General features: G+C 44.2%; 1 protein-coding gene across 1 annotated transcript; it reads left to right on the top strand.

Annotated features, from left to right (window-relative positions):
* The first annotated feature begins 35,818 nt into the window (after nt 1–35,818).
* LOC143924696 (uncharacterized) lies at nt 35,819–137,723 on the top strand. The gene is made up of 10 exons (XM_077449113.1): nt 35,819–36,037; nt 51,955–52,086; nt 70,649–70,811; nt 77,226–77,398; nt 88,089–88,237; nt 96,548–96,713; nt 106,962–107,061; nt 119,012–119,084; nt 127,509–127,555; nt 128,362–137,723. Exons 2-10 carry the CDS (start codon nt 52,017–52,019, stop codon nt 130,190–130,192), a joined length of 2,772 nt encoding a protein of 923 aa, XP_077305239.1. The 5' UTR covers nt 35,819–36,037; nt 51,955–52,016; the 3' UTR covers nt 130,193–137,723.
* Nucleotides 137,724–144,179: the final 6,456 nt, after the last annotated feature.

The following is a 144,179-nucleotide window of genomic DNA, read 5'->3' as shown; positions in this document are numbered from 1 at the left end:
CTATATTGCAATATTAAGAAATACTATAAATAGCCGTGCTAAGGTTATAGAGTTGGTTGCTGCCACCCTACAGGTCCACAGCCCCCTAAAAAGAAGGCCGTGGATGTGCAAAGTTTTATAGAAAGAATATAGGGCCCATGGCGCTACCCCAAAGTTATACAAACTCAGTCAGTAATAAAAGGGTTTCCAAAGACCTCTCTACCCTCTAAAAAAGGGGGAGACAAGATTACTCTGTCTTCTCTAATAATAAGAACAGGCTACTTATGTTATATTAGGCTATAAACTCCAATAAGCCCACCGAATCATACACACAGAGTACCACCCTATAATGAGTGCATGTACACACCATACACTCAAAGCAAGCAGATCGGACAGACCCACCTCTACATTCACATTCCCAAGGCTATTGTATGAGGCAGTGCATAATATCGAAATGGATTAAAGAAATAAAATAATTCTAGAAAAGAATTGTGAATATAGATATCAAAAAGAAAAGACTATATATATGTGAAATACTAAATCACGATGCTGCTCTATCACTCAACTTTTTCACACTGTATGTCTCCGTGTGGGAGAAAAGAGGAGCATTATCCATCAATAGTCCATATACATTAAAGTCCGAATTTTGTGCAAAAAACTATTTTCCAAAGTGCATAAAGTGCTAAATGTGCAAAAAAGTGCAAAAAAGTCTGTAAAAAATATCTACAACCACCTGATATTTGTATATGTACCCCAAAGAAGGCTTTCCAAAACTTGTATATGACTAAAGTGCACAGTCAATGTATAGCTAGTCCCAGAGCTATAAAGTGAATCACAGATAAAAAATAAAAATAACGCATCAAGTTAAACGTGACTTTGGTGCTTGATCAAGAAAATTCCAGTGACTTCCATGCTCGCCCACTCGGGTCCCCACTCACCAGATCCTTGTCCCCCTAGGGGGTAAAGGTCATGTAGTCCCTCAGTATCCAACTGCTTCCATTCGATTCGTCCACCTCCTTTCACTTATCCGTATTCTTTATACCTGGGATGATCCCCCTTTATTTTGTAAAAGGATTGTGGCAATATGATGGATCCTCAGAGAGAACAAAAGGCAGCTCCCATAGTGCAGTCATTTAATGACCAAAATTCATTTATTAAAAAAAACTCTAATGCCGCGTACACACAATTGGAATTCCGGCCAGAAAAAGACAGATGAGAGCTTTTCATCGGAAAATGCGACCGTGTGTATGCTCCATCGGAATTTAGCTGTCCTAATTTCCGCCAGCCAAAAATTGATTGCATGTTCTCAATTTTCCCGACAAAAAAACTTTCTATCGTTAATTGCGATCGTGTGTATGCAATTCCGATATGCCAAAAATCACGCATGCTCGGATTCAACTACGAGACAGAAGCTATTGGCTACTGGCTATTGAACTTCCTTTTTCTAGTCCCGTCGTACGTGTTGTACGTCACCGTGTTATAAACGATCGGAATTTGATGTGACCGTGTGTTGGCAAGACAGCTTGAGCCGAATTCCGTTGGAATTCCGTCAGGAAAACCATCAGAGCTTTTTCCGATGACAATGCCGATCATGGGTACGCAGCATTACAGTTCAGAAAAATGTACAAAAATTAAAAAAATATATAATAATAAAAATATAGTAAAAAAATTATATAGTGGCCGACAATCACAAAAAACAAAAAACAAAAGCAAAACCAAAAACAAAACAATGAGTGAGGACAGGGTTAGGAAAACACCTCTCGGGTCTAGCAGTGGCTTGCCCTGGTGCCACCAATACCCAGCGGGTTTCACCCACTATGGCCTGTGTACTAACTCCACAAATCCTCACGTAAGGTAATTAAAAAATAAGCAGAATCCAATCGCTTGATGTCCCGGTAAAACCGCTAGATCTGTGGAGGAGCGGCGTGCGTTCCAGCTGCGCTCCACTCAATCTGCAGTCAGGAAGTGACGTAGTGTGTGGGTCTACGCACTAGGCCAATATAAGAGATGTTGATGGTCTACTGGAACACTATGGCAGATGATGTTCCACTGTGACACCAACAGATGTTGATGGTCCACTCCGGACACTGACAGATGTTGGCAGTCTGCTCAGGACACGATGAATGTTGACAGTCTCCTGTCACGAATGTCTCCAACGCAGGTGGTCAGACACTATAGCTACTGTGCTACACCTATAGCAATCCCCTTTCCCTTAAGACAAGCAGGCCTACTGGTATTTGGTCCCCCCAGGACTTATACACAATGCTATAGTGCCTAGCCACCGTGCCAGGGCAGATGCAAAAACAGAAAAGCAAACAGATACTTGCAGTTTAGCAGAAAGATAGCGTGGTTCTATGACAGTCCAGGTAAAGGGCAGACTGAGTTCAGGGAATAATCCCACTATCTGATCCAAGTCATACACAGGGAAATTTAACAGTGAAGCAGGGCAGACAAACAGTAGGCTTGATAAAGAAAAAAGGAGGGAAGGGGGCAAATATATAATCAATATAATATATCAAATTACTAATTTATTGGAAACACATCAAACAGTAGGCTTGATCAGGAACAATGCAGGTAACCCTGTCTCTATCACAAGCAAGGGATGAAGTGTTTGGTTTGCTTATAGCAGGAGACTAACCATCAATCACCTTGCGGGTGACCACAGACAGGGAGAATGCAACAACCAACACCTGGATGCTGGAATGAGCAGCAGGAGCACAAAATGACCCTGACATCTCCTCGGAGAACACTGAAAGATGTTGATGTTGCTTGGGACAGTATTGCAAAATGTTAATGGGACACTGGTACACTGTGACAGATGTTGATGGGACACTGTTACAGATGTTAAGGCACACTGGGACACTATAACAGATGTGGATGGGACACTGTGACAGATGTGGATGTGCACTGGGGACAGATGGCTGCACTGGCTAGGTGATCAGTGTGTGTAGGTACTGTAAAAAGCACTTAGACTCATGGCTGGCAGGCACAGATTGGCTCCCCTTCTCCTCACTTGTGGCCTTTGTGTGAGGAGAAGCAGAGCCAATCAACTGACAGGCTGCTTTGTTTACATTTGCGTGATGGCTGTGATTGGACACAGCCATCATGTTATCAGAAGGGCCAATCAGAGGACCCGTATGCCAGGGTACACAGGCATCACAGGAGTGTGCAGCTGCACAGCCATGTGGCCATTAGAGTGGCAAGATGTATGGGCATGTCCTCCCAGAACAGTGCTTGTCCCACCTTCCCATTTTTGTGCAGTGGCAGGGTGGGAAGATAATACTGTCACTAGAACTAGAAGTTTAGCGTCACTATGGTGACTGTGGTATGTCAGTGCTGACAGCCATTGTCTCTCATCTCTGCCACAGCAGTACAATGTCACAAGACCAGTGCCGCCAGTCAGTCCCTAAACACCATTGCACCAGTCAGTGTCCCTAATCACTGCTAGACTAGTCATATTGTCCCTAATCACCTCCACAGCACCCCCAGTGTCCCTGATCACCACCACATCAGTTCAAGTGTCCCTGATCACTGCCACACTGTGTTTGGATCATGGCCTGGATTGGAAGGGGTTGAAACAGTCCGGATATGACGTGGCCGTGTTTTATTTATTTATTTATTTTTATTAAATTTTGCAGTGTAATACAAAATTACCAAATATGAAACTTACAAGTACTAACAGATACCTGTAACAGTCAAGCTATTGTGCTCCACTCCTTCTACCTGCCGCTCCAACTCTCCATATGTTATAGAGGAATTTACATAAGAAAGTCAAATGCCTCAGGCCAGTTGAGAATAAAAAATATTCCCTAACACTCAAATAATACGGGTGCATGGTGATCTAGACAAAGAGTAAATACACATATGTATCGACTGCAGATGTTCCAGAGATAAGCTCATGTTAATCAGGAGGTAATAGGATGTTTGTAGAGAAGTGGGAACAACTTACATCAAAAGTAGATGAAATTATTATTTAACTAGTGCATGTACTAATAAGATTCCCAAGAGCGGAGAATCTCAGTTTAAAATGGCAATTTCTAGGGTTTTCCAACCACAGAGACCAAATTTTGTCAAAGTTGGTTGAACATTCCCTGCTGTTTTATGCAGCTTTATACAATGGGAGTACACAACTTATTAACGATTTCCATCTAACCAGAGTAGGGAGAGCATGCGATTTCCAAACAAGTAGTGTTCTGGTCACTTTTTTAATGGCTAAGGGTTCCAACAGGCCCAAAAGATAGACCCCTGAGCCCTGAGGGATCGTAATGTCAAAGAAGAAATATATTTCGGGTAGGGATGACCCGAACACCCCCCCCGGTTCGGTTCGCACCAGAACTTTCGAACGGACCCCAAATTCGTACGAACTTTAGAACCCCATTGAAGTCTATGGGACTCGAACGTTCGAAATTAAAAGTGCTAATTTTAACGGCTAATATGCAAGATACTGTCCTAAAAAGGGTTTGGGGACCTGGCTCCTGCCCCAGGGGACATGGGTCAATGCCTAAAATGTTTTTTAAAATGGCAGTTTTGGCGGGAGCACTGATTTTAATGACGATTACAGTGAAAAAAAAGTGAAATATTCCTTTAAATATGGTGCCTGGGGGGTGTCTGTAGTATGCCTGTGAAGTGCCACGTGTTTCCCGTGTTTAGAACAGTCCCTGCACAAAATGACATTAAACGGAAACAACATCATTGAAAACTGCTTGCGGTTTTAATGTTATATCTGGTTCCTGCAATTTGGTTGAAAATCATTGAGAAAAATGGCATAGGTAGCCCTCCCTGCCCATTACCAGCCTATTTGGGTCTTGTACGCATATTAAGGGGAACCCCGTACCCATATTAAAAAAAGGAAATGCGTGTGGCCCCCAGGCCCTATATACTCAGAACAGCAGTATACAGGCGGTGCAAACAAGACAGGGACTGTGTAGGTTTGTTGTGTTAAGTTGAATCTGTTTGTAATTTTCAACTGGTACATTTTTAAAGTGAAGCTCCAGTCAAAAAAACTATTTTTAAGCTTTTTGGAAAACATAGGGAAGGGTTATCACCCCTGTATAATTTGTTTTGTCGTCCATCTTTTTTCATCTCACTTGCTGTTGTCTCCTTCCGTTTGCAAGTAGGAGATGTTTGTAAGTTGGATGTTTGAAAGTAGGGGCCTGCCCCATATGCTCTGCAGAACTGGCGGAACAAGGTGTTGGTTTTGCCACAACATTGTAAGCCCTGAAAGTGACTCTTGGTGGGCGCTGGAGCGCCCTGCTGTGAACGATTATATCAAGAATTGTAATTTCATGCCATTGTTGAACAGTGGTAGAAAAATTGACCTTTGGTGGTTGTGGTGCTGGTGCCACAACACTATAAGTCCTCACAGTTACTCTGGGTGAGCACAGGAACAGGCCCTCCTGTGAAATATTATATCAAGAATTGTAATTACTGTTAAACAGGGGCAGAAAAATTGGGCCTTAGGCACTGGTGCTGGTGCCACGACACTGCAACCTCTCCCATATACTCTAGTTTTATTGCAGGAATTAGCCCTGCTGCAAAGCATTGCATCAAAAATTGTACTTAAACGCCCCTGTTAAACAGGGGCAGAAAAATTGGGCCTTAGGCACTGGTGCTGGTGCCACCACACTGCAACCTCTCCCATATACTCTAGTTTAATTGCAGGAATTAGTACTGCTGCAAAGCATTGCATCAAAAACTGTACTTAAATGCCCCTGTTAAACAGGGGCAGAAAAATTGGGCCTTAGGCACTGGTGCTGGTGCCACCACACTGCAACCTCTCCCATATACTCTAGTTTTATTGCAGGAATTAGCCCTGCTGCAAAGCATTGCATCAACAATTTTAATTAAACGCCCCTGTTAAACAGGGGCAGAAAAATTGGGCTGATGGCATCACCCAGAACCAGAAATGTTCTTCCAACATATCAGCGGAGGAGGAAGAGGATAGACAATCAACATAACAGGACAGTCACTCAGCATCAGCATAGGCAGTCTTGAAGGTATGTGATATTTCAAAAAAAAATATTTGGTTACATCAGCTTCAGGTGCTTGGTAGCTGTGGGTGATCCAAGACTGATTCATCTTGATGAAGGTCAGTCGATCAACTGATTCGGTGGACAGGCGCACCCTGTGATCGGTAACAAAGCCACCAGCAGCACTGAAGGTGCGTTCCGAAAGAACGCTGGATGCAGGACAGGCCAGTAGCTCAATTGCATACTGTGCAAGCTCTGGCCAGTGATCCATCCTCAAGACCCAGTAAGCCAGAGGATTTTCGGTGGAAAAGGTGTCCAAGTCTGACCTTGCCCCTAGGTATTCCTGCACCATGTAAATCAGACGCAGGCGATGGTTGCTGGAACCGATCATACCTTGGGGCTGCGGACTAAAAAATTGTCTGAAAGCATCAGTCAGACGGCCACCTTCTCCACCGCTCCTTCTGACCGATGCCTCAGCAACACGTTGTCCAGGACCAGGAGTTTGTAACCTCCCAGTCTCTGGGAACGCGTTGCACAGACCTTTCTGCAAGGCCTCCCGGAGATGTCTCATCCTCTGCTCCCTCTGCGATGGCAAGATAAGGTCGGCAATCTTACCCTTGTACCGTGGATCAAGGAGAGTGGCCAGCCAGTAATGGTCCCTCTCCTTGATCCGAAGAATACGAGGATCCTTCCGCAGGCTTTGCAGGATCAGGGAGGCCATGCAGCGCAGGTTAGCTGAGGCATTCGGTCCGGGGTCCTCTGGGTCACTAAGGGCAACATGATCCGCAGCTACCTCCTCCCAGCCACGTACAAGTCCACGTGTTTCTTGGGACTGTAAATTATCCCTACAAGACTGCTGCTGCTGATGCTGAGTGCCAGCCTCCACCTCCATGCTGACACAATCATCCTCCTCCTCCTCTTCCTCCTCCTCATCCTCTTCCTGTGTGATGGGTGGCACAGCAGGAACACTGTCTGGATAAAGGGGGCCTTGAGAGGGAAGGAAGTCCTCCTCTTCCTGCCTCTGTTCTGCCTCAAGTGCCCTGTCCATTATTCCATGCAGCGTATGCTCCAAGAGGTGGACAAGAGGTACAGTGTCACTGATGCATGCACTGTCACTGCTCACCATCCTTGTGGCCTCCTCAAACGGTGACAGGACAGTGCATGCATCCCTGATCATGCCCCACTGGCGTGGTGAGAAAAAACCGAGCTCCCCTGACCCTGTCCTGGTGCCGTAGTCGCACAGGTACTCATTGATGGCCCTCTGCTTTGTGTGCAGCCGCTGCAGCATGGCCAACATTGAGTTCCACCTGGTGGGCATGTCACATATAAGGCGGTTCTTGGGCAGGTTCAACTCCTTTTGGAGCTCAGCCAGCCGAGCACAGGCATTAAATGATCGGCGGAAATGCACACAGACTTTCCTGGCCTGCTTCAGGACATCCTGTAAGCCGGGGTACCTGCCCAAGAAAAGCTGCACCACCAGGTTAAGGACGTGAGCTACACAGGGCACATGGGTCAGTTGTCCCTGTCGGAGGGCGGAGAGGAGGTTGGCGCCATTGTCACAAACCACCATTCCTGGCTTAAGCTGGCGTGGCGTCAACCACCTCTCGGCTTGCCCCTGCAGAGCTGACAAAACATCCGCCCCAGTGTGGCTCCTGTCCCCCAAACAAACCAGCGCAAGCACGGCATGGCATCGTTTTGCCTGCGTACTTGCGTAGCCCCTGGAACGCCTACGGAGCACCGCTGGTTCTGAGGACAGAGCACTGGAAGAGGCCATGGAGGAAGAAGAAGAGGAGGGGGTGGAGGAGAGAGGTGTGTCACAACCAATAGTAGCATTTTGGAGGCGTGGTGGCGGAACAACCTCCAACACTACTGCACCTTGTCCTGCATCCTTCCCAGCTGCCAGACGAGTGACCCAATGGGCCGTGAAAGACAGGTAACGTCCCTGTCCATGCCTGCTGGACCATGAGTCAGCGGTAATATGCACCTTACCGCTGACCGCCCTGTCCAGCGAGGCAAGGACATTGCCTTCCACATGCCGGTAGAGAGCCGGAATCGCCTTCCGTGAGAAATAGTGGCGTTTGGGGACCTGCCACTGAGGAACCGCACATTGTACAAACTCACGGAAGGGGGCCGAGTCTACCAACTGAAAAGGCAGTAGTTGAAGTGCTAGCAATTTAGCCAAGCTAGCATTCAACCACTGGGCATGTGGATGGCTGGGAGTGAACTTCTTTCGCCGGTCCAGCAGCTGGGGCAGGGACATTTGCCTGCTATAATCGGACGTGGGTGTACTGCTTGCACAGTGCCCGGAAGCACTTGGCTGTGACACACCTAATTCTACACCTTCATTCCTCTCAGAGCAGGTTTCAGAGAGGATTGAAGGTCTAGTGGGGTTGGAGATGCCAGCTGATGAGGAGCAAGGAGAGGTCCGCTTTGTTCTTTGGTGTGGGTCTTTGAGGTACGCTTGCCAACGAGCTGCATGGCAGGTCAACATATGTCTGGTCAAGCATGTGGTGCCCAAGCGGCTGATGTTTTGGCCACGCGAGATACGCTTGAGACATATGTTGCAAATAGCAGCGGTGCGATCTGATGCACTCGTCTCAAAAAAGGCCCACAGCAAAGAACTTTTAGAATAAAGCGCAGAGGCAGCGCCCTGCACAGGCGGAGCTCTGCGGTGTGATTCAGTCGGTGTGCTGCCCCTAAGCTGGCCCCCGGAGGGCATCCTGCCTCGTTGGACATGTGCCTCCTCCTCCTCCTTTCTCCTACCAGGCACCTACGTGGAGTCAGTGCCCTCATCATCCCCTCCCTCTTCATCGCTATAGCAAACCTGGCAATATGCTGCAGCTTGTGGAACATGACTGCCAGATTGCTGTCCTTCTTGAGCATCCCCTCTCTCTGCATTCACGCTACTGCCTTCCTCTAGCTGAGTGTCATCAGAGCCTACAAAACACTGGGCATCCTCCTGGAGCATGTACCCAACACTGTGCTCAAAGAGTTCAGGAGACTCCTCAGGAGGACGTGGTGGGTCTAGGGAAGGAGTCACTGATGATGACATTGAGAGGAGGGAAGACGATGCGTTGGCAGCTGCTTTGCTAGTACCCTGACACTGGGTGAGAGAGGATGAGGAGGATGAAGAGGGCTTGGTCATCCACTCTACCAAGTTGTTGGCATGTTGCGGTTCAACATGTCCAGCTGCCGAAAAGAAGGACAAGCGTGTCCCATGGCCACGTGCTGATGACAATGCACAGCGTCCACGACCAGCACTGTTGTCTCTAGACACAGAGCCTGCTTGCCCTCTTTTATCGGCTCACGCCTGTCTGCCTCTCCTTGCTGGCCTTCCAGACATGGTAATGGCCTGAAGGGAGTTGGGTAAAACAGCAGTTGGGTAGTGTATATTGTGCTGGAGGCACACAACACCCACTAACTCCTGCAGATGCCTTTATTATAGAATACCAGAGATAAAGGGGTATACTGTAACGGAGTCACACAACACCCACTAAGCCCTGCAGATGGCTCTATTAGAGAACAGCAATAAAGGGTAGATACAGGTGTATATTGTGCTGGAGGCACACAACACCCACTAACTCCTGCAGATGCCTTTATTATAGAACACCAGAGATAAAGGGGTATACTGTAATGGAGTCACACAACACAACACCCACTAAGCCCTGCAGATGGCTCTAGAACACCAGAGATAAAGGGGTATATACAGATGTATACCGTGCTGTGCTGGAGGCACACACAACTTCCAATAACTCCTGCAGATGGCAAGTGGGCTCAAATAGAGAAGAGCTATGTAGGTGGTTATAGCGGTGTGTACTGGGTACAGAGCACGCAGACAGCACGCACAAGCTCCTAACACTACTGACTGCAAGCTCTATTATAAAAGATAGATCACTAGCTATATAGGTGAGGTGAATATAGCGGTGTATACTGCGGTCAGACAACAACCACTACAGAAGAGCAAGATCGAAAATCGGCCGATAACGATCGGTGTGTACTGTGTTGAAGGTACGCAGAACACCCACTGCTTCAGACGCCAACACACTACACAAGGCCGCCGCGCTGGCGGCCTTATATAGTGTGGGGCGTGTACTACACAGCCTGAGCTATGATTGGCCACAGGCATCCTGCCTGTGGCCAATCATGGCTCTCCTCGCTGCTGGCGCTGTGATTGGCCAAGCATGCGGGGTCACAGTGCATGCTTGGCCAATCATGAGCCAGCAATGCACTGCGATGACGCAGTGCATTGTGGGCCGTGAGCGCCACACGAATTTGGCGCGAACGGCCCATAATGTTTGGAATTCGCCGAACGGGCGAACAGCCGATGTTCGAGTCGAACGTATGTTCGACTCGAACACGAAGCTCATCCCTAATTTCGGGATTTGAAACCATTAGGTAGCTATCTGAGGTCTGTAAATGCAGAGGAGCATCTCCAACATATACTAGACTAACTGCTTGAGAACATTTCCAATCTTGATGTTGTGAGATAACAATGATGAACAATTTTATTGTATAAGTCTGTCTATGACTGAGATCAGTTGTTGAACTAGATAGTCCCAGGTGTTGTTTCAGTCATCATTATCTAGATTCATATGATCCAGTATCCATTTTCTGTGCCCTTGTTTAATGCTGGATGTCAGTGGTGTATTTAGGTTTTGTGTTGCCCTAGGCCCGACTAAACCCATGCACCCCTAATTTAAATATGACCTACCCCTTCTTGTCAATGCCACGCCCCTTTCTGTTTAAGACCCTCCCTGTCATCTGTAAACCACACCCCCCACTTTTCATCTTAGAGCTCCACCTCTTCCTCTCTCTACATTAAAAGTGGGTACCAAGTGTAGCCTCATCATCGTCTTTCAATGCAGCCTCATCAGTACCCATCAATGCAACCTCATTAGTACCCATCAAAGCAGCCTCACCAGTGCCCTTCAATGCAGTCTCACCTGTGCCCATCATCACAGCCTCATCGGTGCCCATCAGAGCAGCCTCACCAGTGCCCATCAGTGCAGCCTCACCGGTGCCCATCAGTGCAGCCTCACCGGTGCCCATCAATGGAGCCTCATTGGTACCCATCAGTGAAGCCTCACTGGTGCCCATCAATGCAGCCTCACCAGTGTCCATCAGTGCATCCTCCCCGGTGCCCATCAGCGCATTCTCACAGGTGCCCATCAGCACATCCTCACAGGTGCCCACCAGTGCAGCCTCACAGGTGCCCATCAGTGTAGCCTCACCAGTGCCCATCAAGGCAGCCTCACCAGTGCCCATCAGAGCAGTCTCACCAGAACACATCAGCAAAGCCTTACCAGTGCCCATCAGTGCAGCTTCACCAGTGACCATCAATGCAGCTTCACTAGTGACCATCAATGCAGCCTCATCAGTACCCATCAATGCCTCCTCATCAGTGTCCATCAATGCCTTCTGATCAGTGCCCATCAATGCAGCCTCATCAGTGCAGGTTATCAGTGGCCATCAGTGGCGGCCTCATCAGTGCCCATCACTGTAGCATATCAAGGCTACCTTTTCAGTGCAGCTTAAGAGTGCCGCCTAATCAGTGTCAATCAGTGCAGCCTCAACCTCTTTAATGAGTTTGCTTTCATGGATGCATGGAGCACTTTGCACATGCTGAAATCAATACAAACTCATTAAACAGTCCACATTCAGTTAAAGTCATTAATATATAGATCATGATATTGCGATAAAGTGATCCATACTACAAACTCATTAAACAGTCCACCTTTATTGAAAGTTCATGTACTGCAAAGTTTGCAGTACATGAACTTTCACTGAACGTGGACTGTTTAATGAGTTTGTAGTATGGATCACTTTATCGCTATATCATGATCTGTATATTCATTTCCATATTGAGCATAGATTGGCTGCTTGGCACATGCACATTACAAGAGTAATAGTAATTTACTCAATTTTACCTGCTGTCCTGGCTAGGGGGTTCCCCTCCTGCTACTGTCTCTCTCTCTCCTCCTCCTGTCATCAGAGAGACCCTGCATCAGGTTGGGAAGATGAGCGATGCAGTGAAAGCCACATAGAGGAGGGTAGAAGGCGGGCTTTAGGTTCCACCTGCCCAATTACATGGAGCCAGTCACTGGACGCTTATGGGGGTGCAAGTAGCTCCCCCCCCTCCAAGCATGCCATCACAACATACTACTTACCAATACCGCTACAGCAAGCCGGCCACCAGAGCCCCCCCCCCCCCAGCCCGCAAAGTGCCGCCCTAGGCCTGGGCCTAAATACAGCACTACTGAATATGCTTGCTGATGTGGAGCCTTTTTAGGTAATGACTCAGCTCTCAAAAGGGATTGCAGTCTTGTAGTAGACAAGCTAATTTTTGCCAAGTCAAATTGAGAATTGCAGGTGACATTAAATGAAACGTGTATCAGTTTGGGAGGGAGTATTGAGCTTTCGATACAGTAAACAAGGGAAGCTTATCATTTACAAGCAAATTTTACAAAACCTTATTGCCACTTTACACCAAAATGACTAGTTCAGGGATCTGAAGAACATGGGGAAAACTAGGATTGTTCCACAAAGGAGGATTAGAAGAAATTTTACGGAGAAATTAAGTCCAGTTCCATGGTTTATTTGTAGTTCTTATGGTACTGATGAGGTGGTATGGAGTGTGGCAGCCCCTATATAGAAGTAACCTTAGAACCTCATATGAACACTGGGCTACAGCTTCCACCACAACCATTGCAAGCATTGCCTTTATTAATCGTAAGCCAGTTGAGAGCATATGAAGGATGACTCACTAAGAAATATTGAAATACATTTTGAAGAGTCAGTCCTCCAAATGATAGAGCTAGTCTTAAAGTAGATAATAAGCATAATGCATTAGGGTGTGCACCTCAAACCAAAGCTCAAACACACGTGCATCTATATATTATATATATATATAAATATACATATACACACTCTCAGGGGCGTAACTATAGGGGGCGCAAGAGTCGCGGCCGCGTCCATGCCCTGTGCTGCAGGGGGCCCGTGCGGCCCCCCTTTACACATGGATGGTGGCATCGTAGACTAGGCGTACCAGTGTGTGCACCGTGCGCACGAGTGACTGCTGGATGGAGGTGGGGGGTGACTAGCAGAGCTCCATGCTCTGTACCGCACTGGCTGCTCTTTAGTTCTGCATTCCCCACATGATTTGTTTCCACAGCCAGCTCCTCTGGGTCCCCCTCTCCTGCTCCATGCAGCACCGCTCAGTCCGGTGTCAGTCCCGCCCCCTGAGTCAGCTCACACTGCACTGCATGCTTTTCCCGGGCAAACAAACTAAGCACACAGATGCAGTGCAGCCCTGTGAGAGCTGGCTCCTCGGAGGACACTGTAGGCTTGTCTGCCAAACCCCCTCCTCCCCCGTCTTACACAGATGACAGGTCTTTCTGGGAGATACACTGATGTCTATCCAGCACGCTGAAGGGAGCCCAGGCCACCATGGATGAGTGCCTGCAGCTTGGTCATGGTTAGTGAGATGACCCCATCCCCCACACATACCATCACATACCCCCCTCCATCACCCCTGAGACAGGGACCCCATCTCCCCTGAGACAGGGACCCCATCTCCCCTATGGACAGGGACCCCATCTCCCCTATGGACAGGGACCCCATCTCCCCTATGGACAGGGACTCTATCACCCCTGTGGACAAGGACACCATCACCTCTGAGACAGGGACCCCATGACCCCTATGGACAGGGACCCCATCTCCCCTATGGACAGGGACCCCATCACCTCTGAGACAGAGACCAATCTCCCCTATGGGCAGGGACCCCATCACCCCTATGGACAAGGACACCATCACCTCTGAGACAGGGACCCCATCTCCCCTATGGACAGGGGCCCCATCTCCCCTATGAACAGGGACACCATCACCCCTGAGACAGGGACCCCATCTCCCCTATGGACAGGGACCCCATCACCCCTGTGACAGGGACCCCATCTCCCCTATGGACAGGGACCCCATCACCCCTGTGACAGGGACCCCATCTCCCCTATGGACATGGACCCCATCCCCCCTGGGGACAGGGACCCCATCACTCTTGTGACAGGGACCCAATTTCCCCTATGGACAGGGACCTCATCCCCCCTGGGGACAGGGACCCCCTTCTCATCTGGGGACCGGAACCCCTTCTCATCTGGGGACCGGAACCCCTTCTCATCTGGGGCCCGGAACCCCTTCTCATCTGGGGACTGGGACCCCATCACCCCTGGGGACAGGAATCCTATCTCCCCTAAGGACAGGGACCCCATAACCCCTTAGACAGGAACCCCACCACCCCTATGGACAGGGACCCCATCACCCCTATGGACAGGGACCCCATCCCCCCTGGGGAAAGGGACCCCACCCCCCTGCGGACAGGGACCCCTTCTCATCTGGGGACAGGGACCCCTTCTCATCTGGGGACCGGAACCCCTTCTCATCTGGGGACAGGAACCCTCTTCACCCCTGAGACAGGTACCCCATCACCCCTGGGGACAGGGACCTCATCACCTCTGAAGACAGGGACCCCATCACCCCTGAGACAGGGACCCCATCTCCCCTTTGGACAGGGACCCCATCTCTCCTGGGGAAAGGGACCCCATCTCTCCTGGGGACGGGGACCCCATCGCCCCTGGGGACAGGGACCCCATCGCCCCTAGGGACAGGGACCCCATCTCCCCTATGGACAGGGACCCCATCCCCCTATGGACAGGGACCCCATCTCTCCTGGGGACAGAGACCCCATCACCCCTAAGGACAGGGACCCCCATCTCCCCTAGGGACAGGGCTCACTTCTCCCCAGAGGACAGGGACCCCATGTCACCTGGGGAAAGGGACCCCATCTGTGCACTCCAGCCCCCCTGTGCTCTTTCCCGGACCTTCTTGTCGGCTCTACCAGGTTCCCCCATCCTCTCTACTGCTGGCTGCTACTGGGGATTTGTCAGGATGTAATGTGTAATTTACCGGTCCCTACTTTTTCTGAGCTTTTACATATTACATATTACAGTGGTGTGAAAAAGTGTTTGCCCCCTTCCTCATTTCCTGTTCCTTTGCATGTTTGTCACACTTAAGTGTTTCGGAACATCAAACCAATTTAAACAATATTCAAGGACAACACAAGTAAACACAAAATGCAATTTGTAAATGAAGGTGTTTATTATTAAAGGTGAAAAAAAATCCAAACCATCATGGCCCTGTGTGAAAAAGTGATTGCCCCCTAAACCTAATAACTGGTTGGGCCACCCTTAGCAGCAACAACTGCAACCAAGCGTTTGCGATAACGTGCAATGAGGCTTTTACAGCGTCCTGGAGGAATTTTGGCCCACTCATCTTTGCAGAATTGTCCTAATTCAGCTACATTAGAGGGTTTTCGAGCATGAACGGCCTTTTTAAGGTCATACCACAACATCTCAATAGGATTCAGGTCAGGACTTTGGCTAGGCCACTCCAAAGTCTTCATTTTGTTTTTCTTCAGCCATTCGGTGGTGGACTTGCTGGTGTGTTTAGGATCATTGTCCTGCTGCAGAACCCAAGTTCGTTTCAGCTTGAGTACACGAACAGATGGTCGGACATTCTCCTTCAGGATCTCTTGGTAGACAGCAGAATTCATAGTTCCTTTTATCACGGCAAGTCTTCCAGGTCCTGAAGCAGCAAAACAGCCCCAGACCATCACACTACCACCACCATATTTTACTGTTGGTATAATGTTCTTTTTATGAAATGCAGTGTTTCTTCTACACCAGATATACTTGGACACACACCTTCCAAAGAGTTCCACTTTTGTCTCATCGGTCCACAGAATGTTGTCCCAAAAGCCTTGGGGATCATCAAGATGTGTTGTGGAGAAATTGAGACGAGCTTTGATGTTCTTTTTGCTCAGCAGTGGTTTTCTCCTTGGAACTCTGCCATGCAGGCCATTTTTGCCCAGTCTTTTCCTGATGGTGGAGGCATGAACGCTGACCTTAACTGAGGCAAGTGAGGCCTGCAGTTCCTTGGACGTTGTTGTGGGGTCTTTTGTGACCTCTTGGATGAGTCGTCGCTGCGCTCTTGGGGTAATTTTGGGCGGCCGGCCACTCCTGGGAAGGTTCACCACTGTTCCATGTCTTTGCCATTTGTGGATAATGGCTCTCACTGTGGTTCGCTGGATTCCCAAAGCTTTGGAAATGGCTTTATAACCCTTTCCAGACTGATAGATCTCAATTACTTTCTTTCTCAATTGTTCCTGAATTTCTTTGGGTCTCGGCATGATGTGTAGCTTTTAAGGATCTTCTGGTGGACCTTACTGTGTCAAGCAGCTCCTATTTAAGTGATGCCTTGATTGTGAACAGGTGTGGCAATAATCAGGCCTGGGTGTGGCTTGAGAAATTGAACTCAGGTGTGGACAACCACAGTTATAGTATGTTTTAACAAGGGGGGCAATCACTTTTTCACACAGGGCCATGATGGTTTGGATTTTTTTTCACCTTTAATAATAAACACCTTCATTTACAAATTGCATTTTGTGTTTACTTGTGTTGTCCTTGACTATTGTTTAAATTGGTTTGATGTTCCGAAACACTTAAGTGTGACAAACATGCAAAGGAACAGGAAATGAGGAAGGGGGCAAACACTTTTTCACACCACTGTATTATAACACCTGAAGCTGACAAGCTGGCAAGATGCACTTGCAGTGGACTTGCATTGTGAAAATAAGGATGATTCTGGGTGAGGATGAGAGTTACATTGTGGAGAGCCTCTTCACTATGTAACTCATCCCCACCCAGAATCATCCTCATCCATTTTTACAATATATCCCCACTTCCGCGCAGAATCCTGGAGAGGGATGGATGATATTGGGTGGAGGTGGGGATATATTGTGGAGAGGAATGGATGATGATGGGCAGAGGTCAGTGGTGCCTGGTGCTCAAAATTTTTGGGGGGAGGCGCAAATAAACTGAAAAATTCGGAAAAAAAACCCGTCAATTGCAGCCTCACTGTACCATCAAACACGGCCACTGTGCCCATCAAATGCATCCACTGTGCCCATCAAATGCAGCCACTTTACCATCAAATGCAGCCACTGTGCCCATCAAATGCAGCCACTGTACCATCAAAGCAGCCACTGTGCCCATCAAATGCAGCCACTGTGCCCATCAAACGCAGCCACTGTACCCATCAATTACTGCCACCGCACTATCAAACGCAGCCACTGTGTCTATCAAATGAAGCCACTGTGCCCATCAAATGCAGCCTCACTGTGCCCCAAATGCAGCCACTGTACCATATCAAATGCCGCCAGTGTGCCTTTCACCGCCGTCTGTACTTACCCTGTCTCGGTGGCGGTGAGACAGCTCCTTGATGTCTTTTCCCATCCTCTGCTATGATTGGACGCCTGATAGGCATCTAATCACAGCGCCTGTCATTTCAGCCAATCAGGTGACAGGTAACAGATCCAAGCACCTGATTGGCAGAGAGGCGGTTTAGTGTTAGGAAAGGGAATAGGGCGCCTGAATAGGGGGTGGCAGCGGTGGCCATAGATAGAGCATTGCATGAACCTATCTATTGGTGCTAGAGGTGGCTCGAGAGAGGGGGCGGTGCCCGTGTGCCCTTATGGACGCACTGCCACTGGTGAGGATACAATGTGGAGAAGGATAGATGATGATGGGCGAAGGTGGGGATATATTGTGGAGAGGGATGGATGATGGACGGAGGTGGAGATACATTGTGGAGAGTGTTAAAATAAAAGACTCAAGACTCAGTGGGGTGGGTAGTGGGCATTTCGGTGGGGCGGTCAGTGGGCAGGTGCTGGGGAATATTGGTGGTCAGGCCCCGGGGGGGGGGCAGGCCTGAAGCTGTGTAAGGGGCCCCACAATTTCTGATGGCTGCCCTGATGGTGTATGGCGGTGACCAGGATGTTGGTATGGGTTATGGCGATGATCAGGATGCTCTGATTGGACACAGCAGTCACATGGTACAAGACCAGCAGTAATGGGATTCCCTGTGTCCAGGCCACACACTGATCACAGGGCTCCCAGGTGTGCGCTCTTGGAGCCGCGCAGGAGCCTCCAATGTGGGCCGACATACAGGTACATTAACCCACATTGGCACTGTTTCCTGTCCACCATATATTGGGGCTGTGGGCATACAGAAAGTAGTTAATATACACTTTTTTTTATACCAAAGACATGTAGTAGAATACATTTTGTCCTAAATTTTTGAAGAAAGTTGATTTTATTGGATACGTTTTATAACAGTAGTAGTAGTAGTAGTAACAGTAGTAAATAGAAAATGTGTTTTTCTTCTTAAATTTTTCATTCTTTTTGTGTTTAACAAAAAATAAAAAAACCTAGTGGGGATCAACTACGACCAAAAGAAAGCTCTACTTGCATGAAAAAAAATGATATAAAATTAATCTGGGTAAAATGTTGCATGGTTGCGCAATTGTCAGTAGCGCAGTTAAACAGACTGAGGCTCCGCTGCTTCTTCCAAGGGACCAAGGGAGGCCGGAGGGTAGGCGGAGTGCAGATGTATATCACTACGCCACCTCCTGCAGCTGGAACTATAGAAGACCCATCGTCAAATGCGGCTGGATTACTCTGCGGCTGTGGTCCTTAGTCCCTGTTTAATCACCTCCCACTCGCAGCACACAGATGTTTTTGCTTGCTCGGACACAGACAACGTCGCAGGCTCACAGCAGTCACAACAAGCACTAGCAGTGAGAGCACAGGGATAATTAGGGTGTGCCTGGGCACACCCGGCACACCCCATGGGCACGCCTATGCTGATAAGGCAGTATTTTTTGAATCCTGGAAATCCAAACTTTGGCTCTCAACAAAAGTTTCATTGTCACATTGGCGTGATGTCTATTTTAACGCCTGCTGTCTTACAGGCATCCCAGTCTCCTCTGTGACTTTCTGTCCTCCTCAGCAGTCAACCAAGAATCATTAGAGATGATTTTTTAAGGGATATGTCTGTACACAAACTCATCAGTCTTGTTTGGATAACCAGAGCACATTTACAATGCGCTAGTTATTTGTATTTACTAACAAGTGTAGGCACCAGTGTCCCAAAGGGGTTGATTTACTAAAACTGGAGGGTGCAAAATATGGTGCAGCTGTGCATGGTAGCCAATCAGCTTCTAACTTCTTCAGCTTGTTCAATTAAAAGTGGAACTTCAGTCATGTTTTCAACTTTACCTCTATTAAATCCCCTGTCCTTGTTTTAACTCTGGATAGTAAAACATTTTTTTATGCCAAAAAAAAAAAAAAAAAAAATATTTGGATTTTGTTTTAACTCACCTCTAAATGCCTGTTGCTAGGGGGTCCCTCATAATCTGCCTCCTTCAGTGCCTGAGCTCCTGACGTCAGTTCCCCTCGGCACAGGAAGGACTCAGTTCTGCCCCCTCCCTGTTGTCAGTCATCTGGGACACGTGACAGGTCCCAGATGACTGCGCAGCCAATCACGGTGCGCGGTGCCACTCGAGCATGCGCAGTGGGTGCCCGGCTGTGAAGCCAAAGCCGGGTGCCCACAGTTAGAATGCCGGCACCACCGAGCGGAGGGGGGAACGAGCAGGGCTTCGTTCCCCCGCATTGCTGGACCCTGTGACAGGTAAGTGTCCGATTATTAAAAGTCAGCAGCTGCAGTATTTGTAGCTACTGACTTTAATTGTTTTTTTTTTTTAAGGGGAACTCCTCTTTAAGCTTTCACCAAAAAAAAAACTGGAAGCTGATTGGCTTCTTTGCAGAGCTGCACTAGATTTTGCACCCTCCAGTTTTAGTAAATCAACCACAGAGTGCATTGGCTAAACCATGACCTGCCTAAAATGAAAAATTATTTTCTCTAATGATTTTCCAACCACTGCTAACTTTTTTATGTAGAGATAAAACTGGATTAAAGCGACTCAATATGGAGACTAAACTAAGCAGTAACCTGTAAAATCAGATGTTTTATACCTACCTGTCCAGTGGTCTGTGTGCTAAAACTCCACTGCCTTTGCTAGTTTATTTAGAGACTAAAGTGCAGGCCCATTTACACTTGCCAATGGGGATACTTGCTATTACCCACATGAGACTCAGCAGGGATCCCTGCGAATAGGTGCAGGTTGGAAGCCCCATTAAAAGCAATAGGAGCCTGCAGCTATTCACGGCCATTCACGTGTACCTGAGGGTGATTGGCCCTGGTCGCAGTCTGTATGAGCGATTACATGCAAACTGCTGCGAACAGCAGCAGGCTCTATCAGGTTCCCCACATTGCTTTCTATAGGGCTTCCTGTCCACACCTATTTGGATCCCTGCTGGGTAATCACAAACATCTCCATTCGCAAGTTGGGTTGGCCCAACTCAGTCTGCACTTTAGTCTAGGGTTGCCGCCTGTCCGGGATTCACTCGGACAGTTCGATTTGGAATCATATGTCCGGGTTTCAGACTGCCTGAAACCCGGACACATTATTCAGACTGGACTATGGCTGCCCAGCAGGGTTGCCGGCTGCAGTTGTCTAAGCTGAGAGTGTCTATTACACTCTCTTTCCTGCTTCCCAAAGCCAACACTAACAATCCCCCCCCCCCCCCCCGCCCAGCATACACACACACACACAGACAAGAGAGGAGAGAGGGCTCGATCTGCTCCTCTTTCTCCCACCCCTACTTCTCTGTGTCTGCCCACACTCCATTCCCTGGTGCTGTGCCTCAGAAAAGGAAAGTGTGGGCTGGAAATCTGAAGTCCAGCAGCCTCAGATACCTCTGGATGAGAGGTGCTGACTGCCAAGGAGTGAGTGAGCTCACCATCCATTCCGGTCTGTGACTGAAGTCTCCCCCCTTCTCTCTCCTGCCTCTGAGTGAGTCTACTAAGGTAAATCAGGGTTCTCGGAGCAACCCTTACATCAGAGTTCCCCTTTACACCAGAGGCCACAGTGTTCCCCCTTACATCAGAGTCCTCTCCGTACATAAGAGTTCTCAGTGTTCCCCCTTAAATCAGGGTTCCCAGAACATCCCTTACATCAGAGTCTTCAGAGTCCCCCCCCCCCCCTTACAGTGAAAGGGAATTCTGCGATGTAAAATGTACAGTGTGGGGGAACTCTGTGGACTCTGATGTAAAGGGGGCTCTTTTTATTAACTTCATATGATTAGAAATGTTATTTATTAGCAAAATATATGCATTAAAAAAATTGCTGTGCGCTGCTGTTTTCGAGTTTGACGTGAAGAAAAGGTGGCGACCCTACTTTAGTCTCTGAAAAAAACTAGCACCTGTTTTGACCTCATTGAGATTAGCAAAACCTGGCACCTGTTCTGCCCTAACTGGATTTCTAGCCTATATGAATCACTCTCAGCCTGACAGGTGTTTCCAAAACATTTTGTCACTTTGCCTGACTTAATAAGTTCCTAATCATAGCTTCTATTTTTAAAAACATTTGCAGTTTATACTAAGGTACCTTCCACACTGCTCCTCTTCGGTTTCCCTGCAGCGCAGTGTCCCTGCGGTTTTCCTGCTGGATACTCGTGCTTTGCCATAGACTTTTTCTGAAAGTGCCCCAAAAGTCCTGCATGCTGCCTCTTTGGTGGACCTTCAGAAAACTGATAGCACTAGCAGATAGCAGATTCGAAAGCTGCTATTGGACTAAATAGTGGCTATGGATCCACCCACTGCCATGCTCTGTCAATCAGCAGCAACCTAACCATTGTGGTTATGACTAAGGCCTTATAGGCTGAAACACGTCAACCTTTCGTATTTGCGTTTGGTCACTGTGGCTTGTTAATAAATACAAAATTTTTTAAGAGCAATCATCGGAGTACGGAGCATCTTTTCCTAATTGGGAACTAGTCTTTTAGTTCCCCATCAGACTGCGACCACTCCAGGGATGGAGCGAATTGAGGAAGGATTGTCCAGTATGGTCAATCTGACCTTAGTGCTGAGCACTAACAGATTCATACACTATATTGAATGGATTTTTGATCTACGTATGGGAAAGCTGATCATACCCATAGGAGTGCCCATGGGGTACACACCCTAATTATTCCTGTGCAGTTGTGACTGCTGTGAGCCTGCGACATCTGTGTAGCTCATGTCACCACTGGGGTCTGTCCGGGCAAGCAAGGTGGGAGGTGATTAAGCAGGGACTAGGGAGTCGCCAGGACCACAGCCGAGGAGTAACCCAGCCACATTTGCAGATGGGTCTTCTATAGTTCTGGCTGAAGGTCCCCGCAGGTGGCGTCGGAGTGACATAACATCTGCACTACACCCCCCCCCCCCCCCGACCTCCTCTCTCTCCCTTGGTCCCTTGGAAGAAGCAGTGGAGCCTTAGTCTGGATATCGGGAGGCGGGTGGCTCAGTGAGATGAGCAGCGAGACAGCACTGTGCAGGGCAGGCAGACAGACACACAATGGACCAAAAAAAAAGGCAACTCCATATGAACCCTGCCTGACTTGTCAGCAAAAAAGTAAGTGTGTGTGTATATATATATATATATATATATATATATATATATATAGTACTTTTTTGCTGACAATCATAGGTATTAGGGTGAGCACCTCAAACCAAAGCTCAAACACGTGTGCGTTCATATATATATATATATATATATATATATATATATATATATATATACACTTACTTTTTTGCTGACAAGTCAGGCAGGGTTCATATTGATTTGAATTGTGTATGTTTTATATATATATATATATATATATATATATATATATATATATTATATTCAAATCAATATGAACCCTGCCTGAATATATATATATACTTGATATATATATTTTATTATTTATTATTTATTTTTATTTTGTTTGCCCATACATACATTAAGTCAATTTTTAAAACGTTTTTTTTTTTAATTGTTTTCACACGTGTTCAAATAACATTTTGAAAAAATTATTTTATTTTAACGTGTGAGAATAATTTTAAAAAATTACATTTAAAAATCAACGTAACTACAACCTTTGGAAGATTTTCCCCCTTCATGACCAGGCCATTTTTTTATTTAACTGTGCTACTGACAATTGCGCAGCCATGTAACACTTTACCCAAATTAATTTTATATAATTTTTTTCATGCAAATAGAGCTTTATTTTGATCGTATTTGATATACCCTAGTTTTATTTTTATTTTTTTTGCTAACCACAAAAAGAATGAAAAATTGAAAAAGAAAAAACACATTTTCTATTTACTACTGTTACTACTCCTACTACCGCTACTGTTATAAAACCTATCCAATAAAATCTATTTTCTTCAAAAATTTAGGCCAAAATGTATTCTACTACATGTCTTTGGTATAAAAAAAAAAATCGTAAGTGTATATTAACTACTTTCTGTATGCCCACAGCCCCAATATATGGCGGACAGGAAACAGTGCCAATGGGGGTTAACGTACCGGTACGTCAGCCCACATTGGAGGCTCCTGCGCGGCTCCCAGAGTGCACACCTCGGAGCCCTGTGATCAGTGTGTGACCTGGACACAGTGAATCCCATTACCGCTGGTCTTGTACCATGTGAGTGCTGTGTTCAATCAGAGCGTCCTGATCATCGTCATAACCCATACCAACGTCCTGATCACCCCATACCCCATACAATATAGCCATAGACTGAGTATAGCCTCAAATACAAAATATACGTAATACACATAACAGTACCATCAACCCAGTTGATAATTGTCAAGAAATGGTAATTCTAGGAATATCAGGGCAGTTGCTGAGGCTGCTCCCTTGGTATCCACACGCAAAAATGTTTGTTATAAGGACTATTGCAGTACTAGAGAGAAAATACACATATGAAAAATTACAAATAATTTAATAAAGGCAAAAAAATGTAATCCATTAAAAACCTCCATATTGCTAAAATCATATACACCGCAGTTTAACAAACTACCAACGGGTGACCCCGTAAGGTTTCTGTTGAAGAGGGGTATAGAAAAGTTTCCTCTACCGGTTTCGAGGTGAACCGCTTCTTCAGGAGGATAGTCTACAGAATAAATAAAAATATTTACAAATAATCAAATAGCAGGGAATCATATAATGGCATAACAAAGGATTTACAGTAATTTAAATGTGGGGATCAGCTCACCCACAAAGGAGGAAGCAGTAGATCACAGGACCCATCGGTTTCCTCCCACGGCAGATGTGGGGGATTGTAAAGGACTCTTCAAAATACCCCATACAATGGCATCGTGGCCACCAGCCACGTGCATAGGATGTGGCATTGCGCCATGGGCACGGGCACACACTGCCCCTAGAGTCTTATAGTGGCCAATGTACAATGACGGCGATTCGTCCAGGAGAGCCAACCTGCCACAGTACAACTGCAGTACAACTGCAGTACAACTGCAGCGGCTGGTCTTTAAGTAGTTAATATGTACAGTTTGAAGTAAAGAAGGGAAAGGGGAGACATGATTGAAACCTTTAAATACATCAAGGGTTCAGGAGGGCAGGATTTTCAATAGTTACATATATAGTAGGTAAGGTTGAATAAAGGCAATAGGCCATCCAGTTCAACCTGTGTAGGTGTATGTGTGTCAGTGTCTATAATTTTTTCCCATATCCAGGTACGCTGTGCCAAGAGTCTCTTAAAAATATCCATACTTCCCGCAGCAACCACCAGTTGTGAAAGAGTTCTACATCCTTATAGCCCTGACAGTAAATAACCCCCTGAGCAGTTTAACCACTTGCCTACTGGGCACTTTCACCCCCTTCTTGCGCAGACCAATTTTCAGCTTTCAGCGCTCTCACACTTTGAATGACAATTACTCAGTCATGCAACACTGTACCCAAATGAAATTTGCATCCTTTTTTCGCACAAATAGAGCTTACTTTTGGTAGTATTTAATCACTGGTGTTTTTTTTTTGTTTTTTTTGTGCTATAAATAAAAAAAAGACTGAAAATTTGGTGAAAAAAAATGCATTTTTCTTTGTTTCTGTCATAAAATTTTGTAAATTAGTAATTTTTCTTCCAAAATTTTGGCCAAAATGTATACAGCTACACATCTTCAGTAAAAATAACCCTAATTAGTGTATATTATTTGGTCTTCATGAAAGTTTAAAGCCTTGTACACACAATCGGATTGTTAGCCAACAAAACCGTGAACTTTTGTCCGAAGGGCGTTGGCCCAAATTTGTCTTGCATAAAAATGGCAAGGAATTGTCGGCCAACAAATACAAATGTAGTGAAGTACTACGTTGTTTATTTTTCAGCTATTTAGCTCCACCCTTTGGGCTCCTTCTGCTAATTTCGTGTTAGTAGAAGTTTCGTGAGTGTTGATTCGCAGTTTTCATCCTGCACTTTTCATTTCGTGCTTTTCAGTTTGTTTCTGAACAGCCGTTCATCGACCAGCCATGTTGCGGACTCGGAGGAGATAACATGTTATTTATTGTTGGCCTTGGAGTTATTGCTTTGACATTATTTTTTGGGTTGAATAATGATTTGATTTGGTATATTTTCTATATTTTTGGATGCATAGAATGCACTTTTTGGTTAAGTTCTATTGGCAGATAACATGTCTAATTGTATTTGTTTTCTTTTTTTAATGCACAATAAAAAAAATTGTGTAGAATAATACTTGGCTATGTGTTTTACATCAAATGACAATTTGGGAGTAGGCAGTTACATTTAAAAAAGTACAATGTAAAATTGACAAGGGACACCAACATAGTTGTTTCTTTGATCTTAAAAACTACGGAATAATGGAGTTGTGGTAACTTGCTCAAAAAATAAAAAAAAGCATAATAATATTATTCTTGATATCATTAGAAAACAAAAGCCTTTGAAAATTTGTTTGCAATAACTCCATCAGAATCACCAGCAAAGCAGCTTCATTATTATCCCATTAAAGAGGAAGAGAATGTGCACTGTATTTCCAGATTTCATAATTTGCCATGTCACAAATGGTAATTCTCCATTACGGAATGCTAGTTTACAAGACCGACCGCTTCTGGCTCTTCCTTGCTTCCAAGCATGCATCTTTGTACTTTTCCTTTTGTCCGACGGACATGTGTACACATGCTCGGAAAATCCGACAAGACATTTGACTGTCGTAAATTTTAACACCTGCTATCCAACATTTACCTGTGGAAAGTCCGACAACGATTGTGCGATGGAGCATACACACAGTCGGTTTTTCTGCCAACAGACTGATTTCCCATTGGAAAAATCCAATCATGTTTATGAGGCTAAAGAGTCTTCAAGTTGTGGAGCCAATCATTTAAAATTGATCACACCTGATGTACTGAAGGCCTGTCTCATTTCTTGAGACACTAATAAGCCAGAAAAGTACAAATACTCCCCAAATGACCTCTTTTTGGAAAGTAGACATCCCAAGGTATTTAGTAAGTCCCATGGTGAGTTTTTTTCCCACAATTCTTTGCAAACTGAAGATTTGTGTTGTTGTTTTTTTTTTGTTTTTTTTTTACAAAACGGTCATATTAATAGGTTATTTCTCTCACACAACATATGCATGCTTGCAACTACACACCAAAACACATTCTGCTACTCCCCCGGAGTATGGCGATACCACTAGTGTGAGACATTTTCACAGCCCGGCCACATACAGAGGCCCAACATGCAAGGAGCACCGTCACCGTTCTTGGGACATAAATTACACATATAATTTCATGACGACCTATCACATTTTTGAAGGCCCTGGAGCATCAGGACAATAGAAAGCACCCCAAATGTATTTTTGTGTCATCTGCAAAATATTGAGCTATTTATCCCATCCTCTATATCATTTATAAATAAATTGAATATAATTGGTCCCAAGACAGAACCTTTGGGTACCCCACTTACCACTCCAAACCAGTCTGAGTACAAGTTATTTATCACCCTTTGGACGCGTCCCTGTAACCATTTTTTTACCCAAGACTTTATGGTCCATGCCTGCAGACCTCATCTTTTAAATTAATCGTTTGTGAGGGACTGTGTCAAATGTTTTTGCAAAATCCAGATACACTAAATCCACGGGCCTTCCCCTGTCTAGATGGCATCACTTCCTCGTAGAATGTTAACAGGTTGGTTTGGCAAGAACAACCATTCATTATGCTTATGACTACTAATGATATTTTTTTTTCTTCAGTAATTTTTCTGATAAACTCCCTTATCATCCCCTTTAATAATTTACCCACTATTGATGTTAGGCTGAATGGCCTGTAGTTTACAGGGATTTGTCTCTGTCCTTTTTTGAATATTGGTACCACATTGGATTTTCTCCAATGAGCTGGTACCAATCCTGTCAGTATGCTGTCTGAAAAGATTAGGAACGATGGTCTGGCTATAACCTCACTGAGTTCTCTGAGGACTCTCAGGTATAATCCATCTGGTCCTGGTCATTTATTTGTATTAAGTTTGTTAAGTCTTTCCTTCACTCCGGCCTCTGTAAGCCACAAGGGTATGCCCTGTGACCAGTGCGCGCTCGCTGGTCGGGACCTCTGTGAGTCGGATCGTGGGTTCTGTGAACTCGATCGCCGTGGGGATACCCACGATCATCTCACAGGGAGGAAGAACAGGGAGATGCTAAAGTAAACAAGCATCCCCCCCGTTCTGCCTAGTGACAGTGTCATTGATCACACACAGCCACACCCCCTGACAGTTGGAAACACGCCCCAGGACACACTTAACCTCTACAATGCCACCTAGTGGTTAACCCCTTCACTGCCAGTGTCATTTACACAGGAATCACTGTATTTATATAGCAGTGATTACTGTATAAATGACAATGGTCCCAAAAATGTGTCAAAAATGTCCGATGGGTCCCCCACAATGTCACAGTCACAATAAAAATCACTGATTGCCGCCATTACTAGTAAAAAAAAAAAATAATAAAAAATTATTAATAAAAATGCTATAAAACTATCCCTATTTTGTAAACGCTATAACTTTTGCGCAAACCAATCAATAATCGCTTATTGCGATTTTTTTTACCAAAAATATGTAGAAGAATACGTATCGGCCTAAACTGAGGGAAAAAAATGTTTTTTTATATATTTTTGGGGGATATTTATTATAACAAAAAGTAAAAAATAATGCGTTTTTTTCAAAATTGTCGCTCTATTTTTGTTTATAGCGCAAAAAATAAAAACCGCAGGGGTGATCAAATACCACCAAAAGAAAGCTCTATTTATGGGAAAAAAAGGACGTCAATTTTGTTTGGGAGCCACTTCGCACGACTGCGCAATTGTCAGTTAAAGCGACGCAGTGCCGAATCGCAAAAAGTGGTTAAAGAAGAAGAAGGAACACAAATGGGTGGAGGGTCAGACTGGTTTTGGGAGGGTCCATAGAACTCTCACTAACTTGCCTGACCCTGATACTTTTTTTCTTTTTTTTTTGTTATTTTTGGAATATCGTTTTTTATGCTTATGCAGGATAAAACCTTTAGTATAGTTTCTTGGAATGTCCGAGGCCTGAGGGACCCAATCAAAAGAAAGATAGTTCTGTCCGTGTTAGAGGGGTCAGGGCTCGGACTCCTTTTTCTCCAGGAGACGCATTTGACCAAGGATACTATTCCGCTATTGCGTAGTCATAAATTTCGTTCCCAATATCATTCGGTTCACACCTCCTACTCGAGGAGAGTGAGCGTAATGATTGGGAAAGAATTAGTCTTCTCCTGTAGAGAAAGTCACATTGATGTACAGGGCCGGTTTGTTTTTCTGTTCTGCTCAATTGAGAATAAATTATATGTTTTAGCGAATATCTATATACCCCCCCCCCCCATTTAATTTTGAGATATTACAAGAACTGGTGGTGGGGGACTTCAATTAAGTTTTAGACAGGAGGTTTAGATAGGTTCCCACCTGGGAATAGTCCTAACACAGCGGCTGAGGGCCGCTTATCCTGCTTTTTATCTGAAACGGGACTATTTGATATATGGCGAACCCGATTTCCGCAAGAGCGCCAATATTCTTGTTTTTCAGGTACTCACCTTACCTTATCTAGAATTGATATGGCCTTAGCTAATAGTGAAGCATTTCCGTTGATAAGGAGTGTAGAATATGGCCCAAGAGGGGTCTCTGATCACTCCCCACTGTCGTTGGTTGTAGACACTGGGGGTAAAGCCCAACGCATCGAGTGGAGAATAAATCCAACTTGGCTAGAACTGATGGGCAGTTCTGGAGGAATAGTAGAAAAACTGCAAGAATTTGTCCAAATGAATACTGGTACAGCGTCGTGGGGGGTGGTCTGGGACTCCCTGAAAGCCTACCTCAGGGGCCTTTTAATTCAACAGGTAGCAAGAGTGAAGGGGATTTCTAAAAGGCGGGAGATTGATGTTAGAAAAGAGATGCTGCTTGCAGAAAGGTCCTATGTGATGAATCAAACCTTTGATACCCAGAAAGAGTGGCTAGAAAGACAACGGGCTTACAAAATGACCATCATGAGGAAGGCAGAGAATAAACGAATATTTCAGCAACAATGTCAATTTGGAGAAGGAGAGAGAGTCGTCGTATGCTGTCCTTTTTGATTAGAGCTAACACCTCCCCTCCGGTTGTTAGAGCCCCAGGAGGAGGGATTACGACGGATGTAGGAGAGATAATCCAAGTATTTAGTAATTATTATAAATCTCTCTATACATCCAATAGAGAGCAAGGGAGGGAGAAAATTGATGATTTTCTTCAGGAAATATCAACCCCGACCTTATCAACAGAGGCTAAAAGAGAGTTAGAAGCCCCAATCTCGCTGCAGGAAATCCATTGTGCTGTAGCTGGGATGTCCAATCGGAAATCCCCAAGTCCAGATTGGCTCCCCATAGAAATTTATAAAAAATATGGGGAGGTTCTGCTCCCGGAATTACTAAAAACTTTCGAGTGGGCACTATCCAGTGGGGGTCTGCCCACATCAATGTCGGAAGCAGGGGCGGACTGACCATTGGGCCACTCGGGCACTGCCCGAGGGCCCCGTGCCACTAGGGGGCCCCATCAGGGTTGACAGCCTCAGTAAAACCAGGGACAGTATGTAAAAATCTGTGTTTTTTTTACATCTGTCTCTGAAATGTCCCTTACCAACATCCTTTTGGTCTAAAAATCCTTAGATGATAGCTACCCCACCTCTCCAGTACCTACCTGTCTGATTGCCTGGGGGCCCCATAATCTCCTATTTCCCGGGGGCCCCACGAATTGTCAGTCCACCCCTGGTCGGAAGCTAACATCATTGTAATTCATAAGGAGGAGAAATCCGTTAGAACCTTCATCTTATCGCCCTATCTCTCTTCTCTGTACGGACGTGAAAATTTTAGCTAGAATTCTAGCAACGCGTCTAAACAGACACATACAAAATCTGATACATTCGGATCAGTCAGGGTTTATCCCCAATAGGTCGACCAGCGTTAATATTAGGCGAGTTTTCTTAAATATGCAGATTCCAACAGATGAGGAGGGTTCACGGGCTGTGTTAGCCTTGGACACAGCCAAGGCTTTCTACACCCTAGAATGGGATTATTTATGGAGAGTACTTGAGAGTTTTGGCTTTGGCTCTTCATTTATTAGGTGGGTGAAAATACTTTATACTGAACCACGCGCAAAGGTAAAGATTAATAATGAATACTCACGTCTTTTTCGGCTTGAGAGAGGAACAAGGCAGGGATGCCCCCTGTCTCCTTTATTATTTGCCTTTGCAATTGAACCCCTGGCAATAAAGACCAGATCAATGACCGAGATACAAGGATTTTGGAGACAGTTGCAGGAGGATAAAATATCGTTGTTTGCAGATGACGTCCTTTTTTTTTTAGGTGATGTCCAGTCCTCACTGAAAACTGTAATACAAATGGTCGGAAAGTTTGAACGGGCTTCTGGTCTGGTTGTCAACTGGGAAAAATCCGCCTTATTGCCAGTTGATCCTCTTGGCAACCAGACCTGTGTAGACATCCCCAAATTAAAAATAGTGGGAAAATTAAAGTATCTGGGCGTCTGGATTGACAGAGACCTAAACCAATACCTCAGGGATAACATAAGTACATTGTTGCTTAAATGGAAGCAAAAAGGAGATACTTGGAGCCGCCTCCCTCTGTCAGTAGCTGGGCGCTGTAACCTAATAAAGATGATTTGGTTACCTCAGATTTTATATTTCTTCCACAACTCCACAGTTTGGATAGACCATAAATGGTTTAAACGAAAAGAATCTTTGTTTAGAGACCTGATATGGAGGAAGGGTCAGCCTAGGATCAGTTTACAAACCATGCAGCTACCATTAAAAGAGGGGGGAGTGGCAGTTCCACATCCTAGGACATATTTTCTTGCATCCCAGCTCCAACACTTGGGGGGTTGTGGAGATTATGAGGGTGGGAATCCCAATAGGAGTTTAATGTTGATGAGGTCAATGCATAACTCTGTACTTGAGGTTCTGGAGGCAGAGTCATTCTTCCATAAGTGTCCGACGTTTAAATTGATTAAAAAAGTCTGGCAGACAGCGAAGCTTTTGCTGGGGTATAAGGGGATATCAGAATATGTTCCTTTATGGAACAATAATAAACTGCCAGAACTAACTAATATAGAGAAATCAGCAGAATGGGAACGGCAGGGCATTAGACGCTTACGACAGCTATACGACGGCAGTACCTTGAAAGCTTTTTCAGATTTAAAACAAGAATTCAACATATCAAATAGTACCTTTTATAAGTACTTACAACTTAGGCATGCGATCCAAACCCAGTTCAGGTCACAAATAATCGAATGGACTCAGCTTTTGATTTTGACCAGTATAATTAATTCAGATGTATCTAAAGGCCTAATCTCTAAAATATATACTAGTTTGGAAGCTAGAACAATGAGCAGAATAGGACTTTCTAAGAGTAGAGCTAAATGGGAAAGAGACATAAGGGCAATAACAACAGAGGATTGGGGAGAAATCCTGCAAAGAGGAAGGTTGTTCTCAATCTCTCCCTCACAGAAGGTGTCGCACCTATTTCTGCTCCATAGGGTATACTACACTCCAGCAAAAATGTTTAGTTTTGGATGGAAACAAGATGATCATTGCCCTAGATGCGGAGCATCAGGGGATTTTATCCACATGCTTTGGAGATGCCCAAAGCTATTTAAGTATTGGATTGAAGTAGTAGACAGTATAAATAAAATCTTTAACGCTACCCTGGAGCCAACGGCTAAGATCTGCTTACTGGGAAGTGTGGAGAGGGGCAGAGCCCCGATAGAAACTCTGGAGCCAGTTTTGAGATGCCTTTTCCAGGCAAGAAAAAATATTACACAGAAATGGCAGGCACATCCCCCCCGCTGCTTCAGAGTTGGGTTGATACAGTCAATTTAGTAGTGGGAAATGAGAGAGTGATGTATACTTGACAGGGTAATTATGGGAAATGTATTAGAATGTGGAAGTCCTGGCTAGATGAGAGGGGGTATCCCCCTTAAGGGGGGATTGGGACATATTTATATTTTTCCCTGTCTTTCTTTTTTCTTTTTTTTTTCTTTTCTTCTTCTTTTTTTTTTCTCTTTTTCTCCCTTTTGTAAATTTTTTTTCTTTTTTCGTATAATTAGTGGATATAAGTACACTTATATGGTGCAGGGATGGGGGGAAGCTAGGAAGAGAGTGGGAGGGTTTTGGTAGCTGAGGAAATAGTATTGTTATCTGATATAATTTAGAATATTGTAACATTTATGTTGTGAAGAAAGTATTTTTCATAATTGCTATTTTTTTATACTGTCATTTCTGTTATTGCTATGTTCTTTGCGTTAAATTATTATATAAATGAATAAAAAAATTATTAAGTAAAAAAAAAAAAAATTACACTGACTGGGAAGGGGTTAACACTAGGGGGCGATCAGGGGGTTAAGTATGTTCCCTCAGTGTGTTCTAACTGTAGGGGGGGTGGGCTTACTAAAACATGACAGAGATCACTGTTCACAATGACAGGGAACAGAAGATCTCTGTCAAGTTACTAGGCAGAACAGGGAAATGCCTCGTTCTGCCTATGCTCGCTGCGATCGTGGGTCGCCGGGCAGACATCAAGTCCGTGGGAACCATGGACGTGCTTCCACGACGCACGGCGGGTGCCCCTGCTATCCTGCTTTTGCAGACTGACGTACAGGACATCAGTTCACGCAGGAGAGTCATTCTGCCAATGTATATATCGGCGTGAGCCAGTCGGCAAGTGGTTAATGAGGCTTTTTACATTACGGTTTAGCCACCCAGGTTTAAGCTTCACTCTTTTATATTTATTGTCCATTGGAATGCGCTGTGTGATACCTTTGTTTATTATGTTCCTAAAGCATTCTCATTTTTCTTCCATGTTCAATATTTCTAGGATTTGGTCCCAAATTGTCAAGTAGCAAGGAACACGGTTCAGAAAAATTGGCTCGTTTGAAATTTAGCATTCTTGTGCTTCCCTCGTGTCTCCTTTTTCTATGATTTACGCTAAATGTGATCATCCTATGATCGCTAGATCCCAAGTTGTCCCGTATCGCCACATCTGAGATCAGACTTGGATCATTTGTAATTAAAAGATCCAACAGGGCATTCTTTCTAGTTGGGGAAGCCACCAATTGGGACATAAAGTTGTCCTGTAAGGCAGTCATGAAATTACGGGCCTTTAGAGAGTGAGCTGTCCCTCTGCCCATTCAATATTGGGATAATTCAAGTCCCGCATTATGACGTTTCCTTGTCTCGCTACCATTTCTAACTGTGTATGTCTAGCTCCTCCTCCTTCAGGTTGGGGGGCCTATAACATACGCCCATTATTAATTTCCCACTTACTTCTTCTCTTTGAAGTTCTACCCACACTGATTCCACCTCCCCCCTCGTCCCATTCATAATGTCGCTCCTCTCACCCTTACATAATTCTTTACATATAGACACACCCCTCCCCCTCTTCTACCTTCGCTGTCCTTTCAATGCAAGGAATACCCCAGGTTTTTTTTACCAGTCAATCGTGTGAGCAGTCAAAACAAGTTTCAGTTACTCCCACAAAGTCTAAGTCCCTCTCGTGTAATAGCAGCTCCAGTTCCTCTATTTTATTAACTAGGCTCCTAGCATTTGTGTATGGACCTCTTAACCACTTCAGCCCCGGACCATTTTGCTGGTCAAAGACCAGACCACTTTTTGCAATTCGGCACTGCGTCGCTTTAACTGACAATTGTGCAGTCGTGCGTCGTGGCTCCCTAACAAAATTGACGTCCTTTTTTTCCCACAAATAGAGCTTTCTTTTGGTGGTATTTGATCACCCCTGCGGTTTTTATTTTTTGCGCTATAAACAAAAATAGAGCGACAATTTTGAAAAAAACGCATTATTTTTTACTTTTTGTTATAATAAATATCCCCCCAAAAATATATAAAAAAACATTTTTTTCCCTCAGTTTAGGCTGATACGTATTCTTCTACATATTTTTGGTAAAAAAAAATCGCAATAAGCGATTATTGATTGGTTTGCGCAAAAGTTATAGCATTTACAAAATAGGGGATAGTTTTATGGCATTTTTATTAATAATTTTTTTTTTTTACTAGTAATGGCGGCGATCAGCGATTTTTATTGTGACTGTGACATTATGGCGGACACATCTGACATTTTTGACACATTTTTGGGGCCATTGTCATGTATACAGCAATCACTGCTATATAAATGCAGTGATTCCTGTGTAAATGACACTGGCAGTGAAGGGGTTAACCAGTGGTTGGCAGTGTAGGGGTTAAGTGTTCCTAGGGGTGTGTTACTAACTGTGGGGGGCTGGGCTTTCATTTAGTGAACACTGATCTCTGCTCCAATCACATGGAGCAGAGATCAGCGTCACTAGTTGCTAGGCAGAATGGGGGAAATGCTGTTTACAACGGCATTTCTCTGTTCAGCCGCCCCGTAAGACGATTGCAGGTATGCCCACGGCGATCAAGCATGTGCCTGACCGGCATGTGAGCGCGGCCGGTGGCGCACTCGCATTGGCAAGGTGGCAAATTTAAAGGGACGTACAGGTACGCCCATTTGCCTGCCTGTGCCATTCTGCCAACGTACATCGGCATGCGCCATTCGGGAACCGGTTAATGTTGTACGAGTGCATATCATTTCCTCTTTATGTTTCCTCTGGCTTTGTTTGGGAACTATGTGACCATCTTTCTTCCCAATTGAGCTTTACCATCAACATTAAGTTGCAGTCCGTCCTTACTAAAGAGTTGGTAACCAACTGAGAAGTCAGCCCAGTTCTCCAGGAACCCGAACCGCTCTTTCCTACACCAAGTTCTCAGCCACTTGTTCAGTTCCCTAAGCTCCTTCTTCATTTCTGGCGTGGCTCGAGACACGGGCAGTATTTCCAAGAAAACTATCTAGGAGGTCCTTCTCCTCAATCTATTCCCTAAGTCCCTGAAATCATTTTTTATAAAGCCAATATGAAGCCAAGTTCAAGAACACAAGGACATGACCTCAAACTAGCAAGAGGAAATTTCACAACTGATCTTGGAAAGTATTATTTTACCATAAGAGTGGTTGATGCTGGGAACAGTCTTCCGGCAGAGGTCGTGAGTCAATCAACAGTAAGTGAATTCCAACTTGCTTGGGACAAACATAGGTCTATATTCATATATATGTATACATACATACACATGTTCTATTTTGTTTGTTTATATATATATATATATATATATAAAATGGGCAGACTTGATGGCCCACTTGGTCTTTTTTCTGCCATCACTTTTCTATGTTTCTGTTTCAAGTGCCAGGTCCTTGCTCACCCGAGTCATGCACGTTACTTGGCTCCTAGGCGTTCTGCCAGGTTCATTTCCTACAAGGGACTTCTAATGAAAACATTTAGCTGAGGCCAGCTGCCATTGTGGGTGAACTTTGTTCCCAATAATACTTGTTTCGAAATGTCATATCTTTCTTCCTAGGAAATGTGTTATGGAAAAGGGCCACTAGGCGGGTTCCGGTATGCGAGAGACATGCAGCAGCTTTCCAAGCTGGAGGAGAGCAGATTTGCATACTGTCCTGCCCACAATATGTGTCAGTGCTGGGAAATTGTGTGATCACAAAGTACAGAAGGAAAGGAAAAAGAATTGAACACAGTGCTTGTCTAAGAGCTGAAGAGGAAATACGTGTGATGTGTTGATAAGAGTTGTAAAAACACTTTTTCGGCTCATGGAGCGTTATAAGGTGTGAAGATCGATTTTGTGGAACGCTTTTGATCCAGGCGACAGCTGCTCGACGAGCAGATTGTAATGTAAGTTTACCCAATGTCATTTGACTGTAGATCAGTGTTTGTCTCAAGTAACGATAACTTGAGAAAATGAATGAGATTGGTGTGTGATTAGAGGAATTGTGTTAGTTGAACAGATGTAATTGTGCAACAATCTGACTGTGTATGGGCACAAGTGATTTCAGGAGATCAGCTCCAACGATAAGCATGTTGTATTTGTTGCAGGGGATCCTGACGGGGTGCACAGGGGTGAGAAGATGGCCCATATGCCTCTCACTCTGGAGAAGTTGTGTTAGGATGATTTACTGAAGGTTTCTTTGTAAATGAGGTGAACCTGTGTTCACTTTGAATACCCAATCATGAGCAAGGGAAGCAAAAACAACTGGATTTATGTTGGCACGTAAATGGGTATCCAAAGTAATTACAGCTTTACTTTATTTTTATGAAAAAAACTAAAAAACAAGTAGCCCTTCAATTCTCACCTTTTTATGTGTTTTTTTTTTTTATTAACATTTTTGGCAGAGTATAGAGCTGTTTTAGCCAAAGCATGTTAAAAATCACTTGCGGTTGTCTGATTCAGGGAGGCTGATTTAATAAAGGAGTGAAGAAGATTCCCTCAAATGGTCAGATGCAATAAGTAAACAGGAATTTGATTTTCATATGATTGGATAATTGAATGTTCGTTGTTTTTTGAGTTGTAGTTCTCAACCCCTTTAGAGTTTTTTGCGGCCGGCGGGCAGTAAAACCAAAGGAAATGATTCCGAATGGCTGCACTTCCAAAAATCCTTTTATTGAAGCTTCATATGGCAAGTGGTTGACAGATGGAGCAGGGGACAAAGAGGTAGACGTGCTTCGCGCAAATATTAGCCCTTAATCGTTACTAATTGGAACTAGTCACCATAATCACCTATATACAGCTCTAAAGTGTCATCAATAGGTTACAGGTAAACTAACCAATTAAAAATCACAAAGAAAACCCTGCTAGAGTAGACGGTATATACAATCAAATCTAATGTGAAGAGTTTGGTTCAGATCCACTGCCAGAAGTGTATGGTAACAACAACATACACAAAATAATAGAAAAAAAGAATAGAAAAGAAACAAAATAGAACATGTGTATGTGTGTATACACAATTAAGTTGATGATCTTAAAAGCAAAAGTGTTAGAACATCATGAGGACCAATACCAACATATCCTCAAAAAAAAAAAAAAAAAAAAAAAAAAAAAAAATATATATATATATATATATATATATATATATATATATATATATTGCAAAGAAATATGTGTTAACAGACTGCAGGAGATCAGCTGAAAGAAGAAAAAGTATTGGAAATATTGGAAAGAAATAGGTGTTAACAGACTGCAGGAGATCAGCTGTAAAAATATATATATATATATATATATATATATATATATATATATAAAACAAGTGTTTAAGGTGAAGTGCACACAAACCAGATATAGCAGTGCTGAGCAATCTGACCCAAATCTGATGTAATTGCTGCACTTAAAAATGTATTTAGAAAATTTCAGATTCCATTCAGTGTTAAATGCATGACGGTTTCGGTCTATACAGATAACGCTCTTCTTCAGAGCAGAACACATACAGTTATAATGACCTTACAAGCGTATTTATACACTTTTGTCTCATATAAGATCTATCAACTAATCAATCATTCAATACCAATCAGGATAATTAATAAATAAAATAAACATATAGGCATGTATGGTATCATGGGTCATCAGGCGCTATCATTTTTCCTATTACATTCGATGTGCGCTAAGAAAGAACAAAACACATATAGTGAATACATGTATATAACCAGCTGAAAAAAAACAAAATATATATATGCCATGAAAATGTTTTCTTTTTACATAGAAAAAAGATATTTATATGGCGAAAGGACATACTGTTTCTCAATGAAGATTTACAGTTAGGCCGCGTACACACGGGCGGACTGTTCGCCCAACTTTGTCCGCTGAACAGTGTTTGGGCGGACAGTCCGCTCGTGTGTGGGCTTTCAGCGGACAGTTTCAGCGGACAGTTTGACGGACAAGGTTTTTCGGAATTTCCGAAAAACTGTCCGCTGAAACCTTGTTTCAGCGAACAGTCCGCTCGTGTGTAGGCTTGTTCGTCAAACAAAGTTGCGCGCATGCTCAGAAAGGATTTTCACGCCGAAAGCTATAATGCAGTGTATAGGACGTCGTATTTTTCGTCCCGTCGTACGTGCCGTTCACGTCATCGCGCACGGTTTCAGCAAACTGTTCGTCCGTCGTGTGTGGCCATGTCCGTCCATGCTAATTTTGAGCGGACTGTTTGCCGAAACTGTTTGACGGACAAAGTTGGGCGAACAGTCCGCGCGTGTGTACGCGGCCTTATAGATGGTATACCTAAGAACAGACGTGGAGGAAACACAATTAACTCTTAGAAATCTGGATGTTCAATGGATACACCGTTTAAATACATTATGACCCAATGGATTGAACTCTGATTTTGATTCATATTTATTTCTTTGATTTTCATTTAAAAACATATTTTCATTGTATATATATATATATATATGTGTGTGTGTGTGTGTGTGTATATATATATATATATATATGTGTGTTTGTATATATATATATATATATATATATTTATTGTTTTTTCAGCTGGTTATATACATATATATATATGTGCTTTGTTCTTTCTTAGCGCACATTGAATGTAATAAGAAAAATTATAGCGCCTGATGACCCATGATACCATACATGCCTCTATGTTTCTTTTATTTGTTAATTATCCTGATTGGTATTGAATACTTGATTAATTGATCCTATATGAGACAGAAGTGTATAAATACGCTTGTAAAGATCATTATAACTGTATGTGTCCTGCTCTGAAGAAGAGCGTTATCTGTATAGACCGAAACCGTCATGCATTTGACACTGAATGTAATCTGACATTTTCTAATACATTTTTAAATGCAGCAATTACATCAGATTTTTTTGCTATAAAGACTAGTGGTCTGTGGAAGGGTCTGATTGCTCAGCACTGCTATATCTGGTTCGTGTGCACTTCGCCTTCAACACTTGTTCTATATTATATATATTTGACAGCTGATCTCCTGCAGTCTGTTAACACCTATTTCCCTCCAATATTTTTTTTTTTCTTTCAGCTGATCTCCTGCAGTCTGTTAACTTTGAAATACTTCTTTGAAATATATATATATATATATATATATATATCTCTCTATATATATATATATATATATCTCTCTATCTATATCTATATCTATCTATATATATATATATATATATATATATATATATATATATATATATATATATATATATATATATATATATGTATATGTATATATATATAGATATAGGGGAGAAATAGGTGTTAACAGACTGCAGGAGAGAGGAAAAAAACAAGTCGTGATTTTTACTGTCTTTCAACCACCCTCCTTAAGGCTGGATTTACACCTATGCATTTTTAGTGCTTTTTTGCATTTTTCAGATTTGCACTACAGAAAGTTTTCCATAGGAAACCATGTTAAATGGACTGTAGTGCAATTCTGCAAAATGCAAAAAGCGCTAAAAATGCATAGGTGGGAATCAAGCCTAACACAGACACACAGCTATTAGGGATGTACACATGCCTTGGCTGCCATAGTGTGTTTCGCGGGCGTGGCAAAAATGAAGCAGCATTTCACATTCTGGTTACCGCCGACGAACGCAGTCCATGCAAGTCTATGAGGCTGTGCGGCAAACCGCATGCAATGCAAACAAGTGCAGCACAGTGGTACGACATTTACAGAGTTAAATCAAGCAGCGTGGAGGCAACATATTGACTCATCAATGACTGTCAAATGCCTCCAAAACATTGATAAATTCAGACTGTGTGTGACCAACAGCAGCTGTCAGATTTGTACTTTGTACAAATCAAAGTCTAGCACCACCGCTGTTTACATATAAGCACTCATCTCTGACTGACACTTGACACAGCCACTGTGCGTCCAGGGATCGCCATTACGAAACCTCCAAATTAACGAAAGACCGTTTAATTTTTTCTAAAACAAATTTTCTAAAAGAAAGAAAATTCGAAAGAACAAAAATCCGAAATTTGAAAATGCAAAAGAACGAAAATCCGTAAATAAGAGCGAAAATCTGAACATTCAAAAGAACGAAAAATAAGAGCGAAAATCCAAAAGAACAAAAAACATTCTATTATAACTAACCACTTCACCCCCAGGAAGGATTTACTCGCCTAAAATGACCAGGCCATTTTTTTTCGGTACGGCACTGCGTTAATTTAACTGACAATTGCGCGGTCGTGTGACGTGGTACCCAAACAAAATTGATGTCTTTTTTTCCTCACAAATAGAGCTTTCTTTTGGTGGTATATGATCCCCTCTGCGTTTTTTTTTTTTTTTGCGCTATAAACAACAACAAAAAAGCAAAAATTTTGAAAAACAAAAAACAATATTTTTTACTTTCTGCTATAAAACATATCCATTAAAAATATGTAAAAAAAAAAAATGTCTTCATCATTTTAGGCCAATTTGTAATCTGCTACATATTTTTTGTAAAAAAAAAAAATGGCAATTAGTGTATATTGATTGGTTTGCGCAAAAGTTATCACATCTACAAATAATAGACTTAGGGACTTTTTTTTTCTTTACTAGTAATAGCGGCGATCAGCGATTTTTAGTGGGACTGCGACATTGCAGTGGACAAATTGGACACTAAGTGACACTTTTTGAGGACCAGTGACACCAACACAGTGATCAGTATTAAAAAAATGCACTGACACTGTATAAATGACACTGGCAGGGAAGGGAACGAATTCAAATTTTTCAGAATTTAAGAATTATCCAAATAAAGAATACCACATTTATATGAATAGAACGTAACAAATTTGATTTCTTTCCGAATTTACAAATTTATTTGAAATAACGAATATTGATCATAACGAATGATCTGAAAAACGAAAAACGAATAAAACGAAAAAAAACAAAAAAAACTAATTTTTTTCGGCAGTGCACATGTCTACAGTTTAATCATGTCCCCCTTTTCCCTTCAAGCTCCTGCAATCTTTCTTAATACGTTTTTTTTCTTTAAAGCCAGTCATATGCCCCATACACACGATCCGAATATCGTACGAAAACGGTCGTCCGAGGAAGGAACAGACGATTTTCGGATCGTGTGTACACTAATTTGGACAGCTGATCACGACCGTTCATCCGATATTATTAAATCGGACATGCACGGAAATTTTCCTTGCACGATTCCAGATCGTACGATTTTCGTTTAGTCAGTATAGTTGTCGTCCAAAAATACAATACAAATTTTTGTGACTTTGTTTAGCTATTCAATTTCTACTTGCGATTATTAACCAAAAACGGTCGTACAATATTCGGATCGTGTGTACGGGGCCATAGATGGTTCAAATCTTGGCCAATTCAGCAGGCCAAGATTTTTAAGCTTGGATATTGAAGAAAGTCAGTACATTCTGTACTGACTTGACTGACTTGACTGATAATAAAATAGTTCAAGCTTTATTCAATATCCATCAAGATATAAAAGTATATGTCAAATATATAACAACATGTACGTTTTTCTGCCCCAACCTTAGGGTCTTAAGCTGGCCATACATTATACGAAAAATAGTTTTCGAATTACAAACACTGGGCCCTGGAGCAAATGATAGTGTCATCATTTAATGACTGAATTTTGATCGATTATTCGTTCAATAGACATAAATTAATAATTTTTTATGTCCGTTTTGTCACATGCGAACACTGCAAACAGTTTAATTTTTGAACATTAACCTTTCAATTTATTGGTCATTTGGCAGAATTTTCCAACCTGTTCCTTCGATTTTTCCGCTCTGAAAAGTTAAAACCGATTTTCTATTTGTGCCCTTTAACAGGACAAGAAAAATGGATAAACGGTCCAAATGACAGATTTTTAATGATTTTTTGACTAGTGTATAGCCATCATTAGTAATAATAAAATATATTAATTGAACAGTTAAAAATATATAACCTCCTGTGGACTGTTGCAAAGGATGGAGACCACAAGCAGGGAAATCAAATGCAGCTGATGATTAACCCCGTGAGCGGTTCCTTCGCAATGAGAGCAAAATAATATCATGATTGAGCAGTGAGATAACAAAACAAATAAGTACCGTATGCGTAATATTATAGCTTCAGACAAAATAATATCATGGTAAAGAAAAACAAATAACAGAAAAAAAAACACAAAATATGAGTATATCAAAAATAGCCCCAGACAAGATTTAGGGATTCGATTTCAGAAAGTAAAAGGAGAAGGGTAGATCATACACAGCAGGTAAGTCAAGTGCAGATCCAAATCCCATCTCCAATTGAATCCTAAAGGGACCCTAGTTTTGAGTTTAACCACTTCCCGCCCGCCATATAGCAATATGATGTGCGCAAAGTGGTTGTGTTATCCTGACCAGATCATATGATGTGATCAGGAAAACAAGCCGATGCGTACTGTGGCGATCGGTGGTGCGGCGGCGTGTCAGTCTGATGGAGGCTCTTTACCATGTGATCAGCTGTGTCCAATCACAGCTGATCACGATGTAAACAGGAAAAGCCGTGTATTGGCTTTTTCTCACTCGTGTCTGACAGACAAGAGTAGAGGAGAGACGATTGCTGAAAACGTTTTATTTTTTTCAAAATTTTGGGGATTTTTTTATTTGTTTAGCAAAAAATAAAAACCCCAGAGGTGATCAAATACCACCAAAAGAAAGCTCTATTTGTGGGAACAAATTAATAAAAATTTTGTTTGGGTACTGTGTAGCATGCCCGCACAATTGTCATTTACAAAGTGACAGCGCTGAAAGCTTAAAATTGGCCTGGGCAGGAAGAGGGGAAAGGGCCTTGTAATGAAGTGGTTAAATATACACCAGGCTTCCCTTTCAAGCAACCCGCGGAGGTGATTCCCCCCCTCTCACTGTATTTAAAAACCCGTTCAATTTCAAAGAATGTAAAGCCTGTCATGTCACTAAAATGTTGTTCTTTGAAGTGACGGGAGGTATTTTAAAAATAACTCTGGCGTCAGGGATCAACGAATCACAGAAATATTCACCAACCTCCCCGTCTCCTTTTTAATTTCTGACATTTTATCTCTAAATTTATTGTCTGTGGCTATTTTTGATAAACTCAAGATACGTATTTTGGGGTTTTTCTGTTTTGTGTTTTTCTTTATCATGATATTATTTTGTCTGAAGCTATAATATTACATATACTTATTTTTTTTTTTTTATCTCACTGCTAAATTGTGTTATTATTTTGTTCTCATTGCGAGAAACCGCTCACAGGGATAATCATCAGCTGCATCTGATTTCCCTGATTGCGGTCTGCACACTTTGCAACTGGCGAGAGAGGCTATATATCTTTAGCTGTTCAATGATTATATTTTATTATGACTAAGGCCCTAAAGTTGGGGCAGAAACACGTAAAAAAAGTTACTTTTATTTCTTGATGGATATTGAATGATATTCCTCTGTCCATGCTGCTAAAGCCCCATACACACTATCAGATTGTCTGCTGATTTTTTCCATCAGATTTACCAAAACCATATAATATGAGGTCAAACCTCAGGGGTTTCAATGTGTATGCAATCAGGCAGGCCCTTCTACTACATGGTTTTGGTAAACCTGAAGGAAAAAATCAGCAGACAATCTGATAGTGTGTATGGGGCTTTGGTGTGGATGGGAAAATTTACTGATCTCTGTCATTTTGTCCCTGGGGCTGAATGAAAGGAATTTGAAGCATGTAGACCAGGTTTAAAAACTGTTAGCCAAATTTAGCTAAAACTATGTATAAGACCTAACATCATTGGATATTAATCAAATATCCAATGTTACTTTGTAATTCTACAAGTATTGTTTATGAAGTTTTGTTTTTTAACATTTAGTATAAAAATATGTTTGTCCCATGCATATTCGAAGTCAGGTAAAAGTAAGATTTGGATATGTTTTGATCAAACATAAATATACTGTATACTAAGACAAAAAAGTAAAAAAATAAAATAAAAAAAATAAAAAGAAAAGAAAAATTGGAGCAGGCATAATGGGCCACTTATTTTAATTTTTTTTCTTTCTGCCATCACTCTTCTATCTTTCTATTAGCAAATTATATTAAAATATAAGTGGCTACAGTTAGGCAGGCCATACATGGGTCGAATATCAAAATAATTTTCTTTCGAAAATCTTATCTAAGAATTTTCATTAGAATTTCCCACTATTAGTGGGATGCAGCAATCGCTGGTTTTCATGCGGCTATAGAATTTGAGTAATCGGGCACGTTGGAAATCTTTGGAAAAACTAACAATTTTCTAATGAATGATAATTGTGTAAGAAATGTAATCGAAAAGCAAATGCGCATGTGCAAAAAAAAAAAAAAATCCTGGAAAGAACAGAAGATTCACAGCCACGAAAACTATTTTCTGTAACATAAGGTGAAATTGAAGGCTTGGTTGGACGAATGTCGAAGTCAATGGTGGCACCATCAGATCACAAAATTTCTGATTTTCAACAGAAAATTCTTTTGCAATTCGACCATGTATGGCCAGCCTAAAGCTTCTTATACACGATCGGATTTTTCGCAGACAAAACATCAGACTTTTCTCCAAAGGGAGTTGGCCAGGAACTTGATTTGCTTACAAACGGCACACAGGTAGTGAGGTACTACTTGTTTTTTCAGCTCTTTAACGTCACACTTTGGGCTCCTTCTGCCAATGTTGTGTTTGGTGAGCATTGGTTCTGAGCATGCGTGTTTGTACTTTGGACTTTTGTACACACGATCGGAGAATCTGACAAAAGACCGTTGCCCGCGGAAAATTTATAAGCCTGACATCCAACATTTGTCCATGGAAGTTTCGACAACAATTGTCCGATGGAACGTACAAATGGTCCTATTTTAGGCCAACAATCTGTCAACACACAATTCCCCTCGGAAAATATGATCGTGGGTATGAGGCTTTAGTGTTATAAATATAAAAAAAAACGCGCTAATGTGTTACAAGGGGTAGAAGAAATTAATAAATAAAAAATAGAAAAAATTAGACAAAATTATAAAGTAGGCTTTAGTGTTGTTTTAATCATGATTTTAAGTGCATGAAAGCAATAAAGCATTATCTGTGACTGCAGCAATGCTAAGGCAGGGAGCATCACACTTTAGAGGGCTACATATATAGAGAACTATTCAGTATTTGGGCGTCAACTAAAGATAAATATTCCAGAATGCCGCAGCAGCCTGTCATAATTAATAAGAGGCAGAGATAAGCTTTGGCTGTACATGGCTGTATACACATCCAAGCAGTACTCATAAACAGGGATGTATGCGTAGAGGGACATGCCCCCCAAATATAATCTTTCTGCATTTAGGGGAAACATCCCTGTATGGAAGTATGGCTCAGATAAGCATACAACCCTGTGCAGGTGAAGCATATTTTAGCCTGTCATTGATTTTGACAGACTGCTGACAGTGATCTATAGTATATGCCCTACCTGTGCCTCCTGGATAGTAAAATACCCCTGGTTTTTACAATGTACACCTGAATGCAAGTGTGTGTGTTTGTGAACGTCTCCTAGTCACCTCTGATTGGAAAGCCATACCATAACATGACGCCACTGGAACGTGGAAGTCACACAGAGGGCGTGAAGCCACGCCATAGCGCAGTGATAGTTACATAGTCCAATCTATGTTACATAGTTACATAGTTACATAGTTAGTCAGGTTGAAAAAAGACACAAGTCCATCCAGTTCAACCTCAAAAAATAAGTAAATAAAAAATAAAAAAATGATATCATACAATCCCATATACCCAATTCTATACCCACAGTTCATCCAGAGGAAGGCAAAAAAAAAAAACCAGCAGAGCGTGATCCAATTTGCTAAAGCAGGGGAAAAAATTCCTTCCTGATCCCCCGTGAGGCAATTGGATTTTCCCCGGATAAACTTTACCTATAAATGTTACCATTAAATGATGCTGCTGAAGCGCGGAGATCACACGACAGCCACGGAGGCATGGCACCGATGTGCAGATGGCCCCGTCCGTCTGGCAGAAAGGAGGGGACAGCAAGTGCCTCCCTTTCGCACATCGCAGCTCGTGGGACAGACTGACCGCAGCCACTTACAGACCACACCACAGGTGGAACCAAAGATAGTTGTGAACAAAAAACACAATATAGTAATGAGATGACTGATGTATCATCAAATAGCAAGGTTAAAGAGGGATTCCACCTAAAAAAAAAAATATTAAAAGCCAGCAGCTATAAATACTACAGCTGCTGACTTTTAATAAATGGACACTCACCTGTCCCGGGGTCCAGCGATGCCGGCAGCCGAGGCCGATCGATTGCTCGGCTCTCGGCTGCTGCAGTCACCATTCTAGGTGAGGGAATCAGGAAGTGAAGTGAATCGGCTTCACTTCCCGGTTCCCTACTGCGCATGCGCGAGTCGCGCAGCGCAATAGGAATTCTCCGCGCTGTCACTGGGACCTGTGTGTGTCCCAGCAGACAGCGCGGCAGGGCAGGAAATGACATAGACTCCCATGGGAGTCTATGCCCAGAAGTGGGTGTAAATACCTGTCTTTGACAGGTATCTCCACCCCCCTGTAAGGTGGCAATTGTGACACCGGAGGGGGGGAGGGTTCCGATCAGCGGAGGTTCCACTTTAGGGTGGAACCCCGCTTTAAGTAATGTGGCCCAAAGTAATAGTAGACCAAAAAAGGGCATATGGGTGTCTTCCCACCTGGTTCAATACAAGAAAAAAGAAAGGTCTGGTACCACCCATCTATAAACAATACCACAAAGCAAAAATAGCCCATGGGACTTTGAGTGAGGCGAGCACGGGGGGACAATAAAAGTAGAAATAAACATGGTTACCTAGTTTATTTGAAAACATGAGTAAATACATGGACATAAAAGCCAAGCCATTGAGGTAGCATAATGACCAATTGCTTAAAAACATTCACATCAGTGGTGGCCCGTCCATTAGGGGTGCCCGGACTTCGCCCCCTCTCTCCACACCACCCCTATATGCACAATGGATAGATTCATGCATAGCTGCGGCCACCCCCTATTCATGCGTCCGGCTCCTTTTCGGGGCACCAGCACATGAATTACAGCAGGAAGGGATTTTTAAGCACCTGATTAGAGCCAGGGGCTCTAATAGGTCTCAAAATAGGGTGGGCTTGGGTCGCAGAGCACCCAGGTGTGTTACCAATGAATATTCGCTGTTGAAACACTGATCCTCAATCTGGCCAATCAGAAGCGGTGTGAGTCCTGTTTTCTGATTGGTCGAAAAAAGTCTTCTGGTTGACCACTGAGGAGGAGGAAGGAAATAGAAGCTGCCGCCATGGAGAACAGGAGAGCGGGAAGCCACCGCTGGTGGAGAGCAGGAGAACGGGAAGCCACTTCCGACAAGCAGGGGGAAGCCACTGGTGATGGGGTAATGGCTACAGACTGACTGGCCGACCGACAGGCGGGGGGTGGCATAATGTTTGCCGCCCCTCAAAAAAAAATTCAACCAGCTGCCACATTCACATGTGTTGTTATATTGGGTATTCATGATATTCATGTCATGTCATGTCTCACTGTGGTGGACCAGTGCCGGCTTAAACTCTGTGGAGGCCCCTTGGCAGCCAGAACCTCGGGGGCCCCCTTCGCAGGTTTCTTGTGCGCACGCTGTATTGGAATAACATTGGAGCAGTGCAAATCAGTCGCTAGATGGAGATGACCATCACTACTGTACATTACACGTACGTAGATTGCATCAATATTTTTTATTGACAGCTAAAAGAAGATCAGCTTTTAAGAGACAAACTAATGTGAATCTGATGTCTATGATTTAAGTACGGACAAGTAGCTGCCACACCTTTAGTTATGCAAACTATGATGAAATAAGAAGACAGATATGTTTGATTAAACCCACAAGTGTTTTGTTTTTTTTACTTCTGCTACTATTCCTGTTTTTTTTTTTTTTTTTTTACAATAACAAATGCATATACCTTATAACCCTTTTATCGGTTAAAGTGTATCATGGTATGGTCAAAATGTAACATTATATATTCATTTCCACTCTATTTCAATTATATTTCTAGCCTTCTATTATATTTCTAGCCTACTCTTATTGATCTGAATGAATAATCTAATGAAGTTTGTAAACCTACTTTTTGAAGACCTCCGCACATTTACTTCCTTGAATTCCATGACACGTATAGGCATACCCCACTTTTAAGTACACAGTGGGGTTTATTTACTAAAGCTGGAAAGTGCAAAATCAGGTTCCCTTCTGCATAGAAACCAATGAGTTTCCAGGTTATATTACCAAAGCTTAATTGAACAATCCGGGGTTAGAAGCTCATTGGTTTCTATGCAGAAGGGACCCTGATTTTGCACTTTCCAGCTTTAGTAAATAAACCCCATTGTGTACTTAACCACTTGACCACTGGGCACTTAAACCCCCTTCCTAACCAGACCAATTTTCAGCTTTCAGTGCTCTCACACTTTGAATGACAATTACTCAGTCATGCAACACTGTGCCCAAATGTCCTTTTTTTCACACAAATAGAGCTTTCTTTTGGTGGTATTTAATCACCGCTGTTTTTTTTTCATTTTTTGAGCTATTAATCAAAAAAGACTGAAAATTTGGTAAAAAAAAAAATACAAAAAATCTTTGTTTCTTTTAAAATTTATTGCAGAGTATTGGCGAGTATTGACAGATTATAGCAGAGTATTGCAGTGTTGCAGAGTATTGGCAGAGTATTGCACAGTGTTGCAGAGTATTGGTAGAGTATTGCATAGTACAGGGGTGCTCAACCTGTGCCTCTCCAGCTGTTGCGGAACTACAAGTCCCATGAGGCATAGCAAGACTCCGACAGCCACAAGCATGACACCCAGAGGCAGAGGCATGATGGGACTTGTAGTTTTGCAACAGCTGGAGAGCCACAGGTTAAGCACCCCTGGTAGTATTTCAGAGTATGGGCAGAGTACTGCAGATTATTGTCATTACTATACATCCAGCCCACAGCGCTGCTGCCATCTCTCCCCCTCTCCCCTCTCATTGTACTGATCGGTACAGAGAGGGGAGGGAGGAACCGGTGTCATCACGTGACGCCGGTTTGTTTACAAGTGATCGCTCTGTCATTTGACGGAGCGATCACATGGTAAACGGCCGCTATCAGCGGCCGTTTACTGTGATCCATGATGTTCCCAGGTGTGTGCCCCGGAGGCGAGCGGGAACAAGATTCTGGGAGGACGTCCATGGATGTCCACCCAGAAAAACATGACCGCGCCTCTTTCAGCTATGGCCCGGTCGGCATGTGGTTAAAAGTGGGGTATGCCTGTATTCACTATGCCCTGTGATTAGGCAATGCTGTATCACAGAATTCACAGAAGACGGAGTCAACACAGGAATCACTGCGTGCAGACAGCATGGTACTATTGGATATGTAGTCCTTAGAAATTAAAGTGGTTGTAAAGGCTCAAGGTTTTTTTACCTTCATGCATTCTATGGTGTGTTTCTATTATGGCCTGGACTGGGTGTCTTTAGAGGTCCAAGCCTGCTCCCTTCCACATATAGAACTGGTGCTTTGGCTTCCTTCCACACATCGCAAAGCCCTCTTGAGCCCAACACTTTCTCATTCCCTATGGGATTCTTCCTGTAGGACGTGGCCCCACATCCCGGTTGCCACCTCTTCAGTAATCCCTTATTTCCTCCGGGCCTACAATCTCACCAGTTTTGATGGTGGATGAACAAGGGATTATAATGGATAGGGCAACTTTTTTTATCACAAGGGCATATATCCTCCCTTATACTTTGTGCAGCATCTAGGTGTGTCACTCCCTGAAAGTTTCCATCTACAACAAATTCTACATTACTTACGTTCTCTTCAAAAACTGAGCGCTGACCTTGCAATGCGAATATTTGTTGCTCCATCCCTCACACTGTCCTATCAATCAGCATGAGAGAAAAACCTTAACGTATAACCTGATGATGTTGATTGGTGAGCACCCGTATCTATAAGGGCATTATAAATGTAGCATCAAAAATGAATATAGACATGGGAGTCCTGCTGTAAATATTATTCAGTGGCGTACACACTTAGTAGTGCTAGGGGGGTGTAATCTAAAAATCTATGTAAGAAAAAAACTCAAAAACAAATGTAGCACCCTGGTATTTAGGCAGGGTTGCTGCTAAATTTACCAGCCTAAGTCTGAAATTGTTGCATTTCTCTCTTCTGCCACTGGGTGGCCTGGTACCTGGTGGCATTAAATAAGACAAGGGCAAAGCAAGGACAGATTAGCAGTATATGAGGTACCTCAGCCAATGGGCAGGGGTTTTTCTAAAATCCCTTGGCCTGCTGGGTGGAGTGGCGTCAGGTGATGAGGGTTCTGTGCCACCTGGACAGCTGTCTGGGTGGACGTGTGTCATGTATTGCCCAAGCTGCTAGGCCGGAGTTTGGGCCTATCCCGGGCACATCTGGCTGCTAGGCTGTCTGAGGGCCTATCCAGAAGCAAGAGAGCAGTGCAGGGTTGGGATTGTGGCTTGCAGTCCAACCAGAAGTGAAGTTCTGACGGCCGGAGATCCTGTCGTGGTCGGAGGTAGAGGGGAAGCTGCCGCCACTAAGGGACCAACCACTTTATTACTAGGGACCACATTGAGTAGCTGAAGCAAGTACCGGAGCAGAATTCTCACGAACCGGGGAAGTCAGGGACCGAGCAGGCCAGTGGGGTGAAGCTTGAGAAGTATCTTGAGTGCCAAGCTAGGGACCCAGGAGAGAAGCAGGGTTGATGCTTGAGGAAGATACTACAGTGAAGATTGGAAGAGCTCAAAGGATTCAGTGGCAATGTATCATCTAGTCTAGAGAGAGAGACTGGGAGCTCAGTGGGCTGAAGAACTACAATAAGTGATTGTAGTGGAAGTGTAGGAACTGTTATACTTGTGTTAGAAACTGTTAAAGACTGCTGCCATAGGTGACAGCACTCCTACACATGCAGATGTGATGTTTTGCTGGATGCCTTTCCCTGCATTGCTATCTTCCTGTAGAAGTCTCGGAGTCTGCCAATTAACATTGCAACTACCTAAGGGTGTCCTGGCCCTAACCCTCTCTCCAAAAGTTCTGTTTAAGAGAAATAAACTCTTTTTGCATTCAAGAAGTGTCTGGCGCCCATGAATCTAACTTGCATTACTCCCATTATGCCTTGCAACCCACCATATACAGAAGGATGTCAGCTATCTCTGACCCCGGAGGTTCTCATTAGACTGAAAGAGGCTGGGGACCTTGCTACACAAAAAAACAGGAAAGACAAGATACACCCAGTCAGAGTCCCCAACAAAGCCCCCCCCCCCCCCCAATTAGCCCCAGAAGCCACCCAACTAGGGCCCTATAATGTTACCACAACCCTGCTCTGTCTAATACCACACCTTAAAGCCACAATGGGAAAATGGGGCACTGCACATTGCACGGCAAGGGTACATCTGCCTATGTAACCAGCCCGTCTCAGTCCACCTAGCCTAGTCAGCTGGGGTACTAGTAAGCCAAGTATGGTCAGTCAGGAATGAAGAAGAGATTTTGTTCCTAAACACAGACAGTCCCTGCAAATGAAGGGTGGTTGAAAGCTCTGGGGGCCCACAGTGGTCGTATTCTCTATAGCTCTTTTAGCTCTTGCACCATACTACATGAAAAGTGATTTTACTTGAATTTTAGGACTGTTTCAGTTAAAAAGAAAAAATTAAGTAAAATAATACAATTCAAGACGTTTAAATGAATTCAAATAAGATATCAATTGTGTTTATTTTTATGTATGAAGGTTGCCTTACCATGTATTTGAATTAGTAAACAATTGCAGGAACTCAGGTCAGATTACTTTTTTTGTGGTTAAATTATATATATATATATCCCACAGGTCTCAACACAGCCCACCGAACAGAAGACCCCACCAAACAGAAGACCTCACCAAGGCTTAAGATGGGACTAAAAAGAATAAAACAGATCAGCCTAATATGGCTTTCCATATCACTAACTGCATTAATCAGATGTAAGTATACTTAAAGTATATGTCAGGGCAAAACAAAAAAGCAATTGCAGTACATCTCCGCAATACATGCACATCTCCCCTTGTTTTATCCCTTAAAGACCCTGTAAATAAAGAAAAATACATAAATAAGAAAGGAGTTTTTGAGACATTGAGTGAGGCACAAGACACGTGGTAGGAGAAATTATAAAATTGTTTAATTGACATGTAAACAAAGCATACCTCATAAACATGTGATACATGGTTGAACTTGAGTATTTTTATCTATATACAAGGCAATGGCATACAGAAAGAAGGATTCATATATATGCATATACATGAAATCGCATAGTATCCCATAGAAGTAATTACTCTAAAAAGCCAAATGCTTATTAGGTAATGGATACAAATGGGTTATAAGATACAAATGAATCACAGTTGAGGTCAAGCTATGTGTTGGAAACATGATGACATTGATAGTCTCAACGCGTTTCATGGCCAAATGCCACTCATCAGGAAAAAACACATAGAACATCTGAAAAATATTTAAAAAAGGTACCAAAAAGGATCTAATATTTTTCCCAGTTAGTAACAAAGAAGGAAAGGGCTCCCTGGAATATCTGCGTATAAACTGTTCCAAATAAGCAGTGTTGCAAGTCAGGGTCTGTGAGGCAAGAAAAATACATGTTGATCCTCCAAAAATTTACTGAGCTCCTAATTTTATTTCCTTTTGTGGGCCCCACAATACATGTCTTTTTCTGGACTCAAATTGTAAGGAATGGTGTCAGTCCTGCCCAGTTGGCACACTAGTGGTGGTGTTTATCTGTGGTGGATCATAGGGAAATCTTAAAACCCCTATTAGTTTATTTTTCTGTATGTGTCCCGTTGGGGAAAATTACCTTCACTTTTTGTTCTGGAGAGCTAACAGGAAAATCTCTCAACAATGAGTGGAATTTCCTCCTTTACAATTTTCACCAGAAGAGTTCCCTATTGAAAGATTTACTGTTACCACCTGTAAAATTTTAGATTTCCCATTACTTTCTGACAGAGAGTGGGTGACTCTCCCCAGCAGGGACACAAACAACAATATAAACAGGGGTTTGATTTCTTCCCTACTCGAGAATAGAACCAGGCAGGTTTGCTCATCCCTAACATTCTCTACTCCTAGTAAATCGGTGATTCTAAAAACGTGAACCTCTGGATTGTTTATACTGAGGATATGCTTGAACTGTGAAGGAGATAGAAGGAGAAAGTGGAGTAATGTACTAATAGACTCAATGCAAATAACTTCAACATTAATTTTACGCTCAAGACTCAACTCTACAAAGAACAATTTTTGAATTTAGCCATTGGTATTTAAAAGCAATGTTTATGCAATACATTTTTTGCATGGGAGTATATATGCATGCGGAATTCAATTGAAAGTTGTCCTATTGCTGATCATTTGGTAACTGTTTAGTCAATCATCCAAAGGTTGCTGACACAGGGATGTCTGACCTCAAAATTGTTCTAAGCAGAAACAAGGCGAATATTTAAAGGGTTGCAGATCCTATTCAGCCAGCAGATTGGGTCACTGATATTAAGCTCCACAGAGCTACAGATAGCACAAACTTGACTGTTGTTTCCATCCCATTGAAAGCAATACCAAGGCAGTTCTTAGATATCATGTATCTACTTCAACCTTGTAACCCCCAGGTTGGATTGACACTGTCTCTTTTACAGGACAGGTAATGCTGATGGTTAAAAATGAGTTAAAAGCCCGCTGGGAGTACCTCACTATCATTTTTTGTGTGTACCAATTCATCCTTCACTTTATGAATGGCAACCTGTAACCTAAACACTAAGGCCGCGTACACACGGGCGGATTGTCTGCCCAACTAAGTTCGTCAGACAATCCGACAGACAGTCCGTCCAAATTTTGAATGAATGGACTTGACCACACACGGCACTTTTTGAGCGGACTAATACGGCAGACTAAGTTCGCCGTACTAAGTCCGCCCTACTTTTGAAATGAACGGACTCGCCCACACACGCGGAGGAAAGTCCGCTCATTTCGAGCGCGTCTCCAGGTAGGCGGGGCCCGCGACGGATACGTCGCTGACCCCGCCACCTGGAATGGACTTAAAGGGGAACCCCAACGCCGAAAAAAATCGGCGTGGGGATTCCCCCAAAGTCCACAACAGACCCTCGTCCGAGCACGCTACCCGGCCGGCCAGGAAAGGGGGGCGAGCGAGCGCCCCCCCCCTCCTGAGCCGTACCAGGCCGCGTGCCCTCAACATGGGGGGGTGCCTTGGGGAAGGGGGGGCCGCGCGGCCCCCCCACCCCAAAGCACCTTGTCCCCATGTTGATGAGGACAAGGGCCTCTTCCCGACAACCCTGGCCGTTGGTTGTCGGGGTCTGCGGGCGGGGGGCTTATCGGAATCCGGGAGCCCCCTTTAATAAGGGGGCCCCCGGATACCGGCCCCCCACCCTATGTGAATGAGTATGGGGTACAATGTACCCCTACCCATTCACCTGTAAAATAAAAGTACCAAAAAAAAAACACAACACACGAGATAAAATATTTTATTGCACAGCTCCGGGGGTCTTCCGTCTTCGGGGGTCTTCTCGCCGGACTCCTCCGCTATCTTCTTGTAGCTCTTTTGCTAGCGGAGGAGTCCGGCTTTCTTCCCCGCCGCGGCCTCTTCTCCCGACTTCGGGGGTCTTGTCCCCCTCTTCGGTTCTTCTGCCGGGCCACCGCGCCTTCTTATAGCTCTTTTGCAGGCGGTGGCCCGGTCTTCTGTCGCCGCCGCCGCCGCCGCCTTCCGTTCTTCTTCTTCTTCTTCCTCTTCTTCTCCAGGAGATGTTGACACGACGATCTCTCCGGCCACAATGCCAGGGCCGCGCTCCGCGGCCACTTATATAGGGACAATGGGGCGGTGTCACATGGCTTTATGTCACATGGGTTGGTCACATGGTGACCCCGCCCCCTTACGATGTCATAGTCCCCATGTGACATCAACCCATGTGACCAACCCATGTGACATAAAGCCATGTGACACCGCCCCATTGTCCCTATATAAGTGGCCGCGCAGTGCGTCCCTGGCATTCCGGCCGGAGAGAGCATCGTGTCAACATCTCCTGGAGAAGAAGAAGAAGAAGAAGAACGGGCGGCGGCGGCGGCGGCGGCGGCGGCGGCGACAGAAGACCGGGCCACCGCCTGCAAAAGAGCTATAAGAAGGCGCGGTGGCCCGGCAGAAGAACCGAAGAGGGGGACAAGACCCCCGAAGTCGGGAGAAGAGGCCGCGGCGAGGAAGAAAGCCGGACTCCTCCGCTAGCAAAAGAGCTACAAGAAGATAGCGGAGGAGTCCGGCGAGAAGACCCCCAAAGACGGAAGACCCCCGGAGCTGTGCAATAAAATATTTTATCTCGTGTGTTGTGTTTTTTTTTGGTACTTTTATTTTACAGGTGAATGGGTAGGGGTACATTGTACCCCATACTCATTCACATAGGGTGGGGGGCCGGTATCCAGGGGCCCCCTTATTAAAGGGGGCTCCCGGATTCCGATAAGCCCCCCGCCCGCAGACCCCGACAACCAACGGCCAGGGTTGTCGGGTAGAGGCCCTTGTCCTCATCAACATGGGGACAAGGTGCTTTGGGGTGGGGGGGCCGCGCGGCCCCCCCTTCCCCAAGGCACCCCCCCATGTTGAGGGCACGCGGCCTGGTACGGCTCAGGAGGGGGGGCGCTCGCTCGCCCCCCTTTCCTGGCCGGCCGGGTAGCGTGCTCGGACGAGGGTCTGTTGTGGACTTTGGGGGGATCCCCACGGCAATTTTTTTCGGCGTTGGGGTTCCCCTTTAAGTCCATACCAGGCGGCGGGGCCAGCGACGTCTCCGTCGCGGGCCCCGCCTACCTGGATACCCGCTCGAAATGAGCGGACTTTTCTCCGGGCGGGAAAAGTCCGCTCATTTCAAAAGTTGGGCGAACTGGCACACACACGGGCGGATTGTCCGCCCAAAAGCGAGTCCAGCGGACAGTCTTTCCAACATTCCGAAAGACTTAGTCCGCCAGACTGTCCTCTGAAAAAGTCCGCTCAAGCCCACATACGAGCGGACTGTCCGCTGAAATGTGTTTCAGCGGACTAAGTTGGACAGACAGTCCGCCCGTGTGTACGCGGCCTAATAACAACAAATCTGGAGGCTAAGTAGACAAAACCAAAAAAGTGATTACTTGACAGGACAAGTGCTGTTTAACACATTACAATTTTTGGGAAAAAAAGTATAAAGTGTAAAAAAAAAAATAGAATGTTTCCACATTCCCTTCCCTTATTAAAAATTACAACATTGTCATAAAACCAGTGTTGCTGACCCTAACTCCATCATAGTAGCTTCCATACTCAATAGAACCTTCAACTTCATCATTTTCGTGCAGAAATTAGAGTAGGGGGAACATACTAGCGCCCCCTACATATGGGAATATATATTTAAAATGAAGCACTAGGATAATGGAGGTAGGTTTTAACCACATTGAAAAAAAATATATATAATTTTTTATTGATTGTTCGGTAACAGATCATAAAAAATAATAAAGATCAAATTCATAAAGTATATAGGCGTAAGTACAGTAGAAGCATGATATATAGTATTCACATATAGCAGCACATAGTAGTAATAAATAAAATAATTGGGTAATATGGCATGGTAGTGCCTATGACAGCAAAACCGACATCAGCAAGCACATCCACATAATACATATGCATCCACTAGATGTAAAACAAAAATAAATTTAGTATATAGTTAAAAAAGAAAATTCATAACAAATTCATAAATAACAAATTCATAAGGTCCTGCAGACCTTATTGGCAGGACGCCGGCTGGACGGATCTCTCATCCTAATATCTTGTCTGCTGGTGTTTTAGGAGCGATTTTTAGATATGTTGTTTTCAACAATTGCCACACATTCCATATCTGATACTCTTCAACACTGCTGTATCTTTTTGGTTTCGCCTGATATCGCATCCATGTCTATGCCGCCTCAGTTCCCGGGGAGGGATCTTGCCCATGGCCCACCCTACGCCCACTGCCGCACACTGCACTTTCCATCCGGATTGGAATTTTTTGGTCGCATCAGCTCCTGATGAGTGGGGAGACACCCACGAAACGCGTCGAGCTTTTGAAATGATGTCCCAGTTATACTTTATATGGAACTATATTTATTTTATTATGAATTAACTTTTTTAACTATATACTAAATGTATTTTTGTTTTACATCTAGTGGATGCATATCTATTATGTGGATGTACTTGCTGATGTCGGTTTTGCTGTCATAGGCACTACCATGCCATATTACCCAATTATTTTATTTACTACTACTATGTGCTGCTATATGTGAATACTATATATCATGCTTCTACTGTACTTACGCCTATATACTTTATGAATTTGTTATGAATTTACTTTTTTAACTATATACTAAATTTATTTTTGTTTTACATCTAGTGGATGCATATGTATTATGTGGATGTACTTGCTGATGTCGGTTTTGCTGTCATAGGCACTACCATGCCATATTACCCAATTATTTTATTTATTACTACTATGTGCTGCTATTAGTGATGGCCGAACGGTTCGCCCGGCGGTCGTTTCGCGGCGAATTTCCGACTTTCGCCGTCCGCGGGTTCGAACGCCTTTTTCCGTCGTTCGCCCCGGCGGACTTACGTGTTTAATGTATACAAGAACTTTAACCTTTCGTGACACGTTTATCATGTGTTACAGGACAACCAATTGAGACATGACAGCTCATGGACACTTGGACATTCCCCCTAACCTATAAATACACCCGATCCGGTGGCCATTTTACATTCTTTCTTCTGTCACTGTAGGGAAAGGATCCTGTGTGGAGTAGGGACAGAGAAAACGCTAGCTATTTGGTACACAAAAGTTCTTTTCAGGACTGGTATAGGTGTTAGGTCAGCAGCCTGAGTTTCTTTTGTCAGTTTAGATAAAGGGACAGAGCGCTGTATGCTGCTATTTTAGGGACAGCTCAGCCAGATTAGTCTTTCTTCATCATCATCATCATCATCATCATTAGCTGTTACTATCAGGTCCACAAAAGAGCTGTTCCAGCTAATCGTTCCAGCCTACTCTTTTTTGCCAATTTGTATAGGGACAGGCAGGAAGCAGTGTGTCAGGCAGTGAGGATAATTTTAAAGACTTGCTGTTACTATTAGTTCCACAAAGGTTCTTTTCAGGACTGGTATCAGTGGTACGGTAATAGGCTTGTACACGTATAATATTCTTTCTTCCAAATATAGAAAGAATATTATACTTGACTGCTGCCCTTCTGCTGCAGTCTGCTAATCATTCACAACTCACTTGTTCCACAAAGCTCTTTATCAGGACTGGTAACTTGGTCTGTCTAGGGTGCTACGGTACATAGGCTTGGGTGCGGTACAGTCTGCTGTTCTGTAAGGACCGCTATCGGTCCACAATAGATAGGGTTGCCGTGCACTACTGCTGACCGCTGCCCTATACTGCAGCAGTCCTTCAGCGGTATAGGGACTGACGCACAGTCTGCTAAACACTAATACACAACCTGCTTGGTCCACAAAAGTTCTTATAAGGACTGGTAACTTGGTATAGGGTGCTACGGTACATAGGCCTGAGTGCGTTACAGTCTGCTGTTCTGTAAGGACCGCTATCGGTCCACAATACATAGGGTTGCCGTGCACTACTGCTGACCGCTGCCCTATACTGCAGCAGTCCTTCATTGGTATAGGGACTGACGTACAGTCTGCTAATCACTAACACACAACCTGCTTGGTCCACAAAAGTTCTTATAAGGACTGGTAACTTGGTATAGGGTGCTACGGTACATAGGCCTGAGTGCGTTACAGTCTGCTGTTCTGTAAGGACCGCTATCGGTCCACAATACATAGGGTTGCCGTGCACTACTGCTGACCGCTGCCCTATACTGCAGCAGTCCTTCATTGGTATAGGGACTGACGTACAGTCTGCTAATCACTAACACACAACCTGCTTGGTCCACAAAAGTTCTTATAAGGACTGGTAACTTGGTATAGGGTGCTACGGTACATAGGCCTGAGTGCGTTACAGTCTGCTGTTCTGTAAGGACCGCTATCGGTCCACAATACATAGGGTTGCCGTGCACTACTGCTGACCGCTGCCCTATACTGCAGCAGTCCTTCATTGGTATAGGGACTGACGTACAGTCTGCTAATCACTAACACACAACCTGCTTGGTCCACAAAAGTTCTTATAAGGACTGGTAACTTGGTATAGGGTGCTACGGTACATAGGCCTGAGTGCGTTACAGTCTGCTGTTCTGTAAGGACCGCTATCGGTCCACAATACATAGGGTTGCCGTGCACTACTGCTGACCGCTGCCCTATACTGCAGCAGTCCTTCAGCGGTATAGGGACTGACGCACAGTCTGCTAAACACTAACACACAACCTGCTTGGTCCACAAAAGTTCTTATAAGGACTGGTAACTTGGTATAGGGTGCTACGGTACATAGGCCTGAGTGCAGTACAGTCTGCTGTTCTGTAAGGACCGCTATCGGTCCACAATACATAGGGTTGCCGTGCACTACTGCTGACCGCTGCCCTATACTGCAGCAGTCCTTCATTGGTATAGGGACTGACGTACAGTCTGCTAATCACTAACACACAACCTGCTTGGTCCACAAAAGTTCTTATAAGGACTGGTAACTTGGTATAGGGTGCTACGGTACATAGGCCTGAGTGCAGTACAGTCTGCTGTTCTGTAAGGACCGCTATCGGTCCACAATACATAGGGTTGCCGTGCACTACTGCTGACCGCTGCCCTATACTGCAGCAGTCCTTCAGCGGTATAGGGACTGACGCACAGTCTGCTAAACACTAATACACAACCTGCTTGGTCCACAAAAGTTCTTATAAGGACTGGTAACTTGGTATAGGGTGCTACGGTACATAGGCCTGAGTGCAGTACAGTCTGCTGTTCTGTAAGGACCGCTATTGGTCCACAATACATAGGGTTGCCGTGCACTACTGCTGACCGCTGCCCTATACTGCAGCAGTCCTTCAGCGGTATAGGGACTGACGCACAGTCTGCTAAACACTAATACACAACCTGCTTGGTCCACAAAAGTTCTTATAAGGACTGGTAACTTGGTATAGGGTGCTACGGTACATAGGCCTGAGTGCAGTACAGTCTGCTGTTCTGTAAGGACCGCTATCGGTCCACAATACATAGGGTTGCCGTGCACTACTGCTGACCGCTGCCCTATACTGCAGCAGTCCTTCATTGGTATAGGGACTGACGTACAGTCTGCTAATCACTAACACACAACCTGCTTGGTCCACAAAAGTTCTTATAAGGACTGGTAACTTGGTATAGGGTGCTACGGTACATAGGCCTGAGTGCGTTACAGTCTGCTGTTCTGTAAGGACCGCTATCGGTCCACAATACATAGGGTTGCCGTGCACTACTGCTGACCGCTGCCCTATACTGCAGCAGTCCTTCATTGGTATAGGGACTGACGTACAGTCTGCTAATCACTAACACACAACCTGCTTGGTCCACAAAAGTTCTTATAAGGACTGGTAACTTGGTATAGGGTGCTACGGTACATAGGCCTGAGTGCAGTACAGTCTGCTGTTCTGTAAGGACCGCTATCGGTCCACAATACATAGGGTTGCCGTGCACTACTGCTGACCGCTGCCCTATACTGCAGCAGTCCTTCATTGGTATAGGGACTGACGTACAGTCTGCTAATCACTAACACACAACCTGCTTGGTCCACAAAAGTTTTTATAAGGACTGGTAACTTGGTATAGGGTGCTACGGTACATAGGCCTGAGTGCAGTACAGTCTGCTGTTCTGTAAGGACCGCTATCGGTCCACAATACATAGGGTTGCCGTGCACTACTGCTGACCGCTGCCCTATACTGCAGCAGTCCTTCATTGGTATAGGGACTGACGTACAGTCTGCTAATCACTAACACACAACCTGCTTGGTCCACAAAAGTTCTTATAAGGACTGGTAACTTGGTATAGGGTGCTACGGTACATAGGCCTGAGTGCAGTACAGTCTGCTGTTCTGTAAGGACCGCTATCGGTCCACAATACATAGGGTTGACGTGCACTACTGCTGACCGCTGCCCTATACTGCAGCAGTCCTTCAGCGGTATAGGGACTAAGAGTTTTGTCACAGGGTGATTTAAAAAATGACAGGCAGAGGAAGAGGCAGGCCCTTCCGCAGGGGTGGTAGGGGTAGGGCAGGAGCAACAGCCTTGAGCCAAAGTGGGAAGTTGCAGAAGGTGCGTTCAATTACTTTAAAGGACGCACCAGACTTGGTTGAGTGGCTCACTCAGCCTTATTCTTCTGCACCCTCCTCATCCTCTCGATCTGCACCCTCTTCTTCACTCTCTGCTATGTGCACCCCCAAAGACACTACCACCAACAACACCACCACCACCACATACCTTCCGCTTGAGTGCAAATGGGGGCCTTCATGCTCCAGTGTTTTAATAGGGACCCCCGTATAAAAAGCATGAGGGTCAAGGACCAGTACTGGGTGGCAACGTACTTAGATCCCCGGTACAAACACAAAATGGCGGAAATGTTACCGCCGTCGCAGAGGGCTGTCAGAATGCAGCACTTCCAGGCCTTGCTTCGAGAAATGCTGCATTCTGCTTTTGCGTGCGCTGGCAGAGGAGCAATTCCCACTCCCAGAGAAGGATTTGCGGGTACCAATCCAACAGCGCCTGCAAGAAGAGGCCGGTTTGAAGATGTGTTGGTGACTTCGGATATGAGGTCATTCTTTCAGCCGACCCATCGACAGGTGTCATCCGGATCCAGCATCAGGGAACGCCTAGACCGTCAGGTGTCCGACTACATTGGGTTAACGGCCGATGTGGACGCTCTGAGGAGTGATGAACCCCTAGACTACTGGGTGGGCAGGCTTGACCTCTGGCCAGAGCTTGCCCAATTTGCAATCGAACTGTTGGCTTGCCCCTCATCCAGTGTCCTGTCCGAAAGGACGTTCAGCGCAGCAGGGGGGATTGTGACCGATAAGCGTACTCGCCTAGCTCACGACAGTGTTAACTACCTCACATTTCTAAAAATGAATGAGGCATGGATCTCGGAGGAATTCAACACATGTGATCAGTAGACCATGTATATGTCTATAAACAATTTTTGGAATCAAGCACACAGACCTTCTTAATTCATTTGGCTCACTTCCCTGACCCAAAAAAGCACACCGTACTATATGCCCCTACCCTCCTCTTTGAAGAGGTTGAGCGGTGTCATATTTCTACTGGGGCTGCTTATTATGAGGGGTTCCCACCATCCCTGTGCTGTGCTGACTTCCTCCTGGGTGTTCTTATTATGAGGGGCTCCCACCATCCCTGTGCTGTGCTGACTTCCTCCTGGGGGTTCTTATTATGAGGGGCTCCCACCATCCCTGTGCTGTGCTGACTTCCTCCTGGGGGTTCTTATTATGAGGGGATCACACCATCCCTGTGCTGTGCTGACTTCCTCCTGGGGCTGCTTACGGTGCTGCTGTCAGCGCTGTATGTCACGGAGCTGCTGTCAGCGCTGTATGTCACGGAGCTGCTGTCAGCGCTGTATGTCACGGAGCTGCTGTCAGCGCTGTATGTCACGGAGCTGCTGTCAGCGCTGTATGTCACGGAGCTGCTGTCAGCGCTGTATGTCACGGAGCTGCTGTCAGCGCTGTATGTCACGGAGCTGCTGTCAGCGCTGTATGTCACGGAGCTGCTGTCAGCGCTGTATGTCACGGTGCTGCTGTCAGCGCTGTATGTCACGGAGCTGCTGTCAGCGCTGTATGTCACGGAGCTGCTGTCAGTGCTGTATGTCACGGAGCTGCTGTCAGCGCTGTATGTCACGGAGCTGCTGTCAGCGCTGTATGTCACGGAGCTGCTGTCAGCGCTGTATGTCACGGTGCTGCTGTCAGCGCTGTATGTCACGGAGCTGCTGTCAGCGCTGTATGTCACGGAGCTGCTGTCAGTGCTGTATGTCACGGAGCTGCTGTCAGCGCTGTATGTCACGGAGCTGCTGTCAGCGCTGTATGTCACGGAGCTGCTGTCAGCGCTGTATGTCACGGTGCTGCTGTCAGCGCTGTATGTCACGGAGCTGCTGTCAGCGCTGTATGTCACGGAGCTGCTGTCAGCGCTGTATGTCACGGAGCTGCTGTCAGCGCTGTATGTCACGGAGCTGCTGTCAGCGCTGTATGTCACGGAGCTGCTGTCAGCGCTGTATGTCACGGTGCTGATGTCAGTGCTCTGTATTACGGTGCTGCTGTCAGTGCTCTGTATCTCCTGCACCCTCTTGTTTGCCTACCCTGGTCCCTGACCTTCCCTCTCCTCCATTGCCTTCATTAGCTCCATAGTCCTGAATTGTCAGAACAATTTCCCAAATAAAAAAAAAATGCTTGTAGTTATCGATCCCAAATTCACCTCATACATGTATTATGCTATTGTCCAGGTGGTGGGACTACGTGCTACCCCCTAATAATTACCCCGTGGCCGCAAATTCGACCTAAAGGTTTGCGAAATTCGCCTCCCATTGAAGTCAATGGAGCCCGCGGCGAACGGTCGTTTTCGCGAACGTTTGTGTCCGTTCGCGTTTCGCGTTCGCGAAACGTCCCGTCGGAAGTTCGTCCATCACTAGCTGCTATATGTGAATACTATATATCATGCTTCTACTGTACTTACGCCTATATACTTTATGAATTTGATCTTTATTATTTTTTATGATCTGTTACCGAACAATCAATAAAAAATTATATATATTTTTTTCAATGTGGTTAAAACCTACCTCCATTATCCTAGTGCTTCATTTTAAAGTCCCAAACTCCCTCTATTACGTACCGATTACCGGGATGGAGGCACATACTTGTGCTTCATTTAAAGTCCCAAAATTCCCCTCCTTTTTTGCATACATATGGGAATAGGGACAAGGGAATTTCAGTTATATAATACAAATCAGTAATTAATTGGTTACTTACCTGGTCACCTGATCAATCTTCCAGAATATTCTTCAGTTACATCAGGTGATCCAACGAACCTATGAAAATAAACAGAAGGTTATAAAAGGAAAATAACCAACAAATTTTATCAGAACAACGGTTGCAGCAGAAGAGAAAGGCGCCCCAACGTTGTTCTCTTACCTACCTTTCATTCTTTGCTGCGTCAGCTAATGGAGAGGGCCTCTGCTCCGGATGGAGATGCTTGGATGAGGTTCTGTTTGTCTTCCAGGTCATCTACGGCTTCTTCACCTCCTTTGTCTCCCCCTTTCCAGGCTGTGGTTCCAGGTCTTCCTCCTTCTTCATCTGCTCTGCCCTCCGCCGCTCCGCCGCCATCTCTTTCCGCTCCGGGAGATTCACTTGCACAGACGATCCCCCTTCCTTCTTTGCTCCTTCCTCCTATGGCTCCTCCTTCTGTGCTGCCTATTATTCCTCCCTCCAGAAACTCTACAGCTGGCTCCTTCGTTCCACAACAATCATTTGGTTCCTCCTCTCCAGCGGCATCAGTAGTGAGGCAGAATACCAAATGCGATGTTGGGGCATGCGCAGTGTCAACAAGACGTCCACAGAGGAACAGACAGAGGTCGGTTCGCTGGATCGAATCCAGGGGCCAGCCTGTGAATAAGAAAACAAAAACTAATGGTAAAAATACTATTAATTCTTTTAATTGTCATTCTAGTTTTGCTGCTGATATACATGCAAATTCTTTCAATTCCAGTAAGCAAGCTACTAAAAGGAATGTGCATATTGTTTCATCAGATGTTCAATTTGTTGCTAATTCTTTGTCAGCAGATGATACTTTATTGCATACTGACAATACATTTACTTCAGTATCTTTACCTTGTACTTCTGTAGCTAATCCTATTCCGTCTCATTCTGTTTCAAATGCTTTAACTGCTATTCCTTTGCCTTTTATTAACCCATTAGATGCTGTTTCTAATTCATTGCCTGCAGTTACAGGGTCACAGGATTTATTGGAACAATCTGCGCAATCTCTTGCAGATGTTCAGAAAGACAATTCTGCAGGAGTTTCCTCCTTCCCGACTGCATCTTCACAGGCTGCTGTACAGCCTGTGGAAAAAGAGTCGCAAACCTTGTTGGCACGTTCTGCATCTCTTGCAGATGTACAGACAGGAAATTCAGCACAAGTTTCGTCTTTTTTGACTGCATCTTCCTAGGCTGGTGTATAGCCTGTGGAAAAAGGTGAGTCTGATCAATTACGATCGTTGTTATCTTCATTTAATTCCTTTACTGATTATTTTAAGCGTTGCATTAGCAATTTATCGGTTAATTCTGATTCTTCATTGTTGCAAGCTTGGAAAGATGTTGCTCAACCTATTTCACCTGTTGTGCATTCGGACATATTGCGTCCAGCATTTTCTGCGCCAGCTATTGCTCAGATGTCAGTTCCTTGTCCTCGTTCCCTGAGAGTTGCTTTAAAGAAGCATTAGTTTGTGAAATATCACCTCTTGGCTTTCATTTGCCAGCATCTATTAAAGAAAAAATCTGGAGGGGTGATTATGTAGATATTCTTTATCCTCTCCCTTCATTTAAGGAGAACCATTTAGATAAAAAGGAATCTGAAGATGACAGACGCAAATCGGCTCCTCGTTCGTTTAATAATTGGCTTCAAGCCTTTTGCATTTATGCGAGCGTTATGGGTGAAAAACGCCCTGAATTGTGTTGTGGCATGTTTCAACATGTTGAGATTATTCTTGAGGCTTTTAAGAATTTTTCTGGACTTGATTCCTTCTCCATCTTTGCAGCCGGCTCCTTCCCGGAAAGGTCACTGTTTGGGATTTAATGAGGGACAATGTAAATAGCCTAATTTTTGTCGTTACAAACTCGAATGTGCCACATGTTCTGGTAATCATCCGTCTATTCGTTGTTTTAAAAAATCATCTACTAATGTCCCATCTAATGTGCGGGATAATTTTCGTCCTAGCGGCAACTCCAGTGAAGCTAGCTGAAATATTGCCATTTCTACAAATTTGGCCAGATCGTCTGACAGCAGATCTCATAATTATTGGTTTCTCCCACGGTTTTCGATTACCAATCTTTGATGGTTCGGGTTGCATCTGTCACGATAACCTTCCTTCTTTCAAACGATTTCAAGGGGTGGTTGCTGAAAAAATAAGTAAATAAGTTCGCGAAGGCCATGTGGCAGGGCCATTTTCTTCACCGCCTTTTCAGAATTTTAGGGTGTCCCCTCTTGGTTTGATACATAAAAAAGACAAAGGTAGTTTTCGTTTAATACATCATCTTTCATATCCTTTGGGCTCTTCGTTAAACGATTGTATTAATCCTCTTGATAGTTCGGTTACATATTCTTCATTTGACGATGCGGTTTCCAAAATTCGTCTGTTTGGTCAATCCGCTTTACTAGCAAAGGCCGACATCAAGTTGGCTTTTCGTTTACTGCCTATTCATCGCTGTGCTTACAGCTCCTTGGGTTTTTGTTTTGCTGGTGCGTTTTATTACGATAAAAGACTTCCAATGGGTTGTTCATTATCTTGTAAATATTTTGAAGCTTTTGCATCTTTCCTTGAATGGGCGGTTTCATATCAAGCTAATTCGAATAATGTTATTCATTATTTAGACAATTTTTCTTTATTGGCCTCGCTGATTCTTTACATTGTTTTTATTTGTTTAGTGAATTCCGTGTTTTATGTGCGCGTTTTGGTGTCCCCCTGGCGATTGGAAAGACTGTGTGGCCCACTACCTGTCTGGAATTTTTGGGGATTACTATAGATACTTCTTTGATGGAATGTCGCCTCCCTTCAGAGAAAGTTCTTAGGTTGGGCCATTTGGTTTCCTTTGTTGTATCTAAACGAAAAGTCACGGTAAAAACGTTTCAATCTCTATTAGGCATGCTTGCCTCCGCTACTCGCATAATTCCTATGGGTCATGTTTTTTCAAAAAGACTCTACAAAGTCTTAGCTGATTATAAGTCGCGATTTCATTTTGTTCGTCTCTCCTCTGAACTAATCTCAGATCTATTAGTTTGGGATCAATTTTTATCTACTTATAATGGTTGTTCCATTTGGCAAGCCCCCTTTTGTGATTCTTCAGCTATTTCATTATATACTGACGCGGCGGGTTCGATTGGTTACGGCGCATTTTGGCAGGGTCACTGGTCTATGGCTTTTTGGCCTACTTCTTGGGTTGAGCAGGGTCTTACAAAAAATATAGTTTTGCTTGAAATTTTTCCTATTTTGGTGGCCCTTGATCTTTGGGGCGATTGACTTAGGAATTCTCGCATTCTCTTCCACTCTGATGACGAAGGCATTGAATATGCAGTAAATTGTTTAACATCTAAATCATTACCAGTATTAGCAGTATTGAGGAAGTTAGTTTTTTTATTGTTTGAAATTCAATTTGTGGATTAAGGTCGAGTATATTCCAGGTAAAATTAATTTAATTGCTGATTCTTTGTCATGCTTTCAGCTCGATCAATTTCGCAGTTTGGTACCGGAAGCGGATCAAATTGGTTGTCCTTGCCCGGAAGCGTTGTGGTCAGTGGTTTGTTTTCCGTAATTTCATCCATTACCAATTCTTTGGCACCGTCCACGCGGGCGCAATACAACGCCGCGTGGTCACTTTGGTGTTCCTTTTTAAATTCTAACCTCGTTGATGTGAATCAATTTTCAGAAGCATTGATTTTAGCCTTTGTTGATTTTATAATGATGAATTCTTATTCGTATTCTCATCTCGTTAAGATATTGGCAGGCGTTTCCTTTTTTAATAAACTGAGAGGATTGCCTCTTTGCAACCAGTATTTTTCAGTTGTTCAAGCACTTAAAGGATACCGCAAATTACGCTTCCAGGTTGATGATAGAGTACCTATTACCTCGATTATTTTACAACATCTCTTGGTTGCGTCCTCTGACGTTTGTTATTCGGATTATGAATCCATTCTTATGCGAGTTTCCTTTTGCCTTTGTTTGTTTTTTTGGTGCATTTCGCATCTCCGAATTGTTGCCTAAATTTTCTTCAGCTTCTGGAGGTCTGATGTTGTCCGATGTTTTCATGCAGAAGGATTACGCTTCAGCAAAACCGACCAGCTGGGGAATGGTCGCTGGATTGTAATTCATAAAATGAGTGATTCCCCTCTTTGCGTTTTTTCTTTGTTATCAAAATTCTTATTGTTACGTCCACTGAACAGCAGTCATCTTTTGGTGCATGCTTCGGGTATCCCGCTTACACAATACCAATTCAGAGTTATTTAAAAAAAATGCCTGATATTGTTAGGATTACAGCATTTGAAAATCACCACCCATTCTTTTCGCATTGGAGCAGCAACTGAAGCAGCTGGGTCTGGCATCTTCCACTGCGATTAAAAGTTTGGGTGGTTGGAAATCTAACTGTTTCAGATCTTATGTGAGACCTAATTTATGTTTCTCTGCTTTGTAGGGACACCTTGGGGGGTGTGGATAATCGGACATTCATTCGTTTTTTGGGCTGAAAACAGAGCTTCCTTACGCTACTACGGCCTCAACCTAGGTCTAGATGATTCCTCCTATACCGTATTTCGGTTTGGATACAGCGGAATGTCGTGGTTCGAACTTCATTCATCGCTTCGTGCTCTGCTTTCTTCTCACACTCCACCATCAATTATTATTTTTCATGTAGCTGGTAACGATTTAGGTTCTGTTAAAACTTTGGATTTGGTTGCACGAATGAAAACGGATCTTACTCCTCTTCACGATATTTTACCATCAACTGTTTTAGTTTTTTCAGAAATTATCCCTTGATTAAAATGGTTGGTTGATCCAACGCATTTCTTTTTAGAAAAAATTCGTAGACGTGTAAATAGATTTCTTGAAAAATGTATGCCTTTGATAAGTGGACTGTCCTTCCGTCATGTCGATTTGGAAGGTGGTTTGCCTGGTTTATATCGTTCAGACCAGGTGCATTTATCTGATATTGACAATGATATCTTAGATTTTTTTGCTTGTATTGAATTGCCCGTGGCCCGGGTGGGGTGCCAGGCTCCTTAAGTTTAGTGAGCCTGGCGTGTGGTATAGTTTTTTGTTATTACTTTATGGGTTCGAGCTTTTAAAGCTGAACCTTTTTGGTATTTTATAATCTAAAGATGATTATAAAGGTTATATGTGTGTATATTGTTTAATGTTAAGTTGGTTAATATATATATCGTCATGCCAATAAAATAAAGGGCCGCGGCCATTCATACCACAGAAGGGAGTTATTAGTTTTATTTTTATTTAAAGTTCATTAAGAAATTAAATTTGTCATCTAGTCCCATTAGCTTTTTCCTCTTGCAAAGCAAAAGTTAAAATGAACCTCATCTAAAAAACTTGAGATTTGCCATGTTAAAAGGAACATTTAGAAATCTTAATTATGCCTAAGCAGTATCCTGAAAAAATGATTGCTTTTCTGGAATTCCTCCTGAAAATTATCAGCATGCTTCCCTTTTTGTGAGGGGGCCTGAGCACTCCTGTGCCTTATGAGTTATAGCTGAATATCTGCTTTGTGAGAACTATGGCACTGTTGCCTCTCACTGCTAGTATCAGGAGCTGTGGAGCGAGATTTGGTGATGTCCCTACTGTACTGATCACTGTTCTTCCTGGAGGCTTGGACATGGGAAAGCAAAGCCCTGTCTCTAACAAGATGACTGCCTTTTATACAGAAACACAGTGCAGAATAAGGCATCAACGCCTATAATGGGGAAAAGATCATATTTAGGTAGACCACAGGCAATAATGATAACTAGTTGTTCCATACATGTATGCGGAGCCCAAGATGACGTGGCTGGCCTCCTGCAAGGGTCTGCACAGACAAAGGAAAAGCACAAGTGCCAGGGAGTAGACCTTGTACAGCTGGTAGTACACCATGGAAACGCCAAGTTAAGTAAAAAGGAGAGTTGAATTACAAGCCTTTTCCAGTAACAGCTGAGTGACAAGGCATCAAACCAAGTCAGAGGTCGGCTTCAGAGTTATAAGCAAGCAGAGGTTGGCAATGTGCCAGCTGCAAGGTACAAAGCCAATGCCGATGGGCAGAATTTTGGTCAGAAATCACGGCCAAAGTTGGTAATGTAGATGGGCAGAAAACATAGGCAGACAAGAGTAATCCAAAAGCAGGTTAGCCAAGTCAGATGGAAGCCAAGTCGATAAAAAGGCCAGAATGAATATTAGGATCAGGAAAACAGGAGCAAAGACTCAAAGGCATTCAAAAATGATCTATTGCAGAGCTTGGGTTCCTACAAGCATCTCAGGCAGTTGGAGGATCTCATGGCTCAAGAAGATTTTAGTTATTGGTAAATCTCCCAGCAAGTGTATCCTAATCCTTCACAATTCTATTAACAATGTGTGTGCAGCGGTCAGGTGGGCATTACAGTGATTGAATACACGAGGATGGCCAGTTATCTCCGACTTTGTTTTTTTGGGATATAATGTTTACTTCTGCCCTTGCAGGGCCAACTTAAATTTTGCCCTTGCTTCACAATAGAAGGTGCTTGTGTTTATGGATGTTCCTTCAGCCTGTATATGACTGAAAGTGAAAATATTAATAATACGCCATCTTTCTTTCATTCCAGCTCAAACCATTCCAGCCATTAAAAATTTGGAGTGCCTCAATGATTTTGATCAGAAAATGTTTTGTTTTTGGGAAATTGCTGGTTCAAGCAGCAATTGCACTGAAGATTTTACCTTAAGATATGCACATGCACATGCAGATAAGATTTTACACAACGATCAAAAGTAAGTTCACTGTGAAACTCTTCTTTTACATACAAGAAAATAAAAATTAGAATCACAGATACATTTCCATAAACTTATTTGAATAAGCAATCATTACATAAGCAATATGTAATTGTAAGGGCTCATTCACACATGTGGCCGGGATGGGGGGGTAGTAAAAGCAGCCGGTTAAGCCCTGGTCTTACCTCACCTCTCTGACCACCTACCTAAACAAGGGCATACAGCTACTCAGGGCTGCACATATGCTGCAATAAATATGAAACCACATGTTGCATTTGGCGGGTAGTAGAGCTACCAAAAGTACAGGGCCTAGTGAGTTCTTAATTCAAGGTGAACTGCTTGATTTACCACAAGAGTGAGGGAGTGCACAGGATGGGAGTTACATAGTTGAAAAAAGACACTAGTCCATCCAGTTCAGCCTGTGGTGTGTGAGTGTGCTTGTGTTTATGTCAATAGTACATTGTATGTCCCTGTGTGTTGTGATTGTTAAGGTGCCCATCTAATATTTTTTTCAAACTACTGCTTCCTGCTGATGCCACTGCTTGTGGAAGAGAATTCAACATCCTTATTGCTCTGACCTTATGGAACCCTCTATGCAGTTTAAGGTTAAACTGCTTCTCTTCCAATTTCAGTGAATGGCCCAGTGTCTTTTTAAATTCCCTTTCATTGAAAAGTTTTTTCCTTAGGCTAGGGTAGCCAGTATGGCATATCATATCATATCATATCCCCTCCCAAGCGGCTCTTCCCCAGAGAGAATATGTTCAATGTTTGAAGTCTTTTCCCATAGCTGAGATCCTTTAATCCCTTTAGCTTTGTTGCCCTTCTCTGTACTCTCTCCAGTTCCAACACATCTTTCTTGAGGACTGGTGCCCAATACTGGAGGGCATACTCAAGATGTGGTCGGTGAGTCTTGTAGAGTGGGAGAATTATCATTTTATCTCTGGAGTGAATCCCCTTTTTAATGCATGCTAATATTCTGCTGGCTTTGCTTTCAGCAGCTTGGCATTGCTGAGCCTGTCATCTACTAGGCCCCCCAGGTCCTTTTCCATCCTAGATTACCCCAGAGGTTCTCCCCCTAGTGAGTAAATTGCGTTCATATTTTTAGCACCCAAATACATTACTTTAAATTTTTCAACATTAAACCTAATTTGCCATGTAGTTGTCCATCCCATCATTGCCCTGCTTAACTTTGTATTGTTTGCAAACATTAATATTACAGAATTAGTCCCAAGACAGATCCTTGGGGGTCCCCACTTACCACATTGGACCATTCTGAGTACTCGCTATTTATCAAAACCCTTTGGACCCACCCCTGTAGCCAGTTTTAAATCCAGGTACTCGCCCTATGGTCCATGGGCCGACAGACCTCAGTTTGTAAAGTAAACATTTGTTGTTAACTACATCAAAATCCAGATACACCACATCCACAGGCCCTCATTTATCTAGATGGTAGCTCACTTCTTCATAGAACTCTAATAGATTGGTCTGGCAAGAACTATTCTTCATGAATCCATGCTGATCTTAGATATAATCTTGGATATAGTCCCTTTTCATCCCCTCCATTAGCTTACATACTATCGATGTTAGGCTGACTGGCCTGCAGTTTCCAGGGATATATTTTGGCCCTTTTAAAATATTGGTACCACATTGGCTTTTCTCTAATCAGCTGGTACCAATCCAGTCAGTAAACTGTCCGTAAAAATTAGGAACAATGGTCTAGCTATCACCTGGCTAAGTACCTTAAGGACCCTCTGGAGTATGACATCTGGTCCTGGTGACTTATTTATGTTAAAGTGATACTAAAGTCTAGTTTTGTTAGTTGAAAATAACAAACATGTTATACTTACCTGTCCTGTGCAGTAGTTTTGCACAGAGCAGCCTGGATCCTCCTCTTCTCGGGTTCCTCTTCGGTGCTCCTGGCCCCTCCCTCCTGGTTGTGTGCCCTCACAGCAAGTAGCTTGCTATGAGGGCACCCAAGTCAAGCTTCAGCTCCCTGTGTCCATTCAGACAAGCCCCACCCCCTTTCTCTCCTCATTGGCTGCCTGACTTTGATTGACAGCAGTGGGAGCCAATGGCGCTATGCTGCTGTCTCAGCCAATGAGGAGGGGAGTCCCAGGCAGCCGAGACACTCCTACAACATCGTTGGATCTAGATGGGGCTCAGATAAGTATTAGGGGGGCTAAGGGGGGCTGCTGCACACAGAAGGCTTTTGATCTTAATGCATAAAATGCATTAAGATCAAAAACCTTCTGCCTTTACAATCAATTTTCAAGTCTATTTCTGATACTGTCTTCTGTTAGCCAAGAGGGTGCATTCTGTGATGTTTTATTAACATTACAGTCTCGGTTACTATATCCCCCCATTTATTTGATGAAAACTGAGGAGAAGAATGCATTTAAAACCTTTGCCTTCTCTTAGTCTTTTTTAACCAAATTCCCTTCATCATCCTTTATGGGGCCAATATGTTCTGGCCTCACTTTCTTACTGTTTATATTTTTAAACAATTTCTCGTTTTTTTTTTTTACTCTCCTCCACGATGTGCCTTTCATGGTCTATTTTAGCTGCCCTGATTGGGCTCTTACATTTCTTATTGCATTGTTTGCATTGTTGGAATGCTGACAATGACCCCTCAGCCTTGTATTTTTTGAAGGCCTTTTCTTTTGCTTTTATATGCATTTTTACATTGGAGTTTACCACCCAGGATTAATTTGAGCTCTTTTAAATGTATTTCCTGTTGGAATGCACTGGCAAATACCTTTACTTAGTGTGCTCTTAAAGCACTCCCATTTTTCCTTTGTGTTATTTTTCCTAGGATTTTATCCCATATAAAATTGTCTAGTAAAGAGCGTAGTTTAGCGAAGTTGGCTCTTTTAGTGTCCTTGTATTACCCTTGTGCTTCTTATTTCTGTGTTTTATACTGAAACCTATTGACCTGTGGTCACTGTTTCCTAACTTGCCCCGTTTTCCACATCCGTGATCAGGTCTTTATTGTTTGTAATCATTAGGTCTAGTAATACATCATCTCTTGTTGGTGCATTCACCAGCTGACCCATGAAATTATCCTGCGAGCCTTAGACGAATGTGCGGTTCCTTCTGCCCAGTCTATATCTGGATAATTTAAATCCCCCATTATAATAAAATTTCCCAGCCTTGCCACCATAGCAAGCTGTAATAGGAGGTCTGCCTCTCCCTCCTCCCTCAGGTTAGGGGGCCTGTAGCATATGCCCACTATTACTTTCCCATTATTTTCCTTCCTATGGAGCTCCACCCACACGGATTCCACCTCCTCCCTGGCTTCATTATTGATGTCATCCCTCTTGTTCACTTGAACATCATTCTTGATATACAGGCATAAACCTCCCCCTTTCCTACCCTCCCTATCTCTACAATATAGGGCATACCCCTGAATGGTTGCCAGCCAATCATGTGAGCTGTCAAACCAAGTTTCTGAAATTCCCACAAAATCAAAATCCTCATTGTACATTACCAGCTCCAGTTCTCCCATTTTATTAGCTAGACTTCTAGCATTGCGTTACAAGCCTCTTAACTTTGTCCTGTTGCATACTATTTCCTTGTTAGTTGTAATGAGGCTGCAATTTGGCTTTGCCAACTTACTTATTTTCTTAGGATCTACACATGGTGGAAAAGGATTAAAATTTTTAGACTTGGAACTAAAGTGAATTGTAGTGACTTTTAACATTTCCTTTTTGTGATTAACCTTTGTTTCACAATCTATGTGTAGCACCCTCTAGTGTGCTACTGGTGTCAGAGTAGGTAAATCATATTCAGACTTATGTTTAAACCCTGTGGGTCTGTAATTGGGTAAGGTTTGCTAGCGTTCAGGGCAGCATGACTTATAAAGGCAGCTCTCTGGTGCCCTCTCTGGTTCTGGAATGTTGGAAAATGTTCTGAAAGTTAGAGGATGGAGGCTAGGAGGGTTGTCCTGCATATTTAGGGGCCCTTTGTGAATCCCCATTAGGAAGGCCTGGTAGGGGACTAAGTGAGCTCTTAAATAGATATGAGTCATGCTGAGCAGGGAGTCGGGTAGAAGATGGAGATGCAGTCCTGAGGAGGCTGTCAGTGGCCCTTGAGGGGCACCCCCTAGTCTGGGGGGGTGCTCTGCCCTGGGCCAGGGCTCAGGTGCTGGCCTTGAAGATCCTACCAGAGTAGAAGGTAGAAGGAAGCTTTCCTAAGAGTCAGCGTGTAGAAGGTCTCTCTTGAAGACAGTGGTGTGCTTAAAGTGGAGTTCCATCCCAAAATGGAACTTCTGCTGTCCGGATTACTCCCCCCTTCCGTGTCACATTTTGCACCTTTCAGGGAGGAGGGGGGAGGGGGTGCAGATACCAGTCTAATACAGGTATTTGCTTCCACTTCCGGCGAAAGATCGCCACAGTATCCATGACGATCTATGACACTTATGGGACATACAGTTCCCAGAAGACAGCAGGGACTACTCAGAACACGCAGCGGAACTCTTGCATGTGCAGTAGGGAACCAGGCTGTGAAGCTGCAAGGCTTCACTTCCTGATTCCGTTACTAGCAATGCCGTTGCCTCCACCCGGAGCTGAGGGACGGGTCGGCTTCCGGTGAGGACATCGCGGGCACCCTGGACAGGTAAGTTTCATTATTTTAAAAGTCAGCAGCTGCAGTATTTGTAGCTGCTGACTTTTAATTTGTTTTTTTTTTAGGCAGAACTCCACTTTAAGTCTTCTATAGCCTTGCCCTGGGAGATCTCCAGAGTGGCAGTTGGGTAGACTGGTGAAGAAGCAGCAGGCAGGTGGGCTGGTGAAAAGGCAGCCAGGTGAGTTAGCATTTCCTGCAGTAGTACAGCTGTGACCAGTGTCTACAGGGGAGTTAGAAGTACTCCAGGATGCAGTTCACAACACATTATGCTACTTTTTAGAGGGACTGAGAGTTCCTAGCCTGTAAGGGGCAGTTGCTAATTTAACAGAGACTGTTAGCCTGTACAGAGGAATCAATTGGAGCTATACAGAAGAATCAGTAGGGAGAAAGTTGACCCTGGCTTTGACACTTTAAAGTTGGGCATCCCATAATTCCTATCTCAATCCAAGTTATTATCTCCACATAATAAAACAACAAAGCAAAGCTCAAGGACTGTTCACTGTGTCTGGATGAAAGCTGAAAATGTTATGTGCCTGGCTGTGCAGCAGTGAGGAACCCTGTCACATGCAACTCCTACGGGGGTAGTACTACATATTTTTATATATTTGACCATCGACTTTTGTGATTGATTGCTTATTATGATATGTGATGCACTATTAACTTTATGATTATATTTAACATGTGGAGTTTTTACTGGGATCGAGAGTGCTGCACTATTTTCGGTTATGAGATTTCAGTTTAGGGTGGAGTGAGATCACCTTTGCGTGCCAGCTAGCATCCAATGAGTTACTTCTAAAGTAATTTCCTATATTATTATTATTTTTTTGTTGTTTTTAATACTGTTGAAGGGTGGTGCACAGTTGTGTTTTTATTATTAGTTTTGTACTGGTAGACAACATTGGTTGGATGTGGGAGTAGAGTAGAAGTAGAATGGTAGTTGTTGCATTTTTTTTAATGGGGTTGCATCAAAGGGCCTGAATTATTCCAGCCAAGGGGTCCCCTGTTTGACTCTCTCCTAGAGCCTCAATTTATGTAAAGCTGGCCATGCTCATTGGTGTTGCTAAGGGCCTGTGTCAGCAGGCTTTGGGCTTATGTCACTGGCATCCATTTGACATAAATTTTTCAATTCTGAGGTCATTAAGAATACTATGACAGATACATGTGACCTGCAGTTGACCTCCTGATTTGCTCCAATCAAAGTTGTATGGAAATGCAAAACTCATTTGACTCGAACAAAGGCCTGACCAGACGGACCCTAATAGTGAGGAGTGTGCGATATGTGTGTTGGAGTAAAAATATCAATGGCTATATGGACACTTGGGAGAGAACTGTGCATACTAGGGTGTAGCTCTAACTGGTGGCGTGGATACTGAGTCATAGATGTGTGTGCTTGAGTGCAGAACTCACTGTTTGTGGATATTAGGGAATGTCGTGTGCCTGCTGGGGCACCAACTGAAACTCTCACTGGTGAATGATCTATACATACTGGGGTGAAGATCTAACTGGTGCTTTTGATGCTGGAGTGTGAGCTGTGTGTGCAGATATCACCAGGAAGTAAGCAATGCATGTGTAGAGAGAACAGATACTAGGCAGAAAATGTAGGTGGTGAGGATGCCATCTAAAATGTAGGGCATGCTCCTAGCAGGTGGAACAATAATACAGTTCAAAAACGAGAGGTACAGAATATATATAAAATAGCTATGATGAACTCTTCTATTAATGTAAATTGTGTACTACATTTATTTAATTTTAGCCACAAAAAATGTCTTTTTTGGATTTATCTCATTTCAGAAGAGGCACGTGTCTTAAACTGCAAAATGAGCAGTTGGATGGTTCTACAGTGCCTAATAAATGTATATGCAATATTCTTCTACCTTTTTTTGTATATCGTGATGTATATCTAATAGAAGTGGAATCACATGGACAACCAGTTGGCAATACAACAATTAACATTTGCTACACAGGTAAGTAAGAATTGTTGGTTCTCTGGGTGAAGGCCAAAAAGATAATATAACCATTTATACAAAAACTACACACTTTGACACAGATACAATCATTGTACAATCTCACATGTCATCAAATATATCAATATTTTGTTACACATGCAGTTTTTAACCTATACGACTCAAAATTGCCTAACAAAGGAGATCACTTGTTTATGTCATTGCTGAAGCACTAGTAGACTGATTATAAATGGACGTACCTAAAGGGCAACTCCATCCAAAACTGTTATATGATCCATGTTGGCTAGTACTGGGAAGTCATGTAGGGGTATCTCACCCCAGATATATAGAGTCCCCTAGAGATATAAGAAATAAACGTACTTCAAGTTGGCCATAAACCTGCAAATCTGAAACATAAGCAATATCACATTTGCTGTCTTATTTCAGTTACATACAAATTAATTTGAAGTGCAGACTTTCAGCAACCATTTTTATACACAGTCCCCCATTTTCAGAAACTCAAATGTAATTGGACAAATTAATATATTCATAAGTAAAATGTTCATTTTTAATATTTTGTTGAGAATCCTTGTACCATTGCATAATATTCCACTTCTCCCTTCAAAAGCACCTGGGTTGCTTTTGCAGTGTGTTGGATCATTGTCTATCTGTATTGTGAAGTGCCCTCCAATCAACTTTACTGCATTTGGCTGAATCTGGGCTGACAGTATATCTCTAAACACTGCAGAATTCATCCGGCTGCTTCTGTCACATCATCAATAAACACCAATGACCCAGTGCCACTGGAAGCCATGCATGCCCATGCCATCACACTGCAAGCTCCACTATGTGACCACAGATGACGTTGTGGGATTTGAATCATGAGCTGTTCCAAGCCTTCTCCACACTTTTTTCTTCCTTTCATTCTGGTACAGATTAATCTTAGTTTCATCTGTCCAAAGAATGCTTTTCCAGAACTGGTCTGGCTTTTTTAGATGTTTTTTGGCAAAGTCTAATCTGGTTTTTCTATTCTTTGGTTAACCCTCTGTATTTGCTCTCGTGAAGTCTTCTCTTGATTGTAGACTGTGACAATGATATGCCCACTAGGGAAGAGCCAAACACCCCCCCCCACCCCGTTTATACTGTACGGACTGCCCTATATACGCTGAATTGCAGTATATATTATACAGACTGCACTATATACTCTGCTGAAAAATTGGGCCTTAGGTGTTGGCAGAACACGGTAACCCCTCACAGTTACTCTTTTTGGGTGCAGGAATGGTCCCTGCTGTTAAATATTATTTCAAAAATTGTAATTATATGCCCCTGTTAAATCGGGGCAGAAACATTGGGCCCTAGGAGTTGGTGGCGCCACAACACGGTAACCCCTCACAGTTACTCTTGTTGGGCACAGGAATGGGCCCTGCTGTTAAATATTACTTTTTATGGTTCAACATCTGGGGTAGTGAAATTTGCCTGCTGAAATTAACTGGTGGTGTATTGCTAGCAGATTGGCTGCAAGTACTTGTGACACCTATTGCTATACCTTCATTCCTCTCTGTGCAGGCTTTTGAGAGGACTGGAGCTATAGTAGGGTTTGATATCCCAGATGAGGAACAAGGAGAAGTCTGCCTTTTTCTATGATGTGGGTCTTTCAGGTCCTGCTGCCAACGGACTGCATGTCAGGTCGTCATATGTCTGGTCAAGCATGTGGTGCTCTAGCGGCTGCTGTTCTGGCCACGCTTGATCCGCTTCAGACATAGGTTGCAAACAGCAAAGGTGTGATCTGATGCACGTGTCGAAAAAGGCCTACATCAAGGAACTTCTAAGTCAGTGGAGAATCAGCAGCTCCCTGCACCTGTGGAGCTCTGGGCTGTGATGCAATAAGGTGGCTGACCTTAAGCTGACCCCTGGAGGACATCCTGCCTCATTGGAGTTGTGCCTCCTCCTCCTCACTTTCCTCCTCTCTTCTCCCAGGCACCCAAGTATAGTCAGTGACCCCATCATCCCCTCCTTTCTCTTCACTGGAGCAAACTTTGCAGTATGCTACAGCTTGGGGAACATGACTGCCAGTTTCTTGTCCTTCTGTGGCACCCCCTCTCTCTAGGCTCACGTTACTCCCTTCATCCACCTGGGAACCAATATCGGAGCCTTTAAATTGCTGCGCATCCTCCAGCAGCATGTAACCAACACTGTGGTCAAATAATTTTGGGGAATCCTCCGTGCATGATGGTGGGGCTACAGAAAGAGTAACTGTGGACAAGGAGCCAGTGGAATAGGCCACTTTGGCAACTGTGTTGAAAGGCAAACTACTATGAGCCTGGGTGACAGGATAAGGAGTATGAGGATGGCTTTGTTATCAACTCCACCAACTCTTCTGCATGTTGTGGCATTATAACATGGCCAGGCGCAGAAAAAAAGGACAAGCGTGCCCCATGGCCACCTGTAGAGGATGCACAATGTCCACGACCACCACTGTTGACTGTAGACACAGAGGCTGCTTGCCCTCTTTTAGTGGCCTGTGAGCATCTGCCTCTCTTTGGTGGCCATCCGGACATGATGGGGATTTTTTCTTTTCACAGCACATTACACTGTATTATATAATGTGTACACTGCCTGAACTGTATTAGAAACATTACACTGGCTGCACTGTATTATATACTGTGTACACCACCAAGTGTATTAGAAGATAATCTTTGCATTTGACTGGTTCCTGCTCTGGCGTTTTCTTCAAACACTTTCTCACTGGGTGCGCCCTATAACAGTAAGCACATTCGTGCTTATACTTACACGAAGCACCCCAACATTGGCTTTCATTGAAAGCAAAACAGTAGCCCTTTCTGTAAGCCAAACTCGAGGGGTTAATTGCAGGCTGCTTAAACGCCCCTTGTTTAGGAGGCAGGATAAAATTTAGTCACAGTCCCACATGCTTCATTCCCCATTTAAGAGCAGGGTGAATGGAAAGTTTCTGCCGGAAAGATTCATTATACGAGTACCACCCTAAGCCACCAAAATTCCTGTATGCCTCCAGCACATGATTCAAATTCTGGAACAACCCACCACACAACTCCGGGCGTCTCCCAGCCATAACGGTAGAGAACGCAAAAAGTTTGCAGCCAATTATGAAATAACCTGGGTACAGGCTTGAGCCTATCGTCCTTCATTTTCTCATCCCTTTTTTATTGGCCTTGCTCACAAATTCCTTGTGAGAGGGCAGGAGGGACAACAAATCCACAAATTCCTCTTTCCATATCTTTTCCTTCACTGATAAGGGTAAATGATATCCCAATGGAGAAACTTTGCACGGCATGGTCTCCTTTAAGCAAGCTTCAGGTACCCCCAGCCTGCCAGACATGTTAGGCATGTGTATGAGTAATACAGAACAGGCGGCACAGTGGTGTAGTGGTTAACACTCTCACCTAGCAGTAAGAAGGGTTACTGGTTCAAATCCCAACCAGGACACTACCTGCCTGGAGTTTGCATGTTCTCCCTGTTCCTGCGTGGGTTTCCTCCGTGCACTCTGGTTTCCTCCCACAATCCAAAGACATGCAGGTAGGTTAATTGGCTTCTGTCAAAAATTTACCCTAGTATATGAATGGGGACAATGGATTGTGGGCTCCTTGAGGGTAGGGACCAATGAGAGTGTGAAACTCAGGTTGAACTGGATGGACTGGTGTCTTTATTCAACTTTACTAACTATGAAACTATGAAGAACTTACATTATCAAAACTCCTAACCTTCGTGGGAAAGACAACAGGAGAATGGGAGGGAACGGAGGGTTAAGAGGTTCAGTAATGTTTGCAAAGACAGGAGTAACAGCATTTGCAGAAGTCTGCACTAACGGAGAAAGATTTTTAACTAGAGCAGAGAGAGAACCCACTAATTCAAATGATGCAGAGTAATGTAGCAACTCACCAGGCCCTGAGGGGTTAACTGGTACATTCTGACTTGGTTTCTCCCATGCCTTTACAGAATCAAGCCCTTGCTGCATATGCCTGAAGCCATTCTCACTGCTTCTCTCCTCACTATTCCATTCTGTTAGCAGAGTGGGTCCGTCAGTGTTTTCACAAACAGGTGGTGAAGGCAGCCGCCCTCTTGGTTCAGTTGCCGCTGGGCTTCCTCAGCTCCCCTGCTCGGCAGTGCATGATCCTCCCCTCAGAGACCTGCACTTGTCACTCCGGTAGTAAACTGCACCTTAGTCCCCTTCTCTGCCCGCCGCGCTCCTCCTCTTGACCAAGCTGCCTCCCCTCTTTATCTGCGCCCCTTCTCCGCACTCCTGTCTCCTCCTTCTGACATGTTTGGATCTTCTCCTGACACCAGTACCAGGCACCTGCGCAGCCCTTCTTCGCCCCCCTCTTCACCCACCTACTCCAGGACCCGGCAGACCAGGAATTCATGACAAGTAAAAAAATTCTGCCCAGAGAACTCACGGGGTCAGATAGCTCTTCAGCTGGATGGGTCAAAGCGGAAGTCCCAGCCTCTGCAGCCCCTTTTGTGCATTATCCCTGGAATTCCAGAAATTTACAGGTGTTCCCATTAGGGATGAGCTTCGTGTTCGAGTCGAACATACGTTCAACTCGAACATCGGCTGTTCGCCCGTTCGGCGAATTCCGAACGTTATGGGCCGTTCGCGCCAAATTCGTGTGGCGCTCATGGCCCACAATGCACTGCGATGGCGCAGTACATTGCTGGCTCATGATTGGCCAAGCATGCACTGTGACCCCGCATGCTTGGCCAATCGCAGCGCCAGCAGCGAGGAGAGCCATGATTGGCCACAGGCAGGATGCCTGTGGCCAATCATAACTCAGGCTGTGTAGTACACGCCCAACACTATATAAGGCCGCCAGCGCGGCGGCCTTGTGTAGTGTGTTGGCGTCTGAAGCAGTTAGTGGGTGTTCTGTGTACCTTCAACACAGTATACACCGATCGTTATCGGCCGATTTTCGATCTTGCTCTTCTGTAGTGGTTGTTGTCTGCGTGCCCTGACCGCAGTATACACCGTTATATTCACCTCACCTATATAGCTATCTTTTATAATAGAGCTTGCAGTCAGTAGTGTTAGGAGCTTGTGCGTGCTGTCTGCGTGCTCTGTACCCAGTACACACTGCTATATCCACCTACATAGCTCTTCTCTATTTGAGCCATCTGCAGGAGTTATTGGAAGTTGTGTGTGCCTCCAGCACAGCACAGTATACATCTGTATATACCCCTTTATCTCTGGTGTTCTATAATAAAGGCATCTGCAAGAGTTAGTGGATGTTTTGTGCCTCCAGCACAATATACACCTGTATCTACCCTTTATTGCTGTTCTCTAATAGAGCCATCTGCGGGGCTTAGTGGGTGTTGTGTGCCTCCAGTACAGTATACCCCTTTATCTCTGGTGTTCTATAATATAGGCATCTGCAGGAGTTAGTGGGTGTTGTGTGCCTCCAGCACAATATACACTACCCAACTGCTGTTTTACCCAACTCCCTTCAGGCCATTACCATGTCTGGAAGGCCAGCAAGGAGAGGCAGACAGGCGCGAGCCGATAAAAGAGGGCAAGCAGGCTCTGTGTCTAGAGACAACAGTGCTGGTCGTGGACGCGGTGCATTGTCATCAGCACGTGGCCATGGGACACACTTGTCCTTCTTTTCGGCAGCTGGAAATGTTGAGCCGCAACATGCCAACGACTTGGTAGAGTGGATGACCAAGCCCTCTTCATCCTCCTCATCCTCTCTCACCCAGTCTCAGGGTACTAGCAAAACAGCTGCCAACGCATCGTCTTCCCTCGTCTCAATGTCATCATCAGTGACTCCTTCCCTAGACCCACCACGTCCTCCTGAGGAGTCTCCTGAACTCTTTGAGCACAGTGTTGGGTACATGCTCCAGGAGGATGCCCAGTGTTTTGTAGGCTCTGATGATGACACTCAGCTAGAGGAAGGCAGTAGCGTGAGTGCAGAGAGAGGGGATGCTCAAGAAGGACAGCAATCTGGCAGTCATGTTCCACAAGCTGCAGCATACTGCCAGGTTTGCTACAGCGATGAAGAAGGAGGGGATGATGAGGGCACTGACTCCACGTGGGTGCCTGGTAGGAGAGAGGAGGAGGAGGAGGAGGAGGCACATGTCCAACGAGGCAGGATGCCCTCCAGGGGCCAGCTTAGGGGCAGCACACCGACTGAATCACACTGCAGAGCTCTGCCTGTGCAGGGCGCTGCCTCTGTGCGTTATTCTAAAAGTTCTTTGGTGTGGGCCTTTTTTGAGACGAGTGCACAGATCGCACGGCTGCTATTTGCAACATATGTCTCAAGCGTATCTCGCGTGGCCAAAACATCAGCCGCTTGGGCACCACATGCTTGACCAGACATATGTTGACCTGCCATGCAGCTCGTTGGCAAGCGTACCTCAAAGACCCACACCAAAGAACAAAGCGGACCTCTCCTTGCTCCTCATCAGCTGGCATCTCGAACCCCACTAGACCTTCAGTCCTCTCTGAAAACTGCTCTGAGAGGAATGAAGGTGTAGAATTAGGTGTGTCACAGCCAAGTGCTTCCGGGCACTCTGCTAGCAGTACACCCACGTCTGATTATAGCAGGCAAATGTCCCTGCCCCAGCTGCTGGACTGGCGAAAGAAGTTCACTCCCAGCCATCCACATGCCCAGCTGTTGAATGCTAGCTTGGCTAAATTGCTAGCACTTCAACTGCTGCCTTTTCAGTTGGTAGACTCGGCCCCCTTCCGTGAGTTTGTACAATGTGCGGTTCCTCAGTGGCAGGTCCCCAAACGCCACTTTTTCTCACGGAAGGCGATTCCGGCTCTCTACCGGCATGTGGAAGGCAATGTCCTTGCCTCGCTGGACAGGGCGGTCAGCGGTAAGGTGCATATAACTGCTGACTGATGGTCCAGCAGGCATGGACAGGGACGTTACCTGTCTTTCACGGCCCATTGGGTCACTCTTCTGGCAGCTGGGAAGGATGCAGGACAAGGTGCAGTAGTGTTGGAGGTTGTTCCGCCACCACGCCTCCAAAATGCTACTATTGGTTGTGACACACCTCTCTCCTCCACCCCCTCCTCTTCTTCTTCCTCCATGGCCTCTTCCAGTGCTCTGTCCTCAGAACCAGCGGTGCTCCGTAGGCGTTCCAGGCGCTACGCAAGTACGCAGGCAAAACGATGCCATGCCGTGCTTGCGCTGGTTTGTTTGGGGGACAGGAGCCACACTGGGGCGGATGTTTTGTCAGCTCTGCAGGGGCAGCCCGAGAGGTGGTTGACGCCACGCCAGCTTAAGCCAGGAATGGTGGTTTGGGACAATGGCACCAACCTCCTCTCCGCCATCCAACAGGGACAACTGACCCATGTGCCCTGTGTAGCTCACATCCTTAACCTGGTGGTGCAGCGGTTCTTGGGCAGGTACCCAGGCTAACAGGATGTCCTGAAGCAGGCCAGGAAAGTCTGTGTGCATTTCCGCCGATCATTTAATGCCTGTGCTCGGCTGGCTGAGCTCCAAAAGGAGTTGAACCTGCCCAAGAACCGCCTTATATGTGACATGCCCACCAGGTGGAACTCAACGTTGGCCATGCTGCAGCGGCTGCACACGCAGCAGAGGGCCATCAATGAGTACCTGTGTGACTACGGCACCAGGACAGGGTCAGGGGAGCTCGGTTTTTTCTCACCACGCCAGTGGGGCAGGATCAGGGATGCATGCACTGTCCTGTCACCGTTTGAGGAGGCCACAAGGATGGTGAGCAGTGACAGTGCATGCATCAGTGACACTGTACCTCTTGTCCACCTCTTGGAGCATACGCTGCGTGGATTAATGGACAGGGCACTTGAGGCAGAACAGAGGCAGGAAGAGGAGGACTTCCTTGCCTCTCAAGGCCCCCTTTATCCAGACAGTGTTCCTGCTGTGCCACCCATCACACAGGAAGAGGATGAGGAGGAGGAAGAGGAGGAGGAGGATGATTGTGTCAGCATGGAGGTGGAGGCTGGCAGCAGCAGCAGCAGTCTTGTAGGGATGATTTACAGTCCCAAGAAACACGTGGACTTGTACGTGGCTGGGAGGAGGTAGCTGCGGATCATGTTGTCCTTAGTGACCCAGAGGACTCCGGACCGAATGCCTCAGCTAACCTACGCTGCATGGCCTCCCTGATCCTGCAAAGCCTGCGGAAGGATCCTCGTATTCTTCGGATCAAGGAGAGGGACCATTACTGGCTGGCCACTCTCCTTGATCTACGGTACAAGGGTAAGGTTGCCGACCTTATCTTGCCATCGCAGAGGGAGCAGAGGATGAGACATCTCCGGGAGGCCTTGCAGAAAAATCTGTGCAACGCGTTCCCAGAGACTGGGAGGTTACAAACTCCTGGTTCTGGACCACGTGTTGCTGAGGCATCGGTCAGAAGGAGCGGTGGAGAAGGTGGCCATCTGACTGATGCTTTCAGACAATTTTTTAGTCCGCAGCCCCAAGGTATGATCGGTTCCAGCAACCATCGCCAGCGTCTGATTTACATGGTGCAGGAATACCTAGGGGCAAGGTCAGACTTGGACACCTTTCCCACCGAAAATCCTCTGGCTTACTGGGTCTTGAGGATGGATCACTGGCCAGAGCTTGCACAGTATGCAATTGAGCTACTGGCCTGTCCTGCATCCAGCGTTCTTTCGGAACGCACCTTCAGTGCTGCTGGTGGCTTTGTTACCGATCACAGGGTGCGCCTGTCCACTGAATCAGTTGATCGACTGACCTTCATCAAGATGAATCAGTCTTGGATCACCCACAGCTACCAAGCACCTGAAGCTGATGTAACCGAATAATTTTTTTTGAAATATCACATCCCTTCAAGACTGCCTATGCTGATGCTTAGTGACTGTCCTTTTATGTTGATTGTCTATCCTCTTCCTCCTCCGCTGATATGTTGGAAGAACATTTCTGGTTCTGGGTGATGCCTAAGGCCCAATTTTTCTGCCCCTGTTTAACAGGGGCGTTTAAGTACAATTTTTGATGCAATGCTTTGCAGCAGGGCTAATTCCTGCAGTAAAACAAGAGTATATGGGAGAGGTTGCAGTGTGGTGGCACCAGCACCAGTGCCTAAGGCCCAATTTTTCTGCCCTTGTTTAACAGGGGCGTTTAATTACAATTTTTGATGCAATGCTTTGCAGCAGGGCTAATTCCTGTAATAAAACAAGAGTATATGGGAGAGGTTGCAGTGTGGTGGCACCAGCACCAGTGCCTAAGGCCCAATTTTTCTGCCCCTGTTTAACAGGGACATGTAATTACAATTCTTGATATAATATTTCACAGGAGGGCCCCTTCCTGTGCCCACCCAGAGTAACGGTGAGGACTTATAGTGTTGTGGCACCAGCACCACAACCACCAAAGGTCAATTTTTCTACCACTGTTCAACAATGGCATGTAATTACAATTCTTGATATAATCGTTCACAGCAGGGCGTTCCAGCGCCCACCAAGAGTCACTTTGAGGGCTTACAATGTTGTGGCAAAACCAACACCTTGTTCCGCCATTTCTGCAGAGCATATAGGGCAGGCCCCTACTTTCAAACATCCAACTTACAAACATCTCCTACTTGCAAACGGAAGGAGACAACAGCAAGTGAGATGAAAAAAGATGGACGACAAAACAAATTATACAGAGGTGATAACCCTTCCCTATGTTTTCCAAAAAGCTTAAAAATAGTTTTTTTGACTGGAGCTACACTTTAAAAATGTACCAGTTGAAAATTACAAACAGATTCAACTTAACACAACAAACCTACACAGTCCCTGTCTTGTTTGCACCGCCTGTATACTGCTGTTCTGAGTATATAGGGCCTGGGGGCCACACGCATTTCCTTTTTTTAATATGGGTACGGGGTTCCCCTTAATATGCGTACAAGACCCAAAGGGGCTGGTAATGGGCAGGGAGGGCTACCCATGCCATTTTTCTCAATGATTTTCAACCATATTGCAGGAACCAGATATAACATTAAAACCGCAAGCAGCTTTAAATGACGTTATTTCCGTTAAATGTCATTTTGTGCAGGGACTGTTCTAAACACGGGAAACACGTGGCACTTCACAGGCATACTACAGACACCCCCCAGGCAGCCATTTTTAAAAACATTTTAGGCATTGACCCATGTGCCCTGGGGCAGGAGCCAGGTCCCCAAACCCTTTTTAGGACAGTATCTTGCATATTAGCCATTAAAATTAGCACTTTTAATTTCAAACGTTCGAGTCCCATAGACTTCAATGGGGTTCTAACGTTCGTACGAATTTGGGGTCCGTTCGAAAGTTCTTGTGCAAACCGAACCGGGGGGTGTTCGGCTCATCCCTAGTTCCCATTGGATCCCAATGGAACAGCTCATTACCTTTTAAAGAGACAGTACTCCCTATACCACTGCCTATACTTATAATAGTAGAAAATCATTATTATTATAAAAAGGGGGACCCAATTAGTGCCCCCCTTTATCATACTGTGTGCAAGACAGGCTTTTTTTTTACAGTTACTCTTTAAAGAAAACCTATATTTAAAGAAATATTTATGCTGCCATTGTTGACCTCTCCTGAAAACTCCAAATGTTTTCATCTTTTCTGTGCAGGATCACTTTAACCACAAACTGACCATACTTGAGAAACAACTATTTCACTGCAATAGTGTTAATCTTATCTTTGTGCTGTATTTACTTCCTCTGTAACTTGCTTGTTTCTGTGGAAACAATGTTATTTATTGTATGTTTTGCACAGTTAAGCCAAGTGCTCCATCAAACGTTCAAATTGAATTTCAAGATGAAGAGAGCGGTCTAGTGCAATGGAATAGCGGTTATAAGACCAACTTTATCCTAAACAAGCTGTCCTATCATGTACAGATCCTCTTCAAGCACAGCAGAAAAGTGGTAAAATTCAGTTCATTTTGTTTTCTTGGGCACATTGCATCACATAGAACTGACCACGGCATCTAAACTGCCTTTTTTTATTTGGCTCCGCCATCTGCTTTAAAGAGATCCTGCCACCACAGTATTAATTTCAACGAAAAACTTTCCATAAGATTAAATGTGCATTTAACATATTTTAGGCATGTTATTTAACTGTAAAATAGACAAAAACTCACCCAAGCTCTGCCGCATGATTGTAGAATGATGAGTTGAATAACGGTGCTCAGGCTTGTTGTGTCCCATAAACATCAAAATAGCAAGAAATGCCAGCAACTCTATTGCTTCTTCTTAAATCTTTATTGAGCACTAACAGCAGTGCGACATCTAAAGTGCTAACATGTTTTGGCCGAAGCCTTCCTCAAGTAACTGCTGTTAGTGCTCAATAAAGTTTTAAGAAGAAGCAATCGAGTTACTGGAATTTATTTACCTGTAAAAGCCTCCCTTATGTAGACATTCAAATGGCCTGCCGCTGGGTACTGCCATTTTTAATTTGATGTCAGCAGCCCCAGCAGACTCAGATCTGTCACTCTTCCATAACTCCTTCATGTGCTGCTACATTACCGCTTCTGTAAAGAGGTTAGGGGAGGGGTGAAGGAGGTAAAGCAAGGTCCATAAATACATGGATAAGCGAGTTTGGGGTGGAGTAACTTGACTGGATGAATTAGAGTGGAGACTTCAAGCCAGGTTTCTCGTCCAACATCAGTGCCTGACTTCACAAATGCACTTCTGGAAGAATGGTCAAACATTCCCATTCTAAACCTTGTGGAAAGCCTTCCCAGAAGAATTGAAGCTGTTATAGCTGCAAAGGGTGGGCCAACTCAATATTGAACCCTACAGAATAATGCCCCGTACACGCGATTGGAAATTCCGCCAGCAAAAGTTGGATGTGAGCTTTTGGTCGGAAATTCAGACCTTGTGTATGCTCCACTGGACGTTTTCTGGCAGAAAAGATTGAGAGCAGGTTCTCTATTTTTCCAACGGAAAAAAGTTCCAATCGGAAATTCCGATTGTCTGTAGCAATTCCGACATGTAAAATTCCTAAGCATGCTTGGAAACAATTTGACGCACGCTCAGAAGCATTGAACTTCATTTTCTCGGCTCGTCGTAGTGTTGTACGTCACCACGTTCTTGACGGTCGAAAGTTTAGAGAACTTTTGTGTGACCGTGTGTACGTAAGCCAAGCTTGAGCAGAATTCCATCAGAAAAACCATCCAAGATTTTTCCAATGGAAATTCCGCTCATGTGTATGTGGCATAAGACTGGGATGCCATTAAAGTTCATGAGCGTGTAAAGGCAGGCGTCCCAATAATTTTGGTAGTATAGTGTATCTTCACACCTCCTAAAGAAGATGATCATATAGTCTGCAAAATATGTAAAGAGTAACACCCTTTTAACGTTGCAAAATATGAAGCAATTGTGTTGTGTGCAATGAATGTAACCAGCTGACCGGTATTTTTAGGGTAAAGTGGAAGTAGCTACAACAACATGAATGAGCACTAAAATTGTTTCATTTTATGTTTGTATGACCTTGTAAAATAAAAATAAAATATTTTCTTGATCATACATCACGGGACACAGGAGCTCATTACATAGTGGGTTATATCGTCACCTCTGGTGATTGGACACTGGTTAACCCCAATTAAGGAGAATTCCTCCCCTATATAACTCCTCCCATATGGGAGGCACCTCCGTTTTTTTGCCAGTGTCTATGGTGGTTGGTCACGTAAAACATGTGCTATGAAGAAGTTCTGTGCAGGTCCCTGCGGGGGCCTAAGGGCTACAACAAATCGGATCCATATCTCGGGCCGATATTTGACTCCCAAGATGATATGGTACCCGGGCCTCATCATCCGAAGAAACGAGGTTTGGCATGTAAGTCCTCTCCATTGGAAGACTGGGCTCTGGGAAAACCAGACTTGGTCTACTGTTTACACAGAGCGCATGAAAGTTTCTGGCAGAGTCTTTTACATGGTCCAGGTAAGAGGTTCTTCTGAGAAAGAACCCCAGATAAATCTGAAGGTTGGCTAACTCTGCCCGCCGTGATGGGTGAAGGCTGGAATCTGTCTGTTTCAGCAATTCCTGCAGTGAGGACAGGTAAGGGAAGTTAATCCTATATATATTTATATGATGGATTTCTTCATTTTGAGTAGTTGTATGTCTTACCTGGTTTCCACCACTAGAGGGAGTAAGAGCAACCTGATGCATACTTACATGCCTTTCAGTACACACGCTCAGTGAAGCCTGGTTCTCCAGAGGTCTCACGTCCCAACTGCAGTCCCTGCCACAACAAGGTAATACAGGGGTCCCTCGTAGTCTGGGGGTCCCACGCAGCTCTGATGAGACTCCTTCCCCCCCTGGATTCCGGCGGTCCTCGTGCACGCGCGCGGGTGCGTGCACACGCGCCGCACGCGCTCCCGGGCTAATGGAGGAGGGGGGAGTGTGGTTGTGAGCCGTGCACGTTGGTGTGCACGGCGCTGTACTGTGCAGGCGCCAGGCGGCAGGTTTAAAAGCCCAGAGCGTCAGGGGACTGTAAGTGAGAGACACAGGAGCTGTGGGCAGTAAGCATCCCAGGGGATTGGATCCAGGCAAACCTTAGACACCTACTCAGCATCAGGTTGTGCAGTATTAAGCATATATATGTTATTGTGAGACTTTTAGCACAACAGTGATTGCACTTTGTATTAGTACCTCTGCTTTGTAGCTTAGGACGATGTCTCCTCGTAAGAGGGTCTCAGGGGGAGGTAACAAGGGCACTGGTAAATCACCGCCTAGGTCCAGAGGTTCTAAAAATGCCTGTAAAGCCCCATACACACTATCAGATTTTCTGCTGACTTTTTCCTTCAGATTTACCAAAACCATGTAGTACAAGGGCCTGCCTGATTGCATACAAATTGAAATTCCTAAGGTTTGACCTCATATTATATGGTTTTGGTAAATCTGAAGGAAAAATTCAGCAGAAAAACTGACAGTGTGTATGGGGCTTAAGTTACCATCCCCCCCCTGCAAGACTGGAGCCAGCCTCACAGGACGAGTCAGTGCCCCTGTCAGGATTTGCAGCCTCTCCCAATGTCCCAGCCCCGGTATACGTCACTGAGGACTCCCTTAGGGCTACATTGGAGGGTTTTAAAGGGAGAATCATGAATTTTATTTCTGCTTCCCTGAAAGATAGCAGGAAAAGGGGTAGATCCCCTCCCTCTGCTGACATTCCTCTCTCAGATGACACTTCTGACAATGAGGAGAGATCCCTATCTTGGGACAGGGATCTTGAGCAGTCGGATGAATCAGAGGAAGAGGAGAGAGTCCCCTCCTCCCAGAAAACAGGTGCAGTATTATACTGAATTGGTGCGTACCACATTCAGAATGCCTGCTGCTGAAGTCGCTACGTCCTCTGTTTCTTCCCTAGGAGTCAGGAAAGTCCCACAGACTGCTTTTTCCTTCCCAATTCATCCCTTAATGGATAAATTGATGTATGAGGATTGGGGACATCCCGATAAACTGTTTACTCCTCCTAAAATGTTTTCTATGCATTATCCTCTGGAGGAAAGTTTCACCAAGAAATGGGGGGTCCCATCTGTCGATGCGGCTGTTTCTTGTGTGAATAAAAACCTGACCTGTCGTTGGATAATGCTCAGGTATTTAAAGATCCAACTGATAAGAGGTTGGAAACTTTATTAAAAGCCTCCTTTTCCATGACTGGCGCTGTAGTGCAACCTACAGTCGCAGCCGTGGGGTTGTGTCAGTTCCTCAAGGAACAGGTTAAGCGGATGCTTGGCCTCCTTCCCAGTGAGGAAGTGGAGAATTATGCAGAAATACCTAAAATTCTGTGTTTCATGATTGATGCGATTTTGGATTCTGTCCAACAAGCATCTTGTTTGTCTCTCCTGTTGGTACACATGCGAAGGGCCCTATGGCTAAAGAATTGGACAGCTGAGCTGTCATGCAAGAAGCATTTGATTGGGTTCCCGTTTAAAGGGGAACGTCTGTTTGAAGAAGAATTAGACAAATTCGTCCAAAAGATTTCAGGGGGTAAATCTACTCTCCTTCCAGTCAAAAAGAGCAAACGTCCATCATTTAGGCGTTCTCTCTCTCTCGGAGCATCAAGCTCTAAGCAGTGGCGACGGCCTTCTCAGCCCTTCTCTACAGGAAAGGCTCAGGGCCGGGCCCAAGGGCAGAAAAAGACTTGGGGGCGGAAGCCTGCCAAGCAGAGCCCAAAAGCTTCCTTGTGAAGGGGCGCCCCCGCTCGGCCGAGTGGGGGGAAGGCTTCGGCAGTTTGCAGAAGCCTGGCGGGAAGAGATCCGGGACAAGAGGGTGATCTCTTCGGTATCTCTGGGCTACAAGCTAGAGTTTCAGGAGATTCCACCTTCTCGCTTTCTAAGGTCAAAGATCCCCAGGGATCCAGTAAAGCAAAAACCGCTATTTCTGGCCTTAGATCACTTACTATCCCAAGGGGTGATAGTAGAAGTGGACCCAAAAGAACAGGGTTCAGGGTTTTACTCGAATCTCTTCACCGCTCCGAAGCCAAATGGAAGTGTCAGACCTATCCTGGATATGAAGGATCTGAACCGGTTTTTACGCATTCGGTCCTTCCGAATGCAGTCAATTCGCACTGTGGTCTCCTCCCTGCAAGGAGGAGAGTTTATGGCATTGATAGACATCAAGGATGCATATCTCCATGTGCCAATTTTTCCCGCACACCAAAAGTATCTAAGGTTCGCGGTAGAGCGCGGCGCCATTTTCAATTTGTAGCCTTGCCGTTCGGGCTCGATACGGCCCCTCGAGTCTTCACAAAGATTCTGGACCCTCTCTTGGCAAACCTAAGAGCTCAGGGTATAGCCATCATGGTTTATCTAGACGACTTGTTTCTCATGGAGAAAACAGTAGCGTTCCTGAACCACAGTGTTTCCAGAACACTAGAACACCTGGAACGCCTAGGTTGTATTATAAACCTAGAAAAGTCATCCCTACAGCCTGCTACCAGGTTGGAATACCTGGGTATGTTTATCGACACCGCTCAGGGCAAGGTGTTTCTTCCAAGGCCAAAGGCCTTGGCCATCGGGGATCTGGTGCGCCTAATTCTGGGCAGGAGATCTTCCCCCATTCGGTTATGCATGAGACTGTTAGGGAAAATGGTCGCCTCCTTCGAGGCCGTTCCATTTGCCCAGTTCCACTCAAGGCCTCTGCAAAGATGCATCCTTGCAGCCTGGAACAGGAAGCCCCAATCCTTGGATCTTCCTATGCGTCTATCCCCAGGGACACGCAGGAGTCTCGTCTGGTGGTTACAAACCGAGAATTTGCTGAAAGGCAAAACCTTTCTTCCTCTTCCATGGAAGGTTATTATGGCAGATGCAAGCCTGACAGGCTGGGGAGCAGTGTTAGAGGAGACATGCTCGCAGGGGAAATGGTCTGCAATCGAGAAACTATTGCCCATAAATGTCTTGGAGATCCGGGCAGTTTATATGGCTCTCATAAAGTGGTCTTCCAGACTACGGGGTCTCCCTATTCGGGTTCAGTCCGAAAATTCCACAGCAGTGGCCTATATCAATCACCAGGGCGGTACCAGGAGTCTGGTAGCGCAAAAAGAGGTGAATCGCATACTTGTCTGGGCAGAAAAGCATGTTCCATGCCTTTCTGCAGTCTTCATTCCAGGAGTGGAAAATTGGCAGGCGGATTTTCTGAGCCGCCAGCAGTTGTGCCCAGGAGAATGGGCTCTGCACCCCAACGTGTTTTTGGACATATGTCGCAGGTGGGGTACTCCAGACGTAGATCTGTTTGCGTCCAGGTTCAACAGAAAACTGGACAAATTCGTATCAAGAACAAGAGATACACTTGCTCAGGGGTCAGATGCTCTGACAGTTCCCTGGGATCAGTACAATCTGATTTATGCCTTCCCCCCGTACCCGCTTCTGTCGCGGTTCCTGGGAAGAGTCAAGAGGGAAACAAAGTCAGTCCTTTTGGTAGCCCCGGCTTGGCCCAGGCGACCGTGGTACGCAGAGATCATGAAGCTGGCAGTAGGCAGGCCATGGATCCTCCCTCTCCGACCAGATCTGCCCTCACAGGGTCCAATCTACCATCCTGCTTTACACAGTCTGAATTTGACGGTTTGGCTGCTGAGACCCACATTCTGAGAGACCGTGGGCTTTCGGGGCCAGTCCTTTCTACTCTGGTTAATGCCAGAAAGCCGGCCTCCAGGCTTATTTACTACAAAATCTGGAGGGCATGTTTCCTGGTGTGAACTCAGGGAATGGCATCCTAGAAAGTATGTCATTAGCAGGATCTTGGCCTTTCTCCAGTCAGGCCTAGAAATGAATTTGGCCATAAGCACTATCAAGGTGCAGATTTCGGCCTTGTCAGTATTTTTTCAGAAGCCACTTGCATTGCATTCCCTAGTGCGGGCTTTCATCCAGGGGGCTATGCGGATAAGGCCACCAGTCAAACCTCCGGTATGCCCATGGGATCTAAATTTGGTTCTCTCGGCTTTGCAGGGGCAACCTTTTAAACCTTTGCATCTGGCTTCATAAGTTCTTTTGACCAAAAAATTGGTTTTCTTGGTAGCCATTTGCACGGCTAGAAGAGTGTCAGAACTAGCAGCTCTCTCCAGCAAAGAGCCCTATCTAATTGTTCATAAGGACCGGGTGGTCATGCGCCCCAACAGGTCCTTTCTACCTAAGGTGGTTTCGGGATTCCATTTGAATCAAGATGTAATCCTACCATCCTTTTTTCCGGACCCACAGTCCGCAGAAGAAGAATCTCTGCACACTTTGGATGTGGTAAGGGCAATCCGTATCTATCTTCAAGCAACGGCTCAGATAAGGAAAACTGATTGCTTATTTATTTTGCCGGAAGGCCCTAGGAAGGACCAGGCGGCATCAAAATCCACTCTCTCAAGGTGGATTAGACAGATTATTTCTCAGGCCTATAATGTTAGAGGGAAAATCCCTCCTTTTCAAGTGAAAGCGCACTTTACTAGGGCTGTAAGTGCTTCTTGGGCAGTGCATCACCAGGCCTCCCTGGCTCAGATCTTTAAGGCTACAACTTGGTCATCAGTCCACACATTCACCAGATTCTATCAGGTGGATGTCAGAGGGCAAGAGGATATCGCCTTTGGGCGCAGTGTACTGCAGGCTGCAGTTTAGGTCCTCCAGCCCATGGCGGTCTATAATTATGATCTGTGTCTCCCTCCCCTCAATCTGAGCATTGCTTTGGAGCATCCCACTATGTAATGAGCTCCTGTGTCCCGTGATGTATGATCAAGAAAATAGGATTTTTATATACAGCTTACCTGTAAAATCATTTTCTTGAGAGTACATCACGGGACACAGGACTCCCACCCCTCTTGGGTTTTACGTGGTTTCCTATTGCTTTGCTACAAAACTGAGGTGCCTCCCATATGGGAGGGGTTATATAGGGGAGGAATTCTCCTTAATTGGGGTTAACCAGTGTCCAATCACCAGAGGTGACTATATAACCCACTATGTAATGAGCTCCTGTGTCCCGTGATGTACTCTCAAGAAAAGTATTTTACAGGTAAGCTGTATATAAAAATCCTATTTTTAATATTTACAGCTGAACTTAAAAAAAATCCTCCCTTGCACCACAAAGGTTAAATGCTTGTTTAGCTCTAGGGGACGCAAGCTTTTTCCCCCTACAGCGGTAGTTACAACTCCTCTGACATTGTCAATACAATGCAGACACCATAGCCCTACATTGGACAAGAGGACACTGAGGAACATTCCATCATGGGTGCTTTGGGTAAAAAAAGGGAGCGCTGGCTGCTGGGGGAGAAGAGTTTTGGGTAAATAAAACTTCTTTTTCAAGCCCCTAAACCTAAATGAGCATTCTTCCCTTGCAGTGGAGGGCATCCCCATTGTAAGAGAGGATTTTGCATTTCCTGGAGGCTTCAAAGTGGAGCTAAAATCTGCAAATAATTACCTCCTCTTAATTCATTCAGCTGCTAGTCTTTGGCTGTCGTGTTTGGCCTGTGCAGGATAACGCGGGAGTCATCCTAGCATGCAGGTACTTGCGGCAAAAATGTAAACTGAGCTGCGCATGCACATGTCAGCATACAGTCTACAAAACACTGCAAGCAGGCAAGTCATTTTTTATTATTGCATAATAGACATTACATGACTCTTATGCAAAAAATTGCCTGCCTCCTTCCAAGTTGTTTCATTTTGACTTCAGTTCCGCTTTAATGTGTATATTTGTTTCATCCAAGTAGCAGCTGTATATATAGTGTAACATTTTTATGTGACTGGTTAAATGTATTTTCAGGCAAAAGAGGATTGGCTTACACAATTGGAGCACCGATATAAATTCAGCAAACGACAACTAAAACGAGGGGAAGAATATGTAGTGAGGGTCAGGACAAAGCCAGCAGAAAACCAAGGATTCCGTGGAACTTGGAGTGAATGGAGCTCAGAAGCTGAGTGGAGAAATGGTAACTCTTTAGGGTATTAACTAGAACAGAACCATAATGCCTCACCCACACTGGACATTGCCCATCTCTTCTAAATGCCTTTTTTCCTGGCAGGAGAAAAGTAGTGTCAAAAACATGCCTACAGCAAAGTTTTTTGAAACACGTTTAAGTGCATCAAGCGTCTGGACATGTATTCATTTAATTGGCTAGAATTTATTCTGGCCAAATGTATTATTTTATTCTAGCACTTAAATGCATTTTTACACATGTTTATGCAGGTAAGTTGTTTTTGTGCCAAAATGCTGCTGCTCCTTAATGCGCTGGTAAAGGGTTTTTTCCCCCCTCTAGACACCCATAATAAAAAAAAAATGTATGACTTTTATTCCTATTACAAGGAATGTAAACATCCCTTGTAATAGGAATATGGCACGATCGGACCTATTTACAGTGAAATATGGGGTCAATAAGACCCCATATCTCACCTCTAGGCTGGGAAGAATAAAAAAAAAACAAAAAAAAAAAGATCATGGCTTCCTAGCCAGATCGGCGCCGTTAATTTGAATACCGAGGCCGGGTGTGACGTCATAACATCGCGCCCGGCCTCCGAACGATCATAGAGACTCCGGGGACAATCTAGTCCGCCGGAAATCTCTATGATCACATGCTGGGGCTGGCGGATCCTGTGACCGACTCACCGATGGAAACGGTGAGTCGGTAGAAGCACCGGAGGGCGGCGGGAGAACGATCAAGCGGTGGAACAGCCGCTATGATCGTTCTTATGGTGTAGGGAATCGCCGGCTGAAAACGGCAATATCTGAATGATGTCTGTGGACTCAGGCATCATTTAGATATAACCAGCGAAACCCCATGACGTCAATAGACATAGTGCGGGTCTCGATGATGGTGGTTTTACTGAAATAAAACAAAGACAATTCCATAGCTCAACTCACCAACCAGTCTGCTGACCAACCAAATTAAAGTGGTTGTAAACCCTTACAAACCACTTTGACCTACAGGTAAGCCTAAGGCTTACCTGTAGGTCCAAGAAATATCTCCTAAACCTACACGGTTTAGGTGATATTTACTAAATGACAGGCACTGCTGTCTACGGCACATGCACCATAGACAGTGGCGTGCAGGCGCACTATTGCCGTTAGCAGCATGTTGGCGGCTTCTGTGCGCATGCACAGGAGTGATGTTATCGCTGCTCCGGAGCTGTGAGTGGCCGGAGCAGCGATATCCGGAAGAAGATGGACGCTCCATACTACAGGGAACAGTGGTGACATCGCTGGCTCCTGTGTCAGGTAAGTGACACATAATGGGCTACTATGCAATGCATAGTAGCCCACTATGCTTTACCTTTGCAGGGAGGCAAAGAAGAAGTAAACCCATCAGGGTTTACTTCCTCTTTAACCTGTCTAACCGTCTGTTAAAAGCAGGGGTTTAGTTAGCACACATTTGCAAACGCATGTGTAAGCTGCAAGGCCTCACGGCACCCTGCGTTGCTTGCAGTCCTAACACTACAAATTTATAAGTGTCTCCACAGTGGAAGCACTTGCATGGAATGGATAGATGTGGACAGGTGAGCCTGGAGACTGCCCAAGCCCTTGGGCAGTCTCCAGGCTCACCTGTCCACATCCATGGGCTCCTCACCGTGAAGGCCAGTTGTAGGTGTGGGCAGTGGCCAGTTTTTTTTTTATATATTCTTTATTTTTCGTTTTTAGCAAAGAAGTATAAAATACAGGTATCTTTTATGTCATTAATTCATTGTCACATTTTACAATTGTATTTCACATCCAATTACTTAACCTATCCCCCCTCCCCTTCCCCCCGAGAAAAAAAAAAAAAAAGAGAAAAAAAAAAAAATAACCCCCCCCCTTGCCTCTCCCTTCTATTCCCTCTATTCCTCTCCCCGTCCCTCCCCATTCTCTTCACGCCTCTTGAGACCATCCTCCTTCAAGAAAGTTCTCCATTGTTGCCATTTTCCTTGATATTTTTGCCCTATTTCTTCCCGTTTCTGTATAGACTCTTCTATTACCCTTTTGTATTCTACTTTCCGCACCCATTCTGATATTGTCGGGATTTGTTTGGATTTCCAGTGAATTGGGATTAGAGATTTTGCTGCGTTCAACAGGTCTGGGACCAGTGTGTTTCTGTATTGTGTGATCCCTTTCTCTGTATCGTGGAACAGACATTTCCATGGAGATTTTTCAATCCTTTCCCCTGTGACTTCAAATATAGTTTCTATTATCTTCTCCCAGAAAGGGACTATTTTGGGGCAATCCCACCATATATGCTTGAAAGTCCCTGGTGCCTTGCATTCCCTCCAGCAAAGAACCCGGGTGTCTACTCCCACTCTCTGTACTCTTTGGGGGGTCCAGTACCACCTCGCTAGTAATTTGAAGGACATTTCCGCCGTTTGGACGTCTCTTGGAAGTGAGTGGGTCATTTTAATTATTTTTCCCCTATGCTCGTCATTTCTTAATGGACCAATCTCCTCCTCCCATTTCCCTAGATATGCTGGGAACTCAGAGTCTGCCTCATGCCTTAATATTTTATAAACTTTAGAAACCCTTTTCTCTAAACATTGTGCTTCTTTAAATAATTTTTCTAATGGTCTAAGTAGTGTTTTTCCTCTCAGCGGCTGTGGGAGCCCTTGAATAAAGTGTACTATTTGCGTGTATCTCCATCTATCTAATGGCTTCTGTCCCCATTCTTGTGTAATTTCACTAAACGTGCTTATCCTATTTCCTTTCATCACTTCCGCTATTGTTATTTCCTCTCTCTTTGCCCACCTACTAAAATATAAACGCTCCTCTTTCCCTGGGAGAAAGTAATTTGTGTCTAAAAGTGACATTAAAGGGGAATTATAGTGCCAATTGTGCCTCTTATTAATTTTATCCCAAATTTTTAAAGTGTGTCTTGTTAAAATGCTCGTGCTAAGCCCTAAGTCCCTATATTGGGGAGGTATCCATATCATCTTTACCAACTCCGTGCTACTTAGTGATCCCTCCAACTCTACCCAACTCTTCTCTTGCTTATTGTGGTTCCAGTCAGCTATCCTTGAAATTACTATGGCTTCGTAGTATTTTTTGAAATCTGGCAATGCTACACCTCCTTTATCTTTCTCCTTCACCAGGACATTATAGGCTATTCGCGGGTTTTTTCGTACCCATATAAAAGCTGTTATCATAGATTTTAATTTTCTAAGGTAACTTGAGGGTAAGGGGACTGGGATCATTTGAAACGTATAGATTACTAAAGGCAAAATGAATATTTTAATTGCGTTTATCCTCCCCATCCAAGTCAATCTTTTATATCTCATTTTATTTAAATTATTTTTAATTTTATTCAACAGGGGTATGTAATTAGCCGCATATAGATTAGAAACTTGCGCCGTCAATTTTATGCCTAAGTAAGACAGTTCTCCTTTGCACCACTTAAATGGGAGGTAGGTAGCTAATGCTGTCCGACTCTCCTCTGCTAGATTCAGGTTTAAAATCTCCGACTTGGTCATATTTATTTTAAAGTTGGACAATCGCCCATACTGTTTGAACTCTTTTAGGAGAGTTGGGATTGTTACTCTTGGGTTGCCTATATATAGCAAGACGTCATCTGCAAATGCAGAGACTTTGTACTCCTTCTTGCCCACTCGAATACCTCTGACATCTTGATTCCTCCGGATTGCCACCAGGAGAGGTTCTAAGGCAATCACGAATAGAATCGGCGAGAGGGGGCACCCCTGCCTCGTCCCATTGAACAATTCCAGGGGGCGAGACAGGGACCCATTCACCCGGACTCTAGCTGTCGGATGTGAATATAACGCTTTGAGCCATCTCATCATCTTCTCTCCTAGTCCCATATATTTTAACGTCTCATATATAAACTCCCAATCCACTCTATCGAAAGCCTTTTCGGCATCTACCGATAGCAGTACTGTGGGGGTCTCTCTCCTGATGGCTTCCTGGATCAAGGCTATGGACTTCAAGGAGTTATCCCTCCCCTCTCGCCCCTGGACAAACCCTACCTGATCTGGATGGATCCATCTCGGGAGGAGGGTTTTTAATCTATCCGCGATTATTTTCGCAAAAATCTTTATGTCCGTATTTAAAAGGGAGATCGGACGGTAGCTCTCTAGAGCTGCTGGGTCCTTATCCTCTTTTAGAATCAGTGTTATGTGGGCACAGAGAGCCTCCTCCCGAAACTTCTCCTCTACTCCTACTGCATTAAAGTAATCGCGGAGTTTCGGCACTAAATGTTTCTGAAATTTTTTATAGTATAGAATAGAGTATCCGTCGGGGCCCGGGCTTCCTCCGAGGGGGGTGTTTTTAATTGTTCTCTCCACTTCCTCTATTGTTATGGGGGCCTCTAAGGCCTCCATTTCCTCCAACTCCCCTCTTGGGAACTCCAAGCCTCGCAGGTACTCCTCTACTGCTTCTTTCCTTTTCCCCTTGTCGCCCCCTTTCCCCCTTATATTGTACAGCTCACTGTAAAAGGTGTGGAAGTTCTCTGCGATTTTTGGGGTGGAATACTGCTTCTCCCCCCCTCTATCTTTAATCATTGGGATGTGGGTCCTATTTTTGTATTCTTTCACTCTTTTTGAAATCCATTTGCCTGACCTGTTTCCCCATTGGTATCTTTCTTTATTTATTTTGTGAAAAGCTGACTCCCTTTCTTGTTCTAGGGTATCCTCCAGTTCTCTCTTTTTCTCTATTAACTCCTGTCTATCCCGTACCCCCATTGGCCTAGTTTTCTGCTCTAATTCATTAATCTCTCTATATAATTGGACTTTTTGTTTCTCCCTCTCCTTCTTTTTCCCCGATCCAATACTGATCAGGAGCCCTCTTGTGACTACCTTATGTGTTTCCCATAATGTGGCTCGGGAAATATCTGGTGTGTCGTTTGACTCAAAGAAGTACGACAACTCCTGTTCTATCTTGCAGATAACGTCCTGGTCCTGTATTAGGGAATCATTTAGTTTCCATATTCTCTCTGCCCCCATCTCTCCCTGTATCTCAAGTTGTACTACTACCGGGGCGTGGTCTGAAAGTGTGATTGGTTTTATTTCTGCTTTTTTGAGGTTCGTCACTAGTTGATGTTCTACTAAAATATAGTCCAGTCTGGCGAAGGAGTTATGGGGTGCTGAGAAATGGGTGTAATCCCTCTCGTTTAAGTGGCCTATTCTCCATGTATCCATTAACTGCATATTGGCCAAGGTTTTCCTCAAAGCTCTATATCTCCGCTCTGGCGCCCGGGTACAGCCCCCCGAATTATCTAATTTAGGGTTCAGGGTCCAGTTCAAGTCCCCTGCTATAATCAATTTTCCCGCTCTGAATCCCTCTACCTTCTCTAGTACCTTCTTTAGGAACTTGTCTGGATTTCTATTGGGGGCATATATGTTCACTATTGTACATTTCATACCAAGCAGTTTACCCTTTAAAAATAGGTACCTCCCTTCCGGGTCAGCCAAACGCTCCTCTATTTCGAATCTCGTAGATCTATCGAACCCCGTGGCCACCCCTCTTGAGTGGGCTGATGGCGTGTCCCCGTAAAACCAAAGTGGAAATTGCAGTGATGTTAATTTTATCATTGATTCGTTAGTGATGTGTGTCTCCTGGAGGCACACCACATTACCACGCAAGAATTGAAGTTCTTTATTTATTTTATACCTTTTTTCTTTCATATTTAATCCCCTTACATTGTATGATATTACGTTAACTACCGCCATCAATCACTGTTGCCTGGGATCGGAGCTTCACGTAGGCTGACCCGAAGGCACGCACCTTTGGGGGTTGAGAGGGAGGAGGAGAGCGGCAAGGATAATGAAAGAAAGGAAAAAAAAAAAAAAAAAAACCCCGAATCCCCCCCACCTTTGTAACCCCAACCCTTTCCCACCCCCACTCCGCAACAATACCCCTAGAAGGGTTGGTCGGAGTCCTCCCTTTTCCTTGTTGCTCTTATGGGTTTGACACATATCTCGTTGGTGTCCTCTCGTCCCCATAATTACCCGGGGTCTCACACCGGTAGCTCTCCAAGGGTCTCCTCCCTCCCCCCCTCCTCCCTCCCCCCGCATCTCCCTTCCCCATGTCTCTTTCCTTCCCCTTTCCTTTCTCTGGGTCTATCTTTACGTTATCTTAGGGTGACCCCCTCTGGATTAAACTCTGCTCCTCTCCTTCTCCTCCATCTTAGGTCCCTTTGTGTAGGCCTAGTGCCCTTCTCTTCTTCCTCCCACCCTGGTAACTGGGGAGGTGTTATGTCCAACCTTTCACAAAACCCATTCAAATCCTCAGGGAATCGCAGAATTGCAGAGCGGCCCTCTCTTTTCCCTTTCAGGCAGGCTGGGAAGCCCCATTGGTAGGTTGCTCCTTCTGCCAACAACCGTTGTGTAAGGGGTTTTAGTAATCTCCTTCTCTTCAACGTTTCTGCCGCAAGGTCGGGGAACACCTGCAATTCTGCACCTTCAAAGGTCACCCCTGTCCTTGTCCTCAGTTTTTCCATTATTAAACCTCTCTCTTCCATGTAGTGGAACCTTACTATCACATCTCTAGGGGATTCCTCCCTTTCTACCCTCTGCCTAGTAATTCTGTGGACTCTGTCTATCTTTAAGGTGTCAGTAGGCTCTCTCTCCAATACCGGGTTGAATATCTGCTGTACTATACCCCCCAGTTCTCCAGTCCTATATTTCTCTGGGAGGCCTTTGATGCGTACATTCTTCCTTCTGCCTCGGTTCTCTTGGTCCTCTAATTTATACTGGAGGTTTCTGTTTGCTGTCTGGAGAGAGGAAATTTGACCTGTTATCTCATTCAACCTTTGCTCCTGGTTGTCTAATCTTACCTCTATTTCTTCCACCCTCCCGAGGATTTGGCCTATGTCTGCCCTTACTCCTGCTATTTCTATTTTTAATGACTCCTCCATTTTGGCAAACATCTCCGCTAGCATTACCTTTATTGTAGATGCCTCCTCCCCCTGGGGTATAAGTTGCGACGTTCCTTCCCTTCTATTATCCTCTTCTACTGCTATTATCTCTTCCCTTACCTGAGGGGGTCTGCTATTATTATGGTTGGGGATACCTACTTCCTTCGAGGCCCCCATCTTGGTTCCATTTACCTTACCCCCTTTACTTTCTTCTGGTATCTTCTGCCTATTGAGTCCTGATCTCCGCATTGTTCCTGACTTAGGGCTGATCGGGCCTTCCTCTAATAAGCTAGAATTACTTGCCATGTACCGCTGGATACCCCCTGGGCTGGGCACCGGCGGCACATTTTTACTTGATTTAGTTTTCCCTCTCATTCTTCCGTTTAAGTCTACCCAGTTCTTTTCTGCTTCTCCCGCTCCCCTTCTCGCCCTCTGACTCCTCCTTTCTATCTTCTCTTTATGATCGAGGCCTACCACTTGTTACCTCCCCTCTAGTCTATCTGGGGGTCCCCGTAAGTTTCAGGTCGGGAGTGTATATAGTGAGGTCAAGATAAGCACACCCCCTTCAATCAACCAACTAGACCCAAGTGTCCTTCCCCATGAACCTGTTAGCCGGCTCTCCCTCCTTTCTATCCCTCTTACCCAGCGAGGGTAAGGATACAGCCGTAGATACCCTAAATTTGGGGGACACCGACACTAGGATCAGTTTCTGCCTAGGTCTAGCTTCCACTTTTCACGTCTCCACTTCCTACTACCAGACCCCGACCCCCCTTACTTCAATGGGTTTCAATGGGTTACATAGGCCCTTTGAGCAAAAAGTGTCCAGATTCATATACCAGTACAGGATAAGTATGTCGGAAAAACAAAAACCAAACAAAAATGAGGGCAGAGAGAGTCAAGAATCCGGGAGACCACTATGGGTGGTGGTAGTTGTCCGCCCAGTCTTTGTCACTTTATCTACCTACATAAGTGGGCACAAGCGGCATATCTACAAATATTCCGACTTAACACTGTAAGGAATGGCAGTAATGCCAGTTGTCTACGGTATCTTAATCCGTTTAACCCTCTCCTGCCACCAGAGTGTCCTGTCCCCTTCTCCTTGCTTCAGAGCGATACTTCTCCACCTGTTACTGCCTATTACCGTGGTGCCTTCTTGGCTTCTCTGTTCCAGTTCTGCTTCCCTCCTTCCAGACACAATCAGGGTGATGTAGATCTGGGCTCAAGTACTGCAGAGTTAAGTTGGGGGTGTGCTGTTAGCCGGGGGGTATTTGCGAGCCCCTGTTTACCCTGATTAAGGTTCTTCGGCTTATAATCCTCTGACGTTCCCTTGCATTAGAGTCAAACTTCGGGGTACTGTTGTCAAAGCGGGGTGTTTCCAGGGCTCTACCCCCCCCTCTCAACACGTTCGGGGGCCAGAATGTTATGGGATCTCCGTTTGTACCCCCCCCCCTATTGTTTGTCACAGCTACTAACGCAGGTATTTATGGTGCAAACTATTGACAACCCCACATGGGACATAAGCCGCCGCTCCGAATGCTCACTAGTACTCGCACCCCTCCGCCGGTCCCCTACTCAGGGCCATTCTCCTCTGTCCGAACATTGACTCAGGGGGTTAGTGTTTCGTACAACTTGGTTCGCTGTTCGGAGGGCCTGCACACCTCTACGCCTTTTCTGATTGAGCGAATCTTCAGGGCTTTTGGCTATTGCCTTTACATAGGCAGCCCCCCCCTCTAATAATACTACTATGCGCTCTCTCAATGCGAACAGAGCCTATATAGATGAGCGAGTTTAAAGCAGTCCTTTTAAAATCTTTCCAGGGCTTCTTTCCTACTTTCCCTCAAATCAGCTCCTCGTGCATGCCCCAGAGAGATAAGGAAGAGTGTCTATATTATTGCGTCTCTTACTATGTACCTCTCCGTATATCACAATCCACAGTTCACAGAGTTCCCTCAGATCTGCTGCACTTCTCCTTTCTCCCGGGACAGCCACCCCTCACTCCCCAGCTTAACTCACGTTTTGTTGGTTTCCAGCGATACGAGCCAGGAGCCGGCCTCTTCCAGTGTCAGACCTTACCATCCCTTAACAGAGGGACGTGTCTCTCGCTTTGCCGTGGAGGACGGATTGTTGCTGATCTTTATCTCGGAGTGCCTCTGACCTGCGACCTGGTGTGTCCTCTGTGTATACTGCGTGAGGCGGGGGCCCGCTGTGCTACTCGCCTCTTCGTCCCCTAGAGCTCTGGTCCGGCGTCTGGGGCCCGGCGTCTGGATGCAGAGGTACAGCGTGACCGCCTTCTACCGGGGGGACAAGTCGCCTCACTCCCAGGCTAAGCTGTAGGATATGGAGGGGTTGGCGCGTATTGCGGGCGCAGTCCGGCTCCCCTCCGCATGGATTGGAGGGGGGTGACCGGTCCGTTCGCCGCTCAGCTGTCACCGCGTGGCGGGGGAGGGAGCGATGATCCGCGGGGATTCCATAGGGCGGGGAGGGATGGAGACGCTCAGCTCGAGCCTACCTCCTGGTGCTCCGCCCCATCCGCTGTCGGAGCAGATCACCAGCAGTGGCCAGTTTTTTGTTACTGTTTGTATATATGGTCCGGGGACACACTGGGCACCTTGGCTGCCATTGTGCTCCTGCTGGGTGTCCAGTGTGCTCCTGTTCCTTTAAGGGGGCTTGGGCAGTCTCCAGGCTTACCTGTCCACATCTATCCATTCCATGCATGTACTTCCACTGTGGAGACACTTATAAATTTGTAGTGTTAGAACTGCAAGCAACGCAGGGTGCCGTGACGAGGCCTTGCAGCTTACACATGCGTTTGCAAATGTGTGCTAACTAAACCTCTGCTTTAACAGACGGTTAGACAGGTTAATTTGGTTGGTCAGCCGACTGGTTGGTGAGTTGAGCTATGAAATTGTCTTTGTTTTATATGTATATGCCCTCCATGGGCTCCTCACTGTGGAGGCCAGTAATAGGTGTGGGCAGTGGCCGGCTTTTTGTTACTGGTTTTACTGAAACCCTTTATGGTTCAAAAATGGTTGAATACGATGTGAGATGACCAAACGTATAGACAAAATGAAAACTTGAATATACTGTATGACGCAGTCACTAGCATTACCACAATCATTTTGTCTTTCCCTGCACCCTCACTTTAAGATTGTTTTATTATCTGTTCAACATTTTGAGAAGTGTGTGTAAATATTGTTACAATTTTCAGAAGTGTGTGTAAATATTTTTACACTTTTCAGAAGTGTGTGTAAATATTTTTACACTTTTCTATTTATTATTGGGAAATTAAAAATGTATATTAAAATTGTCATTAAATTGTAATCATTTTCCTGTTTTTTTTTATTTTTTTTACAGATTACGCATTTACTATACTGGATCTGAGAAATATCATTATCCCGATCACATGTTTTGTGTTGGTATGCCTAATTATTGTGCTCTATGTCTGCCTTACCAGGTAATCATAACCATTATTATGCTTAGTACTTAAATTGAGCTGTGCACAATGGGGCATTGTCCCATTCTGGCATGGGGCTACCTGGCCAGCAGTCCCTGCTTGCCCTACAGTGGAAAAGAAGATGTTGCGATGGTGTGGATATTAGTATTGTCACTGCTGATTCACAAGCTTCTAGCCCAGTGGTTCTCAACTCCTGTCCTCAGGACTCACCAACCGGCCAGGTTTGCAAGATAACTGAAACACATTGCAGGTGATCTAATTTGCTGCTCAGTGATTGTAGTATTCTAGTCTGTATCTCCCCAAGGTAATACTTAAAATCTGGCCTGTTAGCGGGTCCTGAGGACAGGAGTTGAGAACCACTGCTCTAGCCTGTCAATTAGCATCTGGTCACACCAGTGGCGTACTAACTAGGGGGGCGGGGGTTGCGGTCTGCCCCTGGTGCCACACATTGGGGGGGTGTCAGGCGGCTCCCCTGTATGAAACAGTGAGAGTGGGTCAGGCTTGGTAGTGCAGCCGATGTGACATGCTGAGCAGGGAGACCTCAGGCAGACTGACCCATTGTCACAATGCTCTCACTCTCTGTTAAATTCTAAAAGCCCAGTGAGTGAGTACAACCCCCCCCCCCCCCCCCCACTCCACAGAGATGGAAGAGTCTGCATTAGCTCTGCCCCCTCTCTCCCCTGCGTGTCCCATTCATGCTCCGTGCAGCCTGTGTGCTGAGCTGTGCTGTGTCTGAAAGGAATGTGGGGGAGGGAACATTTAAACAGTGTGAGGAAGAACATCCAAGTAAGTTATCAGCACTGTCCCTGTGTCCAGACTCTGCCCTCTCTCTCCCAAATCTCATCCACTCCCCCTCTTTCCTCTGTTGTCCTCCAGAATGTTCCCATCATGTTCCCATCATGTTCCTTTACCAGGGTTTACACTAGTGTGTTCATAGACATTGCATGTGATTTGCACCGAATTGCTGTGCAAATCACATGCAATATCTGTGCGATGCAAATTCAGTCATACAAACTGTACGGCTGAAATCACATTTGCACCAAAATGGTGAGGGACCCTTTTTTTGGTCTGCACTGGAAATGGATTGGATGGGTGTTTACACCTATGCAATCCGATTCTTGCACCATTTCACAGTTCTCACTGCGATTTGCAAACCGATCTGGGGATGCACTGGTATCTTGCCGCTTCCTGCATCGCATATATGTGAACCAGGACTCAAGTGGGTTCACACTGATGCACTGTGGTTCAGTTGCCTCAATTTTCACTACAGTGACAGTCCCCCAGACTTCTATTAGGTTACACATTTTTGCACCATTTTCTGAAAGCGCACCAAATGCCCTCTATACTGAATCTTTCAGAAAACACAGTTAAATTACCCAAGCTAATAGACGTCTGTGGGACTGCAGCTAAAAATGAGGATTATATGCAGAAAAACTGCATATACCTCAGCACTGCGACAAACTGCAAGACACCAGTGTGAACCCAAAGGCTTCAGGGTGCTGTGTAATGTAAAGGGGTCCTGAGGTGCAGGGGGTTGTGTAATGTAAAGGGGTCCTGAGGTGCAGGGGGTTGTGTAATGTAAAGGGGTCCAGAGGTGCAGGGTGCTGTGTAATGTAAAGGGGTCCAGGAGGTGCAGAGGGTTTTGTAATGTAAAGGTGTCCTGAGGTGCAGGGTGCTGTGTAATGTAAAGGGGTCTAGAGGTGCAGGGTGCTGTGTAATGTAAAGGGGCCCTGAGGCTCAGTTCAGGGGGTTGTGTAATGTAAATGGGTCCAGAGGTGCAGGGTGCTGTGTAATGTAAAGGGGTCCAAAGGTGCAGAGGGTTTTGTAATGTAAAGGTGTCCTGAGGTGCACAGTGCTGTGTAATGTAAAGGGGTCCAGAGGTGCAGGGGGCTGTGTAATGTAAAGGGGTCCACAGGTGCAGTGGGTTGTGTAATGTAAAGGGGTCCAGAGGTGCAGAGGGTTTTGTAATGTAAAGGTGTCCTGAGGTGCAGGGTGTTGTGTAATGTAAAGGGGTCTAGAGGTGCAGGGTGCTGTGCAATGTAAAGGGGCCCTGAGGTTCAGGGGGTTGTGTAATGTAAATGGGTCCAGAGGTGCAGGGTGCTGTGTAATTTAAAGGGGTCCAAAGGTGCAGAGGGTTTTGTATTGTAAAGGTGTCCTGAGGTGCACAGTGCTGTGTAATGTAAAGGGGTGCAGAGGTGCAGGGAGCTGTGTAATGTAGAGGGGTCCAGGAGGTGCAGAGGGTTTTGTAATGTAAAGGTGTCCTGAGGTGCAGGGTGTTGTGTAATGTAAAGGGGTCTAGAGGTGCAGGATGCTGTGTAATGTAAAGGGGCCCTGAGGTTCAGGGGGTTGTGCAATGTAAAGAGGTCTAGAGGTACAGGGGGTTGTGTAATGTAAAGGGGTCTAGAGGTACAGGGGGATGTGTAATGTAAAGAGGTCCAGAGGTTCACCGGTTTTGTAATGTAAAGGGGTCCAGAGTAGGGATGAGCCGAACACCCCCCGGTTCAGTTCGCACCAGAACTTTCGAACGGACCCCAAATTCGAACTAACTTTAGAACCCCATTGAAGTCTATGGGACTCGAACGTTCGAAATTAAAAGTAATAATTTTAACGGCTAATATGCAAGATACTGTCCTAAAAAGGGTTTGGGGACCTGGCTCCTGCCCCAGGGGACATGGGTAAATGCATAAAATGTTTTTAAAAATGGCCGTTTTGGCGGGAGCACTGATTTTAATGACGATTAAAGTGAAAAAAAAGTGAAATATTCCTTTAAATATGGTGCCTGGGGGGTGTCTGTAGTATGCCTGTGAAGTGCCACGTGTTTCCCGTGTTTAGAACAGTCCCTGCACAAAATGACATTAAACGGAAATAACACTATTTAAAACTGCTTGCGGTTTTAATGTTATATCTGGTTCCTGCAATATGGTTAAAAATCATTGAGAAAAATGGCATGGGTAGCCCTCCCTGCCCATTACCAGCCTATTTGGGTCTTGTACGCATATTAAGGGGAACCCTGTACCCATATTAAAAAAAGGAAATGCGTGTGGCCCCCAGGCCCTATATACTCAGAACAGCAGTATACAGGCGGTGCAAACAAGACAGGGACTGTGTAGGTTTGTTGTGTTAAGTTGAATCTGTTTGTAATTTTCAACTGGTACATTTTTAAAGTGTAGCTCCAGTCAAAAAAAACTATTTTTAAGCTTTTTGGAAAACATAGGGAAGGGTTATCACCCCTGTATAATTTGTTTTGTCGTCCATCTTTTTTCATCTCACTTGCTGTTGTCTCCTTCCGTTTGCAAGTAGGAGATGTTTGTAAATTGGATGTTTGAAAGTAGGGGCCTGCCCTATATGCTCTGCAGAAATGGCGGAACAAGGTGTTGGTTTTGCCACAACATTGTAAGCCCTCAAAGTGACTCTTGGTGGGCGCTGGAGCGCCCTGCTGTGAACGATTATATCAAGAATTGTAATTACATGCCATTGTTGAACAGTGGTAGAAAAATTGACCTTTGGTGGTTGTGGTGCTGGTGCCACAACACTATAAGTCCTCACCGTTACTCTGGGTGGGCACAGGAAGGGGCCCTCCTGTGAAATATTATATCAAGAATTGTAATTACATGTCCCTGTTAAACAGGGGCAGAAAAATTTGGCCTTAGGCACTGGTGCTGGTGCCACCACACTGCAACCTCTCCCATATACTCTAGTTTTATTGCAGGAATTAGCCCTGCTGCAAAGCATTGCATCAAAAATTGTAATTAAACGCTCCTGTTAAACAGGGGCAGAAAAATTGGGCCTTAGGCACTGGTGCTGGTGCCACCACACTGCAACCTCTGCCATATACTCTAGTTTTATTGCAGGAATTAGCCCTGCTGCAAAGCATTGCATCAAAAATTGTAATTAAACGCCCTGTTAAACAGGGGCAGAAAAATTGGGCCTTAGGCACTGGTGCTGGTGCCACCACACTGCAACCTCTGCCATATACTCTAGTTTTATTGCAGGAATTAGCCCTGCTGCAAAGCATTGCATCAAAAATTGTACTTAAACGCCCCTGTTAAACAGGGGCATAAAAATTGGGCCTTAGGCACTGGTGCTGGTGCCACCACACTGCAACCTCTTCCATATACTCTAGTTTTATTGCAGGAATTAGCCCTGCTGCAAAGCATTGCATCAAAAATTTTAATTAAACGCCCCTGTTAAACAGGGGCAGAAAAATTGGGCCTTAGGCACTGGTGCTGGTGCCACCACACTGCAACCTCTGCCATATACTCTTGTTTTATTGCAGGAATTAGCCCTGCTGCAAAGCATTGCATCAAAAATTGTAATTAAACGCCCCTGTTAAACAGGGGCAGAAAAATTTGGCCTTAGGCACTGGTGCTGGTGCCACCACACTGCAACCTCTCCCATATACTCTTGTTTGATTGCAGGAATTAGCCCTGCTGCAAGGCATTGCATCAAAAATTGTACTTAAACGCCCCTGTTAAACAGGGGCAGAAAAATTGGGCCTTAGGCATCACCCAGAACCAGAAATGTTCTTCCAACATATCAGCGGAGGAGGAAGAGGATAGACAATCAACATAAAAGGACAGTCACTCAGCATCAGCATAGGCAGTCTTGAAGGGATGTGATATTTCAAAAAAAATTATTCTGTTACATCAGCTTCAGGTGCTTGGTAGCTGTGGGTGATCCAAGACTGATTCATCTTGATGAAGGTCAGTCGATCAACTGATTCGGTGGACAGGCGCACCCTGTGATCGGTAACAAAGCCACCAGCAGCACTGAAGGTGCGTTCCGAAAGAACGCTGGATGCAGGACAGGCCAGTAGCTCAATTGCATACTGTGCAAGCTCTGGCCAGTGATCCATCCTCAAGACCCAGTAAGCCAGAGGATTTTCGGTGGGAAAGGTGTCCAAGTCTGACCTTGCCCCTAGGTATTCCTGCACCATGTAAATCAGACGCTGGCGATGGGTGCTGGAACCGATCATACCTTGGGGCTGCGGACTAAAAAATTGTCTGAAAGCATCAGTCAGACGGCCACCTTCTCCACCGCTCCTTCTGACCGATGCCTCAGCAACACGCTGTCCAGGACCAGGAGTTTGTAACCTCCCAGTCTCTGGGAACGCGTTGCACAGACCTTTCTGCAAGGCCTCCCGGAGATGTCTCATCCTCTGCTCCCTCTGTGATGGCAAGATAAGGTCGGCAACCTTACCCTTGTACTGTGGATCAAGGAGAGTGACCAGCCAGTAATGGTCCCTCTCCTTGATCCGAAGAATACGAGGATCCTTCCGCAGGCTTTGCAGGATCAGGGAGGCCATGCAGCGTAGGTTAGCTGAGGCATTCGGTCCGGAGTCCTCTGGGTCACTAAGGACAACATGATCCGCAGCTACCTCCTCCCAGCCACGTACAAGTCCACGTGTTTCTTGGGACTGTAAATCATCCCTACAAGACTGCTGCTGCTGCTGCTGCTGCTGATGCTGAGTGCCAGCCTCCACCTCCATGCTGACACAATCATCCTCCTCCTCCTCCTCTTCCTCCTCCTCATCCTCTTCCTGTGTGATGGGTGGCACAGCAGGAACACTGTCTGGATAAAGGGGGCCTTGAGAGGCAAGGAATTCCTCCTCTTCCTGCCTCTGTTCTGCCTCAAGTGCCCTGTCCATTATTCCACGCAGTGTATGCTCCAAGAGGTGGACAAGAGGTACAGTGTCACTGATGCATGCACTGTCACTGCTCACCATCCTTGTGGCCTCCTCAAACGGTGACAGGACAGTGCATGCATCCCTGATCATGCCCCACTGGCGTGGTGAGAAAAAACCGAGCTCCCCTGACCCTGTCCTGGTGCCGTAGTCGCACAGGTACTCATTGATGGCCCTCTGCTGCATGTGCAGCCGCTGCAGCATGGCCAACGTTGAGTTCCACCTGGTGGGCATGTCACATATAAGGCGGTTCTTGGGCAGGTTCAACTCCTTTTGGAGCTCAGCCAGTCGAGCACAGGCATTAAATGATCGGCGGAAATGCACACAGACTTTCCTGGCCTGCTTCAGGACATCCTGTAAGCCGGGGTACCTGCCCAAGAACCGCTGCACCACCAGGTTAAGGACGTGAGCTACACAGGGCACATGGGTCAGTTGTCCCTGTCGGAGGGCGGAGAGGAGGTTGGTGCCATTGTCACAAACCACCATTCCTGGCTTAAGCTGGCGTGGCGTCAACCACCTCTCGGCCTGCCCCTGCAGAGCTGACAAAACATCCGCCCCAGTGTGGCTCCTGTCCCCCAAACAAACCAGCGCAAGCACGGCATGGCATCGTTTTGCCTGCGTACTTGCGTAGCCCCTGGAACGCCTACGAAGCACCGCTGGTTCTGAGGACAGAGCACTGGAAGAGGCCATGGAGGAAGAAGAAGAGGAGGGGGTGGAGGAGAGAGGTGTGTCACAACCAATAGTAGCATTTTGGAGGCGTGGTGGCGGAACAACCTCCAACACTACTGCACCTTGTCCTGCATCCTTCCCAGCTGCCAGAAGAGTGACCCAATGGGCCGTGAAAGACAGGTAACGTCCCTGTCCATGCCTGCTGGACCATGAGTCAACGGTAATATGCACCTTACCGCTGACCGCCCTGTCCAGCGAGGCAAGGACATTGCCTTCCACATGCCGGTAGAGAGCCGGAATCGCCTTCCGTGAGAAAAAGTGGCGTTTGGGGACCTGCCACTGAGGAACCGCACATTGTACAAACTCACGGAAGGGGGCCGAGTCTACCAACTGAAAAGGCAGCAGTTGAAGTGCTAGCAATTTAGCCAAGCTAGCATTTAACCGCTGGGCATGTGGATGGCTGGGAGTGAACTTCTTTCGCCGGTCCAGCAGCTGGGGCAGGGACATTTGCCTGCTATAATCGGACGTGGGTGTACTGCTAGCAGAGTTCCCGGAAGCACTTGGCTGTGACACACCTAATTCTGCACCTTCATTCCTCTCAGAGCAGGTTTCAGAGAGGACTGAAGGTCTAGTGGGGTTGGAGATGCCAGCTGATGAGGAGCAAGGAGAGGTCCACTTGGTGTGGGTCTTTGAGGTACGCTTGCCAACGAGCTGCATGGCAGGTCAACATATGTCTGGTCAAGCATGTGGTGCCCAAGCGGCTGATGTTTTGGCCACGCGAGATACGCTTGAGACATATGTTGCAAATAGCAGCGGTGCGATCTGATGCACTCGTCTCAAAAAAGGCCCACACCAAAGAACTTTTAGAATAATGCGCAGAGGCAGCGCCCTGCACAGGCGGAGCTCTGCGGTGTGATTCAGTCGGTGTGCTGCCCCTAAGCTGGCCCCCGGAGGGCATCCTGCCTCGTTGGACATGTGCCTCCTCCTCCTCCTCTCTCCTTCCAGGCACCCACGTGGAGTCAGTGCCCTCATCATCCCCTCCCTCTTCATCGCTGTAGCAAACCTGGCAGTATTCTGCAGCTTGTGGAACATGACTGCCATATTGCTGTCCTTCTTGAGCATCCCCTCTCTCTGCGCTCACGCTACTGCCTTCCTCTAGCTGAGTGTCATCATCAGAGCCCACAAAACACTGGGCATCCTCCTGGAGCATGTACCCAACACTGTGCTCAAAGAGTTCAGGAGACTCCTCAGGAGGACGTGGTGGGTCTAGGGAAGGAGTCACTGATGATGACATTGAGAGGAGGGAAGACGATGCGTTGGCAGCTGCTTTGCTAGTACCCTGAGACTGGGTGAGAGAGGATGAGGAGGATGAAGAGGGCTTGGTCATCCACTCTACCAAGTCGTTGGCATGTTGCAGTTCAACATGTCCAGCTGCCGAAAAGGACAAGCGTGTCCCATGGCCACGTGCTGATGACAATGCACCGCGTCCACGACCAGCACTGTTGTCTCTAGACACAGAGCCTGCTTGCCCTCTTTTATCGGCTCGCGCCTGTCTGCCTCTCCTTGCTGGCCTTCCAGACATGGTAATGGCCTGAAGGGAGTTGGGTAAAACAGCAATAAAGGGTAGATACAGGTGTATATTGTGCTGGAGGCACAAAAAACCCACTAACTCCTGCAGATGCCTTTTTTATAGAACACCAGAGATAAAGGGGTATATACAGATGTATACTGTGCTGTGCTGGAGGCACACACAACTTCCAATAACTCCTGCAGATGGCAAGTGGGCTCAAATAGAGAAGAGCTATGTAGGTGGATATAGCGGTGTGTACTGGGTACAGAGCACGCAGACAGCACGCACAAGCTCCTAACACTACTGACTGCAAGCTCTATTATAAAAGATAGATCACTAGCTATATAGGTGAGGTGAATATAGCGGTGTATACTGCGGTCAGGGCACACAGACAACAACCACTACACAACAGCAAGATCGAAAATCGGCCGAAAACGATCGGTGTGTACTGTGTTGAAGGTACACAGAACACCCACTAACTGCTTCAGACGCCAACACACTACACTAGGCCGCCGCGCTGGCGGCCTTATATAGTGTGGGGCGTGTACTACACAGCCTGAGCTATGATTGGCCACAGGCATCCTGCCTGTGGCCAATCATGGCTCTCCTCGCTGCTGGCGCTGTGATTGGCCAAGCATGCGGGGTCACAGTGCATGCTTGGCCAATCATGAGCCAGCAATGCACTGCGATGATGCAGTGCATTGTGGGCCATGAGCGCCACACGAATTTGGCGCGAACGGCCCATAACGTTCGGAATTCGCCGAATGGGCGAACAGCCGATGTTCGAGTCGAACGTATGTTCGACTCGAACACGAAGCTCATCCCTAGTCCAGAGGTGTGTAATGTAAAGGGATCCAGAGCTGCGGGGGGCTGTGCAATGTAAAGGAATCCAGTTGTGGAGTAGTAGTAGTGACAAAGAGATATTGGGGGGATGCAGAGGTATGCAGGGGACACAGTGTGGTGTTTTTACATTTTAAAGTGAGGGGGGGTGCCAGATATAGGAGTTGCGTCGGGTGCCGAATGCTCTAGGTACGCCCCTGGATCACACCTAGTCAATTCCACTGCTTTCTAGATTGACGGCTCTATCCCTGATACTGAAACCCTGGCACTGTAGGCTGCCCCTGATGCTCCATTCCTGCGTCATATCAAGCACCCAGAGCTTTTGGTGTAGAGAAATGTGTGACCTCTTACAATTATGCAGTACTTTGGCATTAAGGGCCAATTGTCACACTGTAATGGGAGGGGGGGTGACACCATCAATTCTGTGTTAACTCCAGTTGCGGCTAGTGCTGCATAATTGGGGGGGGGGGGGCAGTAAACAAGACACCCAATGCCACACCCCCATGCCTTGTTTGGTTGGTAAGTCCAACGTTCACTCGCTCGTCCGTCCCCCCACCAACCCCTCACTTACCCCATCTAGCAGCTTCGGCTCCTTCCTGCGTCTCCTCCTTCTTGGTGGCGGCTTCCTCCTTGGCATCTTCACCCTGTGTCTCTGGCATCCCTCCTCCTTCCCTCAGCGACCAATACGATTGCTTCTCCTCTCAGCCAGTCGAGTCTTAAGACCCACTCCCTGGCTGGCCAGGAGGAGATTCAGGAAGACAATAGCAATATTAATTCACTATTGTCACAGAACTAGGTTTGCTCCGCGCGCAGTGCTCTGTGCCCTGAGCCCACCCTTATTTGAAGCTGAGTAGAGTCTCAAGCTCTAATCATGTGCTTTAAATTTAAAAAAAAACATTGAAATCCATGCATCCGGCACCCTGCATGTAGATTAGGGGCTGGACACATGGATTAGGGGGGCGGCACCCCTAATGGAGGGACCGCCACTGGTTAACTCCAACACCATCCAACCTAAAGCTTACACAGGATTAAGACAACAGAGGGTGCACAAGCCTTGTGTACTAATAAATGCACATTATTAAAAATTGAATATTACACTCGCTAGCATCATTGGACATCACTCAATAACATCACAAAAATGGAAAGAGTGTCTTCGATCTTGCTGAGGATTAAATTATCAAGAAAATTTCTCTGACCGTATTTTCCACTGTATAAGGCAACCGGGCATATAGGATGATCCCCTAATTTTACTGTTTTTCTACACTATTTTCTATACTCACTGTATAAGACGATCCCCCTTTCCGAGGCTTCATACTTCTTTTATTTCCTTCTTCTTGCTGGAACCATACTGCGCTGAGCCAATCACGACGAGTGATATATTCTATTAATGAATAAAACACCTGTTTGGATTGGCAGAGGCTGTAACATCATCAGCCCGCGCCTCTCTGACTCTCAAAGCCAATCCGAGCAGGCTACTGTATGAAGCCTGCTCGGATTGGCAGAGGTTATTACTCCAATCTGAGCAGGCTCTGTATTCATTAATAGAATACATCACTCGCTGGGATTGGCTCAGCGATGTATACTGTATGTAGCCAAAGCTACTGTACAGTATTACCACACATCCGCGTATAAGACAACCCCTGCTTTTTGCCCGTTTTTTGAAGTGTAAAAGGTTGTCTTTTATACGCTGGAAATTACGGTACCCCTGCTGTTGGCTATAGCTGGGGAGTTAAGCTGCTGGTCCCTGAGTCTTGCTTTAAAGCAATATTACATTTATTATAATAATTGTGCATTAGGTAATAGACGAGGTCTGTGCTCCCATCCCCTTCCTTCTCTCGTTTTAGTTTTAGTTGTGGGCTTCTTTCTATCACTTTGCAGCAGGACCAAGAGTTTTTAAAATATTTCAGTAAGACTTTATTCAGCTCGGTACCTTCCTATATTATTTTACTGTACTATGTGTTCTGGACACTCTATAATTTTGTATATATCTGTTAAGACTATAGAGTAACAGAGCAGCATTGGAATGTGAGTAAGGTAAGTATAAGTGGGTCAGGGGCTGAGCTTTAAAGCAAATGGGAAAAACTACCCTGGCATGTTAATAAAAAATCAAGATAAAAGCCTCCTGCAATAGAAGAGCACTTATACTTCTCTCTGCAGTCTCCATAAGTCTATTCTGCATTTGATACTGCCAGGGTTGGATACTTCTGTCCTTGTATGCTGTAGTTCCATCCTGTGACCCATACATCACTGTGGAGTTCTGAAGTGACATAGGGGTTGGTGGATAGAACCGCAGGACAAAGCCGTGGATACAGACACTGATGCCCCATACACATGAGCGGAAAAAACTTGGATGATTTTTCTGACGGAAATCCGCTCAAGCTTGGCTTGCATACACATGGTCACACAAAAGTTCTCTGAACTTTCAACCGCCAAGAACGCGGTGGCGTACAACACTACGACGAGCCGAGAAAATTAAGTTCAATGCTTCCGAGCATGCATCAAATTGTTTCCGAGCATGCGTAGGAGTTTTGCGCATCGGAATTTGTACAGATGATCGGAATTTCCGATCAGAACTTTTTTCGACCGAAAAATAGAGAACCTGCTCCCAATCTTTTGCTGGCTGAAATTCTGTCAGCAAAAGTCCGATGGAGCATACACACGATCGGAATTTCTGACCAAAAGCTCAAAACTGACGTTTGCTGGCAGAATTTCTGATCGTGTGTATGGGGTTTGACAATCCTGGCAATGTCAAAAGCTAAAGTGCCTGATGGAGGCTTCAATTTTGTGATGGTAAGGTGGGCCACATGGTGTTGTAGGGGTAAGTATAAGAACTTTCTTGTGCTGAACTGACAAGGTCACTTTTAGTCACCTGAGTACACAGTATACAAAACCAACAGGTATCTCCCATCTGCTTTATTCACAAATAGTAATACGTTTAATAAAAAGTGACTTTTGGATGCCACTTAATTTGTTTAAACCTAAGAGGAGGTTGGGAAAGAGACCAAACACCCTTTTCTTTCTCTTTTAGCCTTTTTTGTTTTAAATTTTTGGTAAATTTTAGATATATGCATCCTTAAATAGACTACCTTTTTTTTCTCATTTTAATTTTAGTAGTAGTAGTAGTAGTAGTAGTAGTAGTAGTAGTAATAGTAGTAATAAACTGTTTATATTCTTATGTTTATATTCAGATGCAAGAAGCATTGGTGGAATAATATCCCCAACCCAGCAAAAAGCAAGCTTTACCAGAGCAAACTACTACAGGTGAGTTAGGGATAACCAGAAGATTGTTTTTTTTTGTTTTGTTTTTAAAGTAACACTACAGCCTTCAATGCCGCATACACCCGATCGGACTATCCGGTGGACTTAGAAGTTTTGACTCAAAATTGTCCGCTGGACTCGGCAGTCTGGCGGACAATCCGCCCGTCTGTGTGCTAGTCCACCGGACTTTTGAAATGAATGGACTTGCCCACACACGGAGTAAAGTCCGTTAATTTTGAACCTGTTTTCAGGTAGACAGGACTAGCGAAGGAAGTGAATGTCGCCGCCTCCATCTGCGAGATTGACATCTCGCTGGCCCCGTCGCCTGGTATAGATTTAAAGGGGAACCCCTACGCCAAAAACACGGCGTGGGGATCCCCCCAAAGTCCATAGCAGACCCTTATCCGAGCACGCAGCCCGGCCGGTCAGGAAAGGGGGTGGGGAAGAGCGAGCGCCCCCTCCTGAGCCGTACCAGGCCACGTGTCCTCAACATGGGGGGGGGGGTGCTTTGGGGAAGGATGTCAAGCATCCTAGCATTGTCCTTATGTTGACTTTCTTCATTGTTATTAACTAGTAAGTTGCAGATTTTCTCTTTATACAGCACCTGTAATGATTTGTTAAAACTGTCTGGTATCCAGCAGTCTTGATGCAATTTAGCAACACCAAATATCCTACTCCAAGCAGCTGGAAATGCCTTATTCAACATATCTAGGTAGAAAAAATTTAACCACAAACTAGTGCTCTTATCCAAAAGACCAAAATGTACAGTACCTCACAAAGCACCCCCTGACAGTAAAAAGGAAGTGGGAAACAGACGTAGGCCCCCTAGATGAGGACACGTGGGAGGAAGCTCTACAAACAGTGGCCATATGCTTCCTGAATGTGACACAAAGGCTGACACAATTACACACACTCTCTTGAAAGTATACTACACACCCCATAGGCTGCATAATATGGGACCGCTACCCACACCAACCTGTACTAGATGCAAATGGGGTCATGGGGACCTGAAACACATGTTGTGGCGCTGACCCAAACTACACATATACTGGAAGGGGGTGATGGACACCCTGAACACAGTGTTTCGGGTGTCAATCCCATTAGACCTCAAATACTGTATACTGAATCTGTTAGATGAGCTTGAATGGGAACATCACACTAGAGAAGCTCTCACGAGGGCCCTTTTTAGGGGCCGCTAACTGATAACGCTACATTGGAAGCCTGACTCACCCCCCCCATGGTCACCCCCCCATGGTCAAAGAATGGATCACTGCTGTAGGTAATACACTGAGAATTGAAAAAGTCATTTACCAACATAGGGGGTGCTCTGAAAATTTTAAGTCATGGGCCCCATGGTTGGGAACACCGGGCTTGCCCCGGATGACCTGATCATGGGTCAACTTTTGAGATTAAATGTGGGCTGAATGCAGATACCCTACTGAATTACTGATGGATCATGTGTGGGAGGCAAACTATCTCAGACTTTGGTTGTACGGTGAAATGGGCTCTGGCTTCAGGATGTATGATACATGAGGATGGTGAATATGAAATGCTTCCATTGGATACTGGTTTGTATATAACTGCTGTATATGGACTAAATGTTGATCTTTTGACTGTATGTATTCGATTTAAAATAAAAACTTTTTTTTGGATAAAAGAAAAAGTCCAAAATGTATACTATAAATAATTCCCCCACTATAATAGTCTTTTATCTGTGTACACGTGAATTGTTCAAAATACACTATCATCCCTATAATGTGCGATTCTCGTGTTATTGGGACTATAGTGTATTATATAGTGTATTAATCATTTTATGTGTACATGGACAAAAAGACTATTTGAATACTATTGGGGGATTGTTTATAGTATACATTTTAGTCTTGTAGGATCAGAGTGTTGGTTTTTGGTTCAATCTGTAATGATCTACCACTACAATTAAGCCCCGTAAAGGTGAAACCTGTCAGAGTGGTGTGGCAAAAGGCAGGCACTATGCAGGAAGTCAGTCTGACTGACTGGATAAAGTATCTACAGTTGACACATCATCAATATGTGACTTTGAATTCCATGTTTCTACTTGTAATGATCAGTGATCAGATGCATTATAACAGGCAGACCCTCCCTCTAAATCTGGCCATACACACTAATGTAGTGCTTGCCCCCAAAGGAGCCACTATTTCTTGAGCCTCCTGTTCCTGTGCCCACAACTCTGCAAATAATAAAAATCGTATTGTGCGCTAGAAGCTTCTTGGATACAGCAAACGGCTTTACTTTAATGGAGGATATTAGATTATGTCTTATAGCATTAGAAACAGGAAGAGAACACAAACAAGTGCATATAACACAATAAGGATGGTACTTGCTCTGATTACCTTACTATAGATAACACATTATTATAGACATGTGTGGTTTGTTTCGTTCCAAATTAAAATTCGGACGAATTTTCATTATTTGGAAATTCAGATACTTTGAATACTTCGATAGTATTGAATTGAACCACTTAAGCCCTGGACCATTTGGCTGGTCAAAGACCAGAGCGTTTTTTATGATTCGGCACTGCATTGCTTTAACTGACAATTGTGTGGTCGTGCGACGTGGCTCCCAAAGAAAATTGACGTCCCTTTTTCCCCACAAATAGAGCTTTCTTTTGGTGGTATTTGATCACCTTTGCGGTTTTTATTTTTTCCCTATAAACATAAAAATAGCGCCAATTTTGAAAAAAACACATTATTTTTTACTTTTTGCTATAATAAATATCCCCCAAAAATATAGCTAAAAAATTTTTTTCCCTCAGTTTAGGCCGATACGTATTCTTCTACATATTTTTGCTAAGAAAAAAACACAATAAGCGTTTATTGATTGGTTTGCACAAAAGTTATAGCGTTTACAAAATAGGGGATAGTTTCATGGCATTTTTATTAATAATTTTTCTTTATTAGTAATGGTGGCAATCAGCAATTTTATTTTATCATGACTGTGAGATTATGGTGGACAGATTGGACACTTTTGGAACGATTTTGGGACCATTCACATTCATACAGCGATCAGTGCAATTAAAAATGCATTGATTACTGTGTAAATGTGACTGGCAGTGAAGGGGTAAACCACTGGGTTTGTGTGCCCTAGGGAGTGATTCTAACTGTGGGGGGGAGGGGCTGTGTGTGACACAACACTGATCACCACTCCCGATTACAGGGATCGGAGATCAGTGACAGTGTCACTGGGCAGAACGGGGAAATGCATTTCCCCGTTCTTCTTCTCCGTGAGACGCTCGCGGGTATCGCCGCGGACATCGAGTTTGCGGGACCTGCGATTGTGCTGACGAAGCTCCTGTCGGGTGTGCGCCTCTTAAAGGGCAATGTACAGGTACATGATTCTGCCTGTACGTGCCCTACTGCCGCAGTATATCTGCGCGAGGTGGTTGTAAAGCGGTTAAACAAATCCGAAATTTGAATTCAGACGAGATTCTAATTTAAATAGTTTTCGAATCGTTTTAGAATTTGAAAACTTTTTGAATTCAAATAGCTTTCAAATTCTAAAACTTTTCAAATTCGATTCGTTTTTCCAATTTCCAATGAGAATAAAAGAGAATAGAAAATAAAGGAATGGAATAGAAAACTTTTTTTTCTATTCTATTCCTTTATTTTCTATTCTATTTTATTCTTTTTGGAAATTGGAAAACTCTTTGAATTCAAAAACTATTCAAAATTGAATCAAAAACTTTTCAAAGTCGAAAACTATTCTAAAATGATGCAAAAACTTTTTTAATCGATTTGAAAAAGAATAAACAAAACGAATCCCCGAAAACGAATGAAACAAATTTAACTAAACTAATTTAAGTAAATAACGAATCGAAGCTAAACAATTTTCATTTTCATTCTGCACATGTCTACAGTATTATACAGTCACAGTATGTAAGCAGGTTGCTCTTCCAACATCCCTTCTCAACAGCATGTGCTTTGTCGTTCCTTCAACACAGGCTTGGCGAGTGCATCGGCAATCATCTCCTCTCATGGGCAGTATTAAATTTCAATAACACCCTGCTCTTGATTGTCCCTCAGTAGGCGATACTTGACGTAGCCCCCAAAGCCCCGTGTCCCCATGTTGATGGGGACAAGGGCCTCATCCCCACAACCCTTGCCCGGTGGTTGTGGGGGTCTGTGGGCAGGGGGCTTATCAGAATCTGGAAGCCTCCTTTAACAAGGGGACCCCCAGATCCTGGACTCCCCCCATGTGAAATAGTAACGGGGTACAAATGTACCCCTACCATTTCACAAATAAAGTGTAAAAATGGCTACCCCAAAGCACCTTCCTCATGTTGTGGCCTGGAGGAGGAGCACTCTCTCGTTCCCCCTTTTTTTCCTGCGGCCTGCCAGGTTGCGTGCTCGGATAAGGGTCTGGTATGGATTTTTGGGGGGACCCCCACACCATTTTGTTTTACATTTTGGTTTGGGGTTCCCCTTAAAATCCATACCAGACCTGAAGGGCCTGATATGGAATTTGGGGGACCCACACACATTTTTTTTGCTTCGTGGCTCCCCTTATTATTCATACCAGACCCAAAGGGCCTGGTAATGGATTGTGGGGGAATCCCATGCCATTTTTTCAATTACTTTTATGTGTATTGCCGGGACCGACTATTCATTATAGTACTCTTAACCTCCCTGGCGGTATGATTATTTCAGATTTTAGGTGCCGAAAGCGGTACCATTATTTTTCCATGGAAATTTGGCGTTTTATATTGTAGGCCTGTAATTCTTAGAAATAATTCACTTAAATTTGTCCAAACAAGAGTCTAATAGACATCACGGGTATGATAAAATTTGAAATATGAAATCATAAATTATAATATATATATATATATATATATATATATATATATATATATATATATATATATATATATATAAATAACTATATATAATAAGTAAAAAACTTGATACACACCTCAAAAATTGCCACCTAAGTGTATCACCACCGCGCCAACAACCCCTCTCCCAGCTGCTACTTAAATGTATGAATAAATAAACAAGAAGGTGAATGTAGCTAAACCCATCCAAATAACCATAAAATATCACCTTGTAGCACTAAATTAGTGTAAAAGTAATCAAATTGAAGTTACCCCTCAAACAACAAATTGTGTTACTCACAACAAAATATCTCTAAAAAAATGGAAAATATATATATTTGTGAAAAGACTCAATGTGATAGTCTTAAAATAATAGTACATAGATGAAATCAATAGTCCATAAAAAAAAAATTTTAAATCCTTTTCATGTGCAAATCTTATCAGTGTCCATATAATACTGGTATAGCCTTCACCATACACCCTCAGTGACCGTGCCCCCCTCGTTGGAGAACTCACCAGCTGCGGCGCCCAGCACTCTTGTGCCAGGCTAGATGTGCGTTTAGATCACTCAAACGATGACAGCAGGTATCCAGCAATCAATGTATATTCTCCTTTAAGGCTTTAATGGAGCAACCCCTCAAAGCATCAGCTGCAACGCCCAGCACTCTCGTGTCAGGCTAGATGTGCGTTTAGATCACTCAAACGATGACAGCAGGTATCCAGCACTCAATGTATATTCTCCTTTAAGGCTTTTAATGGAGCAACCCCTCAAAGCACCTCAGAAAGAAGAACAAAAATCTCCCATAGTGCAACACTGTAAAAACTCTTTAATTCCAAAATTAAAATCCACTCATTAATGCACTCACATGTAAACAGCTTGAACGAAAGCACTTCAAAATCACTCCACTCCTTAGTAACAACGCACTTTACTCCAAGACTGTGACCACCAATGCCTTGGAGTAAAGTGCGTTGTTACTAAGGAGTGGAGTGATTTTGAAGTGCTTTCGTTCAAGCTGTTTACATGTGAGTGCATTAATGAGTGGATTTTAATTTTGGAATTAAAGAATTTTTACAGTGTTGCACTATGGGAGATTTTTGTTCTTCTTTCTGAGGTGCTTTGAGGGGTTGCTCCATTAAAAGCCTTAAAGGAGAATATACATTGAGTGCTGGATACCTGCTGTCATCGTTTGAGTGATCTAAACGCACATCTAGCCTGACACGAGAGTGCTGGGCGTTGCAGCTGATGCTTTGAGGGGTTGCTCCATTAAAGCCTTAAAGGAGAATATACATTGATTGCTGGATACCTGCTGTCATCGTTTGAGTGATCTAAACGCACATCTAGCCTGGCACAAGAGTGCTGGGCGCCGCAGCTGGTGAGTTCTCCAACGAGGGGGGCACGGTCACTGAGGGTGTATGGTGAAGGCTATACCAGTATTATATGGACACTGATAAGATTTGCACATGAAAAGGATTTAAAAATTTTTTTTTTTATGGACTATTGATTTAATCTATGTACTATTATTTTAAGACTATCACATTGAGTCTTTTCACAAATATATATATATTTTCCATTTTTTTAGAGATATTTTGTTGTGAGTAACACAATTTGTTGTTTGAGGGGTAACTTCAATTTGATTACTTTTACACTAATTTAGCGCTACAAGGTGATATTTTATGGTTATTTGGATGGGTTTAGCTACATTCACCTTCTTGTTTATTTAAATAATTATAACAAATAATAATATAATAATAATAAAAAATTATTCAATAATGTAATCAAATCAAAAACACTGAAATATGCTGAGTTGCAGAAATGTCGCTGTCATTACTTTTAGTGTTTGATGATGAATTTCCCCACAAATTACTATCGCTCAATTCTGCGAGTGATTCTAATTTATTATCACTGTTTTCTAGCTGGTCTATAACCACTTTTGATGTAAACGGACACTTTTTGGTTGCTATGGACAATCTCCAGTTTCCTGGCATAAAGAACAGTATTTATAATATAAAACTGTATGCAGGACACTGGACAAACCACTAGGGACAATAATTATTTGATACAATACTGTAATCTGTAAGATTACAGTATACTGTATCTATACTGTGTATTTTACTTTTTGAATTTGGCACCAAACTCCGTCCCCGTGCGTCGCAACGCTCACAGGGAACGGAGCCCGGTGATGTGACAGATCGAGTGGAGGACGGCTCGCTGATCACAGCGGGGAGACATCGCTGGATCCAGGGGACAAGGTAAGTAAACCCTTACATGGATCCAGCGATGCGATCCCAAGCCAGACTTGGGAATACCACCAGGGAGGCTATATTACTTTTTTCCTTTAGAAATGTAATTTTGCTCTCAAACTGTTCTAAACACGGGAAACATGCACCACTTTACAGGCATAATATAGACACCCCCCAGGTACGAAATTTAAAGGAATATTTCACTTTTATTGTTTCACTTTAAGCGTTATTAATATCACTGTTCCCGAAAAAACTCTCTTTTTTTATAACTTTTTTTGCATTGATACATGTCCCCTGGGGCAGGACCCAGGTCCAAACACTTTTTATGACAATACCTTACATATAAGCCTTAAAAATTAGCACTTTTGATTTCTCCCATAGACTTTTAAAGGGTGTTCTGCGGCTTTCGAATTTGCCGTGAACACCCCAAATTGTTCGCTATTCGGCGAACACCCGATGTTCGAGTCGATCTTACATTCGACTTGAACATTGGGCTCATCCCTACTGCTGGGTTTGCTGGGTGCCTGGGCTAATAACCTATTATGCAAAGTATTGCATCATGCGCTAGAGGCATCTTGGGTACCGCAAATGGCTTTACTTTTATGGAGGATGTTAATTATGTCTTACAGCATTATAAACAGGAAGAGAACACAAACAAGTGCATATAACACAATAAGGATGGTACTTCCTCTGAATACCTTAGCATAGATAACACACTATTATATATATTATATTAAATCAAATTTTCTAGCAAGGCAGAATTATTATTCAGGATTTATATAGCGCCAACAGTTTACACAGCGCTTTACAACATTAATGCAGACAGTACAATTACAATACAATTCAATCCAGGGGGGAATCAGAGGGCCCTGCTCGTTAGAGCTTACAATCTAGGAGAATGCAAATGAATAAACAAATACAGGCAGTCCCCGATTTACTAATGGGTTAGGGACTGTAGGTTTGTTCTTATGTCAAATTTGTTTGTACATTTGTAAGTGTAACTCCAGCCTGTTCAGTGATGTGGGATGTTCTGGGTGCTTCTGCGCATGCAGTCATGTTATTTAGGGCTCTTGTGGCCATGCAGTACTGCAGTGTGGGATGTGTCTGGCGCTGACCAGTGTGGGGCGCAAGTGGCTGGCAGTGATGTCACGCCACCTCCGTTCGTAAGTAGGAGTCCTTTTTAACTCGGAGACTACCTGTAATTATCTTTATAGAGCAATGCAGAGAACACTTCATAGAACACGACAGGATCAACAAACAAAACAAAAAAATTATATGATCATTAAATTTGCTTTTACACTTTATATTTGGAAAAATAATGTATTTATTTTCTTCTTTAGAAACAACCTTTAAATCCAGATGGAAAATCTGCAACAAAAGCATCTTGGTAAGTCCAAGCTCCGTATTATGCAATGCCTTTAAAGTCAAACTCCACCTTTTGCAAAATAATAATAAAAGCACTCATATTTACTGAAACAAATGTGCATTTATTATTTTTTAAGCAAATGAGTGTGTAAAGCATTTCAACTGCAATCAGAGGATCGGGGGTGCAATGCAGACTTTCCTTGGAGCTCTATATCCGTACCGAGGTACAAACTTTCAGTTACCTGGAAGGAGAAAGTGTCAATAGACTATAGGGTTGATTTACTAAAGGCAAAAAGACTGTGCACTTTGTAAAGTGCAGTTGCACTCTGCAAGTGTAGTTACTCCAGAGCTTAGTAAATTAGGTAAATCTTCAGTTTGAAAATGGTACCCAATCAAGTGCAAGGAAAATTTAAAAAACAGCATTTTTGCCTGCACATGATTAGATGATGGAAGTTAGCAGAGCTTCTGCTCATTTACTAAGCTCTGGAGCAGGTGCACAGCCTATTTGCCTTTAGTAAATCAACCCCTTTGAGTTTGGTGATTACTGTATGTACTGTTGAGTCTATCTGCAATGGTAGCAAATGGAACTTGTGACTCATAAATTTACAAATAAATGACATGAAGGACATGCTGTGGGTACTGAGCAAAACTAAAATTGACAACTGTCGCAGGGGAAAAGAACCTCCACATACTCTCAGGGCGGGGGGTGCGATCAGTTTGGGGGTGTTGGGGGGTATGTTTGTAACCATGCTACACCCTAAATATTTAAATATCCTTAAAGTTTAATGCATTTTTTTGATAGATTAACACACCTCCTTCTCTTCTCAGTGCAAGTTTTATAAGCAGAATCTTCAAAGCCCACAAGTCCAGGTGTGACAAGCTCACCCAGCAGCAAAATGACAAAGACTATGTCAATATCTGTGGCGGTCATTGCTATAAAAATGTTTTTTTTGAACCTGAGGATGAAGATATTGAGAGATGCGTTAAAATGTACCTCATAAAGGAAAGTGAAAACCCAGTTCAAGAAGACAAAATTGAATATATGGTTGAGGATCAGCTAATGGAACCTGGAGACCTGTCTATTGCCAGGATGTTTTTTGATATACTTTGTGATTCATCAGGCATAAAGGTGGACACATTTGGAAATTTTAACACAGGGACCTTACTTGGTGGTTCAGGCTGGATGAACAGTTTTGGCATAAAGGAAACACAAAGGTGCAATTCAAATGTCTCAGCATATCGGGAATCAGGATACAGCAGTTATGGCTCTGAGGATTCTCCAATTGATTTTTTAGACATGGATAGGCTCAATACCTCATACTTTGACCAATGGCCTGACAATGAAAAAGACTCCATACCATACACTTCACCATGTAGTGTCAAGAAGAACTATTTATATTCAAAAGGAGACCATATAGAAAGTTTTACCTGTAACAACTTTTCCAATCTTCTGTATGCAAGAAAAGATTTCATAATTGATCCATCCACAACATTTTGTCTGGACAATTTATCAAACATAATACTTTCCAAAGACAACAGCCACAAATGTCTTCTTACTCCAAAAAGTATTCTCTATTATAATACAAAAAATTATTTTTCACAGAACAATGACCATTTTCAATCAATCATAAGACCAAAACCTGAACAGGTTTCTGAAATTACATTACAATGCTATAAAAGCAACTCTAACCCAACATCTATCTGTCACGTATCTGAATATCAAAGTTTTGATCAAGCTGTCCAAGTAAATGATCCAGAGTATGGCTGCCACATATCCGGATATAAAAGTTTTGACCAAGCAGTTCTTGAAAGTGGACCAGATTCTGGGTGTCAGGTGTCCGGATACCAAAGCTTTGATCAAGCAGTTCAACAAGGTGATCTGACTTCAGTATGTCAAGTTACTGAATATCAGAGTTTTGACCAAGCAGTGCAACAAAATGAAACCTCAGGATCAACCAACTGCTCTGTGGTTGAGCCAGGATACAAACCTTTAGAAGATATTATTTTCCAAAACAGTGACTATTCAGTTATGGACATGTCTGAAAATGAGGGAGAATATCAGTTGGGGGAAAGTCACTGCCAAAATATTGCAGAATATCTACAAACAAAGAAGTTAATTGATGTTACAGATAACGATAACAACAAAACCATTACCAACAGCCAAAAATGTGAACTTTCCATTGCCTCAAACCAATATTGGTTGGAGAATTTTCTACATTCAACAAAGGAAAAATTCCACCCATCTAAAGATTTTTCAGATAAATCTGTTGATGCTTTAAACATAGCAGTGGACAGTTATCTTGAAAATGACCTGGCAGTAAAACATGAAAGTGTTCCTTTGGCATTGACTTTTGACATATGTGAGCATTTGAGGAACCGTAAAAACATGCACGGAAATAAAGTGCCTCTCAACAGCCTCATATTTCCCTGCCATTTGGATGATGTGCAGTTCGTTCAAGAAAAGCTTGCAAGTAACAAAAAGCTCAGTAGCCAAAAATGCCCTTCAACAAAGTTTGATAAATTTGAGAATTTGTCCTATTTTTTCCCTCTCTGTGATTTAGAGGCCCTGGGTCCAGACCAGCAAACTAAACACTTATTAATACAGCAGGTTGATGCAGATAAAGATGGCAACTCATACATGAAGATAGCATTACCTTAACACAACAGTTAAAGATGTTTGGGAATTTCCACTTTTTAGATTAAGGGGACAACCAAGTGAAACTAAATTCCTAATTCACCAGGTCAGATTCTACTGCATGGGTTTAAGAAATATCAATTTTCATCAAGATCAGTGTTACTGGGTAAATCTGTTTTGGCGGCCATTTTTTGTGATATTATAAACATTGGGGGAGGTTTACTAATTTAAAAAAAACAAGCTCACTTGGTACAGCAGATGTTGATTTTGCAAAGTGAAAGTTCACTTAAAAGGTAAGTTCACGTTTTAAAAAAATAAATAAATGTCCATCTTTTTGCAGGTAAAAAATGTGCATTTATTTTTTTTATTTTTTTTATTGGGAGCCTGTAAAGCATTGCTTCCACTATCAGAAGATTGCTGGTGCAATGCAGGGCTCTTGTAGACTGTCAGTGTTAGCTGTCTGTTCATACCTCGTACGGGCAGGCAGCTACACACTGACAGGAAGCATAAATGAACTACCTAGACAGCGCCCTGGTAGTTTGATGAGACCTACAAGCCGACAGCTGCAGAGGCTGGCAGTAGTTGTAGTTCTCCCATGCACAGTAGTTGTAGTTCTCCCATGCACAGAACTCTGAGAATGAATGACGCAGCCAGGTGGGCGGATCCCTGCATGGCCACGTCTTTTTTATATTTTGACAGCAGTATTTTAGTTAAGTGAACATGCACTTTGCAGATGGAACATTCACTTTGCTACGTGACCAACATCTATTCCTTTAGTAAATCAAACCTATTTATTTCATTATCATGGACACATTTAGTCTTCCTTTCATAATGTAAATGGTAGCAGATAGAGAGAGGGGTTAGAACTGATGATCAGTTTGTATAAAGTCATAACCTGAAGTTTTGGCTAATGTTTCTTAAATTAAAGAAACTACTGGGGCATATTGTGGTTAGCTGAGACTAAAGCCCCATATACACTATCAGTTTTTCCCTCAGATTTACCAAAACCATATAATATGAGGTCAAACCTTAGGAGTTCCAATGTGTATGCAATTAGGCAGGCCCTTCTACTACATGGTTTTGGTAAATCTGAAGGAAAAACTCAGCAGAAAAACTGATAGTGTGTACGAGGCTTAAAGCCTCGTACACACGCTTAGATTTTCGGACGACCGAACGTCTGTTTTTTGTGGCATATCGAAAGTGAAGAGGTTACTCACCATATGAAAATTTACCATACAAATTAAACGAAAATTAGACGTTGAGTTCACATCCGACAAAAATTTTATAGTCTGCACATCCAGTTTTTATCTGATGAAAAGGTGAAATCGGAATGTTGAAAGCACCGTACTAACAATCCAAAAATTGGCAGACAGCTCGTCTACGAATTTTTCCATTCAATTTTCGAACCGAGTTTACGGGGCCTTTAGGCCGGCTATACGCGGTGCAAATTTCTTTCCTGCTACCACAATTCCCCCATCAACACAGACAATGCTGACAGGGGAATTAGCAATTGTTTTTCCAGGAAGACAGGGGAAAGCCATCCCTGCCAGGAGAAGACAGTGATTATCACTAGCGGTTTCTATTGCATAATTGCAAGAGAATATGGGTGGTTGATTGTACCCAAGTTGATTGAATTGGTACATTCAGCCTGCCTATTAACGGTTCGAATCTCGGCCGGTTCAGCAGGAATTTGAACCGCGTATGGCCAGCCTAACCTCCTTGTTCTTAGTTTATTTATTTAGCCAAAGAACTTATTCTCCCTGGATGTGAATGTTAGTAAAAAGGGTGAATCTGTGTTCAAATGAGAATACCCAGTCCTGAGGGGAATTTAAAAAGCACATTACTGGTTACTGAAAGTTAACATAGCTTTACCTAATTTAAAGCTGAACTCCAGGGAAAGTGAAAAGGCTCTCTTGAGGTGGGGCTACCCCTACACTGCAGTGGATAAATGCTTGTTTAAAGCGGAGTTCCAGTGGGCAGTGCGTTCTTTCAAAACAGGAAATGATGCAAAATGCTGGAAATTGGTTGCTTATCTTCATTGCCATAACAACGGGGTGGGACCTTCCTCCCTCACCACCCATTGTGATGGCAACGAGACAACGCCCGAATTACAATGCGCATGCGTGAGATCGGAAGTTGCATGCTGGGTAGCCAGCATGCACTTATCCCAGAAGAGAGCCCTATTGGGCTTCACATGTCCGCAATCAAGATGGAATCACTCAGGAACACGAAAATAAGGTAAGTAAATTATAAAACAAAATACACTGGGAAGGTGATTTAAATATATACATGTGTTAATGTATATTAACGCATACAAGCAGAGGGGATGTACAAAAGGAAAAAATAAATAATGTGGGCGGAACTTCACTTTAAGTATAGGAATGTTTTCGATATGCAATCTTCTGCTCCCTCAGGTATCCTTCATGCTTTTAGACCAGCCCCGCAGCCTCTTCCACCCTATGTTGCAGGTCCTTTGACATAATCAAAACCAATGCAGGGTCCATAGCCCTGTACTGGACATGAGGACACCAAGAGACAGTCCACGGCTGAAGCACAGGGGAGACAGAGGAGATATTATACTTTCCCTAGAGTTGGGCTTCTACTCCTTTAGTACATCAAAGCCAGTGTCTGTCCCGTATTTAGTATCTTGCTGTATCGAAGAACAGTCTCAGCTGTGATAGTTTTCTTTCTTCAAATCACAGAACAATCTTAAAATTTGTTTTGCAAAGAATGCTTGGTGAGTGTGGGAATAAGTGACCTTCATATCATCAAATCTCAGTGTAAATATAGAAGGTAAAACTCTAACCTGGGCATAGAACCATTTTTTTTACCATTATGTACATGTGAGTCACTTCCATGGGCAAGAGGGTGAGAGCAGACATCAGCAAATTATATTTTTTATTAAAACAAAAACAAAAAAAATGCATGTCAATAATTGTTAAAATAGTAAAGATCTTGCAAGCTACCAAATCAAAGTTCCCCTATGTTATAATAGTATAAAGGCAGCTGCTAGCACTAATCACATCCCATGTGTGAGATTCAAAAATAGATAAATCATGTGCTGTGCTATCCCCTTAATGATCTGTTGATCCTGCAGCAAAAACCTAAAAAACAAAATTGTTACCTAAAGTGACGTGGCTAGACACACATTTCATAAAATACAATTATTGATACAAAGTGATCCGTAAAGTGCTCACGTGCATATAAGCCTGTGATACTCTGACCACTCTGACTCAAGTCCTTAATACAGAGATAATAAACATGACTTGATAGGTGACTGTGAATATAACGATCTGCAGCAGTGATTACATTCAGGCTCCCCATCCCAAGGTAATGGCCACTCACCTCAGAGCGTGTTACCTCGCAATTAAGTTTGGTTAATACACGCTTTTGAATCATCAAAACGGATTCCAGGTCAGTTTGCAAGGTCCAAGTACTGCTCAAAGATGTAGCCTCCTCCTATATAAATATCAAAAAGAAACTTCCATAGTGTGATATCGTTTTAAAAGATTTTATTTACTGCAAACAAAACCCTATTATAGGGTACTCACATGGGTCTGGTATGTTAGTGCACCGCTCTATAGCATGCCTTAATAGCGCCAAGCCGTGGATGAGATTGTGTGCTCGTACTCCATAAGACAGACCAGCTGTCTCCTGCACCATCCAGTCCCCTCCCTGGGGACACCCGCTGTGTGTAATCAAAAGTGAGGCTGCAGATGGGCACAGTAAGGCTGCAGATGGGCACAGTGAGGCTGCAAATGGGCACAGTGAGGCTGCAATGGACAGAGTGAGGCTGCAAATGGGCACAGTAAGGCTGCAGATGGGCACAGTGAGGATGCAATAGGCACAGTGAGGCTGCAGATGGACAGAGTGAGGTTGCAAATGGGCACAGTGAGGCTGCAGATGGGCACAGTGAGGCTGCAAATGGGCACAGTAAGGCTGCTTTTTACCAGTTTACCAGTAGCTGCTGCATTTCCCACCCAAGGCTTATAGTCGAGTCAATAAGCTTTCCCAGTTTTTTGTGGTAAAATTGGGGGTGCCTCGGCTTAGGGAAACCAATCAGCTTCCAGGTTTTATTGCCATAAGCTGGGGTTAGAAGCTGATTGGTTTCTCTGCAGAAATGTGACTAATTTTGCCCTCTCTAGCTTTAGTAAATAAACCCATTGGTCTACCTTGTGTGCCCGTGACCTCTGACTTTTTAGTCTTTGAGTATCGAAAAAGTTCCTATTGTCCTCTACACTCTAAATGTCATTGTGGGATGTTGGAACCATAAAAACATGTTTGGGACCGCATGTCCATGTATAATAATGGGGTGTTTTTTAGCGTGATACTAATGTTGGCCGCTCAACTGGGGCAGGAGTGGGACCATCCTACATACACGCGCATCTTGTAAATACAGCTCATCATGGGGAAGTAATAATGAAACTTTCACATCTTTTCAATTTAAAGTTCTCTTTCTTAATAACAATTTTTATTTTACATACATAATCTATTTCTTGTTAAGAGCTTGTATTTAATAATAATAAACATATTATATTTTTTAGCATTAAAAAGCTTGTAAAAAAGATAATCATGTAACATTCCTAAAAGAGCCTACTGATGCATCTTTTGGGGCACCAATAGGTCAAGAAGTCTTTTTTGTAGCTGTGAAAAGGTCATTTCAAACTCTCTTAGTATCTATTTTATTTACCCTTTCAAAATTATTTATTAATATTTAAACCCACAAAGGGGAATTAGTTGTAAATGTAATGCTCACTGCTTTGTGAAAACTCTAGATGCAGCTGGTGTTCTTTATAGATCATAGAGACTCATCATAAAAATGAACAAACATTTGTGCGAACATTCATACAAAAGTTTGTATAAAAATTCTCTGTACATTCATTTTAACAAATGTCGTTCGAAAGTATTTCAAAATTTCATTTGGAACAAATGGACTTTACCAAAAGAAAATCGCATACACTTTTTTAGACATTACTTTCGAGAAACACTTTCCATCCTGCTTCCTCAAATTTTTTGGTCACCTCTTTGTGAAAATGCTAACTGGAATTTTTCTTCTTAACGTGCTTGATGGTTTATTGTTAAGACTGAAAATGCTGTTGTTTTTGGCTGATACATTTTTAATTCAGCATTGACTATGTGGCTACGAGGGAGACGAGGGAAATGCTAATTTCTTTTATTGTTGACCGACACTACTAATTGGTGATCCAAACAATAAAACTCATGTTTGCAGCTGCATTTCTAGCTATGGTTAGGTTCAAAATCTTTTGTGTGTTTTTTCTGTTATTTTGCCCACTCAACCAGCGAGTTAAACGAAAAAAAAAATGACCTGATTCCCCTATCCACACACTTAATGTGTATGAGGGAATCACTCTTGTCATGCTATTGTGTTCTGAAGGGGGAAAGCCTTCCCTGCCATCAACACACCCGATCAGTGTTGCTGGCTATAGCTGGTGATACTGATCATTTAGCAAAAAACCAACAGGCATGGAGGATCTTTAAAAACAGAATGCTGGCTGTACGCATTCCATAGACGGCTATTGTTATCTGTTGTCAATAACAGGCAGTTATTTTTACAGAGCTGAAAAAAAATCCAAAGAGGTAAATAAGGATGCTTCTCATCGGGTACCACAAATCCAACAATATAAGTAATATATACTAATAGTATTAGACCAGCCTTTCTCAACACTTTTACGCCAGAGAAACCCTTGAATTAATTTTCAGGTCTCAGGGAACCCATACTATAATGAATTCATTGAGGGTCATTGGGAAGAACCCCTTTCATTGGTGGTCAGTAGGACGACTGCAGCCCTTACAGAGGTGGTCACAGTGACACTCTTATGCAGGCCATACACAGTCGAATTTCGAACAAATTTTCTTTTCAAAATCAGAATGTTTTTTTTTTTTTGTGATCCGTGCCACCATTGATTTTCGAAATTCAGCCGACCAAGCCTTCAATTTCACCTCATGTTGCTACAGAAAATAATTTTTGTGGCTGGGAATCTTCTTTTCTCTCCATAAATTTTCTTTTCTTATTACATTTCTGGCACGATTCTCCCATCATTGATTAGAATATCATTAGTTTTTCCAAAAATTTCCAACATGTTCGATTCCTCAAATTTGATTTCCACACGAAAATCGGCTGTTGCTGCAGCCCACTAATGGTGCGAAATTCATACGAAAATTCTTAGATACGATTTTCTAAAGAAAAACCGTGTATGGCCGGCATTACAGCTAAAAAGATCTACCAAGTGGTGTTGGCCCAAGAATTTTTCAAGCACCATCAGATCATAGGTCAATCAGCCAAAGATTAAGGAACTCTTAACCTCTGAAGGAACCCTGGTTGAGAATGGCTGTGTTACACAATATTCACAAATGAATTCAGTGCCCTGTTCTGATAAAATATCAGGATTGCAAGAAAGGTGTTGTTTAAACTTATGAGTTAAACGTTTCTTGTTTCGTATATCAAAAATATTATTAATAGTCTAATATGTATTCAATGACTGAATACTTTAATAAGGCAACAGATTTTCTCTTTAATTCTCTTTTAATAGGGCTCTTGCACATGGGTCATCTGAGCCTATGCAGTGTAACTGAAGCCGTATTCCCTCCGTTTAGGCAATTAACTCCCTAAGCAGCAACTAAAAAATAGCCAGGTTCGTTCCCAGGGGATTGCCCCGCAGCCAGGCACACACTCGCTGTCATTCTTCTCCTCAAAAAACTCTAGGGGTGTTCTTTTTGTTTTTATCAGTCAGCTCTCTGTAGCTTCAGCAACCAGGCCCCCAGGTCGCCCACCTGAGGCCTCGTGAAAAGCAAGCACATGGCAGCATTGACCTGAAAGGCAACAGCCCTCTGAGCTAGACTGACCCTCTGCAGGAAAAGACCCAGAAAGTCTGTCTCAGAGTATTTATATAGATTCCCAGCAGCCTTCAGGGCCATCCTCCTTAGGATTGGCTATTCAATATTCATGCTGCTATTTGCATTGATTCAAACCTATGTTTCAGAAAGCTCTGGAAAGCAGAAGAAACAGTAAAAACTAGCAGCAGCTGAAACACTGAGAAGACCTAACTAATCACACTTAGCTGCACTGATTATGGTGAGCACAGCTAAATTTACCCAACACAACAATTACATCCACACTGGTTACAATGACAGAAGCTAAATTCACCTAGCAAACAAAAACACAGCTCCACTGATCTACCTAATCATAGCATCTATCTAGGAGGGTGCTACAACAGAACTTCTGTACAGTATATACGAGTACAGTGGCTGCTTGGGGGGATATAGCTCCAGTTTTTTCTAACAGGCTCAAGCGGCTTGTGTGCAAAAGCCCCTAAAATAAAAAGAGGGAAGGGAAAGCTTCAAGTTCTGTTCATTTTGACAAAGATATGCATGTTGGGCAGTTTTTTTGTAGAACAGATAAAAACTGTAATGAAAATAACAGAAAGGTTTTGGCGAAGCTAATGTGAAGAATGTCTTATACTTGTTTTGCTGGTTATTTCGTGTTAATTGTAATGCAAAAGCACTTTACTTCAATAAAAGATAAAATTATATCAAAGCCATTTGTAACAGTTATTTTTTCAGTAAACTTTCTTACCAAAGACAGATGCTAAGCATATTTAGCTTTTTTTTCAACATTTAAAATTCTTCGGAAAAACCTGGAAAAAAAAACATGTGCACGTGTGCCAAGTAATGATACAAAAATATAACACATTCAGATTCCTGAAGATTGTAGAATCTTGGACTAGGTATATTTTAAAACTTGTCTGGGTCAGTTTCTGTTGCATAATAGTTGCATAATAGTTGATCTCATTCCAAGGAATGAATATTAACTTGATATTTGGTTGGTTGCATGTTTTTAAAATGGGAAGTTAACAAAACAAGAGAATATATGAATAATCTGGTGCAGAATTTCTTCACCATTTTACCCAATAAAATAATTTTCAGCTAGCATCTACAGTTTATGATACATAAGTGTTGTGAATATGTTATAGATATAGGAAGATCTCTCAGAGTGGATCATTTAAAAGCATACCCTGCTTTATATGACATAATTATTTTTAATAATTATCATGAAATGTAACTGGTGAAACAAGCCCACTTACAGTGGTAGTCAGTTTAGGTTGGAGATTAATCCAGCACTACTCAAGGAACCCCTAGAACCTTTTGAAGGAACCCTAAAATCCTGGAGAAAGGCTTGTCTAGTGAATGACCCAATAGTCAGACATTTTATTCTTTAGCATCTCGGTTTCCTGTAATGTCCTTCATGAGGACAACACTTGATGAAAGCAAAATTGATTATTATGGTCCCACTGATGAATAACAGACATGTTGAATTAAATTTTACATTTTAAAGCATGTATGACCAAAGCAAACAAAACTGATACAGAAATTGTGAACAAAATACTTTTGGAACAAAAAATGAAAAAAAAACTGGGCTGGTATTATGCCAGTGATCCTTAGGCAACTTGCCTGCGACATTATCAATGTGTAGAACAGAGTATATACTAGTCTGGTTCCACAGGTTGCTCCAATGCTGCCCAGAACAGAAAACCGCATTCTGCAGGGCTTTTCTATGCAATGGAGCATTGGACTGCTTATTCAACGAAAGAGCAATGGATGGAACCAGGGGAGTATTTACTTTGCTCTACACAGCAATCTAGATGAATCCTGTCCTATCCCGGCAAGTTGTAACCTGCAACAAGAATGCTAGTATGAGACGGCCCTTAGGTACAAACAAAGCAGAAAGTATGAAAAAAAATTATAAATAGACTTAAAATGAACCAGTCGTTTATTAATGGCAAAATACTGGATAGCAAGATGCTGGATAGCCTATATTCTCTGCTATTGATGCCCACCTTAGCTGACCTCCCCCTTCTTGAGAAAAAGGCTTGCCGCTGCCTTAGCTCCTGATCAGAGCTTACAAAGCGCTTAGGGTCCATCCCCACATAATAGCATTGAAATGATTGGTTTCTCAAGCAATGAGTGCTGATTGGTTTCTCTTTTGGGACATATAACTATACCTGTGGCTATATTGTATAACAGCTAGTGGTGCGTCTCTTGTTGCCGTACTGAGCGCATTGCCACATTGAGCTGGATGGAAGTTACTGTATACAATTTTATGGGATCCTATACATATACATTTTTAATTCTTTTGTTTTTTGCTTATGATTTTTTATTTTTATGAAATAATTTTTTTTAATAAATGGAAATTGATTTTTTCAACTACTACACCATGGAAGCCATTCTTTGTTTTTTATGAGAACTATGATCGGTAACATCTGGCATTATAAATAAAAAAGAGGGATATACCCTGATTGCAATCCTTGGAGCTGTGCAGAGTGGAGCTTGAAGCCGAGGGAGCCGGGCCAGCACATTCCCAAGCGAGTGGAACTACACACTGTAGGGGTGTGAGGATCCGGTGAGTAGAGACCCTTGATGGGGAGCACTCAAGTCACTTGGAGATACCATGAGCACGAAAGTCACCTTATATATATATATCTTTTGGATTTTTTTGATTCATTTTATGGACAATCTCTTATGCATATAGACTTGCACATGTATGACTAATCGTTTGGACAATCTTTTATGCATACAGATTTTTTCACAAGATCTCTGTGTGTTTTTAGATTTTTGGGCTTTTTTCCCCTTTTCTTTCTTTCTTTTTTTTCTTGAGCACTTTCTAGGTGCTACGGACAACATTATTATTAATATTACCTTTTTTTCAATATAGAATTCTTATTTTCATTATATATATATATATATATATATATATATATATATATATATAAAACCTTTGAATAATAATTTTTCATAAAAAGTTTCTAGGTGCGTCAGCACGTCAGTCACTGTATTGTTTGGTTAAATAGCACTATACTGCACTGGATATTATTTATATGTTATGTACAGTACACCCCGATAGAGACTAAGCACCTTTTTTATTTGATGACTAACTGACCCCAAGAGTATTTGATCACCTTAGCCAGTATTTAATACCATATGGTTTTGGGGATAATTAGTCAGTATATCCACTAATATAGGCACTAACACATAGTATAGCACTATATTTCTTGTGTACATAGAGTGTATCTTTGTTTTATTCATTTATATCACTGTAGGTGTGATATTCTCAAAATTTATTTGTAATAGATACACGCATTGAGGACATATATAGTTACTACTTTTTCTTTCATATACTAGCACTGCACGTTTAATACCCCCAATTCTCCCTGCAATAGGCATAATAGTCTTATGTAGCCCATATGAAAATATTCAGGGTACAATAGTAGTATATGCCCACAAAAAAGGTAGTGCCACTGACCCCACCTTTAGTATAATCCTTAGGGGAGGCTGCAACCGAAATTGCTTACCTAAGCACGGCTTTCTGTAATAATTAAAAAATCTGTTTCTTTTAATTAAGTAAGGCTTAAAACGAATGCAAAAGTATAAAAAAAAGCTCATGTATGTTATTACACAAGCAATGAATAACAACTTCTGCCAACAGTTTCCAATGTTAGGGTGGCACAGTGGTGTAGTGGTTAGCACTCTCACCTAGCAGGAGAAAGGGTCAGTGGTTCAAATCCCAGCCACGACACTACCTGCCTGGAGTTTGCATGTTCTCCCTGTGCCTGCGTGGGTTTCCTCCCACACTCCAAAGACATGCAGGTAGGTTAATTGGCTTCTGTCCAAATAAAAATGGCCCTAGTATATGAATGGGGACCTTGGTTTGTGGGCTCCTTGAGGATAGGGACCAATGTAGAGTGATAGGGACAATTGTAGACACTCACTCAGGATGGACTGGTGTCTTTGCTCGACCTTACTATGTAACTATATAATTACAGTAATACATCACTATATACTTGATGTATTGTATTTTTATGGATGATGGCTGCATTTCTTTAACGTGGGTTTACTTTTTCAGGAAGATGAAGACAAAGATTGTATGTATATAATTTTGGTTCTAGATCCAAAATCTAATGCCACTTACACAAGACCGGTTCTAAGCAGCTAAAACTGATGGATAGGGATGAGCCGAACACCCCCCGGTTCGGTCCGCACCAGAACTTTCGAACGGACCCCAAATTCGTACGAACTTTAGAACCCCATTGAAGTCTATGGGACTCGAACGTTCGAAATTAAAAGTGCTAATTTTAACGGCTAATATGCAAGATACTGTCCTAAAAAGGGTTTGGGGACCTGGCTCCTGCCCCAGGGGACATGGGTCAATGCCTAAAATGTTTTTAAAAACGGCCATTTTGGCGGGAGCACTGATTTTAATGACGATTGAAGTAAAAAAAAAAAAGTGAAATATTGCTTTAAATATGGTGCCTGGGGGGTGTCTGTAGTATGCCTGTGAAGTGCCACGTGTTTCCCGTGTTTAGAACAGTCCCTGCACAAAATGACATTAAACGGAAATAACATAATTTAAAACTGCTTGCGGTTTTAATGTTATATCTGGTTCCTGCAATATGGTTGAAAATCATTGAGAAAAATGGCATGGGTAGCCCTCCCTGCCCATTACCAGCCCCTTTGGGTCTTGTACGCATATTAAGGGGAACCCAGTACCCATATTAAAAAAAGGAAATGCGTGTGGCCCCCAGGCCCTATATACTCAGCACAGCAGTATACAGGCGGTGCAAACAAGACAGGGACTGTGTAGGTTTGTTGTGTTAAGTTGAATCTGTTTGTAATTTTCAACTGGTACATTTTTAAAGTGTAGCTCCAATCAAAAAAAATATTTTTAAGCTTTTTGGAAAACATAGGGAAGGGTTATCACCCCTGTATAATTTGTTTTGTCGTACATCTTTTTTCATCTCACTTGCTGTTGTCTCCTTCCGTTTGCAAGTAGGAGATGTTTTTAAGTTGGATGTTTGAAAGTAGGGGCCTGCCCTATATGCTCTGCAGAAATGGCGGAACAAGGTGTTGGTTTTGCCACAACATTGTAAGCCCTCAAAGTGACTCTTGGTGGGCGCTGGAGCGCCCTGCTGTGAACGATTATATCAAGAATTGTAATTACATGCCATTGTTGAACAGTGGTAGAAAAATTGACCTTTGGTGGTTGTGGTGCTGGTGCCACAACACTATAAGTCCTCACAGTTACTCTGGGTGGGCACAGGAACGGGCCCTCCTGTGAAATATTATATCAAGAATTGTAATTACATGTCCCTGTTAAACAGGGGCAGAAAAATTGGGCCTTAGGCACTGGTGCTGGTGCCACGACACTGCAACCTCTCCCATATACTCTAGTTTTATTGCAGGAATTAGCCCTGCTGCAAAGCATTGCTTCAAAAATTGTAATTAAACGCCCCTGTTAAACAGGGGCAGAAAAATTGGGCCTTAGGCACTGGTGCTGGTGCCACCACACTGCAACCTCTCCCATATACTCTAGTTTTATTGCAGGAATTAGCCCTGCTGCAAAGCATTGCATCAAAAATTGTAATTAAATGCCCCTGTTAAACAGGGGCAGAAAAATTGGGCCTTAGGCACTGGTGCTGGTGCCACCACACTGCAACCTCTCCCATATACTCTAGTTTTATTGCAGGAATTAGCCCTGCTGCAAAGCATTGCATCAAAAATTGTAATTAAACGCCCCTGTTAAACAGGGGCAGAAAAATTGGGCCTTAGGCATCACCCAGAACCAGAAATGTTCTTCCAACATATCAGCGGAGGAGGAAGAGGATAGACAATCAACATAACAGGACAGTCACTCAGCATAGGCAGTCTTGAAGGGATGTGATATTTCAAAAAAAATTATTCGGTTACATCAGCTTCAGGTGCTTGGTAGCTGTGGGTGATCCAAGACTGATTCATCTTGATGAAGGTCAGTCGATCAACTGATTCGGTGGACAGGCGCACCCTGTGATCGGTAACAAAGCCACCAGCAGCACTGAAGGTGCGTTCCGAAAGAACGCTGGATGCAGGACAGGCCAGTACCTCAATTGCATACTGTGCAAGCTCTGGCCAGTGATCCATCCTCAAGACCCAGTAAGCCAGAGGATTTTCGGTGGGAAAGGTGTCCAAGTCTGACCTTGCCCCTAGGTATTCCTGCATGTAAATCAGACGCTGGCGATGGTTGCTTTAACCGATCATACCTTGGGGCTGTGGACTAAAAAATTGTCTGAAAGCATCAGTCAGACGGCCGCCTTCTCCACCGCTCCTTCTGACTGATGCCTCAGCAACATGTTGTCCAGGACCAGGAGTTTGTAACCTCCCAGTCTCTGGGAACGCGTTGCACAGACCTTTCTGCAAGGCCTCCCGGAGATGTCTCATCCTCTGCTCCCTCTGCGATGGCAAGATAAGGTCGGCAACCTTACCCTTGTACCGTGGATCAAGGAGAGTGGCCAGCCAGTAATGGTCCCTCTCCTTGATCCGAAGAATACGAGGATCCTTCCGCAGGCTTTGCAGGATCAGGGAGGCCATGCAGCGTAGGTTAGCTGAGGCATTTGGTCCGGAGTCCTCTGGGTCACTAAGGACAACATGATCCGCAGCTACCTCCTCCCAGCCACGTACAAGTCCACGTGTTTCTTGGGACTGTAAATCATCCCTACAAGACTGCTGCTGCTGATGCTGAGTGCCAGCCTCCACCTCCATGCTGACACAATAATCCTCCTCTTCCTCCTCCTCATCCTCTTCCTGTGTGATGGGTGGCACAGCAGGAACACTGTCTGGATAAAGGGGGCCTTGAGAGGCAAGGAAGTCCTCCTCTTCCTGCCTCTGTTCTGCCTCAAGTGCCCTGTCCATTATTCCACGCAGCGTATGCTCCAAGAGGTTGACAAGAGGTACAGTGTCACTGATGCATGCACGGTCACTGCTCACCATCCTTGTGGCCTCCTCAAACGGTGACAGGACAGTGCATGCATCCCTGATCATGCCCCACTGGCGTGGTGAGAAAAAACCGAGCTCCCCTGACCCTGTCCTGGTGCCGTAGTCGCACAGGTACTCATTGATGGCCCTCTGCTGCGTGTGCAGCCACTGCAGCATGGCCAACGTTGAGTTCCACCTGGTGGGCATGTCA

Source organism: Lithobates pipiens, unplaced genomic scaffold (genome assembly GCF_037356315.1).
Source record: "Lithobates pipiens isolate NorthernLeopardFrog02 unplaced genomic scaffold, aLitPip1_a1.2 Scaffold_22, whole genome shotgun sequence".
In the NCBI taxonomy this organism is placed as follows: domain Eukaryota; kingdom Metazoa; phylum Chordata; class Amphibia; order Anura; family Ranidae; genus Lithobates; species Lithobates pipiens.
Note: the sequence above shows the minus strand (reverse complement) of the source record. Positions and strands in the feature narration are given on the sequence as shown.

Bases quoted from the DNA above. Each gene is read 5' to 3' on its own strand.
- LOC143924696 (XM_077449113.1), top strand. From the start codon at position 52,017: ATGGGACTAAAAAGAATAAAACAGATCAGCCTAATATGGCTTTCCATA. The intron at 70,812-77,225 runs GTAAGTTCACTG...ATCTCATTTCAG, and splicing joins ATTTTACACAACGATCAAAA to AAGAGGCACGTGTCTTAAAC. The intron at 96,714-106,961 runs GTAACTCTTTAG...TTTTTTTTACAG, and splicing joins AGAAGCTGAGTGGAGAAATG to ATTACGCATTTACTATACTG.